At 35.9% G+C, this 144,179-nt stretch overlaps 1 non-coding gene across 1 annotated transcript; it reads right to left on the bottom strand.

Annotated features, from left to right (window-relative positions):
* Positions 1–75,637: 75,637 nt before the first annotated feature.
* TRNAR-ACG (transfer RNA arginine (anticodon ACG)) lies at positions 75,638–75,709 on the bottom strand. Its single transcript has one exon. It is a non-coding gene; the product is annotated as a tRNA-Arg (tRNA).
* Positions 75,710–144,179: the final 68,470 nt, after the last annotated feature.

Genomic DNA, 144,179 nt, shown 5'->3' on the forward strand with positions numbered 1-144,179 from the left:
TGTACCGCTGGCTCCCCTTCTCAGGTAGATGGTGACTGTCCAGAACCACAAGAAGTCTTAGCAAAGAAGCCTGCTTGCAGTTTGGTAGGTAATGCCTCTCCAGGGCTGTGATTGCCCCCTTCCAGCCCTTATGGCTCTGGCCGCCTGTCACCGGAGGGGGATGGTGTGCAGCTGGCTGTTTCTGTTCCGTCCTTTGTTCTGTGTGCAGTCCTGGTGGTGTCTTATGTTAGAGCTTTTCACATGGTAGCTATCCCACAGTCTGGTATGCTAGCCCAAGTTAGTTCGCTCTGGTTATACTCAGGGCATTCTGGCCTGATTCTTAAAATGCACTGCAGCCCGTGCCTCCCTGCCCAGCCCCCACTTGCTAGTGGCAGAAGCAGGCCTCTGCACTGCTTCTTTGCTGGGGGAGTTACTGTTGGGCTTGTAATCTGTTGGTTTTAATTATTTATTTATTTTTCTTCTCTGTTATGTTGTCCTCTGTGCTTCCAAGGCTCGCCACAGACTCGGCAGCGAGAGTGTTTCCTGGTGCTTGGAAACTTCTCTCTTTTTAAGACTCCCTTCCTGGGACAGGACTCCCTTCCCAGGACGGAGCTCCCTCCCTATCTCCTTTGTCTCTTTTTTCATCTTTTGTATTTTTTCCTACCTGTTTTTGAAGACAATGATCTGCTTTTCTGGATTCCTGATGTCCTCTGCCAGCATTCAGAAGTTGTTTTGTGAAATTTACTCAGTGTTGAAATATTCTTTTTATGAGTTTGTGAGGAAGAAAGTGGTCTCACCATCCTATTGCTCTGCCATCTTAGGACCGCCCCCTATATCCTTGAAATTATTTTTTAAAACCATAGTCAGAATTGGTCTAGTTGCATTATTTAGATTAACAATGTTTGTATTTTTCTGTTGGAAGCTTTGGAAAACATAGCATCAATAACAACAATGGTTTACTTTTTCATGCTCAGAAAGTATATAGCATTTTCAAAACTCAGAGAAGAAATATCTAGCTTTATTAATGGGAAGAAATTTTATTTAGCTTTATTAATGATGCATATGTTCTCAATCACTTCAGCCATGTCTGACTCTTTCTGATGCTATGGACTGCAGTGCACCAGGTTCCTCTATCTATGGTATTCTCCAGGCAAAAATACTGGAGTGGGTTGATATGTCCTTATCCAGGGATTCCTCCAAACTCAGGGATCCAATCCATGTCTCCTGAGTCTCCTGTATAGCAGGCAAATAACCCACTGAGCCATTCGGAAAGCTCTTATTAATGATACACAGATATAATTTGTCTTAAGATGCTAAGGAAAAATAGTATTTCTAGTATAAACATATAGTGGATTCAACTTAACAATGCATATGATTCATTCTTTCCATGTACTTTATTTTCTCTCTATCTTTCCTTCCAAAAGAATTAAATAGCAAAATGATGGAAAAATTCATATTGCTTTCATTTGTAAAAGTAAAATGAAATGTGACTGATTATATTAACCAGAAGGACAGAATCATTTAAAAGTTTTAACTGAGTAGTCCTGGTTTCATTAATTCCGTTAAAAATGCTGAAGGAGAGAGGGAGGCATTGGTAGAAGGGGATGAACCCTGCATACTATTATGGCAAAGATAAAGTCAATGCAGTATGACCATCCCAACCACGCAGTCACCATGGCCACAACATTGACCTCGATCTCTGGGGGCTATCTACTCTAATGTCTCCCACCTAAACCAAGATGGACCTAGTCCCGAGGAGGAAGCCTCTTCATGTACAAGCTAACAGTAGCCTTACACAGGAAGTCCAGAGACCCCTGTGACCCTAGCTGCTGCTGCTGCTGCTAGGTCGCTTCAATTCAGTACACTCAGTCGTGTCTGACTCTTTGCCACCCCATGAATCGCAGCACTCCAGGCCTCCCTGTACATCACTAACTCCCAGAGTTCACTCAGACTCATGTCCATCAAGTCAGTGATGCCATCCAGCCATCTCATCCTCTGTCGTCCCCTTCTCCTCCTGCCCCCAATCCCTCCCAACATCAGTCTTTTCCAATGAGTCAACTCTTAACATGTGGTGGCCAAAATACTAGGGTTTCAGCTTTAGCATCATTCCTTCCAAAGAAATCCCAGGGCTGGTCTCCTTCAGAATGGATTGGTTGGATCTCCTTGCAGTCCAAGGGACTCTCAAGAGTCTTCTCCAACACCACAGTTCAAAGGCATCAATTCTTTGGTGCTCAGCCTTCTTGACAGTCCAACTTTCACTTCCATACATGACCACAGGAAAAACCATAGCCTTGACTAGAGGGACCTTAGTCGGCAAAGTAATGTCTCTGCTTACTACCTAGGTTGGTCACAACTTTTCTTCCAAGGAGTAAGGGTCTTTTAATTTCATGTCTGCAATCACCATTTGCAGTGATTTTGGAGCCCAAAAAAATAAAGTCTGACACTGTTTCACTGTTTCCCCATCTATTTCCCATGAAGTGATGGGATTGGATGCCATGATCTTCGTTTTCTGGATGTTGAGCTTTAAGACAACTTTTTCACTCTCCACTTTCACTTTCATCAAGAGGCTTTTTAGTTCCTCTTCACTTTCTGCCATAAGGGTTGTGTCATCTGCATATCTGAGGCTATTGATATTTCTCCTGGCAATCTTGATTCCAGCTTGTGTTTCTTCCAGGCCAGCATTTCTCATTATGTACTCTGCATAGAAGTTAAATAAGCAGGGTGACAATATACAGCCTTGACATACTCCTTTTCCTTTTTGGAACAAGTCTGTTATTCCATGTCCAGTTCTAGCTGTTGCTTCCTAACCTGCATGCAGAATTCTCAAGAGGCAGGTTAGGTGGTCTGGTATTCCCATCTCTTTCAGAATTTTCCACATTTTATTGTGATCCACACAATCAAAGGCTTGGTATAGTCAATAAAGCAGAAATAGATGTTTTTCTGGAACTGTCTTGTTTTTTCCATGATCCAACGGATGTTGGAAATTTGATCTCTGGTTCCTCTGCCTTTTTTAAAACCAGCTTGAACATCAGAAAGTTCACGGGTCGCTTCAGTCATGTCCAACTCTGTGTGACCTCATAGACCACAGCCCACCAGGCTCCTCTGTCCCTGGGGTTCTCCAGGCAAGAATACTAGGGTGGGTTGCCATTTCCTTCTCCCTTGCAAAAACCCTCTTTTACATTCTCAGTATGGCTACACACACATAGTTGCAAAAAGCTTAAAATGATACAATCTCTGGTAGAGTCTCAGGACTCTACCAGAAAATGAAAATGAAGTCGCTCAGTCATGTTGGACTCTTTGCGGCCCTATGGACTATAGCCTGCAAGGCTGCTCCCTCCATAGGATTCTCCAGGCAAGAATACTGGAGAGGGTAGCCATTTCTTTGTCCTGGGGATCTTCCTGACGCAGGGTCTCCCACATTGCAGGCAGACTCTTTACCATTTGAGCCAACAAGGATATACAAAGACTTTACCAAGGAATCCCCTTCTTCAGGGCATCTTCCTCACCCAGGGAGTGAACCCAGGCCTCCTGGATTGCAGGCAGACTCTTAAACTTCTGAGCCACCAGGAAATATTGAGGCCTTCACCAAGAATCCCTCAAATGCCCCTTATATCCACCAAGATCCTGTGACATAGGCCTAGGCAAAGCTTGGTGAGAGGAGAGTGAGCCTGGAGAATGAGACAATGCTCTAGCCTAGGCTATAGAGACCTGATTCATCTCAGCTCAGTTGTCTCTGGACTCCAGCCTGTGCTGAGGTGGTGACTCCACAATCCAAGCTTGGAATTTCAGCCCCTTTCCAAGCTAATGATTGGATTACAAAAACAGCAGGCAGCTGAGAGTTGGCCACTGCTAGAGAAGACTTCAGAGTCAAATTTATGTGGTCTTCCCAAATGTCTAACCAACTGGGCCTTTGCCAGATTGTGAAACTATAATACAAACATTCATACATAAACACAAAAATAAATTTACTATTGCTGAGTAAAACTGGTTCTCTTGTCTTTTCATAGATATGTATCTTATTTATGAAAAAATAGCAACATAAATACTATTTTTTTTTTTTCCTTTTTAGGACTTTTGATAGTGCTGAAACATTTAAAACATGTCCATAAGCATATAGTTTTACAATTCAACTTCTAAATTATTAATGGTTTCAGGATTTAAGTAAAAAATTAAAAATTCAATTAAAAATAAGATTACAAGCTCTTCAAGTCAATGCTTTCTATTAAGCCCCTAAGAAACATATTTTGAAAGTATCTTCTATGAAGTTCACAAATTTCTTTCTTGCTCTCAACTAAATCTAAAGTTTTTCTTAAGTTCATTGCTAGAAATAGGGTTTATAAATTGACTTTGAAGTCTAAAACCTTATACTGCAGAGAATAAAAGAAATTTCAAAGTTAAGTGACAAAGTAATAGTAAGTTTCAAAACTGAGTCCTTATTCTACCACTCTTAAACTCTCTCTTTCTCTAAATTTGATAGTTTCTGGTCAGGAATAGTCAGTTTGTGCAGAGTTGGATAAATAAAATATGTGTCAACATGGTGTGCAGTCATTAGTTTAGGATGATTTTGCCACCATTTGACATAGAAAAAAATATCTGACTAATCTGTGAGAATTGGATTGTGAAGAAAGCTGAGCATTGACGAATTGATGCTTTTGAACTGTGGTGTTGGAGAAGGGACTCTTGAGAGTCCCTTGGAGTTCAAGGAGATCCAACCAGTCCATTCTAAAGGAGATCAGCCCTGGGTGTTCTTTGGAAGGAGGGATGCTAAAGCTGAAACTCCAATACTTTGGCCACCTCATGTGAACAGTTGACTCATTGGAAAAGACTCTGTTGCTGGGAGGGTTTGGGGGCAGGAGAAGGGGATGACAGAGGATGAGATGGCTGGATGGCATCACCGACTCGATGGACGTGAGTTTGAGTGAACTCTGGGAGTTGGTAATGGACAGGGAGTCCTGGCAGGCTGCGATTCATGGGGTCGCAAAGAGTTGGACACGGCTGAGCGACTGAACTGAACTGAACTAAATGATAACCTAAGAATGTATTCAGCTAGAGTCAGTGATTTTGTTATTAATACTCTACCTAAAAAAGAAGGCAGATAGAAAAGTGAAACAATATTTTAGCAAAAGAAAAAAAAAAAAAACACTATATATATATATAAACAGCTTATAGACAGAAGACTGAAAGAAGTTTTATATGACAATTAATTATAAATACTGAAAAATAGATGGCTGCAATGCATAGGAGATAGCATTAAACTTTTAGAATTTGAGTATCCATAAAATTTTTCCACAATAACATTGAGGCAATTTATTTTTCTCACAAAAAAAAGAAGATAATGTTTCATAAGATATAGTACAAATGTAAATCTGATAATGTGGCCCCTTCATAAATTTGCCTTTATGTTTGCTTTCAGTCTTATGATTTAAGGAAATGAAATTGCCTTCAGTTTTATCATAAAAGATTTTAATTGCTACACTACATAAAGCATCTGAGTAAATAAAATTATCTTAGTAAAGAAATGTTTTCTGGGATGACTTTTAATTAGAGATACACAGCGTTTGTCTCCAGTCTATATTTATTAGTAAACTCTGAAACAAGCAATATTTTATGGCTAATGAAACCAAAAGAGTGAAAAATAAAAGAATTTAGGATTAATACTTTTTATTTAGAAAACATTTTAATATTTTTTTCTGCTTCCATGTTTAATAGTATAGGAGAAAAATAATGCATAGATAACATTTTCCCCAGATGATTTTTGTTTTGTGCCTTTTATCTTGATATTTATAATTATATATAATTGTTCAGTTCAGTTCAGTCGCTCAGTTGTGTCTGACTCTTTGAAACCCCCTGAACTGCGGCACGCCTGGCCTCCCTGTCCATCACGAACTCCCGGAGTTTATCCAAACTCATGTTCACTGAGTCGGTGATGCCTTCTAACCATCTCATCCTCTGTGATCCCCTTCTTCTTCTGTCTTCAATCTTTCTCAATATCAAGGTCTTGATGACCCACAGAGATGTTATGGGGAGGGAGGTGGGAGGGGGGTTCATGTTTGGGAACACATGTAAGAATTAAAGATTTTAAAATTAAAAAAAATAAAAATAAAAATAAAAAAAATATCAAGGTCTTTTCAAATGAGTCAGATCTTAGCATCAGGTGGCCAAGCACTGAAGCATCAGTTCTTCAGTGTGCAACCTTCTTTATGGTCCAACTCTCAAATCCATACATGACTACTAGAAAAACTATAGCTTTGACTATATGGACCTTTGTCAGAAAAGTGATATCTCTCCTTTTTAATACACTGTGTAGATTTGTCATAGCTTTTCTTCAAAAGGAGCAAATGTCTAAATTTCATGCTGCAGTCACTGTCCACAGTGCTTCTGGAGTCTAAGAAAATAAAATCTATGACTCTTCCCATTGTTTCCCCGTCTATTTGCCATGAAGTAAGGGACTGGATGCCACCATCTTAGTTTTTGTGACTGTTGAGTTTTAATCCAGCTTTTTCACTCTGCTCTTTCACTTTGATCAAAAGGCTCTTTAATTCCTGCTCAATTTCTGCCATTAGAATATTATATTCTGCATATCTGAAGTTTTTTATATTTGTCCCAGCAATCTTGATTCCAACTTGTGATTCATCCAGCCTGGCATTTCACATGATGTACTCTGCATTTAAGTTAAATAAACAGGGTGCCAGTATACAGCCTTGACATACTCCTTTCCAAATTTGGAACCCGTCTGTTGTCCAATGTCCAGTTCTAACTGTTGCTTTTTGACTTGCACACAGGTTTCTCAGGAGGCAGGTAAGGTAATCTGGTATTCCCATCTCTTTAAGAATTTTCCACAATTTGTTGTGATCCACACAGTCAAAGGCTTTATCATAGTCAGTGAAGCAGAAGTAGATGTTTTTTCTCCATAAAAACCCAAAAGAACAGGGTTTGTAGAGCTTCCATATTGGTGAACACATGGAGATTTCAGGAGAGTGATATGTTCAGAGATGTTATTCAACCTCCCCCCTTCCTATTCATCCCTTACATCTAGGTTATATCCTTGTATAATAAACTATTATTCCAATAAGTAAAATATTTCTGAGTTCTGTGAGCTTCTCTAGCAAGCTAATTAAATCCAAAGAGAAGGGTCACTGGAACTTCCAATCTATAGTCATTTGGTCAGAAGCAGAAGTGTGAGCCTGTATTGGCAACTGAAGTGGGAGGCAGTCTTATAGGACTAATCATTTACCTATAGGATCAAGTACAGTTGAGTTAAATTATAAGACACCCAGCTAATATGCCAAAGGATTCCTTGGTAGTGTGGGGAAAAACCCACATACACACACACATTTGAATTGAGTTTAGAACTCTACATCTAAACTCCATATTGCTACCCAAATCATGTCTCATTTTTAAGAATCAGTACATATTTATACCATTGGCCATACACACAGAGTGGTGACCAGAAGCCTTTCCTGAAATTATTGCCACTGAAATATTTCACCTTTTTTATTTTCTTTCATGGCCATCCATAAGTGAAGCTCTAATTCTTTAGTGCTTTACTTTTAGCTAGAGCTAACATTTCATACAGGGCATTTGGAAACTGTTCTCAAGTTTTACTATTTTAATATCAACTAGTTATAAGTAATTGTATACATGGTCATATTTGTGGATTGAGAGGAGGAATAGGTACACTGGAAATCTGAGCATCTTGCTGACAGAATATGCTCATGCTTTTTGGAATTGTTTGTGTTTGATCTTATATATAATACCACAACTGATAATAAGCTAATAACAGCCTACTCAATCTTATGGCTTATTGGAACAGATAGTACTCTGTTTATCATGTACAGCTCGGGTTACATATTTTTTGTTGTGCTATACTAAACATTTTGGGTTTGTTTGTTTTTTCCCATTACTCAGTACATGAAAGTTGAACTTTTTCCAAATATGATTGGTTAGAAAAACAACATGAACAAGGTTCATGGCCTGTCTCAATACATAAAGATATCCACTAACTATTATTTGGTTATTTGCTTTTTAAATATGATCACCTAACAAATAGTTTTGAAACCAATGCATATAAGACCCATGCATTGATTAAAGAAATTACAGAAGAAACAAATAAATGGAAAAACATTAATGTTCATGGATTGAAAGGTTTAATATTGTTAAAATGCCCACACTACAGATTCAATGCTATTCCTACTGAAACCCCAAAGACTTGTTCTTCTTTTGCAAAAATAACATAAACAATTCTAAAAACTCATTTGGATCCATGAAGATCTTCAATTAATGGAAAAGATGCTAAGAATAAACAATGGAGGAAAGATAGTCTCTTCATCAAGTGGTATTGGGATAATTGGATATCTACACATAAAAGAATGAAATTGATCCCTTTTCTTATTCTATTTAAAAAAATGGATTAAAGAATCAAATGCTAAGACATGAAACTGAAAAACTCCTTGAGTAAGTCATAAGGGAAAAGTTTCGTAACATTTGTCTTGACCAAAACTCTTTTTTTGGATGTGACATCAAAAGCACAGTGAACCAAAGCAAAAATAGACAATTGAGATGGTATCAAATAAAAACTTTTGCACAGTAAAGAAAACAAGCAGTAGAATCAAAAGGCAATTTACAAAGTGGGAGAAAATATTTGCAAACTATCTATTTGATAAGGGGTTAATATCTACAATATATAAGTGAAAATGAAGTATCTCAGACGTGTCCAGACTCTTTGTGACCCCATGGACTGTAGCCTACCAGGCTCCTCCGTTCATGGGATTTTCCAGGCAATAGTACTGGAGTGAATTGCCATTTCCTTCTCCAGGGGATCTTCCTGACCCAGGGGTCGAACCCAGGTCTCCCACATTGTAGACAGATGCTTTACTGTCTGAGCCACCAGCGAAGTCCAATATATAAACTCTTAAAACTCAATCAATTTAGTTCAGTTGCTAAGTCGTATTGGACTTTTTGGGACCCCATGAATAACAGCACACCAGGCCTCCCTGTCCAGCACAAACTCTCGGAGTTCATTCAAACTTATGTCCATCTAATTGGTGATGCCATCCAGCCATCTCATCCTCTGTTGTCCCCTTCTCCTCCTGTCCCCAATCCCTCCCAGCATCAGGGTCATTTCCAATGAGTCAACTCTTCGCATGAGGTGGCCAAAGTATTGGAGTTTCAGCTTCAGCATCAGTCCCTCCAATGAACACCCAGAACGGATTTCCTTTAGGATGGATTGGTTGTATCTCCCTACACTCCAAAGGAATTTCAAGAGTCTTCTTCAACACTACAGTTCAAAAGCATCAATTATTCAGCTCTCAGCTTTCTTCACAGTCCAGCTCCGACATCCATACATGACCACTGGAAAAACCACAGCCTTGACTAAATGGACATTTGTTGGCAAAGTAATATCTGTGTTTTTCAATGTGCTGTCTAGGTTGGTCATAACTTTTCTTCCAACGAGTAAGCGTCTTTTAATTTAATGGCTGCAATCACCATCTGCAGTGATTTTGGAGCCCCCAAAAAATAAAGTCTGACACTGTTTCCACTGTTTTCGCATCTATCTGTCATGAAGTGATGACCAGAAGCCATGATCTTCATTTTCTGAAGGTTGAACTTTAAGCCAACTTTTTCACTCTCCTCTTTCTCTTTCATCAAGACGTTTTTCAGTTCCTTTTCACTTTCTACCATAAGGGTGGTGTCATCTGCATATCTGAGGTTATTGATAATTCTCCCAGCAATCTTGATTCCAGCTTGTGCCTTTTCCAGCCCAGTGTTCCTCATGATGTACTCTGCCTATAAGTTAAATAAGCAGGGTGACAATATGCAGCCTTCACGTACTCCTTTTCCTATTTGGAACCAGCCTCTTTATCCATGTCCAGTTCTAACTGTTGCTTCCTGATCTGCATTAACGTTTCTCAAGAGGCAGATAGAAAAATAATCTAAAAAAAAAAAAAGTAAAATAAGTAGCTCTATGAAGATAAAGATAGAAATGGCAAACAGGTGTATGAAAATGCACTCAGCCTCACTAATCACCAAGGAAATGCAAATCTAAAAAGTAACAGCATATCACCTCATGTTCAAAGTATGAAAATGAAGTCACTCAGTCATGTCTGACTCTTTGTGACCCCATGGACTGTAGCCTACCAGGATCCACCATCCATGGGAATTTTCCAGGTAAGAGTAATGGGTGGGTTGACATTTCCTTCTCCAGGGGATCTTCCGGATCCAGGGATCAAACCCGCATTTTAGGCATATGCTTTACCATCTGAACAACCAGGGAAATTTTGCTTAAAGGATAATTATTACCAAAAATAATGGGAATCCTTACATATACTTGGAGAGTGTAATGGTGCAGTTGCTATGAAAAATAATAGGGAGATAACTCAAAAAATTAAAACTAGAAGTACCATATGATCAGTTATTCCATTTCTGGGTTTTCATCCAAATATTTGAAATCAGGATCTTGAGGAGATGTTTGTACACCGATATTCACTGCAGCATTATTCACAGTAAAAGTCCATCCACAGATGAATAGATAAAATGTGGTACTATATACTTGCAATGAATTTTATTCACCCTTCAAAAAGAAGGAAAGCCTACAATATGGAATAACATGGATGAACTTGTAGGGCACTGTGCTAAGTGACACAGTCACAGAAAGACAAATACTGCCTACTTCCAGTTATATCAATTAGATATGAACTATTCAAACTCTTAAAACTAGAGAGATGAATAATATCTTCCAAGGGCTAGGAAAAGGGGCATTGCAGTGCTGCTATTCAGTGTGTATAAAGTTTCAATAATGCAGAATGCATTCAGTTCAGTCGCTCAGTCATGTCCGACTCTTTGCAACCCTGTGAATCGCAGCACACCAGGCCTCCCTGTCCATCACCAACTCCCGGAGTCCACCCAGACCCATGTCCATTGAGTTGGTGATGCCATCCAACTATCTCGTCCTCTGTTGTCCCCTTTTCCTCCTGCCCCCAATCCCTCCCAGCATCAGGGTCGTTTACAATGAGTCAACTCTTTGCATGAGGTGGCCAAAGTATTGGGGTTTCAGATTCAGCATCAGTACCTCCAGTGAACACCCCAGACTGATCTGCTTTAGGATGGACTGGTTGCATCTCCTTGCAGTCCATGGGACTATCAAGAGTCTTCTTCAACACCACAGTTCAAAAGCATCAATTTTTTGGCACTCAGCTTTTTTCACAATCCAGCTCTCACATCCATGAATGACCACTGGACAAACCATAGCCTTGACTAGATGGACCTTTGTTGGCAAAGTAATGTCTCTGCTTTTTAATATGCTGACTAGATTGGTCATTACTTTCTTTCCAAGGAGCAAATGCCTGTTAATTTCATGGCTGCACTCACCATCTGCAGTGATATTGGAGCCCAGAAAAATAATATCAGCCACTGTTTCCACTGTTTCCCCATCTATTTCCCATGAAGTGATGGGACCGGATGCCATGATCTTACTTTTTTGCATGTTGAGTTTTAAGCTAACTTTTTCACTCTCTTCTTTCACTTTTATCAAGAGGCTCTTTAGTTCTTCTTCATTTTCTGCCATAAGGGTGTTGTCTTCTGCATATCTGAGGTTATTGATATTTCTCCTGGGATTCTTGATTCCAGCTTGCACTTTCTCCAGCCCAGCATTTCTCATGATGTACTCTGCATATAAGTTAAATAAGCAGGGTGACAATATACAGCCTTGATGTATTCTTTTTCCTATTTGAAACCAGTCTGTTGTTCCATGTCCAGTTCAAACTGTTGCTTCCTGAACTGCATTCAGGTTTCTCAAGGGACATGTTAAGATGGTCTGGTATTCCCATCTCTTTCAGAATTGTCCACAGTTTATTGTGATCCACACAGTCAAAGGCTTTGGCATAATCAATAAAACAGACTATGTGTGGGGCCATCCAAGATCGACAGGTCATGGTGGAGAGGTGTGACAGAATGTGGTCCACTGGAGAAGGGAATGGCAAACCACTTCAGTATTCTTGCCTTGAAAACCCCATGAAAAGTATGAAAAAGCAAAGAGATAAAATATTGAGAGATGAACTCCCCAGATCAGTAAGTGTCCAATATGCTACTGGAGATCAGTGGAGAAATACCTCCAGAAAGAATGAAGGGATGGAGCCAAAGCAAAACAACACCCAATTGTGGATGGGACTGGTGATAGAAGCAAGATTTGATGCTGTAAAGAGCAATATTACATAGGATCCTGGAATGTTAGGTCCATGAATCAAGGAAAATTGGAAGTGGTCAAACAGGAGATGGCAAGAGTGAACATCGACATTCTAAGAATCAGCAAACTAAGATGGACTGGAATGGGTGGATTTAACTCAGATGACCATTATATCTACTACTATTGGCAGGTATCCCTTAGAAGAAATGGAGTAGCCATCGTAGTCAACAAAAGAGTCCAAAATGCAGTACTTGGATTCGACGTCAAAAACAACAGAATGATCCCTGTTCATATCCAAGGCAAACAGAATGCATTAGCCTGCCCATTTTTAACAAGATGATATTGTATACTTAAAATATTTTTGAGAAAGTAGATCTTTGTAAAATACTTTTTTCTGTAATGAGAGAGAGAGAGAAAGAAGGAGAGAGAGTCATACTTGCTAAAAGAACAAGACAAAACAAAAAAATACACTTAGGTTGCAGGAATACCTGTCTGCATAGCTGGGCCTGAGACTACACTTTCTTTTGTTCTGGGACCTATTCACAGCTACCAGCTGTAATTTTTTCCCCCCATTTATTGAATTGGAATAGTTCATATCTAATATATTACCATTAAAATTAAAAGAAGCTAACAATAATTGTACTTCTTCGTAGTGATTTTAGCTTAAGATACAGTGACTTGCTTTTCACCTTAGGCAAGATGCAGACAACTGACGTTTAGAAATTTTCTACTAGTATAAGACCTTTCATTTTCAAAAGGCTTATATCATTCCTCAGTCAATTATATGCCTCAGCATATCCTGTCATCAATATAACAGACCGTCTCTGGGTTATATTGTGATACAGAGAAAGAAAACCAATATATTTTGATGTTAAGACAGTGTCTTTGTTCCATAAAGGAAAACTGTTGGCAATCATTTTTATTAATTGTTCTGGAAGAGCACTTTCCAGATCAAAAGTTGAATGCCAGTGCCAGAGAATATGACTATTTGTTCCAATAATAATTGGAAGTACCAAGCATGAAAATGGCAACTGCAGTTTGGGGCATCACCTGGTTATGTATGTGATAATTTCCCAAGAACTAGACAGTTTTGACACTACTCCTAGAGGTGAGATTTTTTTTTTTAAGTAATACAAAGTATAACCTTTCATCACTTAAACACTGATTATCATCCTAAAATTTGCAATTACTCAATGGATGTGCTTTTGCTTTAAGTTCTCTATTTTGGTTGTGTGAAGCAAGTCAAACAGTTTCCTTCTGATACTTGCAAATATAATGACTTTTACTATACAGATGAAGATATCAGTATGGTGATATTGTCAGTTGGCAGAAAATAATTATTATCTAGTTCAATGTTGTCAAGAGCTGGATAAATTACTGATGGGTAGTTCAGCACACCCATGGGGAATATTGTGAGATTAACTGGAGCTAAAAGTTAACTTCCCACCTGACCTCCCTAAATCTCCTTTCAGATCAGAAGACAATAGTAGTATTTAGGTTCTCCAGGTTCTGGTGTCGATTTACAACCTGTGTCACATAATCCCTAAAACATTCTAGGTATATTCGCTTTTACAGTACACATTCATCTTTGAAGCTGCTCATAGAGCCCTTGGAAAATATTTGGAGAAATATTTACAGTATTAACACTTTGCAATGGCACAGTGTTTTCTCAAGAAAGACACTTCAATCAGGGGATCTTGGTGCATGGACTTAGCTTAGGTTTCAAAACTGATTAAGAGCCTAGCAATGTTTGTAGTGTTGTCTAATGTCAAAATTCTGTTCACCAAAATCCTTTACTCTTATTAATATATAGATTAAGAAATAATGTAGAATCGAAATGTTTAAATCCTCGTGTCCTCCTGATTACTCACTATCACAGAACCTGGCTTAAAATACACTCTGTTCCTGATCCCTGTAATGGTCATCTCATGCATTTTGCCTCTAATGGTAAATGCTGTAAACTGAATTTTTCAATCTTATATCTAAAAAAGTTTACATAGAAGATGTACTATCCATTTCATTAACATTATCCCTAGCATTCAAAAACATGCATCACTGAGATTTCCAAGGATGTTTGAGATCCCATTACATTTCTCATTGCCTTGCTAAATGTGTTTCCTGGCCCTTCAGGGCTGTAGTTTGCAGGGATGTGATGTAGTTTGTATTTAACAAATCTGTTCCATTAATCTTATCATAAATCTTTGAATTTCCTCAGGAAACTTCTAGAATGCAGGTCTCATTACTAAGTTACTATTGTTTCTAGTCCTGACCAAGAAAGCAATCAAATCCATTTTAAGCTACATAAGCTATTAATTCATAAATCAATAAATGTGGAGTCAGTTAGTGGAAGGATAAAGATTATTTCTGGGAGTAAATAAGTCAAAAGCCAATTTTCTATTTTTATATATTTTTATGTTTTTGCATCACAAATGGGATAAAATGAGTAAAACAGTATGCCACTACTTCCCAGATCTTCCAATTTTAATTTGCCCATATTTATGTATAAAGCCCATCTTTTTCATTTCTGTAAAAGTGTTAGCCACTCAGTCATATTTGACTCTTTGCAATACCATGGACTGTAGCCCACCAGGCTCCTCTGTGCATGGGATTCTCCAGGCAAGAAGAGTGGAGTGGGTAGTGGAGAGGAGTGGAGTGTCCATTCCTTTCTCCAGGGGATCTTCCTGACCCAGGGATCAAACTCACTATTCCCACATTTACCATCTGAGCCTTGTATACTAGGTAAAAACTTTTTTCCCCCATATCTGAGCAAATATATGGACACATGAAAATATCTCACAAGCATAATTCCTTTCTTTCATCATCCTTTTTTTCTTTTTCCTTTTTGCTGTCTTTTTAAAATTGTTCCTAATTTTTATAAAAAACAAAAGCAATATTTAAAAAAACTGTGATTCCACAACTCCCTTAAAGTTTTCTCTGCCCTTTATCCAAAACTCCTCAAAAAGATTATCTCTTCCTCTGTCACCAATTCCCAGCTTTTCCCAGTCAAGATCTTACTCTTCTTATCCTAACCAAGTTTGTTGATTTTATTTATTATTTATACCTCATCTCTTTTTTGTGTTTGTTATATTTTCATTGAAATCTTTTCTGGCCATCCTATTTAGGTATTAACAGAACATGGTTTCTTCCAAAATGCCATATACTTCCTTTATTTTTATACTATATGTATATGTTTGTTAGAAAGTTATGTTAAAAAAAAAAAACAACGTTTTCAAATTATTTTTTAAAATGTTTAATTGGAGTCTAATTGTTTTACAATGTTGTGTTGCCATACAACAACGTGACTCATCCAAAAGTATATATATAATCCCTTCCCTCTTTAGCTGCCTTCCCACCCTCCACTCCCCAGCTCACCTCTCTAAATTCTCTCTGAGCAGCAGGCAGAGGCTCCTGTGTTACACAGCAACTTCCTACCAGCTGTCTATTTTACCCCAGGTAATGTACATATTTCAATGCTACTCTCTCAGTTCACCCCACTTTTTCCCTCTCCATCTGTGTCCACAAGTCCTTTCTCCACATGTGCTTTCCTATTCCTGTCCAGCAAATAGTCTTGTCAGTATCATTTTTATAGATTCCACCTATAATGAGTTAATATATGATCTTTGTTTTTCTCTTTCTGACTCACTTCACTCTGTATAACAGGCTCTAGGTTCATCCATTTCAGTTTAACTGACTGACATTCAAAATAAAGGCCTTTTAAAACTCTTAGTTTTTTATATATCACTATTATGTAACTGCCATATGAGAAATTTCAGCAAATATGTGTGAATCAAATCTAAAAGTGTAAAGTTAAAATAATGGCATTTTATTAATATTATATCAGAAAATTTGAAAAAAATAGTTGAAAACCAATTTTAATTGTCTTATGATATACTCTCTATATATATCACTAGTTATTAGATTATTTAGCAGTTGTTCACAATTAATTTTTCCCTTTTATTCTATCAATATTAGATTTGTTTAGATTATGGTAAAAAAAATCCATAGGATAATTGCCTGAAAGTGAAATTGCTGTATTCAAATCTGGACATATTTAAGGTATTTAATTCTAATATCTTACTTTCCAGAAAATTTGAATTGATTTATCCTCAGAAGCAATCTCATGAGTGTATCTACATGTTTGACCTCTTTAAGATTCCATGCATATTCTGTTTTCTACATAATCATTGGAATTATTGTAAGTTTAAATAAGTCTGAAAAACTTTGAACTGCTAACAGAATATGCAAGTAAAAACTATTCAATTGAAAAATAATAAAATATGTTGATACAGATTTTGTATCTTAAGATTGATCCTCACTAATATGATCTAACAAGAATTGGAGAAGTATAAAATAATATTGAGTTGCTTTGTGATAGCATTTATTTATCCTTATAATTGACAGAAGCACTCTTTTTTTTTCAAATATAATATTTTCATTTCATACATACATCAAAGTCTTTGAGTACAAAAAAATTAAAGACAATTTTTAAAATATATTATTTTCCACATATTTTGCCATTTAAAAAGTGAAAGTGAAAGTCACTCAGTCGTGACCAACACTTTGTGACCCCTATTGGAATTCTCCAGGCCAGAATACTGGAGTGTGTAGCCTTTCCATTTTCCAGGGGATCTTCACAACCCAGGGATTGAATCCAGGTCTCCCTCATTGCAGGTGGATTCTTTGCCAGCTGAGCCAGAAGGGAAGCCCAAGAATATTGGAGTGAGTAACCTATCCCTTCTCCAGCAGATCTTCCCAACCCAGGAATTGAACCAGTGTCTCCTGCATGTCCGGTGGATTCTTTACCAACTGAGCTGTCAGGGAAGCCCCACTATTTACAAAGGCCTTTCAAAATCAATTCATCATATGACTCAGTTCAGCTCAGTCGTTCAGTCATGTCTGACTCTGTGACCCCATGGACTGCAGCATGCCAGGCCTCCCTGTCCATCACCAACTTCAGGAGTTCACCCAAACTCATGTCCATTGAGTCGGCAATGCCATCCAATCATCCCATCCTCTGTCATCCCCTTTTCCTCCTGCCCTCAATCTTTCCCAGCATCAGGGTCTTTTCAAATGAGTCAGCTCTTCACATGAGGTGGCCAAAGTATTGGAGTTTCAGCTTCAACATCAGTCCTTCCAATGAACACCCAGGACTGATCTCTTTTAGGATTGACTGGTTTGGTCTCCTTGCAGTCCAAGGGACTCTCAAGAGTCTTCTCTAACACCACAGTTCAAAAGTATCAATTCTTCAGCCCTTAGCTTTCTTATGATAAACAATACAATGCTGCTTCTGCTAAGTCGCTTCAGTCTTGTTCGACTCTGTGCGACCCCATAGATGGCAGCCCACCAGGCCCCCGACCGCCCTGGGATTCTCCAGGCAAGAACACTGGAGTGGGTTGCCATTTCCTTCTCAGATTATATAATCTTTCTTGAAGTTTTCAAAATAAAATTCTAAGGTGATAAGTAAAATTTGTTCAAAATATATTATTTCACTGTACATATAGTTTGATTGTAATTCAAGTATTCTTTAAGTTTCACTGATAAGAGCTCTGAAAGCATCTCATATCTGGGACCAATACTTAATATTTACAATATAATATCCTGTGTTAGAAAGGAAAACTATGATTCTGTCTCTTCAAAGAAATAGACAGGGCTGACTCTTCACTTTCAGTCATTTAAGTTTATGAATATTGTTTATTTTATGAGAATCTTGTGTTCCCCTGAAAATATCTTGTGCTCCAAATTTATTTCTCTTATTGGAAACTTGTAATTTCAGCAGTCTTTACAACATTAAGATGTTAACTCCACTCTCATCATTCATAAAAGCTAGTGTGTTGTTTCCATATTATATTGCAATTTTATTATTGTATCTAAGAGAGTATTATGACTTATATGAGTTATTATGAAATAGAGATCATACTCAAAGAACTACAAGGGCCATTCCATTATATAAATTAGTAAAGGAAGAGGTATAAGAAATAAAATAGGAAATTGTGGCATCTTGTATAAATAGGCAGCTCTGCTACTCTGCTCAAGAGCACTGTTACTCTCCAAGAAAGTGAGGCCATGTTTGCCAAATATTCTGACTTCTAGAGAGCAACAAAAATGCATGTTTTTTATGTGAAATAGCTTGACTTTTAGTGTTGTTAGTTAATTTACATTTTAAAAAGACTGAATGCCAAATAGATTACAAGGAGATTGTCAATCTGATTTTATACACAGCAAACTGTTTAACAATTTGCACACTGCTAGAGAACAAATGAGGATGCTTGTTCCACTTTATGTCATTACTAAAAGTTTGCTATAGACATTGCAACCATCTGCCAAGTGATAAGAACATTATCTAATAATTTTAAAGATTACTGCAATGTTATCTCATTAAGATAGGATACTCCTGTTAAGGATCTCACAGTATAATGGTGGAGATTTAATTATGGTGTAGTTCTATAAATATGAAGTCAAAAGGTTTGACTCTGCATTCCATCAAAAGGAATCTTCAAGTGTTTTCAAGTGATAACCTCTATTTTGAGGGGTCTGAAATTTTAAAAATGCTTAGTATTTTAAAACGAAAAATTCAAGTTGAATAATATTTTGAAATTTATAATTGAATGATTTTCTTTTTTAAAAAAAGTTATGAACTTAAGAGTGTATGACTTTTCTTAATATTAGAAATGGCCCACATAACTTTTTTGTTGTTGTTCTGAATTTATTGAGTGGTGTGTGTCTCTGTGTGTGTTTGTTATTGTTCTGTCTTTTAGTCATGTCCAACTCTTTGTGACCCTATGACTACAACATACCAGGCTTCCCTGTCCTTCCTTCACTGTGTGTTTAGTTAAGTTCATTCTGTGAAAGTGATGAAAATATTACTGAAAGAATACTGCTGGCTTTAGTAGTCACAAAACTAAAAATTTGATCTTCAAGTTATTATTTGAAACTGTAGTCTATAAAATGTAAAAACATTTTTTATATTCACACTTTCTCGCTTCAACCCTCAATGAGCAGTTTTGATGTAGCCAGTGTTTAAGCTCCATTCAACCAAGTATGACATCTAGACTGAGATTATAGAGGAGTGATAAAATTTTATATATTACCTTATAAATCTAAAATTTCTTTTAGGTCACACAAGTGAAATACTTTGAATTTTTTTTTCTATTGATTCAATAGCTTGATTCTAAATTTATTGTTCACTGCAAATCTTGTCTTTATTCATAGGCTTATAGAGAGATGTGATTATATTGCTTGGGATTTTGCTGTATAGAGTAGCTGTGAATTCTATATTTTATTGTATTTTTATCAAATTCTCTAAAATATAGCTATATAAATACCAGGCATAACTAGTGGCACTTAAAATTCTACACTCAAGTGTTGTAGACACATGGAGCTGCGAAATGCAGGGTAAGGATATTACAGAAGAACCTTAAAACAGTTTTAAATACTTGAGATATAAGCATACATTGATTTGACAAAGGTTTATATATTTGAGACATACTAGAAGATATTTGGGGTTTCCCTGGTAGTTCAGTTGGTGAAGAATCCACCTGCAATGCAGGAGACCCTGGTTTGATTTGTGGGTCGGGAAGATCCTCTGGAGAAGAGATTGGCTATCCATTCCAGTATTCTTCAACTTTCCCGGTGGCTCAGATGGTAAAGAATCTTTCTGCAATGCAGGTGACCTGGGTTTTATCCCTGGGTTGGGAAGATTCCCTTGAAGGAGGGCATGGCAACCCACTCCAGTATACTTGCCTGGAGAATCCTCATGGACAGAGGAGCCTAGTGACCTACAGTCCATGCGGTCATAAAGATTGGACATGACTGAGTGACTAAGCACAGCACACACATGGAAAATAACTAATTTCATATGCAAAATGTAATATTCATTAAGCATAAACAGACTAAACGGTGGTAAAATTACCAGTTAACCATTATAATAACAATGTAATATTATGGTCACAATTTGATTAAATAGGTAATTCAAAGTATGTCTACAAAACAATGAAGCATACTATATTCTTCATTTAAAATTCCTCTTTCACAAATTAGTGAAATTATTTGTAAATAATTTGTATTATTTGTATACATAGTGCAAATTATTTGCATACACAGCATTCAACTTGGTTGTTGGCTTTGAGCTCAGAAGTCCAACTGAAATTAGCTTGGGCAAATAAAGGGTATTTATTGACTCTATGATCATATACAACACATGTTGTATATTTAACACAATCCACACACAGGAGTAACACTACAAAAAGTCTGGCTTGATGTTGGTTTTAATATCAGCTGGATTTTGCTTAAAACTCTTGAGATGTAAATCTCAGTTTAGCAGAGACGGATAAAATACCATTTGGTCTCAGCTCTAGTTTAATTTTAAAAATTTCCTTTAAAAGGTACTCAGGTAACTCATATGAATCATCATCTAGAAGATGAAATTTATGTTAGCACACCATTGATTTGCTCATCCTATATTTGATGATGCTTCAGGGAATGAAATTTACTACTTCCAGGATGTCCTACTTTTTGTCAAGAATATTACCCATCTCAAGTGGAACTACTATATTTTCCCTCTCAGGAATAAGTGACCTAATATGCTAACCACACTATCCACTTACTGGGGTAGTGAATGAATCTGTAGTTTCAGAAATCATTATAAAAAAAAAAAAAATCAGAAAAAAAGAAGAAAACAATGTCTCCATGATTCTATTTGGTAGTTAGAAATACTTCCTTAAAATGAATACAGGTGGGTTGTAGTGTCTGATATTTCTATCTGAAACAATTGAGTGAAAAAGCATTGATTGTATTTTCAATCTATGGGAAACATAGAAATTATCACAATCTGTCCATTAGTTCATATTTAAGTGTGAACTATGAGCAATCTTCTAGTATTTCTTCCTCACAAGTAACATCAAAACCATATTTAAAATCAATTAATTTTGCTTTCTAAAATTCTTCCTAATATAGCTTATATATGTTTCAATTAATCCCAGAGGTGAGGGATAAGGGGGAAATGTAACTCATCTGTATTCACTGCATCAGCCATCCTATTTTTTAGATAAATATAGTAGACATCCAATGAGGCTTCCTATGGGTGCATGCTGAGTTGCTTCAGTCATTTCTGACTCTTTGCGATCCTATGGACTGTAGCTCACCAGGCTCCTCAGTCAACGGGATTCTCCAGGCAAGAATACTGGACTGGGATGCCATTCCCTTCTCCAGTGGATCCTCCTGACCCAAGGATTGGAACCCTGTCTCTTGCCTAGCCTGCATTGACAAGCAGCTTCTTTATCATTGGCACCACCTAGGAAGCTCAAGTATTCTTATTCCCAACAAATTAGTCTTCATGTTGCTACTAAAATAATTTTTTAAAATAAAATTTGACTGGGATCACTGGTAATCTAGTGGTTAAGAATGTGCCTTGCAATGCAGGGGATGTGGGTTTGCTCCCTGGTCAGGGAGCTAACATCCCACATAGCACAAAAAACCTAAGCTTGTGCGATGCACCTACTGAGCCCCAGTGCCTCTGCTAGAGTTTGTATAATGCAATGAAAGACTCTGCATGCTGCAACTAAGACTCCAAGCTGCCAAATAAATAATTTTTTTGATCAGATAGCACATCATTCTACCTTCTTTAAATTATATCATATAGTAATTATGACCACATTAATACTTTAGCGTAGTTGCTTTTTGAGTACCAGTGGCATATACTCTATATCTAACATTTTTCCACCTTTAAATATCAATTTAACATTTCAAACTTAATATGGATTTAAAATAAAATATTTTTGCAGAATATTTTCCTTTAATTTTTGACATGCTTAATTTTCATTTTATCTCAAGTAGCTTTTCAATAATAAATTGGTAAATGCACGTTACTTCTTTGAAGGTGTGTGTGTATTTATAATATTCATATAACCATATGGGTTATACAAATTAATACAACAGGGTAAAAAGTATTATTATATTACAATACAAAGTTATTAAAGACACTTCTACCCTCTAAAGATGATACATAGCTTTATATCACAGGGAAGATAAATAGTTTTTTGCTCACTTTCTTCTATAAGAAACTGAGAAGGGAGAAAGAAAAATTTGTGTTTCCAAACTTTGCTAGTTCTTTTACATATGAACGGGTGTGATGCTGATTAAATGTTTCTGCTCAGAAAATCCCATTAAATATCTTTTTCTATATACAAAAATAAACCTAGAGGTGAGGAGTAACAGGGGAATTTAATCCATCTATGTGATGAAATAAAGAGAGGAACTGGAATCACTGAGGTTGGAGAATTTAGAGGTAAATTAATATCTTATTAAATGGCAAAGTCACATCAGAAGGTGAAACTCTAGGTAAACTGGTTATGAAATTTTCCAATTTTCAAGATACCTGAAAGACTACAAAATAGTTCCAGCTTTAAGGATTTTGATACTGAAAACCATGTGTATATCAAGCATATTGCCCTAAAACCTTTACTAAAATGTAATATGTACACATAAATGCTTTTATGAGTATTGTGTAACACAAGTCAATGAAAAGGGGCTATATTTCTTGGCTAGTCTTGAGTAGTTAGCTCAACTAACTCAAGTAACTGTTGCCACAAACTTTTGAATTAAAAGCAGGAGGAGAATCTTCAATTCAGTTCAGTTCAGTCGCTCAGTCGTGTCCGACAATTTGCGAACTCATGAATCGCAGCACACCAGGCCTCCTGTCCATGACCAACTCCCAGAGTTCACTAAAACTCATGCCCATTGAGTGGGTGATGCCATCCAGCCATCTCATCCTCTGTTGTCCCCTTCTCCTCCTGCCCTCAATCTTTCCCAGCATCAGGATCTTTTCCAATGAGTCAACTCTTCTCATGAGGTGGCCAAAGTATTGGAGTTTCAGCTTTAGTATCAGTACTACAATAAACACACAAGACTGATCTACTTTAGAATGGACTGGTTGGATCTCCTTGCAGTCCAAGGGACTCTCAAGAGTCTTCTCCAACACCACAGTTCAAAAGCATCAATTCTTCGGTGTTCAGCTTTCTTCATAGCCCAACTCTCACATCCATAATTGGCTACTGGAAAAATCATAGCCTTGCTAGACGGACCTTTGTTGACAAAGTGATGTCACTGCTTTTGAATATGCTGTCTAGGTTGGTCATAACATTCATTCCAAGGAGTAAGCGTCTTTTAATTTCATGGCTGCAATCACCATCTGCAGTGATTTTGGAGCCCCAGAAACTAAAGTCTGACACTGTTTCCACTGTTTCCCCATCTGTTTCCCATGAAGTGATGGGACCAGATGCCATGATCGTCGTTTTCTGAATGTTGAGCTTTAGGCCAAATTTTTCACTCTCCTCTTTCACTTTCATCAAGAGGCTTTTTAGTTCCTCTTCACTTTCTGCCATAAGGGTGGTGTCATTTGCATATCTGAGGTTATTGATATTTCTCCCAGCAATCTTGACTTCAGCTTGTGCTTCTTCCACCTCAGCGTTTCTCATGATGTACTCTGCATAGTTAAATAAGCAGTGTGACAATATACAGCCTTGATGTACTCCTTTTCCTGTTTGGAACCAGTCTGTTATTCCATGTCCAGTTCTAACTATTGCTTCATGACCTGCATATAGGTCTGTCAAGAGGCAGGTCAGGTGGGCTGGGATTCCCATCACTTGAAGAATTTTCCACAGTTTATTGTGATCCACACAGTCAAAGGCTTTGGCATAGTCAATTAAGCAGAAACAGATGTTTTTCTGGAACTCTCTTGCTTTTTCCATGATCCAGCAGATGTTGGCAATTTGATCTCTGGTTCCTCTGCCTTTTCTAAAACCAGCTTGAACATCTGGAACTTCATTGTTCACGTATGTTTGAAGCCTGGCTAGGAGAATTTTGAGCATTAACCTACTAGCGTGTGACATAAGTGCAATTGTGTGGTAGCTTGAGAATTTTTTGGTGTTGCCTTTCTTTGGGATTGGAATGAAAATGGACATTTTCCACTCCTGTGGCCACTGCCAAGTTTTCCGAATTTGCTGGCATATTGAGTGCAGCACTTGCACAGCATCATCTTTCAGGATTTGAAATAGCTCAACTGGAATTCCATCAGCACCACTAGCTTTGTTTGTAGTGAAGCTTTCTAAGGCCCACTTGACTTCACATTCCAGGATGTCTGGCTCTATGTGAATGATCACATCATCGTGATTATCTGGGTCATGGAGATTTTTTTACAGCTCTTCTGTGTATTCTTGCCACCTCTTCTTAATATCTTCTGCTTCTGTTAGGTCCAGACAATTTCTGTCCTTTATCGAGCCCATCTTTGCGTAAAATGTTCCCTTGGTATCTCTAATTTTCTTAAAGAGAGCTCTAGTCTTTCCATTCTGTTGTTTTCCTCTATTTCTTTGCACTGATCACTGAGAAAGCTTTCTTATCTCTTCTTGCTATTCTTTGGAACTCTGCATTCAGATGCTTATATCATTCCTTTTCTCCTTTGCTTTTTGCTTCTATTCTTTTCACAGATATTTATAAGGCCTCCTCAGACAACCATTTTGCTTTTTTGCATTTCTTTTTCATGAGGATGATCTTGATCCTTGTCTCCTTTACAGTGTCACAAACCTCTGATCATTGTTCATCAGGCACTCTGTCAACCAGATCTAGTCCCTTAAATCTATTTCTCACTGCCACTGTATAATCATAAGGGATTTGATTTAGGTCATACCTGAATGGTTTAGTGTATTTCCTTACTTTCTTCAAATTAAGTCTGAATTTGACAATTAGAAGTTCATGATCTGTATGACAGTCAGCTCTTGGTCTTATTTTTGCTGACTGTATAGAGCTTCTCCATTTTTGGCTGTGAAGAATATAATCAATCTGATTTTGGTGTTGACCACCTGGTGATGTCCATGTGTAGAGTCTTCCCTTGTGTTGTTAGAAGAGTGTGTTTGCTATGTCCGGTGTGTTCTCTTGGCAAAACTTTATTACCCTTTGCCCTGCTTCATTCCATGCTCCAAGGCTAAATTTGCCTGTTACTCCAGGTGTTTTTTGAATTCCTACTTTTGCATTCCAGTCCCCTATAATTTAAAGGACATCTTTTTTGGGGTGTTAGTTCTAAAAGGACTTGTAGGTCTTCAGAAAACCATTCAACTTCAGCTTCTTCAGTGTTACTGGTTGGGAATTGGCTTGGATTACCATGATATTGAATGGTTTGCCTTGGAAATGAACAGAGTTCATTCTGTCATTTTGAGATTGCATCCAAGTACTGCAGTTCAGACTCTTTTGTTGACCATGATGGCTACCCCGTTTGTTCTAAGGGATTCCTGCTCACAGTAGTAGATATAATGGTCATCTGAATTAAATTCACCCATTCCAGTCCATTTTAGTTCGATGATTCCCAGAATGTCTAAATTCACTCTTGCCATCTCCTGTTTGACTACTTCCAATTTGATTCATGGACCTGACATTCCAGGTTCCTATGCAATATTGCTCTTTACAGCATTGGACCTTGTCTTTATCACCAGTAACATCCACAACTGGGTATTGTTTTTGCTTTAGCTCCAATCTTTCATTCTTTCTGGAGTTATTTCTCCACTGATCTCCAGTAGCATATTAGGCACTTACAGACCTTGGGAGTTCCTCTTTCAGTATCTTATCATTTTGCCTTTTCATACTGTTCACACTGAACAGCATCACACTGAACAGTATGAAAACTGTATGAAAAGTAGAATCTTAGTGGCATTAGACATATATATATATATGTATTTGCACATCATAATCAAGCAGTGATTATCTGATTCAGACTAACTTGACTGTTTTCCAGGTATTTTTCATTCTTCTCCTGAAACAGTGAGCACTTTCGAACATATTCTTCAGGATAGCAAAAACGCAAGAGAGGAAGACAAAGCATGCAATAATTTTTAAGGCACAGGTATGAAACTGACATATAATTACTTCCATCTCTTCATTACTTTACTGGTGAAAGCAAATTCAGGGGTTAATTCCAGATGCAAATGGTGGGGGAAATAACTCCTTCATTCTAAGTAAAACTACAAAATCATATATCAAAACTCATAGAGAAAGGGACTTTACATAAAAAGATTATGTATAAACTGTTCCATATTCATTTTTCTTGTCCCTCTCCTGGAATGAAATATATTAAACTTTGTTCCAAATATTCTCCCTATCTACCCTGGAATGTGCAGTGTTCGTGGGTAAAGCACCAAGCTTCAGCACATTGTATAATAAAGGAGTCTAGACATTTTTCTCATCAAAGATAAGAGTAATAAGAAATACCATTCTGAATTACTTTTGAGGGGTAGATTTGAAGTGATTCTGAGTTCACAGGCAGCAGTGTGTATCTTGAACCAATTATTATCTAAGTAATTAAGGCAGTCATGTGTGAATCTTCACCATGTCTATTTTTAAAGAAATAGTAAAGGATATTGATACTTGAAATTAAAAGACGCTTACTCCTTGGAAGAAAATTTATGACCAACCTAGACAGCATATTCAAAAGCAGAGAAATTACTTTGCCAACTAAGGTCCGTCTAGTCAAGGCTATGGTTTTTCCAGCAGTCATGTATGGATGTGAGTGATGGACTGTGAAGAAAGCTGAACACCGAGGAATTTATGCTTTTGAACTGTGGTTTTGGAGAAGATTCTTGAGAGTCCCTTGGACTGAAAGGAGATTCAACCAGTCCATTCTGAAGGAGATCAGCCCTGGGATTTCTTTGGAAGGAATGATGCTAAAGCTGAAACTCCAGTACTTTGGCCACTTCATGTGAAGTGTTGACTCACTGGAAAAGTCTTTGATGCTGGGAGGGATTGGGGGCAGGAGGAGAAGGGGACGACAGAGGATGAGATGGCTGGATGGCATCACTGAATCGATGGATGTGAATCTGAGTGAACTCCGGGAGTTGGTGATGGACAGGGAGGCCTGGCGTGCTGCGATTCATGAGGTCTCAAAGAGTCTCACACGACTGAGTGACTGAACTGAGCTGAACTGAACTGATTGATACTTGATTCATTTTTTCAACATTACCTCATATTCAGAGGTAATTATTGGAAATCATTTTCAGATTGAGACTGCATTTTAAACCTTTACATTTCATACAGAAAGTATGATCAATATTCTATAAACTTTTCAAAATGCATATGTCCCAAGATTTCTATTTATTTTTATCTTGCAGGCAAGAGAATGGTCTATGAATTATTACGCAGTTCCGTTCAGTTCAGTGGATCAGTCATGTCCAACTCTGTGACTCCATGGACTGCCACATGCCAGGCTTCCCTGTCCAACACTAACTCCCAGAGCTTGCTCAAACTTATGTCCATAGAGCCAGTGATGCCATCCAACCATCTCATCTCCTGTCATCCCTTTCTCCTCCTGCATTCAATCCTTGCAAGCATCAGGGTCTTTTCTAATGAATCAGCTATTTGCATAAGGTGGCCAAAGTATTGGAGCTTCAGCCTCAGCATCAGTGCTTCCAATGAATATTCAGAACTGATTTCCTTTAGGATTGATTGGTTTGATTTCCTTGCAGTCCAAAGGACTCTTAAGAGTCTTCTCCAATACCACAGTTCAAAAGCATTAATTTTTCAGTGCTCAGCTTTCTTTATGGTCCAACTGTAACATCCATACATGACTACTGGAAAAAGCATAGCTTTGACTAGATGGACCTTTGTTGGCAAAGTAATATCTCTGCTCTTTAATATACTGTCAAGGTTGGCCATAGCTTTTCTTCCAAGGAGGAAGCATCATTTAATTTCGTGGCTGAAGTCACCATCTGCAGTGATTTTGCAGTCTCTCACTGTTTCCATTGTTACTATGGAAGTTACTATGCAAGCCAATGTCAAAAAGATATGCCTGCCTATATCAGAGGTCACAATCTTGTCTTGAGTAAAACTTATTCAGAAAAGGTGAGATCTCATATGTTGGGGTATTTTAGCATAGTAGAATCTATACCCAAAAGAATTGCTAGAGACAATTTCAGGAAGTGCCAGAGACTTCTTTAGAATTAAAAACCGAAAATAGTAAATGGCTTACCACAAAGAGATGCAAAAATATATGTGAATGAAAGAAGTCAGGTGTAGAAAGGTAAAGGGTAGTGTTATGAAGTCTTTGAAGCTCTCATCTAAAAGTCATCCATAGTTTACCATTTCATGTGCACCAGACTAAGTTAGCATCTGTATAACAGCATTTAAATATGCATGCAAATGTTGAGGAAAGGTGATTGAAATGCAAAATTCTAAATATTTAAGCACCAAAGAGGAGCATATATCACTTGATATTAGTGTTATAATGATATCAAGTCAAAAATAGTAGAGATGGGTATTATTAAATGGAAAAGGGAAAAGCAGGATACATCTAACTAGGTTACCACAGAAGCTCTTTATAGGGTCCTTTCAGGAAAAATATAATATAATGAGAGAGTGTTCTTTCTGTAAACCTAGTTAATGGAGGGAAGAAGAAAATGATAGTTATTAGTTACTACTCTCTTCAAGGAGCAGCCCAAGAATGCCTTATTCTGAGCATTGAAGCTCAGGTAGGAGAGCAAGTGAAGGAGGGTAGCCGGATAAGGAGTGGCCTCAATCATGTGCTGACTTATTCCATTTCCAGATATTTCAGGGTTTTTCAGAGTTATTTATATAACTCATTTTTAATTTATTACCATTGGTCTTGAAAAAGATTAACTAAGTGCCTGTACCTGGAAATAGTTGCAAAAATTATCCCCCCAAGTTACTGATTAATAACTTAGTGAACTAAATGTTAACCCAGCAATTCAATAAAATTGTATAACCTAAAGCAAGAATATGTAAAATAAAATGGGAAATATCCTCCCCCCTCCCAAAAAGGAGAATATCCAAGTAAAATTAGAATTGAGAAAGAGGACACGATTACAGAGAGAAAAAAAAAAAATGCAGTTTAAAAAATGCATGAAGCACTTCAGTGGCACAGGGGATAAAAATCCTACTGCCAATGCAGGGGACGTGGGTTCAATCTCTTGTCTGAGAAGATTACACCTGTGGCAGGGCAGCTAAGTCCATGAGCCACAGCTACTGAGCCTGAGCTCTAGGGTCTGGTGAACCACAACTACTAAGTCCACATGCCACTGGAGCTCAGGTGCCTACAGCCTGTGCTCCACAACAAGAGAAATCATTGCCATTGCACCACAATGATCTTGTTCAGATACCAGATGTTAATTTCAAAATAATATTTTAAAAACAATAAAAATATAAATGAAGACCATTATTGACAGTTATGTGACATGATAAATGTGAAAAAATATAGAAAAATATATGTAATAGAAGAAGCATTTCAAGAAGGTATAATGTACTTAAAGTGACATTGGAAATGTTAGGTGTAATGTGAGCAGGGACAATCGTTTGAAGGTGATGGATAGGTCTATGGCATAATTTGTTGTGACACCTTCATAAGTGTATACTTATTTCTAAACTGGTCATGTTGTATACATTAATTACATACAGAGGTTTTCTTTCTTTCTTTCTTTTTTTTTTTTTTTTTTTGCTATTTAAAGAAAAAATGTGTCTTTCAACTCCAAAGCAAAAACAAATTGTGCAGATAGTACACACACAGAAAATTCAAATTTTTTTAAATGAGGATTCTAAGAAAACTCCAGAAAGATAATTTCCATCATTTTAGAAAAGATAAAGATTTCCTAAATTAGCTTATGAAATTGGAATTAATTTTTCATAAATTAAATGAGAATAGCACAGGTTAAAAAAAAAGTGGGTGATTATCAAAGTAAAATTTTAAGCAACAAAATCTAAAATGGTATTTCATGAACAAACTATGTTTATCCCAGAAGCATAAGATTTATCAATAAAATTATTTATCAAAGTAGTTTATAACATTCAAAGATTAAAATAGGAAGAGCTTAAAATTATTTCAACTAATGCTAAAAGTGAATTTTATAAAATGTGTCTATTCATAATAACATTTCTTACCAGCCTAGTTATAGAGGAGATCTGCTTCAACCTGAAAGTATGTCTTCCAAAAATATTCTGTAAATATTAGTTAAGGAATGTAGAATCATCTTATTTGAAGTAAGAAAAATGAAAAATGCTTTTCATTTTTATTTAATTGGGAAAACTCTAATGAGGCAAATTAGAAAGAAAATAATAAACTGTTTCAGGATTTTAAAAAAAAGGAATAAATAAACACTCAAGTAAGACTCTTACACATGAATAAATTCCATTCTCAGAGTGTTCATAAGTATAATCTGTTCACAAGTCCAAAAAAGTTAATCTAGGTATCCAACTAACACAATTGGCTATATAGTACTTGACTGGAAAAGTTTTATAATATTCACACAAATGATACATTAAAAATAATCATTAAAAACACAACATTTTTAACCTTACAGTATTAACCTGAAAAGTACATTAGTACAGTTCAACAGCTGGCATACTGGCGACAGCACTGAGTGAATAGGCAACTGAATAGAGGAGGGAGAGAACATGGGGGATGGTAGAACTGAAGAATTGGCAGCAACAAGAGTCAGAGGGCAACTTGCAAATTCACTCATGCTTGACATTGATGGCACAGGATTTGGTTTCTTGCTGGATTGAAAAAATTGACCTTCTTGAAAAAATAATCCAGTGATGTCTGGTAGTTGCTCTTTTTCTCTCATTATAGATGACACAGTGGCACTGGAGGGCATTCTGAACATCTACTGAAAACTCCATGTGCCTTTCTAAGTCCAGGTCATCTGGCTCAAAAACTAACAGTGCCTCCTCAAATGAAGAGCATTCCGTCACCTTTTCCTGAATCATGAATCTCTTCAGTTCTTCAGTTATTTCTTCCTCTTGTCCCTCATTGCCCTTTCTCTGAACTGCCAGTTCCATTAGGTAAGCACCTTGGTTGCACAGCAAGGAGTTCAATGAAGTCATTGTCTTGTAGACCTAGGTCCAGCTTCTCACTGAGAGTCACTAAGTTGCTGGAGACCTCTCTGGATTCCTTGTATAGCTTCTCAAATCTAAAAATGTTGTAAACAAGCCATGGGCAAAGTATCTTCTGAACCCCAATTTTGGTATGACTGTAACTTGAAGACAAGCAAAGTCACTGTTTTCTATGGCCTTGTAGATGCTCTGGCCCTTCTAAAATAATTGCAATGTTTTTCCTGATTCATCACTTGTCTTTACTGTCTGAGGAAAGTGTGACATAAATCATATTTATTGAAAATCTTTATAATTCCTTGTTCATAGATTGGATGAGTGACGTAGTATTTGGTGGTAGATGGTGGGGAAACAATGGAAATAGTGACAAACTTTATTTTCTTGGGATCCAAAATCACTGTAGAAGGTGACTGCAGCCATGAAATTAAAAGACACCTGCTCCTTGGAAGAAAAGCTATGACTAACCTAGACAGCATATTAAAAAGCAGAGACATTATTTTGCCGACAAAGGTGTGTCTAGTCAAAGCTATGGTTTTTCCTGTAATCATGCATGGATGTTACAGTTGCACCATAAAGAAAGCTGAGCACTGAAGAACTGATGCTTTTGGACTGTGGTGTTGGAGAAAACTCTTGAGAGTCCCTTGGACTGCAAGGAGATCCAACCAGTCAATCCTAAAGAAAATCAGTTCTGAATATTCATTGGAAGGACTGATGCTGAAGCTGAAACTCCAATATTTAGCCACCCGATGCAAAGAACTGACTCATAGCAAGCGATCCAGATGCTGGGAAAAGTTGAAGAGGGGAGGAGAAGGGGGAACAGAGGCTGAGATGGTAGGATGACATCACCCACTCTATGGACATGAGTTTGATTAAGCTTTGGGAGTTGGTGATGAACAGGGGGATCTGGCGTGCTGCAGTCCATGGGGTGGCAAAGAGTCAGACTCAACTGAGCAATTGAACTGAACTGTACTACTTTAACATTGGGAAGAAAGTCATCCAAGAATAGGGGTGACACAGAACATTGCTCCTCAGCAAGAGTGTTTAACAGGACTTCCTTCTCCAAGCAATATTTCTCTGTCTCTGAAATAAAGTGATGAAAAAAAAAAAAAAAAAAAAAGAAAGAAAGAAAGGAAAAAAACAGTCCTGAAAGATGGCCTGTGTAACCCAGGCTTTGGAGTTGCTCTTCCACTCAAGAGGAAGAGAGCCATTGGCTATGTTTTTAAGGGATTTTGGATTTTCTGAATAGTAAACTAAGACAAATTTCAGCTTCATATCACTGGAAGCACTGCCACCAAACCACAGAGCAATATGTCAGTTGCTGCCTGTAGCCTCGCATCAGTTTTCCTTCCTTACTGCTGGAACTTCAGTCTGGTATCCTCTTCTAGTACAGTCCTGCCTCATCCCACCTTAAAAACCTGTTCGACTAAATACACACATTCATCATTAATTTCTTGAAGTATTTCAAGAAATACCTGGGCAGTTACCACACTACGCTCTCTACCTCTCCACTCTTACATTGTGAATGTTGATTCTAGCCTTGAACTTATAAAACCAGCCATGGCTGGCATTAAAAGATGCTCCCTCTGATTGTTTTCCCTGTATCAATATTGCATTAAAATATAATCATTACATAAATATTACATACTGTATATGTACATGGGATAGATTTTAAAAGTAATGATATTGTAAAGTAATTAACCTCCAATTAAAATAAATAAATTTATTTTTAAAAAGTAATGAATAATGCAAAAGGATATATGGATGCAGCAATGGACATTTCATGGGTAAATGCATACAAAATACAGCACATATATATACTTTGCAAACATGGTAAACGTTAGAATAATTTCTTCTGGATAAGAAAGGAAGAGGAAATAAGTTTATTTGGATTTAGTTATAAATGTAATATTTCATTCAGGTGGACACACAATTTTTTCTCAGCATTAAATGATGCCCAATTATTTTGTGATATCTTTTTTGCTAACATGTTCTGCTAACATCTGTAAGTCTAATTTTTTGTTGAAATTTTGATCAACTTGAAATGTATATATATATATATATATATATATATATATATATATATATATATCACAGTTTAATTGCTGTCTCTTTATAAGTCCTCTTTTTAGCATGTGTATTATAATGTTTGTATGTGAGTTATATTTTATTTACCCTGCTTAGGTGCATTGTATTTCAGTATCTAAGGATTCTTTTTTTTTTTTTTTCATCAACTCTGAAAAATTTATAGACATTATATTTGCACGTTGCTTTCTTCATCTTTGTTTTATGGAAATCATATTAGATGTGATTGCACATATGTTCTTGCTCTAGTTTTCACTACTTTCTTTGTTAATGGTTCTTGGAAATGTATCTGTTCACATCTGTGCATTGAAACAGATTTTTATTGTATCTTTTTAGACACATGTCTTAGAAGTTTTATGTCATCTAGGCTGTCAATTTTGCAGACTCTATGCAAAATTGTATTATGTTTAGATAAATTATTAGATGGGAAAGTATTTTTTCTCAGACAAGTATTTTGCTATGTTTAATAGTTTTATATTTCTTGCTTTTTTTCCTTGTAAAAATAAAATAAACTTAAGCATTCTAAATGTGTAAAAATTCTAAAACTCTGGAAATGAAAATTGTTCTGCTTTATCCATGTATGAAATTTTCAATCATATAGTTAGAAAGTTGGAATAAAATTAAGATATATTAATAGGTTTAATGGGTTTATTTATCTTATAATCAATCAAAAGTCATCTATCTACTATTTACAGTGTACTTTTCTTGGTGATATAACAGATACAGTGTTGTAATACTTAATCTCTGTCTTTTCTCATGAAGTTATGATTAGGTGAATTGAGTTGACTGAATATATACCAACCTATCTATCTAAACACACACACATACACACACAAACACACAAAGAAATTTGTATATGGTGCCTCCATAAAACTAAAGCTAAAATGTGCTAGTAATATATTTTAAACTTGTCTTCTATGCTATTTACTGTAGATATCTTAATTTATACTTGTGTGCTTAGTCACTCAGTTGTGTCCAACTCTTTGCAAACTGTTGCCTGCCAGGCTCCTCTGTCCATGGGGATTCGCCAGGCAAGAATACTGGAATGGGTTGCCATACCTTTCTCCAGGGGATCTTTCCAACCCAGGGATTGAACCCAGGTATACCTCATTGCAGGTAGATTCTTTACTGTCTGAGCCACCAGAGAAGCCCAATTTATACTTAGGGGATTAAAAATACTGCTTAACTTGATTTACATTTCTCATTACAATAATATTTTTGATTCATTTTACATTTAGAAAACAGGATTTTTGTGTGAATTTCTAAGATTGTGATACCAGGGAAATAAGCAACAATAGAGTAGCTAGATTTGTTTTGTAAAACTAATAAATTAGGACAATTTTTACCAAAGATACAGAGGTACAAATGTTTTATTATATACAATTACATTATAGAAATTTACTATAAAACTAATCAATTTTTCTTTTAGATGGCATCACGTGTTGATATATTTTAAATTAATACAACCAAGATCCTCATTCTGATGGAAGACCTTTAAAAAAGGACAAATTTTTCTTATATAGAGCATTCAACTTGTCAGGGAAAGATTTTAACTCTGTAACAAATCAGATAAAAAGTAGATTTACTGATCTCAAGGGACACACAGGGTTTTTTAGATGATTTTTAAAGGTCTTTTTTTGAGTGGAAGATACAGAAGACTAAGAAATAAAGTACTGACTGCTCATGATTTACACTAATAAAATTGTAGAGTCAGAATGCATACACATATTCAGATGCACAAAAAGCAGTTCAGTTAATTCCTCCGAGGTGAAATTTCTATATTTCTTTCCTGAAGAAGTACAGATAGGGGAGTGATAAATTGCAGTGCTCTTGGGAATAAGAATAGAGTCCTTGTTCTGTATTATATCACCAGGTCTTTCAAGAGTTGTAAGAATTTGTGCAAGCCCCTGAGCATTTGTCTGTGAATGAATTTCCTCTTTATAATCCTTGCATGTAAATCTTAGAAAGAGACAGAGTTATAAGTGAGTGTCATGTATAGATGCCTCTATCTGGCAGCTCAAACCAAAGCAGAATCTTGAGTTTTTCAGGACAGGTATGAATGAGTGGGATTGCTATCACATTCATACCTCCCACAAACAACCTAACTGGCAAGAACCCATTTCAGTAGCCCAAGAGAGGAATTGCACACATGTTTCTGTTTCACATAATTTTTAGCCTTTTGCTCAATCACTAAAGGATGGACAGATATCTTCAAATGTTGGGGTTAACCCAATTTCCATATAATTTTGTTCTGCTTAACCTAATGCTTAAGACCAAAAAAAAAATAATAATAAAATAAATAAAAGTCCATATAGGCAAAGATATGTTTTTTCCAGTAGTCATGTACACATGTAGGAGTTGAACCATAAAAAAGGTTGGGGGCTGAAGAATTGAGGCTTTCCAACTGTGGTGTTGGAGAAGACTCTTGAAATTCCCTTGGACTGCAAGGAGATCCAACCAGTCCATCCTAAAGGAAATCAACCCTGATTATTTATTGGAATGACTGATGCTAAAGCTCCAATACTTGGGCCACTTGATGTGAAGAGCCAGCTCATTGGAAAATACCAAGATTCTGGGAAAGATTGAAGGCAGGAAGAGAAGGGGATGACAGAGGATGAGATAGTTGGATGACATCACCAACTCAAGGGACATTAGTTTGAGCAAACTTGGAAACGATGAAGGACAGGAAAGCCTGGCGTGCTGCAGTCCATGGGGTTGCAAAAATTGAACACGACTTAGCAACTGAATAAGAACAAACATTTAACACATTTACATTGAGGACAAAAAAAAAAAAAAATACAGAAAATTACTGTAATGAGTTTGCTTCCAGTAGGTAAAAATTATAATTATGTCTCAGAAAATAAAATAGATCAGTTATTCTCAAAATCTTGACTCTAGGAATATATAACTTCTTTTAATTTTTATATATAAAATCTTATGATTTTGAACTTATTCAAAACAATATGAAGCCCACTATATTGACAAAATTTGTATATTGAAATGTACTCCCCCAAAAAATATGAATGAAATTGTGTTACATTCTTCCTTTTTAAATGATATCTGACTTGATGGAAGATATCTGAATTTTTCTTCCTGCCTTTGGAGTCAATCTGTTCAAGTTTGTTGCTTTGGTTGAAGTATGGGGGGACTTGTAATCTTTTCACAGAAAGGGTAGCAGTATACCAATAGACTTTTTAGCAATTGTGAATATTCTTTGTTAATACATCCAGGTGGAGAAGTGGGGTGATATTTTTCCTCGCTAACACACTGAAAATAGACGAGCAACTTTTGTTTTTATTTATTTATTTAAAGATTGGTTGCAAAATACAATGCATCACTCTGTATCACTAAAATCTTTTTCAGTATGAAACCAGTTTATATGCATTTGAAAAGAGACAGCAGAAGAGAGCAACCTTTGAATGAATGGACACAAATAAGGCAACCCCATATCTGGAAACAAATAAGGCAAACCAATATCTATTGGGGCAGTCTGATGGTGGATTGGAAGAGTTTCCAGACTCAGAACATTTCAGAAAGGAGTAAGAACAAAGAGCAGCAATAATGTGGGCACCACAAACACAGTGGGGCTACCTCCTGACAACCAGGGAGAATCAATAGTTTTTGTGGTTGAGTAGCCAATTTTTATAGCCTCAAGACAAAGATAATTTAAATGATGGTTAGGGTGCTATTATAGGGTGAATATCAGTGTGGACGTTTTGTCCTAATTTGGGTTCAGGAAGCCTGCTGGTGCTGATAAGGGGGGGCTTTTGGCTATAGGTACAAAGGGCCTCAACTTTGGAGGTGACCTTGGTTCTGGGCTCTGCTTATGTCGTGTTGGTACAAGGTCTTGACCCTGTGGCCTTGGGGCAGGACGCTGCAATACCTGCATAAGCTCACTCTCTGAGGAGACTTGTCAGATCCCAGCCAAAGAAAAGGGAGCCTGCTGGTTGTCTTCAGTTAAGGAAAGAGGTTTAAGAACTGGCAAAGGCCAAGGTGGCTAGAATTAACAAAGCAGAGTACCAAAGAAGAGAAAGCTACACAGAGAAAGAGTATCAAACATCTGCTGAGGGTTCACTGAAGTCCTTACAGAACACAGATCAGATAATCCATGTGAGGATAATCCCTGAGCCTGAGAAAGGCTCATCAGAGATGAGCTTGCAGAACAATCTCATTAAGCCACACAAGGCACAGAATTGTCTCTGCACCAGCAGTCAAAGCAGAAAATATCGTAATACAGGGGTCACTGGTTAAAGTATTCAGCATGCTATTGCTTTAGGAATGAAAGAAAATTGACCCTACACTAAAAGCTGATCTGGTCCAAGCTAACAAAAAGTAAAAGCAAATCTTGAAAAGATTAAACAGTTTCTAACTTACTAAACTGCATCCCACACAATCTCAAGAAAATATAAAGGAATATAAAGGTAAACAATACCCAAAAAGTAATAAATTATAACATCTGGCATTTTATTAAAGCTCAGAATATATGCAAATAAACAGAAAAATATGCATCTTAATGAGCAAAAAATCAGTCAATAGAAACAGACCCCAATTTCATCCATCTCATTAGAACTGATTCAAATGTATTCTTTTTAATGGCTGAGTAATACTCCATTGTGTATATGCACCACAGCTTTAGCTGATTACACAGAGGGAAGTAAGCCAAAAAGAAAAACACCAATACAGTATACTAACACATATATATGGAATTTAGAAAGATGGTAATGATAACCCTGTATGTGAGACAGCAAAAGAGACAGATGTATAGAATGGACTTTTGGACTCTGAGGGAGAGGGAGAGGGTGGGATGATTTGGGAGAATGGCACTGAAACATGTATACTATCATGTAAGAAATGAATCACCAGTCTATGTTTGATACAGGATACAGGATACTTGGGGCTGGTGCATGGGGATGATCCAGAGAGATGATATGGGGTGGGAGGTGGGAGGGGGGTTCAGGGTTGGGAAATCATGTACACCTGTGACGGATTCATGTCAATGTGTGGTGAAACGAATACAGTATTGTAAAGCAAAATAAAGTAAAAATAAAAAAAAAGGAAACAGACCCCAAAACACCACATACAAAAACACACCCATGAGTCAAAAAAGAAGTCAAAAAGAAAATTAGAAGCATTCTGAAAAAAGAAAATGAAAACATAGCACACTAAAACCTTGGGCAATATAGCTAGTGTAGTACATGGAAGAAAACATATCAGTAAATATCAACATAGAAAATAAGAAAAAAATTGTTTTTCTAATATCAATAAAGTTGATAAAACCCTATCTAGTTTGATGTAGGAACAAAAAATTATTAATATCAGGAATTGGGAAAATCACTGAATTCTATAGATATTAAACAGATAATCATGAAATGTTGTTAATAAATTTATGCTAGTGAGCTTGACCCCACAGATTAAATAAATAAATTGCTTTAAATTGACAAATTACCAATGCTAAAATAAGAAGAAAAAAAAAATTAGAATAGCCTGAATTTCTAGTTTTACCTCTTATGGTTTTGTCAAATATGTGTTGCTTATTTGGGAAATGTTGGATTACAGAGTAACACAAATTCTTCAAATTTTGACACATTTTATATATAATATTAAAAATTGAAAGATTAATATCATCACCAATCCCAGTAGAAAATTCAAGTAATAGGAATCTGGAAAGCTTACCTTTGAAAGCATTAATTTTCTTAAGAAACGTTTAAGACAGTTCAAATTTTCACATAAAAATTATGTTTGAAAAATAATCACTTAGTTTGCTGTTAATTAAGCTCACAAATACGTTTCCTCAACAGAACAATTCCATTTAAATAACTCAGTATAAGTGATGTGTACACTTTTCAGTTTATTTCATAGACTATTAGCAAGATGAATATGAAGGGTCAATAATAATAAAATTAATAATTTTTATTTCACCTCAAAGACACATTATATAAAACACAGTGTTCTTATAATGCATGCATAATAATACAGAATACTACAAGTGAGACTAAATGTAGCTTATTTCCACAGGTTTTATTTGTGCTAAGTCACCTGATATTTTTCCCATAGTTTACAACACACTGAAAAAGGCATTTTATTATTAGAATAAAAATATTGGCCACCACACACCTCCCAGAATGGTCTTATGGATAAGTAAATTTCTATAAGCCATCTTTTGAGAAGTGTTGAACCAGATTTTGATGTGGAAAGAATGCACCCATAAATTGGCTAACTTTTCTTGTGTGTTAATTTTTTTTTACATCAAAGTAACTTCACATTTGAATGGAAAGATGGTTCAAAAAATTTTTGTACAGTTTAATTATTTAATTATAAATGATATGCACAATACTTTCTTTGCTATGAAACGTTTTCAAAAACAAAGTAATATTCTTTCACATGCGTTTTGAAATATATGTAAAGTCCACCCTTATCTGTGGAGAAGATACTGCAAGAAATCCAGTGGATGCCTGATATTATGGAGAGGCATGTTAAGAGATTAACAATAATAGTAAAATATAATATTCATAAATGTATTTTGAATGCTATATTATCATCCAGCTACTGAATGTCTTCCTTTTAATTGCAACTTCATTTTCAGTAAAATAATTTCACCAATTTTGGTAATTCAGATGCCACTGAAGTAAGTGCCTAGAGGTAGCAAAAATGACCACTTCTCCTCTTTGGTTTATCAGTAACTGAGGTCATTAATTAATGACTTGTATTTAGGTCCCAAGTTTTAATATTTTCGAAACTATTACAGAAATAACAATTATTTTATCAGAGCTTTATTTGAAGAATCATTTGCTATACTTTAATTTTGATATGCTCAGTTAACTTTATTGTTATAAAAATGTATGATACAAAACAATTGTGGATAATTTAGGTTAAATTAATATAATGATACTGTGTGTTTGTCATTACACTTGTTTACTTTTTACAAATGGAATCCTTTAGCTATAATAGATATCTGGATAAACTTTTTTCCAGTCATTCTAAATTTTTATTTTAAAATATTTCATGTAAAATGTATCACCTGTTGAAAATTCACTCTATATACAATCCTTTTTTTTTTTTTTTCCCAGAAATGAAAGATGCACACATTCAGGATTAAATTGAAAGTCATTTTTAAGGAGTGAATTATTTAAGTCCACATTTCTCAGCAAGGGCTTTAGTTGAGAAAGCCTAAACATCCTGTTAGCGTAGTCTCTTCAGGTGTAAGATGTTAGTCAAGACTAGCTTGCTAGTAATTTTCCAAGACAAAACTAGTTAGCTCTGAGTGGAAAAATGTTGTTACCGATTTTCCACTGAAGGCCAGCTACTTTGCCCTGAAAATGGACCACTTCAAGTTCTATTTCTTACAGTATATAAATTCAAATTTTGCCAAAATTATGTTTTTACACAACTTCATCGAAATAGATTTGACTTTTAGGCACTAAAAAATTCGTAGTAGTAGTAGAGTATAGGAGCAACATGGAATGACATCTTTATGTATTATTTACTATAATTGCTTTAAAGGCTTCAGTGTAAATTTTTGCCTTGAAGTTGATACTGGTCCCCCTTTCCACCAGTCTGTTTCTCTTTCTCTCACATTTCTCCCTCTTTTACTCTTCCTCTCTCCTTTTTTTTACTCACAATGATGGAATTTCTGCTTATCCTTGCCTATCAAGTAAGGAATTTTCATCCTTGTTTTCAGAGTTATTATTATATACACTTAATGCATCACTTTTCACTTTCATGCATTGGAGAAGGAAATGGCAACCCACTTCAGTGTTCTTGTCTGGAGAATCCCAAGGACGGGGGAGCCTGGTGGGCTACCGTCTATGGCGTCGCACAGAGTTGGACACGACTGAAGCGACTTAGCAGTAGCAGCAGCAATGCATTTATCCTATGAAAAATTTAAAGCATTATGTGTTTAATATATATTGGTATAAACTGTTTACCATGTTTTCTGTTTTGTGAATTAAATAACAAAACAAAATTATAAAATGATTGAGGATGATCATATTAGTTTCTCATTAAAAGTGAACTTCCAGGATGTACATTCCAGAAATAAGGATATTAACTTTGCACATGAAAACTTGCTCAGGTAAAATGTTATGTGATACTTTTCATTAGACTGAAAAAATAAGAGAAACTAAAATTCCTATTTAACATTAATTATTACCAGCCAGTCAGTCAGTCCATCATGAAATTAATAGTAACATTTCATTAGACTTTTTTGTTCTAGAAATATTTTTTTAAGAAATTGCCTGTTTTAGAATAGTGTTTAGCTTCTAATCAGATCTTTGCTACTTCCATGTGACCGTATTCTACTACAGAGCTGGATGAATATGTTTATGAAATATTTGGATTTTGTTTTCAACAATATGATTGACAATAAGATATTTCTTTTTGTTAATTTTATTATATCCACAATGATGGAATCTCTTTGCAAATAATTCTACTTATTTTGACTTAAAACTGAGAAAAAAAATGTAAATAGGAGCTCTGTTTTTTGTCATTCTTAGTAAAGTGCCTACAATTTTTGGTGATAAAATTAGCATAGACATTTCCATGCATTTGCTAAATTCTTCAAAATATCTAAAAACAGTCTATCCTTATATTAGTTTACTCTTTTACCTGAAGAGGGACTAGATGATTTAAAGGATGCTCCATAAATGTGTTCAATAAAGGATTATTATAAAAACCACAAAATATTAGATTTTTGTATTCAGTATTTCTGTTAATCATAAATTAATTTACTTTATATTTATTGTGAGCAAATATTTGCTTTGTGTGGGTGTGTTTCTGAGCTATTAGAAAAATGAAGGGCTAAAAACAATCTTATTTACTTTGAGTAGTTCATCATAACCTGAAACTTTTTATTTTTAAAATTTTTATTTGGGAAATAGTTGATTTACAATGCTGTATCAGTTTCAGGTATACAGCAAGGTAAATCATATATGTATATATATATATATATATATATATATATATATATATATATCTCCATTCTTTTTAAAATTCTGTTCCTATATAGGCTTTTATAGAGTACTCTTAGAGATACCTGTGCTATACAAAAGGTCATTATATAGTTCTGTGTATAGGTCAATTCAGGCTTCCCAGATGGCACTGGTGGTAAAGAACCCACTTGCCAATGCAGGAGACATAAAAGATGCAAGTTCAATCCCTGGATCAAGAAGATACCCCAGAGGAGGGCATGGCAACTCTCTCTAGTATTCTTGCTTGGAGAATCCAAGCAAGAGGATTAGAAAGAGGAATACAAAGAGGAGCCTGACAGGTTGCAAACAGTCAGACACAACTGAAGCTACTGAGCAAGCATAGGCCAATCCTAGTCTCCAGTTTCTCTCTCTTCCCCTAATCTTCTGGTAACCATAAGTTTGTTTTCCACATCTGTAGCCCTATTTCTGTCTTGTAGATAATTTCATTTGTATCTTTTTTAGATTTTACATATAAGAAATATCATACAATATTTGACTTTCTCTGTCTTATTTCACTCAGTATGACATTCTCCATGTCTATCCATGTTGCTGCAAATGACATTATTCCCTTCTTTTAATGGCTGAGTAATATTCTATTTTATATGTGTTCCACACCTTCTTTATCCATTATTCTATTGATAGACATATAGGTGGCCTTCATGTCTTGGCTATAAAAGCATGATAATATAATAGTATATAATATATAATATGATATTATATAATAGTATAATAGTGCTACAATAAACATCTCTTTGAATTATGGTTTTCAGGATATATACCAAGGAGTGGGATTTCTGAATCATATGGTAACTCTATTTTTAGATTTTAACTCTACCAATTTACATTTCATCCACAGGGTAAGAGGTTTTCCTTTCTTCCACAGCCTTTCCAGCATTTATTATTTATAGGTTTTTGATAATGGTCATTGTGACAAGTATGAGATTTGGGTTCTCTAATAATTAGTGATGCTGTGCATCTTGTCTTGCAATTTTTAGTCATCTTTATGTATTCCTGGAGAAATGTCTATTTAAATCTGTTCATTTCTTGATTGGATAATTTTGTTTTGTTTGATAATGTGCTGCATGAACTGTTTGCATATTTTGAAGGTTAATACCTTGTAGGTTGACACATTTTCAAATATTTTTCCCATTCCTAGGGCTGTCTTTTTGCTTTGTTTTTGGTTTCCTTTGCTGTGCAAAAACATAGGTTTCACAAGTCCTATTTGTTTATTTTTGTTTTTATTTTCATTACTCTAGGATGTGGATGGAAAAATATATTGCTGCAAATTATTTCAAAAAGTGTCCTACCTATGTTTTCCTTTAAGAGTTTTTTTTTTTTTTTTTAAGTATCCAATGTTACATTTAGATCTTTAATCCACTTGGAATTTCTTTTTATGTGTATGGTGTTAGGGAGTATTCTAATTTAATTCTTTTACATAGAGCTATCCAGTTTTCCCAGCACCAGCTGTCAAAGAAACTGTCAATTTTCCATTCTATATTCTTGTCTCCTGTGTCACAGATTAGATGACCATAAGTGTGGGGGGTTATCTCTCTACTGTCTATCTTGTTCCATTGATTTATATTTCTGTACTTATCTCAATACCTTAGATTTTGATTACTGTGGCTTTGTAGTATAGTCTGAAGTCAGGGATCCTGATTCCTTCAGCTCTGTTTTTTTTTCCTCAAGTTTGTTTTGACTCTTTATAAAATTGTTTGTGTTTTTATGTACATTATAAACTTTTTTGTTCTAATTCTGTGAAAAATGCCATTGGTACTTTGATAAGGATTTTACTGAATCTGTAGATTGCTTTTGGTGGTATAGTGATTTTGATAATATTGATTTTTCCAGTCTAAGAACATGGCATATTATTCCTCCATTTGTTTGTTTTCTTATATACTGATGTGCTCCTATGTTGGGTGCATATGTATTTATAATTATTATATCACTTCTTAGATTGATCCCTTAATTCTTATGTAGTCGTATTTCTTGTCTCATGATAGTCTTTACAATGGAAAAATAGATTGAGAAAATACAAGAAATGTTTAAAAAAGACCTAGAAGAACTAAAAAACAAACAAACATAGATGAACAACATAAAAACTGGAATGAAGATCACACTTAGAAGGAATCAATAGCAGAATAAGTGAGGAAGAAGAATGGATGAATGAACAGGAAGATGTAATGGTGGAAATTACCACTGTGGAGAAAAATGAATAAAGAAAAATGATTGAAACAAATCAGGACAGTCTCAGAGAGTACTGGGATAACATTAAATACACAAACATTTTAATTAGAGGTGGCACAGAAAAAGAAAAACAAAATGGGGGTCTTGAGAAGATGTTTGAAGAAAATACAGTAAAAAACTTCCCTAACATGGTAAAGGAAACAGTCACAAAAGTCCAGGAAGCTAAAACTGTCCCATACAGGATAAACCCATGGAGAAACACAGCAAGACACACATTAATCAAACTAACAAAATTTAAATACATAGAAAAATATTAGAAGTTATGCGGGAAAATGGCAAAAAAAACAAACAAACAAAAAAAACACATTCAAGGGATTTTTCCATAATGTTGCCAGCTGAGTTTTCAGCAGCAATTCTTCAGGCCAGAGGGCAGTGGTGGGAAATGTTTAAAGTGATGAAAGAATTACAATCAAGAATACTCTACTCAACAAGGCTTGCAGTCATATTTAAGAGGATATGATTAGAAACAACAAAATCACGAATGAGAAAGATGGCTGGTCAAGGCAAATATACAGTAAAAAGAGAAAGTCAACCATACACACATATGATATCAAAACTAGCAACTACGATAAGAGGAAAGTACAAATGGAGGAAAGGAGAATTGAATTTGAAATCAAGAGGCCATCATCTGTTGATGGACACTTAGATTATTTCCAAATCTTGACTTTTATGAATAGTGCTGCAGTAAATATCAGTTCAGTTCAGTTCAGTTCAGTTCAGTTCAATCACTCAGTCGTGTCCGACTCTTTGCAACCCCGTGGACTGCAGCACACCAGGCTTCCCTGTATATCACCAACCGCTGGAGTTTGCTCAAACTCATGTACACTGAATCAGTGATGATATCCAACATCTCATTCTCTGTCATCCCCTTCTCCTCCTCTGTCTTCAATATTTCCCAGCATCAGGGACATTTCCAGTGAGTAAATTCTTCACATCAGGTGGCCAAGGTATCGGAGTTTTAGCTTCAAAATAAGTCCTTCCACTGAATATTCAGTACCGATTTCCTTTAGGATTGAGTGGTTTGATCTCCTTGCAGTCCAAGTGATTCTCAAGAGTCTTATCCAACACCACAGTTCAAAATCACCAATTCGTCTGCACTCAACTTTCTTTATAGTCCAACTGTCATACCCATACATGACTACTGGAAAAACCATAGCTTTAACTAGATGGATTTTTGTTGGCAAAGTAATATCTCTGCTTTTTAATATGCTGCCTAGGTTGATCATACCTTTTCTTCCATGGATCAAGCATCTTTTAATTTCATGGCTACAGTCACCATCTGCAGTGATTTTCAGAGACTCTCAAAATAAAGTTTGTCACTGTTTCCATTGTTTTCCCGTTTATTTGCCATGAAGGGATGGGACTGGATCCCAAGATCTTAGTTTTTTGAGTGCTCTGTTTTAAGCCAGCTTTTCCCCCACTCCTCTTTCACTTTAGTTCTTCTTCACTTTTTGCCATAAGGATAGTGTTATCTGTTTATCTGAGGTTATTGATATTTCTCCCAGCAATCCTAATTCCAGCTTGTGCTTCATCCAGCCTAGCATTTCTCACGATGTACTCTACATATAAGTTAAACAAGCAGGACTTATTTAAGGCCTTATTTAAGACAAAATATAGCCTTGTTCTGTTCCAATTTGGATCCAGTCTGTTGTTTTCTGTCTGGTTCTAACTGTTGCTTCTTGACCTGCATATAGACTTCTCAGGAGGCAGGTAAGGTTCTCTGGTATTCCCATATCTTGAAGAATTGTCAACAGTTTGTTGTGATCTACACAGTCAAAGGTTTTGGCATAATCATTAAAGCAGAAATAGATGTTTTTCTGGAACTCTCTTGCTTTTTCTATGATCCAACAGATGTTGCAATTTGATCCCGGGTTCGTCTTCTTTTTCTAAATCCAGGTTAAACATCTGGAAGCTCATGGTCCACATACTGTTGAAGTCTCACTTCAGGAATTTTGAGCATTATTTTGTTAGCATGTGAGATGAGTGCAATTGTGCAGTAGTTTGAACATTCTTTGGCATTGTCTTTCTTTGGGATTGGAATGAAGTTGACCTTTTCCAGTCCTGTGGCATCTGCTGAGCTTTCCAAATTTGCTGGCAAATTGAGTGTAGCACTTTAAGAGCATCATCTTTTAAGATTTGAAGTAGCTCAACCGGTATTCCATCACCTCTACTAGCTTTGTTCCTAGTGATGCTCCCTAAGGCCCTTTACTTCATACTCCAAGATATCTGACTCTAGGTGAGTGATCACACCATCATGGTTATCTGGGTCATGAAGATGCTTTTTATATAGATCTTCTGTGTATTTTTACTACCTCTTATTAATATATTTTGCTTCTGTTAGCTCCATATCATTTTTGTTCTTTATTGTGCACATCTTTGCATGAAATATTCCCTTAGTATCTCTAATTTTCTTGAAGAGATCTCTAGTCTTCTATTTTTACACTGATCACTGAGGAATGCTTTCTTATCTCTCCTTGCCTTTCTTTGGAACTCTGTATTCAAATAGGTATATCTTTCCCATATAATTATGGGTTTATTTCTGGGTTCTCTATTTTTTCCATTGAGTCATGTGCCACTTCCATACTACTTTGATTAATATAACTTTGTTTCATAGTTTGAAATCATGGAGCACTGTTCTTCTTTAATATTATTTAATTATTCAGGATATCTTATTGTTTGTTCACTGTGAATTTTTGAATTATTTTGTTTAGTTCTTTGGGGAAAAAAATGCCATTGCTATTCCGATAGGAGTTGCATTGAATCTATAGTTTGCTTTATGGTACTATGGACATTTTAATAATATTAGTATTCTGTCCCATTAGTATGGTATCAGTCATTTCATTTGCTCGGTCGTGTCTGACTCTTTGTGACCTCATGGACTGCAGCATGCCAGACTTCCCTGTCCATCACCAACTCCTAAAGCTTACTCAAACTGATGGCCATTGAGTCGGTGATGCCATCCAATCATCTCATCCTCTGTTGTCCCCTTCTCTTCCTGCCTTCAATCTTTTCCAGCATCACGGTTTTTCCAAATGAGTGTTCTTCATGTCAGGTGGCCAAAGTATTAGAGTTTCAACCTCAGCTTCAGGCCTTTCAGTGAATGTACAGGACTAATTTCCTTTAGGAGGGACTGGTTGGATCTCCTTGCAGTCCAAGGGACTCTCAAGAGTCTTCTTCAACACTATAGTTCAAAAATACCAATTTTTCAGCATTCAGCTTTCTTTATTTTTTTAAATTTAAATTTATTTATTTTAATTGGAGGCTAATTACTTTACAATATTGTATTGGTTTTGCCATACATCAACCTGAATCTGCCACAGGTATACATGTGTTCCTCATCCTGACCACCCTTCCCACCTCCGTCCTTGTATCATCCCTCTGGATCACCCCAGTGCACCAGCCCAAAACATCCTGTATCCTGCATCAAACCTGGACTGGCGATTTGTTTCTGATATGATATTATACATGTTTCAATGCCATTCTCCCAAATCATCCCACCCTCTCCCTCTCCCACAGAGTCCAAAAGACTGTTCTATACATCTGTGTCTCTTTTGCTGTCTTGCATACAGGGTTATCATTACCATCTTTCTAAATTCCATATATATGCGTTAGTATACTGTATTGTTGTTTTTCTTTCTGGCTTACTTCACTCTGTATAATAGGCTCCAGTTTCATCCACCTCATTAGAACTGATTAAAATGTGTTCGTTTTAATGGCTGAGTAATACTCATTGTGTATATATACCACAGCTTTCTTATCCATTCATCTGCTGATAGACATCTAGGTTACTTCCATGTCCTGGCTATTATAAACAGTGCTGTGATGAACATTGGGGTACATGTGTCTCTTTCAATTCTGGTTTCCTCGGTGTGTGTGCCCAGCAGTGGGATTGCTGGGTCATAAGGCAGTTCTATTTGCAACTTTTTAAGGAATCTCCACACTGTTCTCCATAGTGGCTCTACTATGGTTGCATTGTACTGTGGTTGCATTCCCACCAACAGCGTAAGAGGGTTCCCTTTTCTCCACACCCTCTCCAGCATATACTGCTTGTAGACTTTTGGATAGCAGCCATTCTGACTGGCGTGAAATGGTACCTCATTGTGATTTTGATTTGCATTTCTCTGATAATGAGTGATGTTGAGCATCTCTTCATGTGTTTGTTAACTATCTGTATGTCTTCTTTGGAGAAATGTCTGTTTAGTTCTTTGGCCCATTTTTTGATTGGGTCATTTATTTTTCTGGAATTGAGCTGCAGGTGTTGCTTGTATATTTTTGAGATTAGTTCTTTGTCAGTTGCTTCATTTGCTGTTATTTTCTCCCATTCTGAAGGCTGTCTTTTCACCTTGCTTATAGTTTCCTTTCTTGTGCAGAAGCTTTTAAATTTAATTAAGTCCCATTTGTTTATTTTTACTTTTATTTCCAATATTCTGGGAGGTGGAGTCTTTAGGGTTTTCTATGTAAGGATCATGTCATCTGAAAACAGTGAGAGTTTTACTTCTTCTTTTCCAATTTGGATTCCTTTTATTTCTTTTTCTGCTCTGATTACTGTGGCCAAAACTTCCAAAACTATGTTGAACAGTAGTGGTGAAAGTGGGCACCCTTGTCTTGTTTCTGACTTTAGGGGAAATGCTTTCAATTTTCACCATTGAGGATAATGTTTGCTGTGGGTTTATCATATATAGCTTTTATTATGTTGAGGTATGTTCCTTCTATTCCTGCTTTCTGGAAAGTTTTTATCATATATGGATGTTGAATTCTGTCAAAGGCTTTCTCTGCATCTATTGAGATAATCATATGGCTTCTATTTTTCAATTTGTTAATGTGGTTTATTATTACATTGATTGATTTGCAGATATTGAAGAATCCTTGCATCCCTGGGATAAAGCCCACTTGGTCATGGTGTATGATCTTTTTAATGTGTTGTTGGATTCTGATTGCTAGAATTTTGTTAAGGAATTTTGCATCTATGTTCATCAGTGATATTGGCTTGTAGTTTTCTTTTTTTGTGGCCTTTTTGTCAGGTTTTGGTATTAGGGTGATGGTGGCCTCATAGAATGAGTTTGGAAGTTCACCTTCCTCTGCAATTTTCTGGAAGAGTTTCAGTAGGATAGGTGTTAGCTCTTCTCGAAATTTTTGGTAGAATTCAGCTGTGAAGCCATCTGGACCTGGGCTTTTGTTTGCTGGAAGATTTCTGATTACAGTTTCAACTTCTGTGCTTGTGATGGGTCTGTTAAGATGTTTTATTTCTTCCTAGTTCAGTTTTGGAAAGTTGTACTTTCCTAAGAATTTGTCCATTTCTTCCACATTGTCCATTTTATTGGCATATAATTGCTGATAGTAGACTCTTATGATCCTTTGTATTTCTGTGTTGTCTGTTGTGATCTCTCCATTTTCATTTCTAATTTTATTGATTTGATTTTTCTCCCTTTGTTTCTTCATGAGTCTGGCTAATGGTTTGTCAATTTTATTTATCCTTTCAAAGAACCAGCTTTTGGCTTTGTTGATTTTTGCTATGGTCGTTTTTGTTTCTTTTGCATTTATTTCTGCCCTAATTTTTAAGATTTCTCTCCTTCTACTTACCCTTTTAATATTTATCTCCTTCTACTAATTCTGGGGTTCTCCATTTCTTCCTTTTCTAGTTGCTTTAGGTGTAGAGTTAGGTTATTTATTTGACTTTTTTCTTGTTTCTTGAAGTATGCCTGTGTTGCTATGAACTTTCCCCTTAGGACTGCTTTTATAGTGTCCCACAGGTTTTGGGATGTTGTGTTTTCATCTTCATTCATTTCTATGCATATTTTGATTTCTTTTTTGATTTATTCTGTGATTTCTTGGTTATTCAGCAGTGTATTGTTCAGCCTCCATATTTTGGAATTTTTAATAGTTTTTCTCCTGTTATTGAGATCTAATCTTACTGCATTGTGATCAGAAAAGATGCTTGGAATGATTTCAATTTTTTTGAATTTACCAAGGCTAGATTTATGGCCCCGGATGTGATCTATCCTGGAGAAGTTTCCATGTGCACTTGAGAAAAAGGTGAAATTCATTGTTTTGGGGTGAAATGTCCTATAGATATCAATTAGGTCTAACTGGTCTGTTGCATCAATTACAGTTTGTGTTTCCTTGTTAATTTTCTGTTTAATTGATCTATCGATAGGTGTGAGTGGGGTATTAAAGTGTCCCACTAATATTGTGTTATTGTTAATTTCCCATTTCATATTTGTTAGCATTTGTCTTACATATTTTGGTGCTCCTATGTTTATATATATTATGTCCATATATATATGTGCTCATATATATTTATAATTGTTATATCTTCTTCTTGGATTGATCCTTTGATTATTATGTAGTGACCTACTTTGTCTCTTTTCACAGCCTTTGTTTTAAAGTCTATTTTATCAGATATGAGTATTGCTACTCCTGCTTTCTTTTGGTCTCTATTTTCATGGAATATATTTTTCCAGCCTTTCACTTTCAGTCTGTATGTGTCCCCTGTTTTTAGGTGGGTCTCTTGTAGACAACATATATAGAGGTCTTGTTTTTGTATCCATTCAGCCAGTCTTTGTCTTTTGGTTGGGGCATTCAACCCATTTATGTTTAAGGTAATTATTGATAAGTATGATACCATTGCCATTTACTTTATTGTTTTGGGTTCGGGTTTATACACCCTTTCTGTTTCCTGTCTAGAGAATATCCTTTAGCATTTGTTGGAGAGCTGGTTTGGTGGTGCTGAATTCTCTCAGCTTTTGCTTGTCTGTAAAGCTTTTGATTTCTCCTTCATTTTTGAATGAGATCCTTGCTGGGTACAGTATTCGCACTGTAGGTTATTTTCTTTCATCACTTTAAGTATGTCTTGCCATTCCCTCCTGGTCTGAAGAGTTTCTATTGAAAGATCAGCTGTTATCCTTATGGGAATCCCCTTGTGTGTGTTTTTTTTTTTTTTTTTCCCTTGTTGCTTTTAGTATTTGTTCTTTGTGTTTGATCTTTGTTAATTTGATTAATATGTGTCTTGGGATGTTTCTCCTTGAGTTTATCCTGTTTGGGACTCTCTGGGTTTCTTGGACTTGGGTGATTATTTCCTTCCCCATTTTCGGGAAGTTTTCAACTATTATCTCCTCAAGGATTTTCTCATGGTCTTTCTTTTTGTCTTCTTCTTCTGGGACTTCTATAATTCGAATGTTTGGGCATTTAATATTGTCCTGGAGATGGTCTTCATTTCTTTTAATTCGTTTTTCTTTTTTCCTCTCTGATTCATTTATTTCTACCATTCTATCTTCTATTTCACTAATCCTATCTTCTGCCTCCATTATTCTATTTGTTGCCTCCAGAGTGTTTTTATCTCATTTGTTGCATTATTCATTATGTATTGACTCTTTTTTATTTCTTCTAGGTCTTTGTTAAATCTTTCTTGCATCTTCTCAATCCTTGTCTCCAGGCTATTTATCTGTGATTCCATTTTGATTTCAAGGTTTTGGATCATTTTCACTATCATTTGGAATTCTTTCTCAGGTATATTCCCTATCTCTTCCTCTTTTGTTTGGTTTGGTGGGCATTTATCCTGTTCCTTTACTTGCTGGGTATTCCTCTGTCTCTTCATCTTGTTTATATTGCTGAGTTTGGGGTGGCCTTTCTGTATTCTGGCAGTTTGTGGAGTTTTCTTTATTGTGGAGTTTCCTAACTGTGGGTGGAGTTGTATGGGTGGCTTGTCATGGTTTCTTGGTTAGGGAAGCTTGTGTAGGTGTTCTGAGGGCTGGAGCTGGGTTTCTTCTCTCTGGAGTGCAATGAAGTGTCCAGTAATGACTTATGAGATGTCAGTGAGTTTGGAGTAACTTTTGGCAGTCTGTATATTGAAGCTCAGGGCTGTGTTCCTGTGTTGCTGGAGAATTTGCATGGTATGCCTTGCTCTGGAACTTGTTGGCCCTTGGATGGTGCTTGGTTTCAGTGTAGTTATGGAGACTACACTGATGAGCTCCTGTCGATTAATATTCCCTATAATCAGTTATCTGCTGTTCTCAGGATTTGGACTTTAAGCCTCCTGCATCTGGTGTTTCAGTCTTACTTTTACAGTAGTCTCAAGACTTCTCCTTCTATAATGCACCAATGATAAAACATCTAGGTTAAAGATGAAAAGTTTCTCCACAGTAAGCAACACCTAGAGAGGCTTACAGAGTTATATGGAGAAGAGAAGAGGGAGGAAGAAGTTAGAAGTGACCCAAATGAGATGAGGTGGAATGAAAAGAGGAGAGAGCAAGCTAGCCAGTAATCACTTCCTTATGTGCGCTCCACAGTCTGGACCACTCAGAGATGTTCAGGGAGTTAGACAGAGAAGAGAAGAGGGAGGAAGGAGACAGAGGTGGCCAGGAGGATAAAAGGGGGGGGGGGAATCAAAAGGAAAGAGAGATCCATACAGTAATCAGTTCCCTAAGTGTTCAACAATATGTGAACCGTGAAATTCCTGCTGTTCAAGTGGGTTTTAGAAAAGGCAGAGGAACCAGAGATCAAATTGCCAGCATCTGCTGGATCATGGAAAAAGCAAGGGAGTTCCAGAAAAACATCTATTTCTGCTTTATTGACTATGCCAAAGGCTTTGACTGTGTGGATCACAATAAACTGTGGAAAACTCTTCAAGAGATGGGAATACCACACCACCTGGCCTGCCTCTTGAGAAATCTGTATGCAGGTCAGGAAGCAACAGTTAGAACTGGACATGGAACAACAGACTGATTCCAAATAGGAAAAGGAGTACGTCAAGGCTGTATATTGTCACCCTGCTTATGTAACTTATATGCAGAGTACATCATGAGAAACGCTGGACTGGAAGAAACACAAGCTGGAATCAAGATTGCTGGGGGAAATATCAATAACCTCAGATATGCAGATGACACCACCCTTATGGCATAAAGCGAAGAGGAACTAAAAACCTCTTGATGAAAGTGAAAGAGGAGAGTGAAAAATTTGGCTTAAAGCTCAACATTCAGAAAATGAAGATCATGGCATCCGGTCCCATCACTTCATGGGAAATAAAAGGGGAAACAGTGGAAACAGTGTCAGACTTTATTTTTGTGGGGGGGGGGGACCTCCAAAATCACTGCAGATGGTGACTGCAGCCATTAAATTAAAAGACGCTTACTCCTTGGAAGGAAAGTTATGACCAACCTAGATAGTATATTCAAAAGCAGAGACATTACTTTGCCGACTAAGGTCTGTCTAGTAAAGGCTATGGTTTTCTCAGTAGTCATGTATGGATGTGAGAGTTGGACTGTGAAGAAGGCTGAGCACTGAAGAATTGATGCTTTTGATCTGTCATGCTGGAGAAGACTCTTCAGAGTCCCTTGGTCTGCACGGAGATCCAACCAGTCCATTCTGAAGGAGATCAGCCCTGGGATTTCTTTGGAAGGAATGATGCTAAAGCTGAAGCTCCAGTACTTTGGACACCTCATGCAAAGAGTTGACTCATTGGAAAAGACTCTGATACTGTGAGGGATTGGGGGCAGGAGGAGAAGGGGACGACTAAGAATGAGATGGCTGGATGGCATCACTGACTTGAGGGACGTGAGTCTGAGTGAACTCCGGGAGTTGGTGATGGACAGGTAGGCCTGGTGTGCTGCAATTCATGGGGTCGCAAAGAGTCGGACACGACTGAGCAACTGAACTGAACTGAACTGAACTGAACGGAACTGAAGTGTTCTCCACTGTCTGGAACACACAGGGATTTGCAGAGTTGGGTAGAGAAGAAGAGGGCGAGAGAGGAGACAGAGGTGACCTGGTGGAGAAAATAGAGAGTCAAAAGTGGGAGAGAACAGTCAAGCCAGTAATCTCACTCCCAAGTAAAAATGGACACTGAAGATTGGGTTCTTAAAGGTACAAAATTGATAACAAATACCAAAATACAAAGATTAAAAATCTAGTGTAGAGGTTGGATTTTCAAAAATACAATATTAAAGAAAATAAGAAAAAAACAGTCACAAAAATTATATATATACATGAAGTTTGCTTTAAAAAATAGGGTCTTTTTTTTTTTTGCAAAGTAATAATAGGTTATAAAAATGAAAATTAAAGAAGTAGTAAAATTTAAAAAATGGTTATAAAAATAGTAAAAATATATCTAGGACTTTCTCTGGTTTTCTTGTGGGCAGTGTGGGGTTAGTTCATTTTCTGAAATTTCCTTGGTCCAGCTTTTATTTCTCAAGGTCTATAGACCCCTTCCTATTGAAAGGTTGTTTTTAAATCACGTGAAGACACCAAGATTCTTGGCCCCCAGAGGAGAAGAGTTCAATCTGGGGCCGGACGTGAGGCTTCACTCAGAGCTTTTGTGTAATAAAGTTTTATTAAAGTATAAAGGAGATAGAGAAAGCTTCTGACATAGGCATCAGAAGGAGGCAGAAAGAGTACCCCCTTGCTAGTGTTAGCAATGAAGTTATATACTCTCCAGTGAATCCAAAGAATGTCTGAAGGTTGTAAAGGTCTCACCAGACCTACTCTCATAATTTACATTTTAAGATAACAGAATTAGCCAGGTTTAATCCAGAGACTCTCCTCAGGCAGGATACATTATTTTTATATAATCCTTGTAAGGACCAGGTCTACTCCCATAATTTACACTTTAAGATAACAGAATAAACCAGAAGTTTGATCCAGAGACTGTCCTCAGGCAGGATACATTATTGTTATATAATCCTAAGGAATGTAGAGAAGGAAAAAAAAAAAAAAGTTTGTCCTTTCTTCCCTCTTTCCAGACCCCTCTCTCCTTGGGGACTCCTAGACTTCTTATCAATCTGCCTAGGAAATGACTCTCACTATGTAGTAGATAATAAGAAGTTCATGATCTGAGCCACAATCAGCTCCTGGTCTTGGTTTGTTGACTGTATAGAGCTTCTCCATCTTTGGCTGCAAAGAATATAATCAATTTGATTTCAGTGTTGACCACCTGGTGATGTCCATGTGTAGAGTCTTCTCTTGTGTTGTTGGAAGAGGGTGTTTGCTATGACCAGTGCATTTTCTTGGCAAAACTCTATTAGTCTTTGCCCTGCTTCATTCCACATTCCAAGGCCAAATTTGCCTGTTACTCCAGGTGTTTCCTGACTTCCTACTTTTGCATACCAGTCCCCTAGAATGAAAAGGACATCTTTTTTGGGTGTTAGTTCTAAAAGCTCTTGTAGGTCTTCCCAGAACCATTCAATTTCAGCTTCTTCAGCATTACTGGTTGGGGCATAGACCATGATATTGAATGGTTTGCCTTGAAGATGAACAGAGATCATTCTGTCGTTTTTGAGATTGCACCCAAGTACTGCATTTTGGAATCTTTTGTTGACGATGATGGCTACTCCATTTCTTCTGAGGGAATCCAGCCTGCAGTAGGAGATATAATCGTCATCTGAGTTAAATTCACCCATTCCAGTCCATTCTAGTTCTCTGATTCTTAGAATGTCGGTATTCACTCTTGCCATCTCTTGTTTGACCACCTCCAATTTGCCTTGATTCATGGACCTGACATTCCAGGTTCCTACGCAATATTGCTCTTTACAGCATCTCACCTTGCTTCTGTCACCAGTCACATCCACAGCTGGGTATTGTTTTTGCTTTGGATCCATCCCTTCATTCTTTCTGGAGTTATTTCTCCACTGATCTCCAGCAGCATATTGGGCACCTACTGAGCTGGGGAGTTCCTCTTTCAGTATCCTATCATTTTGCCTTTTCATACTGTTCATGGGATTCTCAAGACGGGAATACTGAAGTGGTTTGCCATTCCCTTCTCCAGTGTACCACATTCTGTCAGACCTCTCCACCATAACCTGCCCATCTTGGGTTGCCCCAAGGGCATGGCATAGTTTCACTGAGTTAGACAAGGCTGTGATCCTAGTGTGATTAGGTTGACTAGTTTAATTGAAGAAAGTAGGAAAAACCACTAGACCATTCAGGTATGACCTAAATCAAATCCGTTATGATTATACAGTGGAAGTGAGAAATAGATTTAAGGGCCTAGATCTGATAGATAGAGTGCCTGATGAACTATGAAATGAGGTTCATGACATTTTACAGGAGACAGGGATCAAGACCTTCCCCATGCAAAATAAATGCAAAAAAGAAAAATGGCTGTCTGGGGAGGCGTTACAAATAGCTGTGAAAAGAAGAGAAACAAAAAGCAAAGGAGAAAAGGAACGATATAAGCATTTGAATGCAGAGTTCCAAAGAATAGCAAGAAAAGATAAGAAAGACTTCTTCAGCAATCAATGCAAAGAAATAGAGGCAAAGAACAGAATGGGAAAGACTAGAGATGTTTTCAAGAAAATTAGAGATACCAAGGGAACATTTCATGCAAAGATGGGCTCGATAAAGGACAGAAATGGTATAGACCTAACAGAAGCAGAATATATTAAGAAGAGGTGGGAAGAATACACAGAAGAACTGTACAAAAAAGATCTTCACAACAAAGAAAATCACGATGGTGTGATCACTCATCTAGAGCCAGACATCCTGGAATGTGAAGTCAAGTGGTCCTTAGAAAGCATCACTACAAACGAAGTTAGTGGAGGTGATGGAATTCCAGTTGAGCTATTTCAAATCCTGAAAAATGATACTGTGAACATGCTGCACTCAATATGCCAACAAATTTGGAAAACTCAGCAGTGGCCACAGGACTGGAAAAGGTCAGTTTTCATTCCAATCCCAGAGAAAGGCAATGCCAAAGAATGCTCAAACTACAGCACAATTGCGCTCATCTCACATGCTAGTAAAGTAATGCTCAAAGTTCTCCAAGCTAGACTTCAGCAATACGTGAACCGTGAACTTTCTGATGTTCAACCTGGTTTTAGAAAAGGCAGAGGAACCAGAGATCAAATTGCCCACATCCAATGGATCATGGAAAAAGCAAGAGTGTTCCAGAGAAACATCTTTTTCAGCTTAATTGACTATGCCAAGCCTTTGACTCTGTGGATCACAATAAACTGTGGAAAATTCGGAAAGTGATGGGACTACCAGACCACCTGACCTGCCTCTTGAGAAATCTGTATGCAGGTCAGGAAGCAACAGTTAGAACTGGACATGGAACAACAGACTGGTTCCAAATAAGAAAAGGAGTATGTCAAGGCTGTATATTGTCACCCTGCTTATTTAATTTATATGCAGAGTACATCACGAGAAACGCTGGACTAGAAGAAACACAAGCTGAAATCAAGATTGCCAGGAGAAATATCAATAACCTCAGATATGCAGATGACACCACCCTTATGGCAGAAAGTGAAGAGGAACTAAAAAGTCTCTTGATGAAAGTGAAAGAGGAGAGTGAAAAATTTGGCTTAAAGCTCAACATTCAGAAAATGAAGATCATGGCATCCAGTTCCATCACTTCATGGGAAATAAAAGGGGAAACAGTGGAAACAGTGTCAGACTTTATTTTTGCAGGGTGGGGGGGTGGGTTCCACAATCATTGCAGATGGAGACCGCAGCCATGAAATTAAAAGATGCTTACTCCTTGGAAGAAAAGTTATGACCAACTTAGATAGCATATTCAAAAGCAAAGACATTACTTTGCCAACTAAGGTCCGTCTAGTCAAGGCTATGGTTTTCCCAGTAGTCATGTATGGATGTGAGAGTTGGACTGTGAAGAAGGCTGAGGGCTGAAGAATTGATGCTTTTGATATGTCATGCTGGAGAAGACTCTTGAGAGTCCCCTGGACTGCAAGGAGATCCAACCAGTCCATTCTGAAGGAGATTAGCCCTGGGATTTCTTTAGAAGGAATGATGCTAAAGCTAAAACTCCATTACTTAGGCCACCTCATGTGAAGAGTTGACTCATTGGAAAAGACTCTGATGCTGTGAGGGATTGGGGGCAGGAGGAGAAGGGGATGACAGAGGATGAGATGGCTGGATAGCATCACGGACTCGATGGACATGAGTCTGAGTGAACTCCGGCTGTTGGTGATGGACAGAGAGGCCTGGCGTGCTGCAATTCATGGGGTAGTAAAGAGTCAGACACGACTGAGGGACTGAACTGAACTGAACTGATGTAGTTGGTACTAACTACAGTGTTTTAATCTTTTGCACCTGTCACTTCCAAGGCGTTTCCCTCTGTTTTAGCTTCTTCTGTTTGCTGGTCTCTTCAGTGTCTGATTTACGCCCTGACACAAGGGGGCGGTGATGGACATTTTTTTTAGGCCCACTTGTTCAGTCACGCTGTGGGGAGGGAGGGACGTTGCATACAAATAACACTGGCATGTACTCGCAATGTCTCAGCGACACTGGGCCTGTGTGCCCTCCCCGCCCACACTGCTCAGGCTCTAGGTTGCTCCTCCGGGAACCATCTGAGGCTGGCCCTGGGCTGCATGCACCTCCCAGGTCTAAGCCACTCAGGTTCAGGAACTCGGGTGGGTAGTCCTCAGAGGCACAGACTCAGTTGGGCCTGCATTTTATGCCTTCCCAGGTCCAAGTGGCTCAGGAGATGAGGTGTTTGGCGAGCATGGTCGCCTGACTTATCACCTCCCCTGTCCCTGCTGCTCCGTTCTCTGGGTGTACAACTGGTGCACCTTCACAGGCGGATGTCCAGGATCCCAAGAAGTTTTAGTTAGCAAAGAAGCTTGCTTGCAGTTTGGTAGATAATGTCTCTCTGGGGCTGCGATATCCCCCTTTCGGCTCTGACTGCCTGTCACCGGAGGGGGATGGTCTGCAGCCGGCTATTTCTGTTCAGTCCTTTGTTCTGTGTGCGGGCCTGGTGGTGTCTTAGGTTAGGGCTTTGCTTGTGGTAGCTATCCTGGAGTCTGGTTTGCTAGCCCAAGTTAGTTAGCTCAGATTGCCCTCGGGGCATTCAGGCCCGGTCCTTACTCTAAGCAATGCAGCCCCCGCCTTCTGCTCAGTCCCCGCTTCCCAGTGGCCGGTGCAGGCCTCTGCGCTGCTTCTCCGTTGGAGGAGTTACTGTTGGGCTCATAATCCGTGAGTTTTAATTATTTATTTTTCCTCCCTGTTATGTTGCCCTCTGTGCTTCCAAGGCTCGCCACAGAGTTAGCAGTGAGAGTTTTTCCTGGTGTTTGTAAACTTCTCTTTTTAAGACTCCTTTCCTGGGATAGAGCTCTATCCCTACCTCTTTTGTGTCCTTTTTTTGTCGTTTATATTTTTTCCTACCTCCTTTTGAAGACATTGGGATGCTTTTCTGGGTGCCTGATGTCCTGCTGGCATTCAGAAGTTGTTTTGTGGAATTTACTCAGCGTTAAATGTTCTTTTGATGAATTTGTGGGGGAGAAAGTGGTCTCCCTGTCCTATTCCTCTTCCATCTTAGGACTGCCCCTGGCATTCAGCTTTCTTTGTAGTCCAGCTCTTACACCCATACATGACTACTGGAAAAAACATAGCCTTGACCATTGTTGCCAAAGTAATGTCTCTGCTTTTTAATATGCTGTCTAGACTGATCATAGCTTTTCTTCTAAGGAGCAAGTGTCTTAATTTCATGGCTACAATCACCTTCTGCAGTGAGTTTGGAGCCCAAGATAATAAAGTTTTTCATTGTTTCCATTGTTTCCCTATCTATCTCCCCATTTATTTGTGATGTATTCAATGTCTTTCACTAGTGTCTTATAGTTTTCTGGGTACAAGTCTTTTACCTCAGCTTGACCAGACCTATTCCTAGGTATTTTATTCTTTCTGATGCAATTTTAAATGGGATTGTTTTCTGATTTTTTTTTTCTAATAGTTTGTATTTAGTGTATAGAAATGCAAAAATATTCTATATTGATGTTTTATCTTGCAAGTTTATTAAACTATTAATCTTAGTCATTTTACTGGTGTAGTTTTAGGGTTTTCTATATATAGTATCATGTCATCTGTTAATAGTGATAGTTTCACTTCTCTTTTAGTTTAGTTGCCTTCTTTTCATGTATGATTTCTGTAGCTGAAACATCTAATGCTGTGTTGAACAAAAGTTCCAAGAGTGGATATCCTTGTTTTCTTCCTAAAACTAGAGGAATAACTTTTAAATTTTCACCATTGAGTTTAGATTTTCATCACAATATTAGCTGTGGTTTTGTAATATTTGGCCTTTATTATATTTCCTCCATGTTTTTGTGGCTTGGTTACTGCTGCTGTTGCTAAGTCATTTCAGTTTTGTCCAACTCTTAGCCACCTCATGGGCTGCAGCCTACCAGGCTCATCCATCCATGGGATTTTGCAGGCAGGAGTACTGGAGTGGGTTGCCTTTCTGTGTGGCTTGGTTGCTGATTCATTTTTATCACTTAATGATATTCCACTGAGGAGAAATACCATAGCTTATCCATCTATTGAAGGACATCTTAATTGTTTCCAGCTTTTGGTGATGATAAGGTTTTAAAAACATTTTTGCACAGACTTTTGTTTGGTCATAAGTTTTGAAATCAATTTGGCAAATATCTAGGAGTCAATTACCAGATCATATTCTAAAACTATGTTTAGCTTTGTAAAATGCTGGCAAGATGTCTTCCAAAGTGTCTGTACCATTTTTCACTCAGAGCAGGAATGAAGGAGAGGCCTTATTTCTGATTTCATGCTGGTATTTAGTACTGTCAGATCTTTGGATTTTAGCCAGTTTAATTGGTGTGTTGTGCTGTCTCTTTGTAGTTTTAAATGTGTCCATAACAGCACATAATATTGACTACCTCTTCATATACTAATTTGTTGCTGGTACACCTATTTTATGAAGTGTCTGTTTCAAATCATTTCCACATTTTTAATTGTGTCATTTACTTTCACTCCTGAGTGTAAGTTTATATTGTACATTTTTTCTACTATTTATTTTTTTATTTTTCTTTCCTTTTTCCTTTTTTTTTTTTTTTAAATTGAAGACTAGTTGCTGTACAGAATTGTGTTAGTTTCTGCCAAACATCAGTGTGAATCAGCCATAGGTATACACACGCCCAATCCTTCTTGAATCTCCCTCCCTTCTCCTCCCCTTCCCACCTTCTAAGTTGTTACAGACCCCTGGTTGAGTTCCCTGAGTCATACAGCAAACTTCCATTGGCTATCCATTTTATATATAGTAATGTAAATTTCCATGTTACTCTCTCCATACATAGCACCTCTCCTTCCTCCCCCACCTCCTTGTCCCTCAGTTCAGTTAAGTTCAGTTCAGTTGCTCAGTCGTTTCCGACTCTTTGCGATCCCATGAATTGCAGCACACCAGGCCTCCCTGTCCATCACCAACTCCTGGAGTTCACTCAGATTCATGTCCATTGAGTCAGTGATGCCATCCAGCCATCTCATCCTCAGTCGTCCCCTTCTCCTCCTGCCCCCAATCCCTCCCAGCATCAGAGTCTTTTCCAATGAGCTAACTCTTCGCATGAGGTGGCCAAAATACTGGAGCTTCAGCTTTAGCATCTTTCCTTCCAAAGAAATCCCAGGGCTGATCTCCTTCAGAATGGACTGGTTGAATCTGCCTGCAGTCCAACGGACTCTCAAGAGTCTTCTCCAACACCACAGTTCAAAAGCATCAATTCTTCGGTGCTCAGCCTTCTTCACAGTCCAATTCTCACATCGATACATGATTACTGGAAAGACCATAGCCTTGACTAGATGGACCTTAGTTGGCAATGTAATGTCTCTGCTTTAGAATATGCTATCTAAGTTGGTCATAACTTTTCTTCCAAGGAGTAAGCGTCTTTTAATTTCATGGCTGCAGTCACCATCTGCAGTGATTTTGGAGCCCCCAAAAATAAAGTCTGACACTGTTTCCACTGTTTCCCCATTTATTTCCCTAATCTACTAATTTTTATATATATGATTTGCAATTTTATTTCTCCCAGTCAGTGACTAGTGCTTACATTTTCTTAACAGTGTCTACAGTAGTGCAGATGCTTTTCATTTTAATAAACACTCAAATCAATTGTTTTATAGGTTGTAATTTTGGATTTTGTATCTAAAACACATTAACCAAAAATCACATCAGTTTTTGCCTAGAATTTTTTTTTCTGTAAATGTTATAGTATTATTATTTTTAAAATTTAATTTTAAGATCTTCTTTGGGTTGAATTTTTTGAAAGGTATGTGATCTATCATCTGCCTCTAGGTTAAATTTTTGGCATTTTTCAGAACCATTTGTTGAGAAAACTGTCACTCATACATTAAATTTTCTTTACTCTTGTCAAAAATTAATTTACTGTATTTATGTGATTCCATGATAGGCTTCCCATGTGGCTCAGTAGTAAGGAATCCTCTTGCCAATGCCAGAGACTCAGGAGATGCCAGTTTGATCCCTGGGTTGGGAAGATCTCCTGGGAGTGGAAATGACAACTCACTCCAGTATATTTTCCTGAAAAATCCCATAAACAGAGGAGTCTGGTTAGTTATATTCCATAGGACTGCAAAGAGTTGGACACAACTGAGTGACTGAAAATGCACTACAGGCTTGCTATTTGTTCCATTAATTTATTTGTCTATTTTTTCACTGATACTGTTGTGTCTAATTACAAAAGAGTTATTATAAGTCTGGGATTAGAGTAGTGTCTGTCCTCAAATTTTGTTCTTTTTCAGTATTTTGTTGGTTATTTTTGAACTCCTGCTTTTTCACATAAATTTTTAAATTATTTGTTGGTATCTACAATGCAGCTTGCTTGGATTTTCACTGAAATGGCCTTAGATTTATAAATAAAGTTATGAATAATTGTCATCTTTAATATATTATCTATCTATGGATACAAAATTACTCTCTATTTACTTAAATGATCTTTAATTTCTTTCATCAAAGCTCTTTCTTTTAAATCTTCCCCATACAAATCTTGCAAATATTTTGTGGAGATGTATCTGCCTTTTTTTTTTTTTTTTTTGCTATTATTGTAATACATGCACCATGTTAATGCTAACCAAAAGATGCTGGAGGAGCTGCATTGATTTCAGACATAGAAGACTTCAGAATAAAGAATTTTTTTTTTTTAAACTTAGGTATAAAAAATCATTACAAATAATACAGGGATTAATTTTCCATGAAGGCTTTTTTATTTTTTTCCCCTTTATTTGTTATTGGAGGTTGGGATCTCAGTTGAAACTATTGCAAATAATATCCTGGATCATAAACATGACATATACAGAACAGTTAAGTTATTTCTAAGGATAATAAATTAATTAGATAATTATTTGTATTAGATTGTTATTCAAATAATTAATATATGTTACTAAATAATATTGCACAGATCTTATTTAAGAAGAGGTCTTCAGTGTAATAAATAGGAAATTTAGAAAAGAATCCTCATAACATAAGATATTACCCATTGAATAATAACAGTTACATATATCAGTTGTTTTTAAATGCTATTCATAGAACCATAGACATAACAACTTTTGAAATCTGTGTTGTACAGAATAAAATTCCATTATAATTCAAATGTTTTCAAAATGCATTTAATTTTTATACTCATCTTTAAGTTGTTTCTGAGAAAATTCAGTGAAATAAAAATAGATCATGTAGCACAATCATCCTAATATTACAGAATGAAAATTTTATTTTGAAAAAAGAAATGAATAAATGTTAAAAAGAACAAAAGATGTTTGCCTATAAACATTAGTCATTTTGCTCTTAGCTATTTGAAACATTATTTATGAAGTATTATATGGATATGATTATGTTCATTGAAAAACACACTTAGCTGTTACTACACTTCTCATGTTCTGGTCTTAGACATGGGAAATGTTAGTAGAACAGTGATAAAAGATTAAATAAGTGGAAAACTATAGTTGAGGATATGTGTCAGGACATATTGCCTTCAAACCAGGAAAAAAGCTAGATAAAGTTTAATATGCAAGTTGACAAACAAAATATTGATCCAGTTACAGTGAAAGACTGAAGATAATATTTTTTTTTAACAACCTGAAGCAACTTGAAATGCAACTCCTGGTTACAAAAGCATAATGGCCACAGTAGTGCCCCAAATTGTCTCTGACAATTGCAATTAAACTGAGCTGTGGCGACATTTGTAATCTGAAATCAACATATAAGCATTTCCAATTCCCTACTATGTTTGTTGTGTACTTCACAATGCAAATTTTAGAAGTGTCAGGGAAACCTTTCAAGTTTGGAAACTTGAAAGTCCACCTTGACTGGCTCCATTTGAAAGAAGGCAAGCCATATTGTTCTCAAATTGGGTTAACTATCTTGCATTTCCACAGAGTAAATCTTCAGTGAAGGACTTGTATTGTTTCCTGCATACCCAATGTAAAATAATGCATTTCACTTGAAAAAAGAATGCACACAATGAAGGTTCCTTTACTCCACAAAGGATAAAGAGAGTCCTGTACAAGAGATTCAGGTTATAATGAAAGAATGAAGAGCCCTACAAAATGGAGCTCAAATTGAGCTTTTCTGCTTTCTTATAAATGAATCTGGAAAACTTCCCAGAGCATTACTGCTTTTATAAGGCAATATCTGTTTGAATTGTGAAGCTGAAATTGGAGTGAAAATAAAAGCACTTAGTCTCATCACCAATGCAAGGGCTTTGGATGTTGAATTCGTTCTAGTGTTGCCCAGGTATGTTCAAGAATTTTTACACCTTCATTGAGCCACCTGCAAAACTCTCTCATAGCATAATCAATATAAGACACCTAAAGAATTCATTATTCTGAATAGACCAGCAAAAAAAGAGTCACCTTTATGTTTTTCATTTAAATCTAAAAATAATGGAAAAGATTATGTCATATAAAAGTGTTAAATAATGTTTCAACACTTTTCAATTTTGTAAAACAAAGGGAAATTATCACTGGCCTTTAGCCCTAAATTTGGCTTCATTCTTTTCCTTGACTTTTGAGTTTAACAAAAAATGGCCAAATCATCTAATAATTTGCTCTATAATTAATTTCTTCCACATAAAATTTAATTTATGCATAGAACCTAAGCATAGACATTTAGAAATGAACAAATTTGTTTGACAGTTTAAGCTTGGCAGTCAGGCAATAAAAGAAGTCCCTAAAATCTTAATGAAAATTTTTATTTATTTTTATTTTTGACTCTCTTATACATATTACTGGATAACTTTAATTGTATATATTGAATAGCAGTTACATTTAAAAGAAAAAATATATCTTTTTTGAAGTCCAGCCCCATATGATTCCCAGATGAGAACAAATATTTACAGCCCAAAGTATCGAGCTGCTTTTCTCTTTGCTTAAAAAATCAGTTATCTCTATATGAACTTCCCTTGTTGTAAGCAGGCTTAAAGGAAGTCTTTTCCTTCTTGTAGTGGTTCGGAGACCTGGAAGTGAAATGTAGGTATTTTTCACCACTGAGACCCTAGAATTATACTAGCTCCAGGCAAGTCAAAGAGTAGGAGATTTGCCTTGAGGATACATACTCATTTAGGTTTGCCTCCTGTGGCCAGTGGTTCACTCCCTCTTGGCAGAAAATCTATGTATGTAAATCTTGCAGGAATACAAACTTTTTTGGATTAAGGTTAGGATCCAGCTTTATTTAATGTGTATATATATATATATATATATATATATATATTTTATTCAGTATTTATTTTTATTGCATATATATAACACATAAGAAAGAAATGCATTAGAATCATGACAAAATGATTGAGTTGCTCTTTAAATATATTTCTCAATATAAATCTGTAATAAAATCATTTATGAAAAATATTATCTTAATTCCCAATGTTCACATCTATTTGTTAAAGAAAAAAATTAAATCATCTTTACTAAGAGTTCAGAAAAATGATGTCACCAAAGCTTACAATAGTAAGTTCTTGCAAACTTTGGAAGAAACCTTATATGTTCATGGTGAAAATTCTAGGAAAATATATTAAATCAGAAATACATTGTGTTACACTCATATAATAAACTGTTGTTCAAGACATATATAATATATATATAAGCTTCCAATGTGGCACTAGTGGTTAAGAACCTGGCTCTTAATGCAGTAGATGCATGAGATGTGGGTTCTATCCCTAGGTCAGGAAGATGCCCTGGAGGAGGACATGGTAACTCACTCTAGTATTCTTGCCTGGAGAATACCATGGACAGAGGAGCAACAACTTGGACACAACTGAAGTAACTGAGTGCACACAGGTGCACACACACACACACACACACACACACTTCAATAAACCACCCACAGAAAAATAAAATGCAGTCATGAATAGTATATTTATTTGATTGAAAAATTAAAGTGTGACACTAAGAGGAAGTACATGTGAAATATTTCTAGTATCTTTTAAAGGATTCCAGTGTTTAGCCTTGTTCATTTTGTTGATCACATTTTGATAGATATATTAAATGAATGCCTGTTGAACTCTTCCTAATTTATTCTCTTTTAAAACTGTCCCATTTCGAAGAGTGATGTTCTAAGTAACAATATCATTGTATCAGCTAAAGGTGATTAATCTAAATTTTGACATTATTCCCAGAAATTCTATTTTCAGTGTTAATTCTTCCAGTAACAATGAAGATAATATTCACATATTTATTGAAATAAACTTTTGTAAACATTTTTACAAACTGACAAAGGAGGAATTCAAAAAATCAATATTTCTATGAAATCAAGACAACTATTTTCCATTATTTTTCAGCAAATAAAATAGAACTAAAACTAGAATAATAAGCTCCCTAACAAAAACCTGCATTTCATAATGCAATTTTAAGCATTCTAATATGGGTATAGCAAATGTTTTTAAATTAATACAAATGTATTAGGGAATTTCATTTTCAAATGTATACACCACTAATAACTTAATGTTTTCTAATTTTCTCTTGAAGACTTTTGTTTCAAATTTTCTGAATATAAATTTTAGACTTTGTTTTCAATATATTATCTGTTACTATATACTAACCTTATGGATTAAAAAGCTTCCAATCTCTTCTTTCACTCTACAAAGTTTTTCATTCCTTATTTTTCTAAGATAAATTTATTTATTTTTATTGGAGGGTAATTACTTTACAATATTGTATTGGTTTTGCCATACATTAACATAAATCAGCCATGGGTGTACACGTGCTTCATTTCTTAATGTAACATTCATTAATAATATTTAATTGTGAACTAATATTCTCAAAATAAATAGATATTTTACCATAATAAAATGATAAGCATAATTTTCTTGACTCCATCAGTGGTTGTATATATCTCATAATATTAATGAATAATCTCTGTTAATAAGGAAAGACAGTTTATGATATTATATTAAGTAAATATAAATATGCAGAGAAGACAAATCCAGGAAACTAAGAAACAAGCTTGAATCTATTTTTACTCAAAGTAAAAATACTCTCCTTACCTCAGTGAAATACTTTTTTTTTAAATTATCTATTTTAATGTGTTTATGTATAAGACTTCATTTGGCACTTAAAGTATATGTCTCTATCTATTTAACCAAGATGTTGGCAGATGATTATATATGTTTCCATGTATGAGTTGAAAATGTTTAATTTGTATTGACTCAAATTTAAATTGATTTAGACACTTTTAAAGAGATGGCAAAATACATTTTAGATTCTGGATGTTGAATAACATTTTTTTTTTTTTTCCTCATGAAGCACACTTAGCACACTTTCCAACACATACTAGATCTTTAAAAGCAAATAAAAATTCTAATGGAAATTTAAGTAACCACAAATAAAAAAAAAATAATTCAAAATAATAAGACTTTGTAGCTCCATTAATCTAAATACATTATGTTTCAACATGGGCTGGAAGTATATAGTAAAACCTCTTACTATGTACTTAAAGTAGAAAATCAATAACCTCAGATATGCAGATGACATCACCCTCATGGCAGAAAGTGAAGAGGAGCTAAACAGCCTCTTGATGAAAGTGAAAGGGGAGAGTGAAAAAGTTGGCTTAAAGCTCAACATTCAGAAAACTAAGATCATGGCATCTGGTCCAATCACTTCATGGCAAATAGATGCAGAAACTGGAAAGAGTGTCAGACTTTACTTTTTGGGGCTCCAAAATCACTGCAGATGGTGACTGCAGCCATGAAATTAAAAGAAGCTTACTCCTTGGAAGGAAAGTTATGACCAACCTAGATAGCATATTCAAAAGCAGAGACATTACTTTGCCAACAAAGGTCCATCTAGTCAAGGCTATGGTCTTTCCAGTGGTCATGTATGGATGTGAGAGCTGGACTGTGAAGAAAGCTGAGCTCTGAAGAGTTGATGCTTTTGAACTGTGGTGTTGGATAAGACTCTTGAGAGTCCCTTGGACTGCAAGGAGATCTAACCAGCCCATTCTAAAGGAGATCAGTCTTGTGTGTTCATTGTAAGGACTGATGCTAAAGCCGAAACTCCAGTAATTTGGCCACCTCGTGCAAAGAGCTGACTCATTGGAAAAGACTCTGATGCTGGGAGGGATTGGGGGCAGGAGGAGAACGGGACTACAGAGGATGAGATGGCTTGATAGCATCACCGACTGGATGCACATGATGGGTTAACTCCGGGAGCTGGTGATGGACAGGGAGGCCTGGCGTGCAGCAATTCATGACGTCGCAAAGAGTTAGCCACGACTGAACGACTGAACTGAACTGAACTGATACGTATCTATCTATTTAACTGAGATGTTGAAAACTTATTATATTTGTTTCCATGTGTAAAAGAGTTTCAAATGTACTGTGTAGACATAGAAATGTGGAGTTGATAAGTATGATACTTAAAGAGAAATCATTTAATTTTAAAAAATATTTAAGGTAAAAAGTATGCAAAATTTCATACAGAAGGGAAAAAAATGTCAATGTGAAAGAGAAGACAATTAAATATGTAAAACAAATACCATGAAGAAAGGCTTGAGACAGTAAGGAGATCCTCCAATTTAAAAGGAATTGGAAAAAAGAAAAGAAGAAAAAAAATAAATAAAAAATAAAAGGAATTGGCCAAGCACTCTCTAGTATTGTTAGTTTTTCAAATGAATAACATTGCACATTCTCAGGACAGAGTAAACAAAAATAAATCCTTAATGAAATTTCAAGTAAATAGCCCATTTTTTAGTAAAGAACTAAGAAAAGAACAAATCAAAACCTAAGTTAGTTGAAGAAAAGATTAAAGCAAAAGCAATTTAAATAGATACTAAAAAAAAATAAAAAAAAAATATAAAAACCATGAATGAAACTTCAAAGCTGCCTGTTTGGAAAGATACACAAAATTGATAAACATTTAGTCAGATTCATTAGGAAAAAAAGAGAGGGCTCAAATGAATAAAATTGGAACTGAAAGAAAAGAAGTTAGAATGGACCCCACAGAATTACAATGGATCATAAGAGATAACTAAATAATTTTATTCTCCAGTAAAATGAACAAGCTAGAAAAAAATGGATAAACTTCTGGAAGCATACAATTTCCTAAGACAATGTGAACAGATCAAACAGATTAATCACTGGTAACAAAGCTGAATCAGTTAAAAAAATTAAAAATCAAAAGTATAAGAACAGAAATTTCAGATGAATTTCAAATATTTAAAAATGTATTAACACCTATTCTTCTCAAATTGTTCCCCCAAATTAGAGAAGGAACATTTCCAAACTCATTCCTTAGGCCAGCATCATCCTGATACCAAAACCAGAAAAGGACCCAAGCCAGTATCACTAATGAACATAGATGCAAAATCTTCAACAAATTATTAGCAAACCAAATTCAATAATATATTTAAAGGATTATACACCTTGATAATATGGGGATTAACCCACTGATGCAAAGATGGGTCAATATTCAAACTCTAATCAATGTGATACACAGCCTTAACAAATTGAACAAAAATTATATGATCATCCCTGGAGAGGCAGAAAAAGCTTTTGATAAATTGCAACATCCATTTATTATAAAAACTCTCAACAAAGTGGTTGCAGGAAAGCATACCTCAACATAATAAAAGGCACATATGAAAACTCTACAGTCAACATTATACTCATTAGTGAAAAGCTCCAAACATTCTAAGATCAGGAGCAAGACAGCGATGCCTATTCTACATCACTGCTGTTCAATATATTATTTGAAGTCCTAGCCATAGAAATTAAAAGAGCAAAAGAAGCTGAAAGAATCCAAGTTGGAAGGGAAGGAAAACAGGTCACTGTTTGCAGACTGAATGATACTATATACAGAAGAATTGAAGATGACACATACACAAGGAAAGATACATCATGTTCATGAACTGAAAGAACTGAATATTGTTAAAATTACAATATTCCTTAAGGCAATCTACAAGTTTAATGAAATTCCTATCAAAATACCAATAGCATTTTTGACAGAACTGGAACAAATCTTTCTAAAATTTGTATGGAGCCATAACAGATCAACAAAGGCCATAGCAATCTTGAGGGGAAAAAAAAAAAGCTGTAGTTATCACACTCCCAGATTTGAAACAACCATGACAAAATAATCAAAACATTATGGTACTGGCATAAAAGCAGACATATAGATCAATGAACAGAATAAGGAAGCCATAAATAATATAGTCAATCTGATAAATGAGTCATAAATATAATGCTGGGAAAGGCAGCCTCTTTATAAATAGTATTTCAAAAACTGGCTGCTATGTGCAAATGAATCAAATTGGACTATTCTCTCATAATATATACAAAAAATGAACTTAAAATTGATTAAAGATTTAAATGTAAAAAGTGAAGTCATAAAACTCCTAAAAAATATATATATGTTCTTTGATTCTTTGACATCGGTCTTCCCAATGTTTTTCTTTTCTTTTTTTTGGATCTATCTCTTCAGTCAAAGGAAATGGAAGAAAAGTAAACTAATGGGACTATGTCAAACTATCAATCTTTTGCACAGCGAAGAAAACTATCAACAAAAGGAAAATGTTACCTACTGACTGGGGAAAGAGATTTGCAGATGATATATCTAATTAGGGGTTAATATCTAAAATACATAAAGAATTTATACAACTGAACATTAAAACATGTTTTAAAATGAGCAAATCATCTAGATAGATGTCTTTCCAAAGAACACATACATACAGATGATCAACACAGACAAGAGAAGATGCTTAGCATCTCTAATCATCATGGAAATAAAAATGGAAGCCACAATGAGATATCACCTCAAACATGTCATAATACCTATTATCAAAAAGGCAACAAATAAGTGTTGGCAAAAATGTGGAGAAAAGGGAACCCTCCTGTTCTATTGGTGGAAATGTAAATTGGTGCAGTCACTATGGAAAATAGTATGGAGGCTCTTCGGAAAATTAAAAACAGAACTACCATAAAATGCAGCAACTCCACTTCAGCATATTTTTTCCAAAGGAAACTGAAACACTAACCTAAAAAGATGTATGTACCCTTCTGTGCATTGCAGTATTTTTTACTATAACCAAGATATGAAAACAATGTAGGTGTCTGTTGATAGATGAATCAGCATAGAAAATAATGAAATCTTGCCATTTGTGACATGGATGAACTGAGAGGTATTATGCTAAGGAAATTATTCAGACAGAAAAGGACAAAAGTATAATTTCACTTATATGTGGAATCTAAATAAAAATAAATGAGCAAACATAACAAAACAGTAACAGGATCATAAATATAGACAACAAACAAATGGTTGCTGGAGGGGAAGGGTTGGAAGGTTGAGTGTAATAGGTTAGAGAAACTAAGAGTGTAATTAGCTCCCAGTTACAAAATAAATAAATCAAGGGGATGAAACGTTCAGCATGGGAAATATAGTCAGTATTAATGTAGTACTTTTGTATGGTGACAGTGAAATACATTTATGAGTATTAAGATGAATTACATTTCATAATAACAATATTGAGTAATGAATGACATTTGTAAAATTGCTATACAATAAGATAGAATAGAATAGAAATTTTGTAAAGTTTAGAACACGATAAACAGTAATGCATAGTATGGGCAGTAAATTTCATATTAAAAAGATCACAGAAACAATAATCAAATGAAGAACACACTTCAGAACAATAGTTACAAGTGTGAGAAGGAGAAGTGAAGTGAAGTGAAGTGAAGTGGCTCAGTCGTGTCCGACTTTTTGCGACCCCATGGACTGTAGCCGTGAATCTGTCCATGGGATTGTCCAGGCAAGAATACTGGAGTGGGTTACCATTTCCTTCTCCAGGGGATCTTCCCGACCCAGGGATCGAACCTGGGTCTCCCACATTGGAGGCAGACACTTTAACCTCTGAGCCACCAGGGAAGCCCCGAGAAAGAAAGGGAGATTTATTCATAAGTGGCCTAGCAGTTAATAACTGTCCCGATTAGCAGAGGAGAAACACAGAGAGAGGAGGGGACAGGGAGCACTTATTTCTTACATTGCTTTTGAGCTTTCTGCATATTTAAAGTTTTTCACAATTAAGAATATTTTACAATTGTACACATTTTCATATTGCTATATTCTTTGGGTATGACCTTGTGTACAGTTCTTTCAAAATACAAGAAAAAAAAAACAAAAAAACAGTATAAAACCAAATCAATGAACTTATTCCACAGGAGCAAATGTGATATTGAGAGCATAAATTGCTAGACACTGGAGATTTTAAGGTAAAATTTTATAATAACAACTTTAATTTCAAAAATTGATTTCAGATAAGCCACCCTGCATAGTTCCAAAATATTCTCTGAAACATTAAAACCATTTTGATATCAATTTATAGGAACTAGGTACATAACTTGTGATCTAACAAGTGACATTACAGTTGTAACTCCCTCTTCCCAAAAGGGAAACACCTTTTCACATACTGCTTTATAATGATCATCACACTATACTGAAAAGTTGCAAAACAAAGCAAAGTAAGAGGCAGAATGATGTTCCACATATGAAATTTCTATGGACAATTTCATATTGAGAAATACATACATTAACAAAAGTAGGTATGGATTCTGATTTTATTGAAGGCTGACTACTGCAACATTAAAAAATATGAGAAATGTCAAACCATGTAGCCATCTGCTATTAAAGACCTGACTTAGCTTGGTAATTTCTTCATGTCAAAGTCTCTGGTGGTATTCTAAATTATAGAAGTATGGAGATTTAGCAGTGCTCTAATTAAAACTGCAGCTTTAGTGCACCAGATGAAGACTATTTCAGGATAAATTAATATCAATTAAAAAAAAAAAAAAGAAAGAAACTAGCCTGAGTGTTTGTGGGAAGTACCAGAGCAGTTCTGAGGGGTAGAATAATTTGTTCTGTGGCCATAGCAGCACAAAAAGTATACATTGTGTACCAGTGTCAATTAGAAGAAGTTAATGAGATGTAAAAAGCTACACAATAAAGCAGGTATCCTAGGACTCTCCAACTTTTGCTTAGACTGAGAGAAACTAAATTCTTTGTGGTGAATAACACAATGTGTTAAAGCTTAATGAACAAATGCACTAATAAAGGCAAATACATTTAAAAAATTACTTGTATATGATCACAATGAAAAAAGTAGAAAACATATTTCATAAGGAGAATATTTATCTGCTCAAATATTATCAAAAGTATTTTGAAATATTTAGCATATAGTAAATTCATGCTTGCTGAAAATTCTTCACAAAGAAAATTCCTATATGAATGAATATTCTGTGGAATAAAAGATAACTTTATTTCTTCTCAGACTTTGAAAAAAATATGTTATTGAATAAGTTGGCTCTAAAAATAGTTTACCATAAATCAAATTGGTAAATTTTAAAATGTTGCTTTCAGTAAAGAGATATCTTGCAAATTAATTATGGATTTGGGGTTACATTTTTAAAACCTTTGAGATTTAAGACTCACTGAGGAGTTTAAGTTTCTTGGTGCTGCATAATGTTTCTTTACTAATTACTTTTGTTCATTTTTTCAGTCGTGACTTTATGACCCCGTGGACTGCATCACACCAGGCTTCCCTGTCCTTCACCATCTCCCAGAGTTTGCTCAGACTCATGCCCACTGAGTCAGTGATACCGTCCAACCATCTCATCCTCTGTCATCCCTTCCTCCTCCGGCCCTCAATCTTTCCCAGAATCAGGGTTTTTTTTTTTTTTTTTTCCCAATGAGTCAGCTCTTCACATCAGGTGGTCAAAGGATTGGGGCTTTATCTTCAGAGCTAGTCCTTCCAGTGAATATTCAGGAATGATTTCCCTTAGGATTGACTATGCATAGTCAATAGTCATAGTTTACTATGCATTTTTCAAGACGTAACTGAAAGCATGTTATATAAACTATCGATCTATTGCTCTTTCATAGTCTTTTACTTAAAGCTAAAGTTGTTAAAATAACAAAAAGGACTTGTTTTTTTGAAAACAGTAGGTTAAGACAGAGAATTTTCAGGGCACTTATAAGTCAATCATCTGAATAAAAAGAAAGCACAGAGTAAAGACTCCAGAATGTGGAGTGCTTTTTCCTTAGAGTGATTCGCTTATTAAGAGTCAGCCAAGATCCAAGATATTAAGAAAGACTGTACATACTTCATGAAACTATGAGGGTAAAAATTGGCAAGAATCTTTAGCCTGCCAGAGGGGCCATAATCCACCAAACCCTAGTGGTGGGGAAAAAAATGAGAAACACTAAATGTGTTGCTCAGGTCCAACTTGGGATGATATCTGTTCTGTCACTGGATTTAGATACATAATAATTACTAATGCTCCTAGGTTACTGCCACATGTAAATATTTTATAGAGAAACATAAATCATTTTAAGTCATATTATTTCTATAATTATTCTAGTGTTTGCAAAAAAAACAGTGCTAAGACAGGAAACTATAGTCTGGAAAACAAGTATTAGAAAAAAATATGAACATTAATGATGTACATATATATGGCAACCAGTTAAACAAAGAAGAATTTAATCTAAAATAGTAAAAGAAATTAAAGAATAAATATAAGGAAAGAAAATAACAAAATAAAAAATAAACACATAATATGAGTATCAGTTAGTGACTAACTGATGTTTTTAATAAAACATTGACAGTGATTTGTAATATAATATACAAAAAAGATCTTAATGACTGAGATAACCAAGATGGTGTGATCACCCACCTAGAGCCAGACATCTTGGAGTGTGAAGTCAAATGGGCCTTAGGAAGCATCACTACGAACAAAGCTAGTGGAGGTGATGGAATTCCAACTAAGCTATTTCAAGTCTTAAACTATTATGCTGTTAAAGTGATGCACTCAATATACCAGTAAATTTGGAAAGTTCAAAAGATGCCACAGGACTGGAAAAGGTGAGTTTTCATTTCAATCCCAAAAAAACGCAGTGCCGAAGAATGTTCAAACTACCACACAATTGCACTCATCTCACATGCTAGTAAGGGAAGGGGAAGGGAAGGTAAAGTCTCTCAGTTGTGTCCGACTATTTGCGACCCCATGGACTGTAGCCCACCAGGCTCCTCCGTCCATGGGATTTTCCAGGCGAGAGTATTTGAGTGGGTTGCCATTTCTTTCTCCAGGGGATCTTCCCCATCCAGGAATTGAACCCGGGTCTCCTGCATCGTAAGCAGATGCTTTACCATCTGAGCCACCAAGGAAGTCTAACAAAGTAATGCTCAAATTCGAGACTTAACATTCGGTGAACCAAGAACTTTCTTACGTTCAAGCTGAATTTATAAAAGGCAGAGGAGCCAGAGATCAAATTGCCAACATCCAGTGGATCATAGGAAAAGCAAGAGAATTCCAAAAGAACATCCGCTTCTGCTTCATTGACTATGCTAAAGCCTTTGACTATGTGGATCATAACAAACTGTGGAAAATTCTTAAAGAGATGAGAATACCAGACTACCTCACCTGCCTCCTGAGTAATTTGTATATGAGTCAAGAAGAAGCAGAATCAAACATGGAACAATGGACTAGCTCCAAATTGGGAAAGGAGTACATTAAGGCTGAATATTGTCACTCTGTTTATTTAACTTATTTACAGAGTACATCATGTGAAATGCCAGGCTGGATGAAGTACAAGCTAGAATCAAGATTTCTGGGAGAAATATCAATAACCTCGGATATAGCAGATGACACCATCCTTATGGCAGAAAGCAATGAGAAACTAAGAGCTTCTTGATGAAGGTGAAAAAGGAGAGTGAAAAAGCTGACTTAAAACTCTAAATTCAGAAAACTATTATCATGGCAACTGGTCCCATCACTTCATGACAAATGGAAGGGGAAAAATGGGAAACAGTGGCAGACTCTCTTTTTGGGCTCCAAAATCACTGTGGATGATGACTACAGCCATCAAATTAAAAGACGCCTGGTCCTTGGAAGGAAAGCTATGACAACCCTAAACAATATATTAAAAAGCAGAGATATTATTTTGTGGACAAAGGTCTGTTAAGTCAAAACAATGGTTTTTCCAGTAGTCATGTATGGAAGTGAGAGGTGGACAATGAAGGTTGAGCACTGAAGAATTGATGCTTTTGAACTGTGGTGTTGGAGAAGACTCTTGAGAGTCCCTTGGAGTGCAAGGAGATCAAACCAGTCAATCTAAAGCAAATCAATCCTGAATATTCATAAGAACGACTGATGTTGAAGCTGAAACTTCAGTATTTTGACCACCTGATGCAAAGAACTGACCCATTAGAAAAAATGATGATGATGGGAAAGAATGAAGGCAAGAGGAGAAGGGGACGACAGAAGACGAGATGGTTGGAGGGCATCACTGATTAAATGTACCTGAGTTTGAGCAAGCTCTGGGACATAGTGAAGGACATGGAAGCCTTGTGTGCTGCAATCCATGAGGATGAAAAGATTCAGACAGGACTGAGTGACTGAACAACAATGATGCTAATAACTTTCAACCTCCAGTGATAGTGATAAAGAGAAAGTGTAAGATGTAGTGTCAAATTTTTATTCACCCACCACCAAAGTAGCTCTGTTTCTGTAAGATATTTTCATTACAATTATATGACAACATAAGTATATGTTAAGTTTATAATGGGATACAGTCCTTAAAATGTCAACAGTAAAATATTAGTGATTGAAGTATGCTATGTATCATTTTTGTCTTTTTCCTTAATGCATATTTAAGACTACTTGGACTTTGTGATTTAAATAATAATAAGGTAACATTTAAAAATACAAATCGTCAGTCCAGGTTCGATGCAGAATATAGGATGCTTGGGGCTGGTGCACTGGGATGGCCCAGAGGGATGGTACGGGGAGGGAGGTGGGAGGGCGGGTTCCGGATGGGGAATACATGTACACCCATGGTGGATTCATGGTGATGTATGACAAAACCAATACAATATTGTAAAGTAACTAGCCTACAATTAAAATAAATAAATTTGTATTAAAAAAATAAATAATAACTCCCCCCCCCCAGAAAAAATGCTGCTATGATATGCATGATAAAACTTGAAACCCTGGTTAACTTCTAATCAATGGAATATTACTTATTTCAATGGAGTACAATTTATCAAATGAGTTGTTAGCTGACAACTGACCATATAATAACACATCCTTGGTGTGTCAAAAATTTAGAAATTATTATCATCTAAATCAAAAAAATAGCATCTATAAAGCTGAATTAAAATATTTAAATTCTAGCATAAATTTTTGTCATAGCAATTGTATTTTTAAGCCTATCCTAGTTAAACAGATAGTAAAAAATGTATATCACTCATGTAGCCAAAGATTATATGACTTTTTTTTTTACAGTATTTCTCATTGATGTATATTTAAAACATAAGTGTTAGCCGCTAAGTCATGTCTGACTCTTTGCAATCCCATGAACTGTAACCTTCCTGGCTCCTCTGCCCATGGAATTCTCCAGGCAAGAATATTGGAGTTGGTTTCCATTCCTTTCTCCAGAGGATCTTCCTGACCCAGAGAAGAAGTCAGCACAATATTGTAAAGCAGTTTTCCTCCAATAAAAATATATATTAAAAAATAAATAGATAAAATTGTATTTCCACCGGAAATTAGAAAGTCAAGTTGCTTCCACAGCATTTCAAATTCATAAGCTACTCAGAAAGCATATTTACTATCAGTGTAATTGCTGGCAGTTTTGTCCTTGGTTAAAGTATAGGCCCATGTAAGATTGTTCAGCTTGTTGAGCTGAAGTAGCAGTAGGTAAAGATGGTGGGTGCATTGATAACAACAAAAGGAATTTCAGTAGTATGCTCAGTACTATTTGCCATTGTTGCCTTTTAAGTAAGACCCATCAGTGAACCATGAAGAGTTACAGGAGGTGAGGTAGCTGGCTGAAAGATATGAATGTGATGAGAATTCAAAAGCACTTCCACTGCATGAGATACAAAAGAGTCTGAAGGGGCTTCTGCAATAAAGTTCTTGGTAGCCCTAAATCAAATGGCTAGTGACCCCATTCCACAGGGTCAAGAAGTTGGCCATAATATTCCCTGGGTTGAAAGCAATCCCTGTTTTTAGGTAAGTACCCCAGTGACATTTTTGCCCTTTTTATATACAAAAAAGATAAAGGGAAATATGATACTTACAATGCCCAAGGGCAGGTGGATTCTTCAATGTCTTTTTAAAGGTCTGAAATGCTCTGTGGAATTGGAACTCAGTTAAAAATTGGATCAGAGTTATTACTGTTTAGTAACATATGAGTGCTTCCGGACAGATCAGCCCCAGTACAGGAGACACAGGAGATGCAGGTCCTGTCCCTGAGTCAGGAAGATTCACTGGAGGAGGAAATGGTAAATCATTCTGGTATTCTTGTCTATAAAACCCCATGGACAGTGGAGCCTGGCGTGTTACAGTCTGTGGAGTTGTAAAGAGTTAGACACATCTGAGCAACAAAGCACAAGCACAAGTACGTACAGAGGTTTAACCATAATAGAAAATAATTCTCTTTTTTCTCATTTTACTAGTAAGCAGCCAGGATAAGCCAAGCAACATTTTGAGCAATGTGACTAGATATCTCTTCAACTAAACATCCAATTTCATCACTAGCAAGTTTTATCTCCCACAAAATACTAGAACGTGAACACAATTCAGCCAACTTCTTTGCCAACTTTATTGCAAAAATTACTTGTCTTTCTGTTTCCAATAACATATTCCTCATTTCCATATGAGATCTCATCAGAATGGCCCTTAGCAATAAATAGTTCCTTCTATTTTTTTTTTTTAATTTTATTTTTAATCAGCACAGCAAGTATCTGTCCTTTGGCTAGGCTGCTGGGTGAGACAGGATGAGGGGCAGCCAGCTGAGCAAGTAGTCCAGACTCTCCTCAGGTTTACTTTCAATGTGTACACGGCAATGTAGGTTTTTTTCTAGCATTCACTTCCAAAATCTTCCAACATCTTCCTATTATGTAAAGACAAACTGTTTCCATAATTTTAGGTATTAACTATAGCAGTGTCTCACTTCATCAGTGCTCATTTTTGCTTTAGTCAGTTGAATTGATGTAGCAGAATATCACAGACTAGATGATTTACAAACAAAAATTGATTTCTTGCATTTCTGAAGGCTGGGGAATACAAGGTCAAGGCACTGGCAGATTCCACTTTTGGTGAGATTTCAAGGGATGTTCACTTTGAGATCACACTTGTTTAGGCAATATGAAGCTGTTCATTCCTCCTCACATGTCCCTTAAGACAATTTATTTTTTAATCAACTGCTTCTATACACTTAGAGTTGAAGCATTCTAGAAGACTTAGCCATCTGTTATCAAGATGTTTTTATAATCAGGAGAAGTAGACATTACTTTGGAAGGCTTTCAATATTCATTCATTTTCTAACCATCACCTAAATAAAGCTAAAATTACTTATTAAGAACTCATCATGTTTTCAGGGGCCTGATACTATATTTATTCAGTCATTTCCTGACATTCTCTTCTTTGTATTTCTTTCTGCCGTATTATCAAACGGTTTATAGTCTCCTTTTCCATTTGCTTGTGTTCAAGTTACCATCACTTGTTTTAGAATTCTGCTTAGACTTTTATCAATTTCTCAATCTCATGTTGATGTGCTTTACCAGTAGAAGCTTTGCTTAAAATCCTTGATTGAGCTAGTGTCTTCTGCTATGCTGCTATTGTAACCTGAGTACACCTTTATCACAACACTAATAAATCTTATTTACCTTTTTATTTTATCTTCTTAGATGATAAGAACTTCAGAAAAGCATTTTTCTTAATTATCTTCATATTTTCAATAATAAGATACATGCCAAGACATAACTGTCAGAGAACAAACATTTTTGAGTCATTGTTTGATAAAAAATCCTTGTTATATTAAAGGTAAAGTATCATTTGGATGAAATAAGCTCTAAAGCCAGTTTGTCATTTTTATATACAAACTTTAACATAACCTAAACACATTTTTACAAGTTCTGTTACATTTTGCAAGATACTATAATTAGAGGTGGAGAGAATGCATACTGCAATATCAAGATTTGGAGTTTGCATCTTTATTACATTTTGTGACTTTGGTAAAATAATATTCCTCAGTGTTATTCTGCAGAATTGAAATAATTCTGGTAACATAATTAGATGTAAAAATACACGTGAATCTTCCTTATATTAACATATTAAACACAAGTTCACATATGTTAACTTATTCAAATTAAGAAACTATATGTTTATTTAAAACATAGCATGAAATATTGCTTAAATTTAACATTGCATTCATTCATATTAATCCTAATTATAATACCTCTACCTTTTATCAAAATTCCCCCTAGTAATACTATCACTTAGTAAGTATTTTACACATGTCCATGTGAGATATCTTACTATTCTTCCATGAAGTGCTCACAACTAATATCCCTTAGGTAGTGATGAGGAATACTACTGTTTACAGTGTAAAATTGTCTTTTCTAAGACTTAAAAATCTTATATAAATAGGAATTTTTATGTTTAATTAGAATATTGCCTTGACCTTATTTCTTTGAGTTTTCTGGGAGAAAAAATTAGAGCAATTTGTATATAGGTCCATTATTTAATATCCTCCATGTAACAAATTTGTTGGGATAGTTTTATCCATATTTTTAAACCTCTATAAAGTTTTCAGGTAGAAATAGGTGTATCTAACATTTATCCAAGCTATTCTCTGACTTTATAAGCCCACTTTTCCTTAGGTGGCCTCCCGATCAGATACTTTTCATACCTGTAAACATCCTATTGAATCATTCTATGATGAGATAGCTCAGACTTACCCTCCACTGCCCCAAGTAAAACTTATCCATTCATTTATTCCTCTTCTTTAGTAAATATTTTTTGAGTAGTTACTATATGTCAAGTACTATTTTAGATATTCAAGAAAAAAAATTGCAAATGAAATAAGTAGATCACTATCATGGGACATCGCTATTTAATGACACACTTGATAATTTTTTGTTGTTCTTCCAGAGTAATTCTGATGCTATATTTCTATTACCATTGCATTTCCTGAACTACTTACAAGGTGATGATAGCATGTCCTTGTAACCATGGTCTGTTTCTTGAAGTCTTAAGGAGATATCAAGTTTTTTCCAATGGTTGATTCCCAAGACTCAATGATTTCTTCTAAAGAAGTCCTTTCCTTAAATAATATTTAGCACATTCACAAGAACACCTTGTTACAATAGGGAGAAATGTGTGTAGTTGCATCTATTAACATTTATTCTCCTGTTTTCTTCCAGGAACTCATTGGTACTTGAAAAATATGTATTTAGGGGTAGATTTTTGTCTTGGTACACAAAAGAAATTCTCTTGGTAGCTTGAACCACTACTACTTCCTGGGACTTAGAAATGTATTGTTAAAAACAGCATATTAGGGCAGAACATCTCAAATATCTCTGGTATTTTTACCTTTGAGTGTCCATGCACCATATTCTCCACTGAATTTGTCAGAAATTACATAAATATGTCAGGTCAGAGTTTAAGCTTTATCCCATGTGGTATTCAAACTCTAGGTAAGCTAGAAAGTCAGGATACCAGTTTCATTGTCTCAAAATATTCCAAATGAATAAAATAGACTAGGAGTTAAAGGACTGAAATTGGTACCTGTCATGTACTACAATTTTGTATAATTAATAAGCATTGTTGCAGCTTTTCTTTAAGATAAGATATTGGTAATTCAATGATTAACTGCTAATATATAAGAAATATTTCAAAAATATTATAATTTAAACCAACACTTAATATATATTATCATATACAGACTCTGGTTCAAAATTTTGCTGTTGGAGTCATGGTGTCCCAGTGTCTCTAATGACTTTTATTAGAGTTCTTAGGGTTTCTATTCCAAATTTATGTTACTAATCTTAAGCTTTTCAGATTTAGTACTGTTTTATTGTAGTATAAAAATTGTCAGTTAAAATACAGTATATTTTACTCATATTCTTTTGTCCACACACATGTTAAAAATAAACAATAATTCAATAATATTTTATTAAATTCATGAAAGTAAAGAAGATAATTTTTATCATTTTATTAAAATGTTTAAATACAGGTATTTTAAACTATATTTCCATTTTCTGTCATATATACTTTAAATCCATAGCCATACTTTTCCTCTTCACTGGGAACATTACTTTTGGATTTTTTTTTTCATTAATAGTCTCGCCTATTATTCTTTGAAGTATTTTATTTTCCATTTCTGAGCTACCTCCATTTCTTTTCAGTGTGATGGCAGTCTCCACATCGACAGGGATCAGGCCTTTATCAGGAGTGACTGGAGCACGAGCTAATGAAAAGTGAAAGGAGGTGGTTGTATTGGGGTCATCCTGGCAGGGATCCCATAGTACCAGGAAGGTTTCAATCTGCTATCTCTCTGCTGGGCCTGGGAGTAAGCAAATCTGTGTGCACACTCCCTTTCAAGAGTGGAGTTTCCCACAGCCCTCTATAAGTTCCACTGGATTTCAAATCGGTCAAAATCTTGTCTTCTTCGTGTCAGATCTCAGAGTTGGCATGCCTATATATGTGGCTCAAACCTATCGCTCTGTAGGGAGGATCCCTGAATCTGCGATACTCTAAAGAGCTCTGGGTAACCTGACAAGAGTGTGGATCCCAACTAGATCGTTTCTCCACCTTGCTTAACAGACTCTATCCATTATAATTTTGGTTGTAGAAGAGACATTCTGCTAGCCTTCAGGTCATTCCCAGAGAGAGACGCTATGTATGTAGATGAGGTTTTGATGTGTTCATGGCGGGAGGTGAGCCCATGGTGTTTTTCCTGTGAAATATTAACAACTCCTTCTGCATTCTCTCATTTAAATATCATAAGAACTCTTCAAAAGAGGTTCTATACATACCCTTTGTATCTAAAGCTTAAAGATATAAAATTAATTTCCTAACTTTTCACACTTAGGAAAATTTAGAATTGAACTTTTAGATAAACGTATCTCAAACTCATGGATTGGACTTCACTGTAAGTGTGTTAATATTATTTAACCTGAGAATGATGAACAAGTTATATGGTTTCACATGATTGTGGTTCATTCATGTGAAGGTATACTGTTTTTGTTTTAGAGCTTGAGTCAGTCAGATAAATCCTCCTGAGATTAAAAAACATGGAGATGTTAAAAAGAAGAAAATTTATTTTCTTTTTATTCCCTGATAGTCCTCCTTGTATAGTTTGCTTCTCTTCTTGCTTTAAAATAATAGCATAGATGATGAATCTCTTGGGTTTGTGTTTACTGTTGTTATTTTCTTATATTCAATATGTTTGTGTTTTTCTACATTTGAATAATTTCCTCAGTTTATAAATAAAAAGTTTCACTTTGAGGAGTGTATTTAAAAATCACAGTCAAAACATGATTTTTTTTTAAATTTTAGTTTCAAAATCATGTTTTTTTTTAATTCTAGAAATTGCCTTCTTTTATTATTTTTCAATATTTTTGAATACAATATCCTCTCAAATCTCTTTAAATATATATGTATATATTCATTTCAGTTCACTCACTCAGTCGTGTCTGAGTCTTTGTGACCCCATGAATTGCATCACGCCAGGCCTCCCTGTCCATCGCCAACTCCCAGAGTTCACTTCAACTCATGTCCATAGAGTCAGTGATGCCATCCAGCCATGTCATCCTCTGTCTTTCCCTTCTCCTCCTGCCCCCAATCCCTCCCAGCATCAGAGTCTTTTCCAATGAGTCAACCCTTCGCATGAGGTAGCCAAAGTATTGGAGTTTCAGCTTCAGCATCATTCCTTCCAAAGAACACCCAGGGCTGATCTCCTTCACAATGAACTGGTTAGACCTCCTTGCAGTCCAACGGCCTCTCAAGAGTCTTCTCCAACATGACAGTTCAAAAGTATCAATTCTTCGATGCTCAGCTTTCTTCACAGTCCAGCTCTCACATCCATACATGACTACTGGAAAAACCATAGCCTTGACTAGATGGACCTTTGTTGGCAAAGTAATGTCTCTGCTTTTGAATATGTTATCTAGGTTGGTCATAACTTTCCTTCCAAGGAGTAAGTGTCTTTTAATTTCATGGCTGCAGCCACCGTCTGCAGTGATTTTGGAGCCCAAAAAAATAAAGTCTGACACTGTTTCCACTGTTTGCGCATCTATTTCCCATGAAGTGATGGGACAAGATGCCATGATCTTCATTTTCTGAATGTTGAGCTTTAAGCCAACTTTTCACTCTCCTCTTTCACTTTCATCAAGAGGCTTTTTAGTTCTTCTTCAGTTTCTGCCATTAGGGTGGTGTCATCTGTGTATCTGAGGTTATTGATATTTCTCCCGGCAATCTCGATTCCAGCCTGTGCTTCATCCAGCCCAGCGTTTCTCACAATGTACTCTGCATGTAAGTTAAATAAGCAGGGTGCCAATATACAGCCTTGACATATTCCTTTTCCTATTTGGAACCAGTCTGTTGTTCCATTCCAGCTCTAACTGTTGCTTCTTGACCTGCATACAGATTTCTCAAGAGGCAGGTCAGGTGATCTGGTATTCCCATCTCTTTCAGAATTTTCCACAGTTTATTGTGCCACACAGTCAAAGGCTTTGGCATACCCTTAAAATACTTTTCTTCTTTCTAAAAATGTTTCTATTCTGTCTGTAAGGGTAGTATTATTTTATATTTTTATAAAATATTCCAGAACTGCATGAATAAGGCATACTATAAAAATGCCTATGTTTTTGTCACCATTCAATAATCAAACTGTTGGGGCTTCCTTGGTGGATCAATGATAAAGAAACCATCTGCCAATGCAAGAGACATGGGTTTAATCCCTGATCTGGAAAGATCCCACATGCAGCAGCACAGCTAAACCCATGCTAACCCGTGCTCTACAACTACTGAGCATGTGCTCATGAGCCTGGGAGCCACAGCTACTCAGCCCATGTTCTGCAACTACTGAATCTGCATAACCTAGTGCTCACACTGTGCAACATTAGAAGCCACCACAATAAGAGAAACCCATGCACCACAACTTGAAAATAACCTACTTCCCACAGCTAGAGAAAAATCTACATAGCCAAAAATAAATAAATGATTAAATTATTTAAAAAGTAATCCATTTCTTCCAAGTTGTCCATTATTGGCATATAGTTGCTTATAGTAGTCTCTTATGATCTTTTGCATGTCTGTGTTTTCTGTTGTGATCTCTCCATTTTCATTTCTAATTTTATTGCTTTGATTTTTCCTTCTTCTTTTTTTTTTTTTTTTGATGAGTATGGCTAATGGTTTATCTATTTTATTTATTTTTTCAATGAACCAGCTTTTAGTGTTGTTGATTTTTGCTATTGTCTCCTTCATTTCTTTTTTGCTTATTTCTGCTCTCACTTTTATTATTTCTTTCCCTCTACTAACTTTGGTGTTCTTCTTTTCCTGGTTGCTTTATGTGATAAGTTAGTTTGTTTATTTGTTGTTTCTCTTGTTTCTTGAGGTAGGCTTGTATTGCTATGAACCTCTCTCTTAGCACTGTTTTTATTAAACCCCTTAGGTTTTGTGTTGTTGAGTTTTCATTTGTTTCTAAACATTTTTTGACTTCTTGTTTGATCTGTTGGTTTTTCAGAAATGTGTTAACTTCCATATGTTTGTATTTTTTAATAGTTACCTGCGCCCCCCCCCCCCGAAGTTGGCATCTAATCTTACCACATTTTGATCAGAAAAAAAATGTTTAAAATTATTTCATTAAAAAAAAATTATGAAGGCTAGATTTCTGACCCAGAATGTCATCTATCCTGGAGAATATTTCGTGTGCACTTGAGAAAAATATGAATTCCATTGTTTTGGGGTGAAATGCCCTAGAGATATCAATTAGGTCTAACTGGTTCATTGTATCATTTAGAGTTTGCATTTCCTTGCTAATTTTCTGTTTGGTTCATCTATTCATAGGTGTGAGTGGGATATTAAAGTCCTCCACTATTATTGTGTTACTGTTAATTTCCCCTTTCATACTTGCTAGCATTTTCTTTACATATTGAGGTGCTCCTTTGTTGGGTGCATATATGTTTATAGTTGTTATATCTTCCTCTTGGTTTGATCCTCTGATCATTATGTAGTATCCTTCTTTGCCTCTTATAACAGTCTTTGTTTCAAAGTCTATTTTATCTGATATGAGTATTGATATTCCTGCTTTCCTTTGGCCTCCATTTACATGAAATATCTTTTCCCAACCCTTCACTTTCAGTCTGTATGTTTCCCTAAGTTTGAGGTGGGTCTCTTTTACACAGAATATATAGGGGTCTTTTTTTTTTTTTTTTTTTTTTGGTATCTATTTGGCCTGTTTTTGTCTTTTAGTTAAAGCACTTAACCCATTTACATTTAAGGTAATTATTGATAAGTACAATCCAATCTCATTACCATTCAAACTTTGAACAGTGATATTTAATTCAAATTATCATTTGCATACCCATCTTAGATTATTTTAAAGCAAATTCCAGGCATAACACTAAACTGAGTAATACTCTATATCCTTTCCTCTGCCATGGATATTTAGGTTTCTTCCATGTCTTGGATATTGTAAAAATTGCTTCAATGAACATTCGGCTGCATGCATCCTTTTGAACCATAGTTTTTCCTGGATATATACACAGGAGTGGGAATGCTGGGTCATATGGAGGGATTAAAGAACCTCTTGATGAAGGTGAAAGAAGAGAGTGAAAAAGTCAACAGGAAACACAGTATTTTAAAAAAATACAAATTAAGATCATGATATCTAGTCCCATCACTTCATGCTAAATAGAAGGGGGAAATGTGGAAACTGTGACAGATTTTCTTTTATTGAACTTCAAAATTACTGCAGATAGTGACTGCTTCCACCAAATTAAAAGACACTTGTTCCTTGAAAGAAAACCTATAACAAAATTAGACAGCATATTAAAAAGCAGAGACATCACTTTGCCAACAAAAGTTCATATAGTCAAAGCTTTGATTTTTCCAGTAGTCATGTGCTAACATGAGAGTTGGACCATAAAGAAGCCTGAGTGCCTAAGAGGTGATGCTTTCAAATTGTGGTGGTGGAGAAGAATTGGGAGTCCCTTGGGAAGAAAGGCGATCAAACTAGTCAGTCCTAAGGAGAATCAACCCTGGATATTCATTGGAAAGGCTTATGCTGAAGTTCAACCTCCAGTATTTTGGCCACCTGATGCAAAGAGCCAACTCTTTGCAGAAGACCTTGATATTGGTAAAGACTGAAGGCAAAGGAGAAGGTAGTGGCAAAAGATGAGATGTTTGTATAGCATCACTGACTCAATGGACATGGATTTGAGCCAACTCTGGGAGGTAGTGGAGCACAGATGAACCTGGCAGGTTGCTGTCCATGAGGTGACAAAGAGTTGGCCAGGTATTAGCAACTGAAAAATAACAACAGCAACAGCAAATATTGGCTGTAATTTTAGTTTTCCAAGGAACCTTCATAATGTTCTCCAAAGAGACTGTATCAATTTACATTCCCAATGGTATAGAAGGGTTTCCTTTTTTCTACATCCTCTCCAGAATTTATTGCTTTTGGACTTTTTGATTATGATCATTCTACTGGGATGAGTTGATAACATTGTAGTTTTGATTATCATTTCTATAATAATTAGGGATGTTGAGCATCTTTTCATATGCTTTTTAGCCATCTGTATGTCTTCTTTGGAGAAGTGTCTATTTAGGTCTTTTGTACACTTTTTCTGATTGGGTTTTTTGTTTTTCTGAGATTGAGCCACATGAATTGTTTATAAAATTTGGAGACCTATCCCTTAGTGGTCACATTGCTTGAAAATGTTTTCTCCTATTCTCTGAGTTGTCTTTTCATCTTATTGTTTTCTTTGCTATGTAAAAGCTTTTGAGTTTCTTAGATGCTATTTGTTTATTTTTGTTTTTATTTCCATTAGTCTAGGCAATGCCTCAGATAAGATACTGAAGCAATTTATGTCATAGAGTGTTCTTATGTTTTCCTCTAAGAGTTTATAGTTGATAGTTCCATTTTTGGTCCTTAATCCATTTTGAGTTTATATTTGGGTATGGTGTTAAAAAATGTTGTTCTAATTTTATTTTTTTAATTTTATTTACATGTAACCAGTATTCCTGGCATCATTTATTGAAGAGACCGTGTCTTTCCTCCATTGTGTAGTCTTGCCTCCTTTGTCATAAATTAACTGATCATAGATGTGTGGGTTCATCTTTTGGCTTTCTGTTCTGTCCCTAGTGGATCTCTATTTCTATTATTAATTTTCTTCTTTTGCACCAGTACCATACTTATTGGATGACTATAGCTTCACAGTATAGCCACAAGTCAGGAAAATTGATCGCTCCAGACTTGTTTTTCTTTTTCAAGATTACTTTGTCTATACAAGGTCTTTTATATTTCCATAAAAAATTTAAGATTTTTTTTTTTTTTTTTGTGGTAGTTCTCTGAAAAATGTCAATAGTGATTTGGTAAGGCTTGCATTGACTCTATAGATAATCTTGGATAGTACAGTCATTTTAAGATAATTTTTCTAAACCAAGAATGTTATATATCTTTCCATCTGTTTGTGTCATCTTCATTTTCTTTTATCAGCACCTTATAGATTTCTGAGTACAAGTCTTTTGTTTCCTTAGGTAGGTTTATTCCTAGATGTTCTTTTATGATACATTATTTCTTTAAATTCTCTTTTTGATCTTTTGTTGTTAGTGTATATAAATGCAACAAATTTCTTGCATTAATTTTGTATCACTCACCTTTACCAACTTTATTGATAAGCTCTAGTCCTTTCTTATAGAATCTTTAGGATTTTTTATATATAGCATCATGACATTTGCAACTGAGTAACAGTTTTACTTCTTCTCCAATTTGAATTCCTTTTATTTATTTTTCTTCCCATGGCCATGGTGAAGGCTTCCAAAATCGTGTTGAATAAAAGTGGTGAGAGTGGATACCTTGTCTTTTTCCTGATCTCAGAGGAAATTTTCTCAGCTTTTCACCATTGAGTCTGATATTAACTTTTGGTTTATCATAGATGGGCTTTGTTTTGTGGAGTCATGTTCCTTCTATTTCCACTTTCTGTAAAATTTTTATCATAAATGAGTATTGAACTTCAAGGGTGCCCTCTGTTTGGTACAAATATATTTACAAGTGTTATATATTATTTTTGGATTGATCATTATGTAGTATTCTCCTTTGTCTCCTGTAATTGTCTTTATTTCAGTCTATTTAGTCTAGTCCAGTTTTCCATTTGCGTGAAATATCTTTTTCCTTTCCCTCACTTTCAGGCTGTATGTGTCCCTAGATCTGAAGTGGGTCTCTTGTAGACAGTATATATACAGGTCTTATGTCAGTATCCATTCAACCAGTTTACTTCTTTTGGCTGGAACATTTATCTATTTATGTTTAAGGAAACGTCAATATGTATGTTACTTTTGTCATTTTATTAATTGAAAAAAATGAAATAATACCATTGCAGCAACATAGATGGACCTGGAAATTGTCACACTAAGTGAAGTAAGCCATACAAAGAAAAACAAATATCTTACAATACAGCTTTAAGCACAATCTAAAAATAAATGATATAAATAAACATTTTTTCTTACAGACTTAGAGAATAATATATTGTTATTGGGGATTAAGTGTTGGGGGACGCTGGGCTGGAAGAAGCACAAGCTGGAATTAAGATTGCTGGGAGAAATATCAATAACCTCAGATATGCAAATGACACCACCCTTATGGCAGAAACTGAAGAGGAACTCAAAAGCCTCTTGATGAAAGTGAAAGAGGAGAGCGAAAAAGTTGGCTTGAAGCTCAACATTCAGAAAATGAAGACCATGGAATCTGGTCCTATCACTTCATGGGAAATAGATGGGGAAACAATGGAAACAGTGTCAGACTTTATTTTTGGGGGCTCCAAAATCACTGCAGATGGTGACTGCAGCCATGAAATTAAGAGACACTTACTCCTTGGGAGGAAAGTTATGACCAACTTAGATAGCATATTCAAAAGCAGAAACACTACTTTGCCAACAAAGGTCCGTCTAGTCAGGTGTATGGTCTTTCCAGTAGTCATGTATGGATATGAGAGTTGGACTGTGAAGAATGCTGAGCGCCAAAAAATTGATACTTTTGAACTGTGGTGTTGGAGAAGACTCTTGAGAGTCACTTGGACTGCAAGGAGTTTCAACCAGTCCATTCTGAAAGAGATCAGTCCTGGGTGTTCTTTGGAAGGAATGATGCTAAAGCTGAAACTCCAATACTTTGGCCACCTCATGCGAAGAGTTGACTCATTTTAAAAGACTTTGATGCTGGGAGGGATTGGGGGCAGGAGGAGAAGGGAAAGACAGAGGATGACATGGCTGGATGGCATCACTGACTTGATGGACATGAGTTTGAGTAAACTCTGGGAATTGGTAATGGACAGGGAGTCTTGGCATGCTGTGCTTCATGCGGTTGCTAAGAGTTGGACACGACTGAGCAACTGAACTGAAGTGTGGATGAGAGGGATAGATGGGGAGATTTGAATTGGCATGTAAACATTGCTATATTTAAAATAGATAAAAACCAGGACCAAAGGTATACCACAGGGAATGTTGTTCAATATTCTGTAATAAAACAAGTGGTAAAAGAATTTGAAAAAAGAAGAGATCCTTATGTATGTATAACTAAATCACTTTGCTTTATACCTGAAAGTAATATTACATTATTGATCAATTAAATTCCAATATAAAATAAAATGTTCAAGGCAAATAGAAATACTTCAATAACTATGTTTAAAATATATTGATATTCTTCATGTATCAAAATGCCATTATTGTATGTAAAGAAATAACAATAATACTTTAATGTCATGAAACATCTAGTCATTAATCAAATATCTTTTCTCTGTGTTTTGTAGTTTATTTCTTGAATTCAATAAAGTGTTTATGTTTTTAGAGTATCATAACTTGTTTCTTATTAATACTTATTTTTTTTCTCTTCTCTCTTACCCTCACTTTTTGCTTTGCAATTAGCCTGCTAAATAACATATATAACCTACCTAGATTCTGGATTTGCTTGTTCATTGATTTATTTAAAATGTTCATCTTTGCTTTCCCTTTAGTAGCATTTAGTCCTTGAGAATATGGTAGATGCAGGTGAGATTTAATCATGCATTTTTTAGAAAAGTATGAAAAGTCTGTTTTTCTATGTTTATGTGATGTAAATCATCATTATACATTATTGCTTAGAACTTGTATTTCATCACTACCCAGATAATCATGATGATGTGATCACTAATCTAGAGCCAGACATCTTGGAAAGTGAAGTCAAGTGGGCCTCAGAAAGCATCACTACGAACGAAGCTAGTGGAAGTGATGGAATTCCAGTTGAGCTGTTTCAAATCCTGAAAGATGATGCTGTGAAAGTGCTGCACTCAATATGCCAGCAAATTTGGAAAACTCAGCAGTGGCCACAGGACTGGAAAACGTCCGTTTTCATTCCAATTCCAAAGAAAGGCAATGACAAAGAATGCTCAAACTACCACACAATAGCACTCATCTCACATGCTAGTAAAGTAATGCTCAAAATTCTCCAAGCCAGGCTTCAGCAATACATGAACCGTGAACTCCCTGATGTTCAAGCTGGTTTTAGAAAAGGCAGAGGAACCAGAGATCAAATTGCCCACATCCGCTGGATCATCGAAAAAGCAAGAGAGTTCCAGAAAAACATCTATTTCTGCTTTATTGACTATGCCAAAAGCTTTGACTGTGTGGATCACAATAAACTGGAAAATTCTGAAAGAGATGGGAATATCAGACCACCTAACCTGCCTCTTGAGAAATCTGTACGCAGGTCAGGAAGCAACAGTTAGAACTGGACATGAAACAACCGACTGGTTCCAAATAGGAAAAGGAGTACGTCAAGGCTCTATATTGTCACCCTGCTGATTTAACATATATGCAGAGTACATCATGAGAAACGCTGGGCTAGAAGAAACACAAGCTGGAATCAAGATTGCCAGGAGAAATATCAATAACCTCAGATAGGCAGATGACACCACCCTTATGGCAGAGAGTGAAGAGGAGCTAAAAAGCCTCTTGATGAAAGTGAAAGAGGAGAGCGAAAAAGTTGGCTTAAAACTCAACATTCAGAAAACGAAGATCATGGCATCCGGTCCCATCACTTCATGGGAAATAGATGGGCAAACAGTGGAAACAGTGTCAGACTTTATTTTGGGGGGCTCCAAAATCACTGCAGATGGTGACTGCAGCCATGAAATTAAAAGATGCTTGCTCCTTGGAAGAAAAGTTATGACCAACTTAGATAGGATATTCAAAAGCAGAGACATTACATTGCCAACTAAGGTCCGTCTAGTCAAGGCTGCGGTTTTTCCAGTGGTCATGTGTGGATGTGAGAGTTGGACTGTGAAGAAGTCTGAGCACCAAAGAATTGATGCTTTTGAACTGTGATGTTGGAGAAGACTCTTGAGAGGCCCTTAGACTGCAAGGAGATCCAACCAGTCCATTTTGAAGGAGGTCAGCCCTGGGATTTCTTTGGAAGGAATGATGCTAAAGCTGAAACTCCAGTACTTTGGCCACCTCATGCGAAGAGTTGACTCATTGGAAAAGACTCTGATGCTGGGAGGGATTGGGGGCAGGAGGAGAAGGGGACAACAGAGGATGAGATGGCTGGATGGCATCACCGACTCGATGAATGTGTATCTGAGTGAACTGTGGGAGACGGTGATGAACAGGGAGGCCTGACATGCTGGGATTCATGGGGTCACAAAGATTCGGACACTACTGAGTCACTGAACTGAACTGAACTGAACTGAACTAGAGATTATAAATAGGTAATATTCTAATATCATTCACTTTTCATTTATTAGATATGCCATCTCCAAAGGAAAATAATTCTTTTCATCAGTTCTTGTATTACTTTGAAGTATGTTTATTACAATGAAGATAAATGCCTGATTTTCTACCATTCCGACCTTTATTTATCAGTATTCAAATATCTGGTAATATCACTAGCATTGTCTCAAGCTCTACAAAGTATATTTTGTTTCTGAATCATTGTAAACACTGAGACTTAATGTGCTATGGCCTAATCTATTACATTTACTATTGCTATTGAAACTTGTTCTACTTTTGACCAGCATGAGGCTCTTTTTCCTAATTTATTTATAGATAATTGCAGTAGTCTTTGCCTTACTGTGAGATTTTATTTCAGATTTATCTTCTAAATATTCGATCCCAGGATAGATATAAACTATTTCTACTAGGACTCCTAGCTTTAATAGAAAATGATGTTTGGATTCCATAATAAGACACCAGAGGTTATCATTTCTACTGGGTTAATATGCCTTTTTTTTTGTTTCCAAGAGGGCACAGTGGTAAAGAATCTTTCTGCCAGTGTAGGAGACACAAGAGATGTGGGTTGTATCCCTAGTTCAGGAAGATCCCCTGGAGTAGGAAATAGCAACTCACTCCAGTATTCTGGCCTGGAAAATCCCATGGACAGAGGTGTCTGGTGGGCTGCACAGTCCATGGAGTTACAAACAGTTGGAAACGGCTGAGCACAAACACAGCACATCCTTATTGAAGAAAAAACCCATAATGGGTTCATTCTGATATTCTATAGCCAAATTTGGGATCATGGGGTTTTCACTTAGCAATATTTTTAATTTATATTTTTATCTTAATATAAAACATGTTGAAAGGACACAAAACAAATGCATAGGTTAATGAGAAAACACCTTTATGCAAATAGTTACAGTCTCTTTCTTTTTTTTTTTTTTTTTTTAACTGAAAAGCAAACTAGGTGGGAGAATAAATTTTGAAGAGTAGATAACAAATTCAGATGGAGTTGCAATTCACATTGAGATATTCATATTGAGACCTATCTTAGGATTCAGAATACCATAGTCAAGAGAAAGTGGTTATAAACATAGACATAAACAGGATGGAAAATATCCCTCGAGTTTGTAAAGTTAGAGTGGATATATTAAAGTTGGGTTACTATGAATTTGGCTTCTGTTAAAAGGGTAGAAAACAGGAAGCAGAACTAATCATAAAGATCAAAGATGACAAAGGGAGGCATAAATCAAGAGCTTGAAGTGCAAAAAATAGAGAAAAAGTATTATATCCCTACATAAAAAATATTCATATGTCATAAACATGACAAAAAGAATAAAAGAGTGACCACGAAATGGCCATTCAAGTGATTATCTGTGACCATGTTCAGGAGAGTTGGATTGGATGGTGGGGTAAGATATCATATTTCTGTGGTTGGGAAAGTGAATCATATTTCTGTGTTTGGGAGAAGGAGAAATAAGCAGTCAAGGTAATAAAGAAACTTTGAAATTGGAAAGCAAATTTCAGCCACTCAAATCTGCCCACTCTTCAATCATGTTAGTTTTGAAATGATGTCTTTACAGATCCTCTTCACTAATCACAAGTAAAGCCAGGTTGACACAAATTTTATAAAATTTCATACACTAGAGTTCCTATGAATATGCTCCTTAAATAAGCTGTTTTATACTTTAAAAAAGAAAAAGAAAGATATGCAAACACTTTAACAAAATATTGCTAATTTTTTAGTCCTTTGGAAGGAAAATTTCATTTTGTTCTTATGGTTCTTGTGCATTACTAAGTTCTATTGTATAATGTTAATCATTTGAAGTTTTCTATAATTTGGAATTAAAAACATAGAAAATTATGAAATATTTCAATTGATAGTCAAATTAGAAATATCTACTTCTCTTAAAAAATAAAGCCATGTTTATTTATCATACTTATTAGAAGACAATTTTCTTTCAGTTTTCCAAGTGCTGCAGTAGGATATTGTTGGAATAATCTCATATAAAGTAATGATATTTGCCAAAATTACAAATTTTTTTATCAGTGGAAATAGCTGGTAACATTCCCATTATTATAAACTATCTATTATATATTATATCCTTTAATCTAAAACAAAAATATGTAAATATGTTTTGAAAAAATTAAAATAAATTGTTTAAAGTGAGAATTTTGTGAATGAGTTTGTACAAAGTATCATAAAATAGTATTTTTAGTAATATTCTTTAGATAAACAACATGAGACTATCACCTCTAAAATTTACCAATTATTTCAATTTTCTATCAATATGAGCTTTATCTTCTAATTATTATTTGAAAGTTAGGCAATATTTTGAAGATTATTCTTATACAAATTATTCCTTTTTTTTTTTCCTGTGCTAAAGATAGCTATTCTCCAAACTTTTTTTTCCCATTCATGTGGTTGCTAGCTTTACAGTATTTTTAAAGTAGTATTTTGTTAAATAAACATCATACCAACGTGTCCACTCACTCCTTCAACAGACGGTTAACAGCAAACAGCACAGATGATTATTCAAAGAATTTCTTAGAACAGAAGAAAATTCCAGGTGTGTTTGTTGTTGTTACTACACCTAACTTAACCAATTAAATAAATTCAAAAGTGCCTCTTTGAATTTAACCCCATTTATATGACATTGAGAAAGATACTTACTAATAGTCTTTTCTCAATTGGTTTAGCCACTTTTCTTATTACATTCATTCTTAGAATTCCATGGTTTCTCCTTGATAATTTTAAATATTTCAACCTCAAGTTTTGACCAATGATTAATGGGGGGGCGGGGAATGAATAAAACAAAAAGGGTACATTGGTGTTTACAATAACACTGCAATTTTCCTTCTAGTTCTCCTTGCATATATATAGAAAAATTGTGCACCACATGAGTATAAACATACTCATAAATATATATATATATGCACATGTATATACAACAAACTATGGAAAATTCTTAAAGAGATTGGGAATACCAGACCACCTTACCTATCTCCTGAGAAACCTGTATGCAGGTCAAGAAGCAACAGTTGGAATCAGAAATGGAACAATGGACTGGTTCAAAACTGGGAAAGGAGTAGGATAATGCTCTCTATTTTCACCCTGCTTATTAAACTTATGTTCATAGTACATCATGTGTAATGCTGGGCTAGATGAATCACAAGCTGGAATCAAGAATACCAAGAGAAATATTGACAACCTCAGATATGCAGGTGCCACGCTAATGGCAGAAAGTAAGGAGGAGGTAAAGAGCTTCTTGATGAAGGTGAAAGAGGAGAGTGAAAAAGGTGGCTTAAAATTCATAATTCAAAAAAGTAAGATCATGGCATCTGGTCCCATCATTTCATAGCAAACAGATAGGGAAAAAATAGAAACAGTGACACATTTTATTTTCCTTGTCTCTACAATCACTGCAAGTGGTGACTTTTAATTTCAGCCATGAAATTAAAAGATGCTTGCTCCTTGGAAGAAAAGCTATGACAAACTCAGACAGTGTATTGAAAAGCAGAGACATCACTTTGCTGACCAAAGTCCTTGTATTGAAAGATATGGTTTTTCCAGTAGTTGTGTATGGATGTGAGAGTTAGACCATAATGTAGTCTGGACTCTGAAGAACTGATGCTTTTACACTGTGGTGTTGGAGAAGGCTCTTGAGAGCACCTTGGAAAGCAAAAACAAACAAACCTGTCAATTCTAAAAGAAATCAACACTGAGTATTCCTTTGGAGGACTGATGCTGAAGCTGAAGCTCCAATACTTTGGCCACCTGATGTAAAAAGCCAATTCATTAGAAAAGACCTTAATGCTGGGAAAGATTGAGGATATGAGGAGAAGAGGGTGAGAGAGAATGAGCTGTTCGGATGGTATCTTTAATACAATGGACATGAGCCTGAGCAATTCTGGGAGATAGTGGAGAGGAAAATCTGACATGTTGCAGTCCATGGGGTCACAAACTGCCAAACACAACTTAGTGACTGAACAACAAAATACATATATATGTGTATTATAAGTAACTTGCATATCTTTTCATATCCACACCAAACTTTTATTGTTTTTTACATCATTGTGTGCTTTATTTCATTGATATTAATGTTTACTGCTTTTTAAAATTAGCAATCATACATGATAACTGAGTAATTATTTGTGTGCTCTCTCTCCTTTAATGTTGTAATGAAGAATATAGGCATACTTAGGTTATTCACACCTCCTTTTGCTCTGCTTCATTGATATTGCATTTTTTTTTAAACAAATTTAAAGTTGGTAGCAACCCTGTGAGAAGCAAGTATGTATTCACCATTATTTCTAACACCATTATTTGCTCTGTTCTTGTCTTTGGGTTATATTTTGGTAATTCCTGCAATATTTCAAATATATTAGTAGTGCATTTGGTGTGCTGATCTATGATTTTTGATGTTACTATTATAATTGTTTGGGGTCTCTGTGACCCCAAAACAGTGAACTTAACTGATATGTATGTGTGTTCTGACAGCTTGACTGACCACCTATTTCCTTATCTTTCTCTCATTCGCCTACTCTATTTACTAAGATATGATTTTAGTGATTAAGAAAAGTGAAATATTAGTCATTCAGTCATGTATGATTCTTTGCAATCCCATAGACTGTAGCAAGCCAGGCTCCTCTCTCCATGGAATTCACCAGGCAACAATATTGGAGTGGCTTGCAATTCCCTTCTCCAGGGGATCCTCCAACCTAGGAATCAAACCTAAGTCTCCCACATGCAGGCAGATTCTTTATCATCTGAGTGACCAGCAAAGCCCATTAATTAGTTATTAATGTTCAGTTCAGTTCAGTTCAGTCACTCAGTTGTATCTGACTCTTTGTGACCCCATGAATCGCAGGACGCCAGGCCTCCCTGTCCATCACCAACTCCCGGAGTTCACTCAGACTCACGTCCATCAAGTCAGTGATGCCATCCAGCTATCTCATCCTCTGTCGTCCCCTTCTCCTCCTGTACCAAATCCCTCCCACCATCAGGGTCGTTTACAAAGAGTCAACTTTTTGCATGAGGTGGCCTAAGTATCAGAGTTTCACCTTCAGCATTAGTCCTTCCAATGAACACCCAGGACTGATCTCTCTTAGGATGGACTGGTTGGATCTCCTTGCAGCCCAAGGGCCTCTCAAGAGTCTTCTCCAACACCACAGTTCAAAAGCATCAATTCTTCGGCGCTCGGGTTTCTTTACAGTCCAACTCTCACATCCACACATGACCACTGGAAAAATCATAGCCTTGACAAGACGGACCTTTGTTGGCAAAGTAATGTCTCTGCTTTTTAATATGCTATCTAGGTTGGTCCTAAGTTTCCTTCCAAGGAGTAAGCGTCTTTTAATTTAATGGCTGCAATCACCATCTGCAGTGATTTTGGAGCCCCCCAAAAATAGAGTCTGACACTGTTTCCACTGTTTCCCCATCTATTTGCCAAGATGTGATGGGACCTGATCCCAAGATCTTCGTTTTCTGAATGATGAGCTTTAAGCCAACTTTTTCACTCTCTTCTTTCACTTTCATCAAGAGGCTCTTTAGTTCTTCACTTTCTGCCATAAGGGTGATGTCATCTGTGTATCTGAGGTTATTGATATTTCTCCTGGCAATCTTGATTCCAGCTTGTGCTTCCCCGAGGCCAGCATTTCTCATGATGTACTCCACGTATAAGTTAAATAAGCAGGGTGACAATATACAGCCTTGATGTACTCCTTTTCCTATTTGGAACCAGTCTATTGTCCCATGTCCAGTTCTAACTGTTTCTTTCTGACCTGCATATAGGTTTCTCAAGAGGCAGGTCAGGTGGTCTGGTATTCCCATCTCTTTCAGAATTTTCCACAGTTTATTATGATCAACACAGTCAAAGGCTTTGGCACAGTCAATAAAGCAGTAATAGATATTTTTCTGGAACTCTCTTGCTTTTTCGATGATCCATTGGATGTGGGCAATTTGATCTCTGGTTCCTCTGCCTTTTCTAAAACTAGTTTGAACATTTGGAAGTTTGTGGTACACGTATTCCTGAAGCCTGGCTTGGAGAATTTTGAGCATTACTTTGCTGGCATATGAGATGACTGCAATTGTGCAGTAGTTTGAGCATTCCCTGGCACTGCCTTTCTTTGGGATTGGAATGAAAAAGGACGTTTTCCAGTCCTGTGGCCACTGCTGAGTTTTCCAAATTTGCTGGCATATTGAGTGCAGCACTTTCACAGCATCATCTTTCAGGATTTGAAGTAGCTCCACTGGAATTCCATCACTTCTACTAGCTTTGTTCGTAGTGATGCTTTCTAAGGCCTACTTGACTTCACATTCCAGGATGTCTGGCTCTAGGTGAGCGGTCACACCATCATGATTATCTGAGTCATGAAGCTCTTATTTGTACAGTTCTTCTGTGTATTCTTACCACCTCTTCTTAATATCTTCTGCTTCTGTTAGGTCCATAAAATTTCTGTCTTTTATCGAGTTCATTTTTGCATGAAATATTCCCTTGTTATCTCTAATTTTCTTGAAGACATCTCTAGTCTTTCTCATTCTGTTGTTTTCCTATATTTCTTTGCACTGATCACTGAGCAAGGCTTTCTTATCTCTCCTTGATAATCTTTGAAGCTCTGCATTCCGATGCTTATATCTTTCCTCTTCTCCTTTGCTTTTGGCTTCTCTTTTTTTTTCACAGCTATTTGTAAGGCCTCCTCAGACAGCCATTTTTCTTTTTTGCATTTCTTTTCCTTGGGGATGGTTTTGATCCCTGTCTCCTCTACAATGTCACAAACCTCTGTCTGCAGTTCTTCAGGCACTCTGTCTATCAGATCTAGTCCCTTAAATCTATTTCTCACTTCCACTGTATAATCATAAGGGATTTGATTTAGGTCACACCTGAATGGTCTAGTGGTTTTCCCTCCTTTCCTCAATTTACATCAAGTACCTATAATTTTGCCATTCTGTCAGACCTCTCCACCATGACCTGTCCATCTTGGGTGGCCACATACAGCATGGCTTAGTTTCATTGAGTTAGACAAGGCTGTGGCTTGTGTGATTAGATTGGCTATTTTTTCTGTGATTATGGTTTCAATGTGTCTGTCCTCTTTTGCCCTCTCATCATACCTACCGTTTTACTTGGGTTTCTCTTACCTTGGACGTAGGATATCTCTTCACGGCTGCTCCAGCAAAGCGCAGCCACTGCTCCTTACCTTGGACGAGGTCGCCCCTCCTGACCTTGAACGTGGAGTAGCTCCTGTAGTCCCTCATGCTCGCACGGCCACCACTCCTTGGATGTGGGGTTGCTCCTCTCAGCTGCCGCCCCTGACTTTGGACGTGGGGTAGCTCCTCTCAGCCACTGTCCCAGACCTCGAATGTGGCATAGCTCCTCTTGGCTGCTTCTGCACTGTTCCGGATCATGGGAGTAGGTCTGGTCTTTACAAGGATTATATAACAATATTTTATCTTGCCTGAACAGTCTCCAGATTAAACCCTCTGTCTAATCCTGTTATCTTAAAATTTAAATTATGGGAGTAGGTCTGGTGAGGTCTTTACAACCTCCAGACATTCTTTTGATTAATTCAGATAACTTCAGTTTAGTCTCTCAGTTGTGTCTGACGCTTTATGACCCCATGAATCGCAGCACACCAGGCCTCCCTGTCCATCACCATCTCCCGGAGTTTACTCAAAGTCATGTCCATCGTGTCAGTGATGCCATCAAGCCATCTGATCCTCTGTCATCCCCTTCTCCTCCTGCCCCCAATCCCTCCCAGGATCAAGGTCTTTTCAACGAGTCACCTCTTCCCATGAGGTAGCCAAAGTATTGGACTTTCAGCTTCAGCATCAGTACTTCCAAAGAACACCCAGGACTGATCTCCTTTAGGATGGACTTGCTGGATCTCCTTGCAGTCCAAGGGACTCTCAAGAGTCTTCTCCAACACCACAGTTCAAAACCATCAATTCTTTGGCACTCAGTTTTCTTCACAGTCCAACACTCACATCCATACATGACCACTGGAAAAACCATGGCCTTGACTCGACAGACCTTGGTTGGCAAAGTAATGTCTCTGCTTTTGAATATGCTATCTAGGTTGGTCATAACTGTCCTTCCAAGGAGTAAGCGTCTTTTAATTTCATGGTTACAATCACCATCTGCAGTGATTTTGGAGTCCCCCAAAATAAAGTCTGACAGTTTCCATTGTTACCCCAACTATTTGCCATGAAGTACAACTGAGAGTGCCAGGCTGCACTGGCACAGGAGTAGCTGAGAGGAGCTACCCCACGTCCGAGGTCAAGGGTGGCTGCTGAGATGAGCTACTCCATGTCTTAGGTCAGGGGAGGAGGCTGAGAGGAGCAATCTCATGTCCAAGGAGCTGGGGCTGCTTGGGCAAAGGAGGGCCAAGAGGAGTTACTCCACGTTCAAGGTCAGGAGGGGCGACCGTGAGAAGATACCCCTCGTCCAAAGTAAGGGAAACCCAAGTAAGATGGTAGGTGTTGCAAGAGGGTATCAGAGGGAAGACACACAGAAACCATAATCAAAGTAAACTAGCCAATCTGATAACATGGACCACAGCCTTGTCTAACTCAATGAAACTAAGCCATTCCCTATGGGACCACCCAATATGGACGGGTCATGATGGAGAGGTCTGACAGAATGTGGTCCACTGGAGAAGGGAATGACAAACCACTTCAGTATTCTTGCCTTGAGAACCCCATGAACAGTATGAAAGGCAAAATGATAAGATACTGTAACGGGAACTCCCTGAGTCGGTAGGTGGCCAACATGCTACTGGAGATCAGTGGAGAAATAACTCCAGAAAGAATGAAGGGATGGAGCCAAATCAAAAACAATACCCAGTTGTGGATGTGACTGGTGATAGAAGAAAGGTCCAATGCTATAAACAGCAATATTGCATAGGAACTTGGAATGTCAGGTCCATGAATCAAGACAGATTGGAAATGGTCAAACAGGAGATGGCAAGACTGAATGTTGACATTCTAGGAATCAGAGAACTAAAATTGACTGGAATGGGTGAATTTAATTCAGATAACCATTATATCTACTACTGTGGGCAGGAATCCCTCAGAAGAAATGGAGTAGCCATCATGGTCAACAAAAGAGTCCAAACTGCAGTACTTGGATGCAGTCTCAAAAATGACAGAATGATCTCTGTTTGTTTCCAAGGCAAACCATTCAATATCACAGTAATCCAAGCCTATGTCCCAACCAATAACACTGAAGAAGCTGAAGTTGAACGGTTCTACGAAGACCTACACAACCTTTCAGAATGACAAAACTTCTTAGAACCCAAAAAGATGTCCTTTTCATTATAGTGGACTGGAATGCAAAAGTAGGAAATCAAGAAACACCTGGAGTAACAGGCAAATTTGGCCTTGGAGTAAGGAATGAATCATGTCAAAGGCTAATAGAGTTTTGCCAAGAGAATGCACTGCTCATTGCAAACACCCTCTTCCAAAAACACAAGAGAAGACTCTACACATGGAAATCACCATATGGTCAACATCGAAATCAGATGGATCATATTCTTTGCAGCCAAAGATGGAGAAGCTCTATACAGTCAGCAAAAATAAGACCAGGAGCTGACTGTGGCTCAAATCATGAACTTTCTTATTGCCAAATTTAGACTTAAATTGAAGAAAGTAGGGAAAATAACTAGACCATTCAGGTTTGACCTAAATCAAATCCCTTATGATTGTACACTGGAAGTGAGAAATAGATTTAAGGGACTAGATCTGATAGATAGAGTGCCTGATGAACTATGGACAGGGGCTCATAACATTGTACAGGAGACAGGAATCAAGACCATCCCCACGGAAAAGAAATGCAAAAAAAGCAAAATGGCTGTTTGAAGAGGGCTTATAAATAGCTGTGAAAAAAAAAGAGTAGCCAAAAGCAAAGGAGAAAAGGAAAGATATAAGCATCTGAATGCAGAGCTCCAAAGAATAGCAAGGCGAGATAAAAAAGCCTTCCTCAGCGATCAATGCAAAGAAATATAGGAGAGCGACAGAATGAGAAAGACTAGAGATCTCTTCAAGAAAATTGGAGATACCAAGGGAACATTTCATGCAAACATGGGGTCGATAAAGGACAGAAATGGTATGGGCCTAACAGAAGCAGAATATATTAACAAGAGGTGGTAAGAATACACAGAACTATACAAAGAGATCTTCACGACCAGGATAATCATGATGGTGTGATCACTCACCTAGAGCCAGACATCTTGGAATATGAATTCAAGTGGGTCTTAGAAAGCATCAATACGAGCTAAGTTAGTGGAGGTGATGGAATTCCAGTTGAGCTATTTCAAATCCTGAAAGATGATGCTGTGAAAGTGCTGCACTCAATATGCCAGCAAATTTGGAATGCTCAGCATTGGCCACAAGACTGGAAAAGGTGCGTTTTCATTCCAATCCCAAAGAAAGGCAATGCCAAAGAATGCTCAAACTACCACACAATTGCGCTCATTTCACATGCTAGTAAAGTAATGCTTAAAATTCTCCGAGCCAGGTTTCAGCAGTACGTGAACCATGAAATTCAAGATGTTCAAGCTGGTTTTAGAAAAGGTAGAGGAACCAGAGATCAAATTGCCAACATCCGCTGGCTGTGGAAAATGCATGGTAGTTCCAGAATAACATCTATTTCTGCTTTTGATTCATTGGAGAGAATACAACTCCATTGCTAACGCTAGCAACCGGGTACTCTTTCTACCCCTTTCTGATGTCTACGTCAGAAGCTTTCTCTATCTCCTTTATACTATAATAAAACTTTATTACACTGAAGCTCTGAGAAATCAAACCTCGTCTCTGGCCCTGGATTGAATTCTTCTCCTCCGGAGGTCAAGAATCCCAGTGTCTTTGCATGGTTTAACAACACCTCTCAGTTCTTCAGATGAAAATTATCTGTGACTATGAGAAAATCCTTAACAAAATCTACATCTCAATTTTCTTTGTAAAGTTATGTACATAGCACCCACATCCTAAGGTTTTGTTTGGGTATTTGTAATTTGCTTAGAACAATGCCTGCATAGACAAAGTATCATACAAATGACTATTTATAAAAATTGGAATATCTAAGCCACCTCTTTTTTTCCACTTTGGTTACTTTAAGTCTGAATCCTTATTGGGGATAGTGTGAAAGTACTTTCAGGCTACAGCCCATGGGATCTCAAGGGGTCCGGCATGACTGAACGCACACAAAGACACACGCACACACACATGCATGGGTACTTTCAGAACCTCACTTCCATTTCCATGAGTTCCATTTCTTTCTCCTCTCCAGTAGAGAGCTAGGATTTTTTTTTTTTTTTCCATGTTCTTGGATTTTGGTGAAAGAGAAAAAAGAGGATAGAAATATCTTACCTTCCTTGATTTGACATTAGCAAGTTCATGGATTGGCACCTGTGCATTTTGCTGTCATTGTGACTATATAATTGTAACTTCTTTGATGATTTTTCACTGATTTCTTAAGACAATGTATTTAAAGTTGTGAAACTGAGATCTCATTGATGATTAGAGTGTGTATTGACTCAACTATTTTGGAGAGGGTTTAATTATACGAGAAAGTTAAAATGCTTGTACTCTGTTACCTCTAAATTTCATTTCTAAATGTCTCTCCTAGAGAAATTGTGATTGATACATATTCCCAAGGACACTTAATATGAGACTGTTTAATGAAGAACTCTCTGTATTAATGAAAAAGGAACTAACTAACTAGCCCTTAATTGATAATTTAACTAGTTATTCACACATATTACCTGAACTGTCAATATAGCTGGTGAAAATTTCTCTGCTAATTTTTACACTCCTTCTTCCTATACTATTTCATTTGAAAGCATTACCTTTTTTCAATTGTAATGTCTTTCTCATATCTGCTTTCTTATTCAGTTTATTTTTATTTTTGTATTGAAGTATAGTAGCTTTACAATGTGTTAATTTAAGCCACATGACAAATTGAATCAGGCATATGTATTCATAGATCCTTTAATTTTTTTTTCTTTCGCATTTAGATCACCACAGAGCACTGAGTAGAGTTCCTATATTGTACAGTAGCTTAGTTAACTAATTTATACATGAGTGTATATCAGTCCGAGTCTCCCAGTTTATCACATCGCCCTCTCCTTGGTATCCATACATTTGTTTTCTACATCTGTGTCTCTTTTTCTGCTTTACAAATAAGTTCATGGCTGATTAATGTTGATATATGGCAGAAAGTAACACAATATTGTAAAGCAATTATCCTTCAATTAAACATAAATTTTTTAATTAATTTTTTAATCTAGAAAAAATTTAATCTTTCATTTAGAAAAAGTATGCTCTTTCTAGATTTCTCATATTAACAATATGACATTTGTTTTTCTCTTTCTGATTCAGTGTGCCTCTCTGTTCTTCCCATATGGCTTATATGGTAAAAAATTTGCCTGTAATGCAGGATAACCAGATTTGATCCCTGGGTTGGGCAGATCCTCTGTAGAAGGGAATGAAAACTTACTCCAATATTTTTGCCTTGAGAATTCCATGAACAGAAGAGCTTAGTGGGCTACAGTCCACAGGGTTGTAAAGCAATGGACATGACTGAGTGACTAACACACATACATGCAGTCTCTAGGTCCATCCACATCACTGTAGATAGTACAGTTTCATTCAGTTTTATGGCTAACATTCCAGCATATATATGTACTGAAAGTGAAAGTGTTAGTCGCTTAGTCGTGTCTGACTCTTTGTGACCCCATGGACTATAGCTGGATAGGCTCCTCTGTCCATGAATTTCTCCAGGCAAGAATACTGCAGTGTGTTGCTATTTCCTTCTCTGAAGGATCTTCCAGGCTGAGAGATCAAACCAGTCTCCTGCATTGAAGGCAGATTTTTTTTTTTTTTCCCTTTGCCATCTGAGCCACCAGGGAAGCCAGATATATATGTATTACCTCTTCTTTATTCATTCATCTGTTGTAGGACATTTAGATTATTTTCATGTCCTGGATATTATAAATAAGATTGCAGTGAACATTTAGCTGCATGTATTTTTTGGAATTATGCTTTGCTCTGGATTGAGATTTCTGTGTTATACAGTAGTTCTATTTTTATTTTTTTAAATGAACATCCATACTGTTCTTTATAATAGGTGTACCAATTTATATCCCCTCAACCAAGTAAGAAGGGTCCCTTTTCTGCAAATCCACTTCAGCAGTTATTGCTTGTAGATTTTTTTTTTCTTTTTTGATGATGGCAATTCTAACTGATGTGAAGTTTTGATTTGCATTTCTCTAATAATCAGTGATATTGAGCTTCTTTTAATGTGTTTGTTGGCCATCTATATTTCTTTTGAGAAATGTCTGTTTACGTCTACTGCTCATTTGTTTACTGAGTTGTTTGCTTGTTTTTGATATCACACTGAATGAGCTGTTTCTAAATTTTGGAGACTAATCCCTGTTGGTTGCACTGTTTGCAAAAATTCCCTCCCATTCTGAGGGTTGTCTTTCCATCTTGTTTGTGATTTTCTTTCCTGTGCAAAAGCTTTTAAGTTTAAATAGGTCTTATTTGTTTATTTATTTTTTTTAATTTTCATTACTCTAGGAGGTGAGTCAAGGAAAAGATCTTGCTGTAATTTATGTCAATGAATATTCTGCCTCTGCTTTCCTCTAAGAGTTCATAGTGCCTGAGCTTGCATTTTAGTCCTGAATCTATTTTGAGTTTATTTGTTGAATGGTGTTATGTAGTATTCTAATTTCTTTCTTTCACATATTTAAGGATGCATAGATTTTCAAATTATCAGCTTTGAAGACCACAATACTTAACAATGCTTATCTCAGGTAACCATTAACACAGAAAATTTTGGATTAGTACAGCCAATAAATATTTAAACCATTTTATCCCTCTCCATATATTCAATATAATAAAATCACTCAATATTTTTCTAAGGCTTCTAACATGATCCATGATATCCCACATGATTTGTCAATAGCCTGGATTCTTTATTTTAATAGAATATGCTTCCATATTATCCTTTTATGGTTTTCTAAATGGATCAGTGACTTTTCATTTCATAGCCTAAAATTATATTTACATGCTAAAATTAACATATTTTCCTCCTTATCTCCCTCCTTCTCCCATAGACACACATACATGCATGCACATGTGCACCCACTGATACACCACATACATGCACACAACTTTAACATAGTCGGTACTTATACAAGTTTTATCTCAGTGTTTAAATATGACATCCTTTGGAAAGTCTCCTTTGGAAAGTCTCCTTTGATCACTTATATGGCCATAAGCTCTCACTGTAAATCGCAATCTGTTTTCAAAGTTATTATTGTATCTACAATTGGATAATTATGTTTCAATTGTTTTTGTTTTATAAACACCTCTCCCACTATACTGTGCATATATTGTAAAATAAATGGATGAATGCATGTGTGAATGATTGAAAGAGTGGAAACAAACCTACCTAAATTATAATATCCAATGAATATTAATAAATACAGATTTCTTATATACATTAAAAAAAAACTTGAGTAGCACTGCATTTTACAAAGCAGTGAGGATTAAAATATATATAGTGCAGTAAATTATATAATACATGGTAAGTTGGTAAACTACTGCCTCACTATCAGGTATTAGTAAATAATGTTCTTTTTTTTATTTTAGAAAGTCATCAAAAATTATAAAATTATAATAAAGACTATATGAGAGATTAGATAATCTGAAAACTCTACTGCAAGCATTTTAAAATGCTTCAGAAAATTCCATTAAGTAACTAGATATATTTTCAAGGAAACACAGAAAAAACTCTCAGGAGTTAAAATCAAGTGAAAAAAAAAGAACGCTGAATATTTCATGGTGCAGGTTGTTAATTTTAGGAATTTAGAAGCTTAAGTTTTGATGCCTCACTGGGGACAGGAATTTAAACTTTGAACATGAGAAGTAGGTTAGAATTGAGATATGTATCTATGTTTAGCATGCATGAAAGGCTTCATACTGAGCAAGGAGCTGGCTAGAAAAATAAAGGAATTAGTACAGAGACAATAAGGAATTTGAAAAGAATTGGCTAGCAAGGGGGAAAAAAAGAACTATCATCCCTGAGAGAAGAAAAGAAACATTTCTCTTTTTTTGTCTTAGAGTGTGGTCAAAAATAATGAGCTCACAATCCAAAATTATAAAACACATGAGGAAAAAAAATCCTACTATGAGTTAGAGTTAGCATATATGTAAACAGGTTAAATACAAATACATAAACGGGTTAAACACAAAAACAGTAACTTTAACAATACTATTAAAAGCACAATAGACAAAGTCTTGTCAGATTTATAAATTAAATAGAGGCAAGATAACACATAAACAGTAGAAAGATGCAAAATGTTTGCTTCTAATCCTTATAATATAGGATATATAGGATTATTAAGTACTACAGAACATGTCTTAATTCCCAGAACCTGTCAAGGTATTTTATTGTTGACTAAGATAAATGAAGGTGACAGAGAGAATTAAAGAATTAAATTGCTACAGCAGAAATAAGGAACTAATGTAATTGCAATTTACCTTCACTTTCAAAGTGATGCAATGCATCTTTCCCCAGATATTGTGATGTATCTCCTGAGAAATCTATATGTGAGTCAAGAAGCAACAGAACCAGACATGGAAAATGGAGTGGTTCCAAATTAGGCAAGGAGTATGTCAAGGCTGTATAGTAACACCTTGCTTATTAATTTATATGTCGAGTACATCATGTGAAATGTCAAGCTGGATGAAGCACAAGCTGGAATCAAGATTGCCGAGAGAAATATAAAAAAACCTCAGATATGCAGATGACACCACCCTTTTGACAGAAAGTGAAGCACAACTAAAAAGTCTCTTGATGAAAATGAAACAGGAGAGTGAAAAAGCTGGTATAAAACATTCAAAATACGAAGACCGTGACATCTTGACCCATCACTTCATGGAAATTAGATGGGGAAACAGTGGAAACAGTGACAGATTTTATTTTCTTGGGCTCCAGAATCACGGCAGATGGCGACTGCAGCCATGAAATTAAAAAACACTTGCTACTTGGAAGGAAAGCTATGACCAACCTAGACAGCATATTAAAAAGCAGAGACATTACTTTGCTGACAAAGGTCCATCTAGTCAAAGCTGTGGTTTTTCTAGCAGTCATGTATAGATGTGAGAGATGGACCATTAAGAAAACTGAATGTCAATGAATTTATGCTTTCGAACTGTGGTGTTGTACTGTGAGGAGATCCAACCAGTCCATCCTAAAGGACTCAATATCAGTCCTGAATATTCACTGGAAGGACTGATGCTGAAGCTGAGGCTCCAAAAATTTGGCCACCTGATGAGAACTGAATCACTGGAAAAGACCTTGATGCTGGGAAAGATTGAAGCCAGAATGAGAAGGGGATGACAGAGGATGAGGTAGTTGGATGGCATCATCAACTAAAAAGACATGAGTATGAGCAAGCTTCAGGAGTTGGAGATGGACAGGAAAGCCTGGCATGCTGTAGTTCATGGGGTTGCAAAGATTTAGCGACTACTGAGTGGCTAAACTGAATTGAACTCAGTGGCTTCACACAGCATTTTCAGGCAAGATTTTAGTCACATGCAGCCATCTCCAGGAGTACAGGTATGATATCACACTGACAATATTTCCTCTGAAAGAAACTGTTTGAACACTAATTCAGAATATATAAAAATACTCACAAAGGATCCCTCTACAGGGGGATGGACACAGGATGTAATCTCACCATTCCTAAAATATTATTTGTTTAGATAGAGGCTGCTTCATCCTTGAAACCATCAATTAAAAAAAAAAGTGAATAGACAACAAGCATAAACATTCCAGATAACCATGGATATGCTTATTAATGCTAGAAGAGTATATGTTTTGTAGATCAAAACAACAACAACAAAAGTCTGAATATTAAGTCTAACTTTAAACTTTGGCTAGGATGGCAAACAAAAGGAAAGCTCAAATACTGTTGGTTCTATCATAGTTCATGCTACTTTGTGATTTAGCAATGATCAGTTAATTCAAAGAGGCATATACTATATGATTAAGATGAATCAAACATGAGTTTTGCATGGAACAGGCTCAATATTTACCTGTTTTCCTGGCATAATAATTCATAGCTCCCTTTTTTATTCTAAAAATAATTGCAGTTTGAGCAATAAACTACTTAGTCATTCCACCTGTAATCTTGTGTTTATATTACTATGCATACACTAGAAATACTTATACATGTGTCCAGATGTAAACCTATAAGAATGTTATGTGGCATTGTTTATCATAGAAAAATTATAAATGCCATATATTCTTTTTTCTTAGCAATATAAACTATTTTATTTGAATATTATTGTGTTCAAGAAAAAAGTAAAAAGTAATTATCAGTCATTCATTGCTTTTAGAAGTGTCTGTATGTCATGTGACTGGTTAATGGTCTAACGTAGAAAACTTTGGGTGGGGGTTTCAGGGAAGCACTCTGAAAAGGAGATAAAGGCCTATATATTTATACATCCTGTTTTCATCCTTTTTCTTCAAAATTATCACAATGTTTGCGGTTCCAATTCCTGAGATACAGATAAAAGGGGAAGACCAAAAAAATCACACTGTCTTCAGCATTGATATCCATGAGCTGTGGATTCAATGCTAGCAAGTAATTAACTCCCTGTGAAAGAACATTACATGGAAAAAGTAACCCTTTCCTAGTTGGGTTAATATTACTGATATTTTTTTCTTATGATATGTAATCTAAGTATCCAAACATTGAATATAACAAAAAAGCATTGTATTGTCACAGAATGAATCATTATACAGTGGTTAATGCTTAAAACAACATTTAGAAAACGAAGATCATGACATCTGGTCCCATCACTTCATGGGAAATAGATAGGGAAACAATGGAAACAGTGTCAGACTTTATTTTTTTGGGCTCCAAAATCACTGCAGATGGTGATTTCAGCCATGAAATTAAAAGACGCTTACTCCTTGGAAGGAAAGTTATAACCAACCTAGATAGCATATTGAAAAGCAGAGACATTACTTTGCCAACAAAGTTCCATCTAGTCAAGGCTATGGTTTTTCCAATGGTCATGTATGGATGCGAGAGTTGGACTGTGAAGAAAGCTGAGTGCAGAAGAATTGATGCTTTTGAACTGTGGTGTTGGAGAAGACTCTTCAGAGTCCCTTGGACTGCAAGGAGATCCAACCAGTCCATCCTAAAGGAGATCAGCCTTGGGTGTTCTTTGGAAGGAATGATGCTAAAGCTGAAACTCCAGTACTTTGGCCACCTCATGCAAAGAGTTGACTCATTGGAAAAGACTCTGATGCTGGGAAGGATTGGGGGCAGGAGGAAAAGGGGACGACAGAGGATGAGATGTTTGGATGGCATCACCGACTCAATGGACATGAGTTGGAGTGAACTCCGGGAGATGGTGATGGACACGGAGGCCTGGCGTGCTGCGATTCATGGGGTCGCAAAGAGTCAGACACGACTCAGTGACTGAATTGATTTGAAAGTACAAAAAAAAAAACAAAAACAGAATTATCTTAACAAAGTGGACACATTTTTTAAAAGTCGTTAAAAGGTACATCCAAATTTATATAAATTTTTAAATATGCAAAAATGTATTTCAATGTACACCCATAAATATATTTACATAAATATGTAAAAACATATTTCTATGTGAAAGTATATACACATGCATTAGGGAAAATTTGTCATCAGCAATATCATTCTTATCTGGAAAGATTGAAGTTTAAGGAAAGGTACCCAATGATTTAAACTTTATGATTCATTCTTAATTTCTTTAAAAATAATAAAAGAGAAACAAATATTGAAAGACATATTTGACTTTCCTTTGCATAACCATTAATTATATTGTTCATTTGGTTTTGCTTTTTTCTCTAATAATTAATAGTTGGATATATATGTATAGATTGTGTAAGAAAGACAAAAGTATAAAATCTTTGTTAACATCTGTTTAATTTATTTTGGATCAAATATCTTGTATTATACAATTAGAAAGGAAATATTGCTGCTACTCAAGGTAGGGTTTTGGTCACACTATTATATTTAAACTGTGTGGATCACAATAAACTGAGGAAAATTCTGAAAGAGATGGGCATACCAGACCACCTGACCTGCCTCTTGAGAAACCTATATGCAAGTCAGGAAGAAACAGTTAGAATTGGAAATGGAACAACAGACTGGTTCCAAATAGGAAAAGGAGTACATCAAGGCTGTATATTGTCACTCCGCTTATTTAACTTCTATGCAGAGTACATCATGAGAAACGCTGGCCTGGAGGAAGCACAAGCTGGAAGGAATCAAGTTTGCTGGGAGAAATATCAATAACCTCAGATATGCAGATGACAATACCCTTATGGCAGAAAGTGAAGAAGAACTAAAGAGCCTCTTGATGAAAGTGAAAGAAGAGTGAAAAAGTTGGCTTAAAGCTCAACATTCAGAAAACTAAGATCATGGCATCTGTTCCTATCACTTCATGGCAAACAGATGGGGAAACAGTGTCAGACTTTTATTTTTCTGGGCTCTAAAATCACTGCAGATGGTGACTGCAGCAATGAAATTAAAAGACATTTACTCCTTGGATGGAAAGTTATGACCAACTTAGATAGCATATTCAAAAGCAGAGACATTACTTTGCCAACAAAGGTCCATCTAGTCAAGGCTATGGTTTTTCCAGTGGTCATGTATGGAAGTGACAGTTGGACTATAAGGAAAGCTGAGTGCCAGAGAATTGATGCTTTTGAACTGTGGTGTTGGAGAAGACTCTTGAGAGTCCCTTGGACTGCAAGGAGATCCAACCAGTCCATCCTAAAGAAGATCAGTCCTTGGTGTTCATTGGAAGGACTGATGCTGAAGCTGAAACTCCAATATTTTGGCCACCTGATGTGAAGAGCTGACTCATTTGAAAGACCCTGATTTTGGGAAAGATTGAGAGCAGGAGAAGAAGGGCACAACAGAGGATGAGATGGTTGGATGACATCACCAACTCAATGAACATGGGTTTGGGTGGACTCCAGGAGTTGGTGATGGACAGGGACGCCTGGCATGCTGTGATTCATGGGATTGCAAAGAGTTGGACATGACTGAGGGACTGGACTGAACTGAACTGATTATATTTAAATGGAGTTCAATTAAAAACCATATATTTAATGTAGGCATATATATAAATAATAATAAACATTGATTAATTTTGAAATTATGCTCATTAAATTTCAAACATTCATATATATATATACATAAACATATATATATATACATAAACATATATATATATATATACATAAACATATATATATATATATATATATACATAAACATATATATATATATATATCACTCTTTCCTGAAATGTTTGACTGACCCTACATAATTTTCCAGGGCTACTGTGTCATAAATTCTATACTCAACAATATGTTTACATATTGATAATTATTGCTTCTTTTTAAAAAATATGTTGCACTTGCAAATCATTGTGCATTTTTCTTCTTCAGTGAAACTCTGAAATTTCCCTGTAGAGAGATGAAAAGTATAAATATAAGCCATGAAAAAATATTTTATGCATTTTAAGTATTTCTCATTATAGGAGGAATTACACAGTTTATGTTAAATTTATGCTATTAAATCAGTGTAAACTGCAAGGACTTCATTTTAGTTCATATTCATTAAATTTCTATATTAGTATCATGCTGGTAAATATCATCAGCTATATAATCAGTTTTATCTCAATTAATACAAATAATAACACCCCCTTAGCATATAAAAAGAGTATGAATTAAATAATCTAATGGTTCTCAATGCATCCATTTTACCCTAAGTGCATCTATTTGTAGAAATGGGGGCATATGTTCTCTTTAAGCATTTGCAGGATTCTACTCTTTCAATATTCAATGTGAGTCCGTGCCACACATATTAGAGATAAGTCACTCTTACCTACTTATGACAGAATATCATAGGCATTGGGGCCTAACCTTTGGCTCCTTTCTGTATTATTTTCTGAGTAATAATTGGTATGGTTGGATTTCTCTAGTAAATGATATATTGTTTTTTCTCTCTCTGCTTTTAAGAGTTTTTCTTTAATTTGATTTTTAACATTTTAGCTTGTTATGGTTCTGGGTTGAATCATTAAATTTACCCTTCTTGAAATTTATTGAGATTTTAATATATGTAAATGAATGTTTTTCTTCAAATTAAGGGAAGCTTTCAGTCATTGCCATTATGTCCTTGTGCACTATTTTCTGTCAGTTTTCCTCTAATCTCTCCTTGAAATATCCCTATTACTCATACCCTAGTGGAATTAATGGTGTTCTACATTTCTCTGAAGTTCCCTTTGTTTTCCTTTTGCTCTGTTTTGCAGATTGCATGTTCCCTATTGGACTAAGTTTAGGCTCGCTAATTCTTTTCTTCCAGTCAAAATCTATTGTTGAGACACATAATGAATTTTTCATTTCACTTGTTATACTTTTTAAACATAAAATTTCTATTTGGCCCCTTTTTTTTAAAAAAAGCAATATCTTTAGTGATACTCACTGAAAATTGATGCAATGTTGTCTCATATCTTCCTTTATATTTTTATATGTCTCATTTGGTTCTCTGAACATATGTAAAGTAGCTGGCTTGAAATAAGTGTATCCTAAGTCCACCCTTAGGCTCCTTAAAAGAGTTCATATTGACTGCTCTTTAGGTCTTATGTGTGGCTCACACTTGCTTACTTTGTTCTGTTTTTACTCTTTTGTTCATTTCCTTTGATCTCTCAATGTTTAGTTTTATAAAACTTGACTTTTTAATGATATAACATAGCACTTTTTGGTAACAACCCCCATCCTTCTACCTCCCTACTTATGGATGTAGTTGTTATTATCATTATTCGTTAGACATTTTGTTTGTTTAAAGTGACCCGGCTTAGCTTATTCTGCAGATTGTATTTCTCATGCAGTGTGCAGCCTCTGGTATACCTGCTCATATTTCTCTCTCTTGGGTTTTATCTTTCAGCTTATCTACTGAACTTTCACCTCTGAGTTTTCATAAGCTATTTGTTGATCAAAAATTGTGTTTAAATTCATTAGCCAGTTAAATTGTTTCTAATATATCTGGAGAAATATGTCATTGGCAGGTTGCCATTGCAGTTCACCAAGTTTACATTTTTGCCCTGCATTCAACTAGGGACTAGTAGTTTAAAGATTTTCCTTCACCCATTCATTATTGATGAGAAGGAGCATGTGGGCATGCCTACAACCTTCCAAACTAAGGGATGCATGTGATTTCATTTTTTTAAACCTGGTTTCCTAAGAATGGCTACTGGGTCCAGGAAGCTGATTTTCAGTCAGTGTTTGGTCGGACGTTCTGTTTAAGCTCCTTGTGCTAATAAAATCTTTGATCTTTATTGATTCAGGTGAAGCTTGTGGAATGCTTGCCCACCTGGGGTTTGTCCAGTTTTATTGCTCCCAAATGGATGGAGTCAAGTTCATAGGCACAACTCTTCTGACTCCCAGTGCTGGCTCCCAGAAGGGTTATTCTTAATAACTGTCACCTCCCCCAAGTCTCTCTATTAAACTTTTGGCTTCTTGTATCAGGGAGCTACCAATTCCTTTAAATTTCTCTCTTCCAGTATTTCCTTTCTTTCCAACAATGCCTTTAGGCATGGAATTCTATAAGTTTTGCTCTGAGTTAGTCACCTCAAGGTGTATGTGCATGCGTGTTCAGTCATGTCTGACTCTTTGAGATCCTGTGGACTGTAGCCCATCAGGCTCCTCTCTCTATGGAATTTCCCAGGCAAGAATACTGGAGCATGTCACCATTTCCTTCTTCAGGGGAGCTTTCCAATTCAGGTATCGAATCCCACGTCTACTTGCATCTCCTGCATTGACAGCCAGGTTCTTTCAGCAGAGTCACCAGGAAATAGTCACTTCAAGTACAGCTGCAAAACTCTTTGCCTTTATGGCTTCTTCTTACCTGGGACAGATTTGCAGCCCTGCCATCTGAGGAGAGAAACGTCCTATTACAAGAGTGATACAGCTACTCCTGTTAGGCACTTGGTGGGGAATGGCTGAGCGATCCCTGATCCTTTTGGATTTTCCTTCTATCGTGGACATCTCCGTCCTATAAGCAAGCTGGGGTTCAAGCTGATTGGGGCCCTTGACATCTCAATCTGCCATAGCTGAGGCAGAACTCTGCCTCATGAGGATGGATGCATCCTAGGAGATTTCATCTTCTTTGCAGTACCTGCGGACAGTAGTTTCTGCGATATGTGTTTCGGATGGTGGGTGGTGAAAATGTCAGAAAACTGTCCCTGTCAAGTTGAAATCATAGTACCTGGACCAGACTGTAGTTGAGAAGTAAGAGTTTCCATCTTCTTGTCCTGATTTACTCAAAGCAGAGCACCTTGTCTAATGCTTCCATGGCTCTGGGCTAGGGTGGGAGTCAGGAGGCAGAGCCTGCCGCACAGGCCACAGGTGCTCCTGCTCTTCTCACTGTGATGCTGTAGACCGAATGAGTCCTTCTCCATTTGCTATATTCCCTTACAACGATTTCCACGGTCATATATTATCATATTTTTATAGTTTTCTCTAGTGAAATTATTCTTTTGATGAAAAGAAGTTCTGTGGATTTTTTCTTCTGCTGTTACAAAGTCCATCACCAAAATACATTATTTTAGGCATCATAATATTAAGTAAATTAATATGTGTGATGCATGCTTGTTATTCATTTATACTATTTATTTGATGAGCTTAAATATCTTGTTACCCCAGCAGCCACTTTCACAATGTATAGTCTAAACTTGGCTTAAAGGATGTCAGTTATTTTCTCTCTTATCACATGTTTTTACTTTCTTAGCAAGCATTATAACATATTTTATCCTCTTTAATATACCATTTGATGAGGTACTTTTTGTTTCACACAAACACTATGCTCATTTTTTTTTTTTTACCACTTAGAACACACGTATGTGTAAATTTACTCTTTCTTAGGCAGACTCATGAGTAAGTGAATGAATAATTTTACTATAAATCTGAATTATATATGTTTATAATAAATATGACAAAATTTCAACTTTTGACTGGTATGAAATAATACTAACATGGCATCGCCATTTGTGAAAAAATTATTTTAGACACAGCTACCTTGAAGGTAATGAAGCTTAAGCTTCAGAGTCTTTCATTTGGGAGGGTCTGTTCAATATATACAGCATATGAGTATATATATATATATATATATATATATCATATAAGCACATAACTATATGGTTTATGGTATGTGAATTGGAGAAGATTCTTGAGAATCCCTTGGACTTCAAGGAGATCCAACCAGTCCATTCAGAAGGAAATTAGCCCTGAGTGTTCTTTGGAAGGAATGATGCTAAAGCTGAAACTCCAGTACTTTGGCCACCTCATGCGAAGAGTTGACTCATTGGAAAAGACTCTGATGCTGGGAGGGATTGGGGGCAGGGGAAAAGGGGACGACAGAGGATGAGAAGGCTGGATGGCATCACTGACTTGATGGATGTGAGTTTGAGTGAACTCCGGGAGATGGTGATGGACAGGGAGGCCTGGCGTGATGCGATTCATGGGGTTGCAAAGAATTGGACACGACTGAGCAACTGAACTGAACTGAATACAATTTAATGTAATACATGATTTTTTAAATCAATTTACATTATTCTGTAAATTTTAAAAGGAATTTTAGTGAATCTTCCTTATGTGTTGTTATCTGATTATGTGTATTTGTTTTGAAAATGTAATGGTTATATAAAATTGAAATATAATTAAAGACACTATTTTAGTTGAGACACAAAGCATATACTGAAAGGAAAAAGATCACATACTTTGAAATGTTAAAACTTGTATATAAGAAATAGAAAGTAAAATTTGATAGTCAATTTATGAGGATATTAATAGGAAATGGAATGATGAGAGTCACCAAACTAGATGTAAAGAAAAAAATATAACAAAAGACAAAGAACATTGTGAGAATAAACACTGTCAAACTAGAAATGAAAAAGAAGAATGTGAAAATAAGAGTTAAGGAATGCACAGCTTGTAAGTTCTGCACAGCAGAATATAATATCAAAAACAAGGTAGTCATTTAGTTCACAAAATGTTAAACATACTCACTACATCTTCTAGCAATTATACTACATAGTATATTCCCAACATAAGTTAAAATATATGTTCCCAGAAAAGCTTATATATTAAGACTTAGTATTATTACTCCTTAAAGGCCCAAAATAGAAATAACCCATGTTTCCATCAGTGAATGGCTGGATGAATAAAATGCTACATTTTCACCTAATGAAATATTCAGCAATAAAAAATGATGTACTGACTCATGCTACAATATAGCAAAACTTTGAATAATTGCTTTATATTGTATTAAGTGAAGGAAGTCAGAAAAAAGAAACACTAATTTTATGATTTTGTTTATATGCAATGCAATAAGAGAATACTGAAAACATCTTCACTTTGAAGAATTACTTAACTTTGAGAGGCACAGTGAACACTGACTTTTTTTTAAAATTAAAACACAGTTTATGTTATCATAATGTAAAATGCATAATAAACCAATTTGAAGCTGAAAGCAAAACAGTGAAAAAGGATCACAAATTAAAAGTTACTTAAAAAGATAGCTGAAATACATCGAAAACTTTCAACCCATACAATGGAAACACTTGAAGAAGTTTAAGTTTGCAACAGCTTTATGTTGCAGAGCTGTGGGAAATTTCTCTAGGTCATCAGCACTAATAAACAATATTAATCAACCATACTAAAGAAAAGATTGAATCTTCTTTCTCTTCTCTCTGTGAAATATCTTTTTCCTTTTTTTTTTTTGTATTCTGTAGAAAAAAAGGAAAAAAAATAGGCAAAGTTATAATTAAAATTATAATTTTTTTCAGAAAGTTAATATCTCTTATTATGGCTCTGATTGTGCTGGTGATAATATAATCCTTTCATAATGTGTCAGTTCAGTGTCACCAGTCACTCAGTCGTGTCCAACTCTTTGCGACCCTATGAATCACAGCACCCTAGGCCTCCCTGTCTATCACCAAATCCGGAGTTCACTCAAACTCACGTCCATTGAGTCAGTGATGCCATTCAGCCATCTCATCCTCTGTTGTCCCCTTTTCCTCCTGCCCCCAATCCCTCCCAGCATCAGAGTCTTTTCCAATGAGTCAACTCTTTGCATGAGGTGGCCAAAGTACTGGAGTTTCAGCTTGAGCATCATTCCTTCCAAAGAACACTCAGGGCTGATTTCCTTTAGAATGGACTGGTTGGATCTCCTTTCAGTCCAAGGGACTCTCAAGAGTCTTCTCCAACACGACAGTTCAAAAGCATCAATTCTTCGGCGCTCAGTTTTCTTCACAGTCCAACTCTCACATCCATACATGACCACTGGAAAAACCATAGCCTTGACTGCTGCTACTGCTAAGTCGCTTCAGTCGTGTCCAACTCTGTGCGACCCCAGAGACGGCAGCCCACCAGGCTCCCCCGTCCCTGGGATTCTCCAGGCAAGAACACTGGATTGGGTTGCCATTTCCTTCTCCAGTGCATGAAAGTGCACAGTGAAAGTGAAGTCACTCAGTCGTGTCTGACTCTTAACGACCCCATGGACTGCAGCCTACCCAGCTCCTCCATCCATGGGATTTTCCAGGCAAGAGTACTGGAGTGGGTAGCTGTTCCATTCTCCAGGGTATCTTCCCAAACCAGCGATCAAACCCAGGTCTCCTGCATTGGAGGCGGATTCTTTACCAGCTGAGCCACCAGGGAAGCCCAAGAATACTGCCTTGACTAGTTCGTTGTAATTTTTATCATATCAAATACTTTCATATATGATTCATAATTTTGTGGATTATGAAATTGGATATGATCAGAGTCCTACACAATTTGGATACTTTTTTTTTTTTTTTAGATCATTTAACAGAGTTTCACCTTTCACTAATTCTTGTAACATGTAACAAAAACCATGTAGCATACATGTGTGAAGCGCTGATAGGCACTTTCCCTGCTTCTGCAAGTAATAGGATATTGCCCAACGATGACTCTAAAGTCACTCAATTTTCAAAGGCCCATATCAAAGAGATTCTTTGTTTGGAAATTGCCATCAGTCTGATAGTTCTGTGATACACAAAATGGGAAGATGTTTAGCAAATTTAAGAGATCCTAAAACATGAGAAAGCCTGGTGATTTGAAATTGCTGTCAGAGACCCAAAAACCACATGAGTTGCCTCTCAGGGATGATTGATTTGGTTTTTACAATATCATCTTAAGAAAACACTGCAGAAGGCAAGATGGCCAAATTGCAAACGATATTAAAGCCATTCCAATCAGGGACACATGGCAGACACTCCTTTCCCCACTGAAGTCACCCTGATTGTGCTTTTAGTAGCATTATGAGTTTTTGCTCAGTTTTGCCTGACTTTTTGTGATCCCATAGACTGTAGCTTTCCAGGCTTTTCTGTCCATGGATGTTTTGAGGCAAGAATACTGAATGGGGTTGCCATTTTATATTCCAGGGGAATCTTCCCAACCCAGTGATCAAACCCATATCTCTTGCATCTCCTAAACTGGCAGGCCAGTTCTTTACCACTAGTTCCATCTGGGAAGCCTAATCTAATTGTCTGATCAGTTTTCCTCTGCAAGCTGGAGGTATTGTGCTTTCAGGATTGGAATCAAGTTGGAAGCAAGAAGAGGAAGGTGTGAGAGAAATAGATATGAAGAGTGATGAAGTGTTTGTTCATCTTGAACACCAAATCACTGAAGACCTGACTCGATCAATCATGTGCTAAGTGCAGGGGTGAGATTAAAATCAAATATGAAATTGAATCATTAGAATTCAAAATATTTTTTAATAACAGAAAGTGACAGAAAATATATAGAACTGCCCTGAGTTATCATTTTGCTCAATATTCTTTGGAAGAAAGTAGATACTTTAACAATGGAATTGAGTGGGTGGATTTTAGGAAAAAAATAAAAACATTGAATTTTTAATTCAATATATTAAGAGTAACAATGAGTACTTAATGCAAATATTAAGATATTTTAGGAATCATATTTAGTTGTAGATTCAGATTTCTACTCTTTGTATATTTAAAAAACAAAAGAGTAAGTCTGCTTCAAAATGTTATTCAATAAATGGTTGAGCATTAAATATTTTGGTAAAAATACTGATAAAATACTGTGATATTTTAGGAGAGGAAAATGCTTCTTTATGGCTATGGTTATTAGAAAAATATCTGCAGACAATGACTTTGAAAGCTTACTGAATTTTAAATTTCTGGAGAAATATGAAAGGATATAACAAATTGGAAAGAAATTTCAAATAACAGATGCTGCTTGGGTGGGAGGTTAATGTTTATAAAGGAAATATATATAAATTTACTCAAGATGATTTTATGATAGTAAGTATTTCTTTGCAGCGTAAATGATAGAATTAAAGATATATATGCATATATCAATGAAAGAAGAAATGACAGCCCAATCTAGTATTCTTGCCTGGAGAATCCCATGGACAGAGGAGCCTGGCAGGCTACAATCCATGGGGTTGCAAAGAGTTGGACACAATGGAAGTGACTTAGCACACATGCATGCATATAACAAACAGTTAATGCATTTTAATGCTTATGGTTTGTTATTGGACCATAGGAAAAGAAATCCAGAAAGTTAAAGTAGTAGATATTTTGCCTATACATTCTTTTCATTGTTATTTAATTCATAAAGCAACAATATCTTGATTAAAAACATTTTTTAATAAGTTACTATGGAACATATAGCTTTGCTATCAAACTTTAAAAGGGAGCATGATATAAGATGAGGACTAGACAGATGATTCATAGAAGAAAACAATATCAGCAAAGTTTCATCTGCTAGAAATATTTAAATCATTCTATTGGTTAAAATGTTGACTGCATTGCTCCCCATTAAGTAGGTAACACAAAAGACTTATTGTGCCATTTCTACTTACTTCCTAAATGTGATCGTGGAAGTGTACTTAAAAGAATCTTTGGGAAAAAACAGCAAGGTTTCTCAATTATTTTCTAAACATATGCATAAGAAACTTCTCCAGGGTAGAAATAAACTGAGCAAAACCCATTCTCCTTGAAACCCATCGTTAGCTGGAAACAGAGAGTAATTTCCTATAACAAAAACACTGTTGTAACAGACACAACAAAGAAAAATGGTCATCTTACTACACTTACTTTTGTTGATTTAAAAGTGTTTGACAAACATCTTGAACATATTGGAATTTGATTGATATGTAAATTATTTCAAAATGAAAAATAAATTTTCTTTTCACCATGAGTATTTTAAAGAGACCTTATGAGATGTTAGAATGTTATAAAATACATTTTATTCTCTCCTTATGACACTTGAAAGCTTCATATTTTCAAAGATTGTTTCTTTATTTCAGAATATATGTTTGAAAAATGTAAAGATCATGTTTCTATAATTCACTTTTATTAGCTCATAGTAGAGCAGAAATGTATGTTAAAATACAAAACCAATTATGTAGGCTGTTTATTTTATACCAGTGCATCTGCATGTAAAATAGGATAAAATTACCAATCAGACAAACATTTGTTTATGTTATACTATAGATACATATGTATCTTCTGTTTTGAAAAGTTAGGTTAGTATACATATATTCATGGGTGTGTGTCGATTTTATTTTAAGAATATAATTTATTGTTCTTAAAAGTTGTTTATTCATACAGTTACTGTAATTTCCCTGACAGAACTTGAGTTGACAAAGTTTGAATACAACACAGGGTAGAATGGAGTTACTTTTGCATTTAGAGATAACAAATAATACATTTACATCAGTGTTAACCAAAATAAGGTCGTAGATGTTTAAATGAAATGCTGAAATGTGCAAGTATTTCATGCCTAACAGAAATCAAAATTTATGTTTCAGAAATTATATTTCAAAGTGAAACTTTTTCAAAAGAAATCATGTTTTGAAAAGTACACAATTGAATAGTGTGAAACTGTGGAAGTTTACATATATATGTGTAAGTGCGTGTGTGCTATTGTTTCACTCATGTTCTACTGTTCAAGGCCCTATGTTCTACACCCCACCAGGCTCCTCTGTCCATGGGATTTTCCTTACTCTACTGTTAATAATCAGGATGTTTCTAGGATGAGGCTATTACAAATATTGCTATAATAATAATTCTGGTCTATATATTTTAGTGAATTTGTACATAAAATTCTACCTAGCATATGTGGAAGAAAGAAATTTCTGAAACAAAAATATAAATATTTTATGATTTAGCAGGCCTAGCAGAGAAACTTTCCAAAATAGTTATACCAGTTTTCATTTCCCTGATGAATGAATTGAATCAATGACTAGTGAATAATGAACTAGATATTCTAAAGCTATACATCCTGCAGTTTGAAGAGAAGTGAGCCTTAGGAAGCATCACCATGAAAAAAGTTAGTGGAGGTGATGGAACTCCTGTTAAGCTACTTCAAATTCTAAAACATGATGCTGTTAAATTGCTGCACTCAATATGCCAGCAAAATATGGAAAACTCAGCAGTGGCTACAGGACTGGTAAAGGTTAGTTTTCATTCTAGTCCCAAAGAAAGGCAATTCTGAAGAATGCTCAAACTACTGCACAATTGCACTCAGCTCACACACCAGCAAAGTAATACTCAAAAATATCTATGCCAGGCTTCAAGGTTATGTGAACCATGATCCAGATGTTGAAGTTGGATTTAGAAAAACAAAGGAACTGAAGATCAAATTGCCACATACGTTGGATCATCTAAAAACCAAGAGAGTACCAGAGAAGTATCTACTTCTGCTTTATTGACTATGCCAAAGCCTTTGACTGTGGATCACAACAAACTGTGGACAATTCTGAAAGAGATGGGTACACCAGACCACCTGACCTGCCTCCTGAGAAACCTGTGTGCTGGTCAAGAAGCAACAGTTAGAACCAGACATGGAACAACAGACTGGTTCCAAATTGGGAAAGGAGTACATCAAGGTTGTATATTGTCATCCTGCTTATTTAACTTATATGCAGAGTACATCATGTGAAATGCCAGGCTGGATGAAGCACAAACTGGAATCAAGATTGCTGGAAGAAATATCAATAGCCTCAGATACACAGATGACATCACCCTTATAGCAGAAAGTGAAGAAGAACTAAAGGGCCTCTTGATGAAAGTGAAAGAGAAGAGTGAAAAAGTTGGCTTAAAACTCAACATTCAAAAAATGAAGATCATGGCATCCGGTCCGAACACGTCATGGCAAATAGATGAGGAAACAATGTAAACAGTGACAGACTTTATTTTCTTGGGCTCTGTAATCACTGCAGATGATGATTGCAGTCATGAAATTAAAAGATGCTTGCGTCTCAGAAGAAAAGCTATGAACAACCTAGACAGCATACTAAAAAGTAGAAACATTACTGACAAAGATCTATTTAGTCAAAGCTCTGGTTTTTCCAGTAGTCATGTATGGATGTGAGAGTTGGATTATAAAGAAAGTTGAGCATCAGAGAATTGATGCTTTTTGAACTGTGATGTTAGAGAAGACTCTTGAGAGTCCCTTGGACTGCAAGGAGATCAAACCAGTCCATCCTAAATGAAATCAGTCCTGAATATTCATTGGAAAGACTGATGCTGAAGCAGAAACTCCAATACTTTGACCACCTGATGTGAAGAACTGACTCATTGGGAAAGACCCTGATACTGGAAAAGATTGAAAGCAGAGGAGAAGGGTTGACAGAGGATGAAATGGCTGGATGGCATCACCAACTGGATGGGCGTAAGACTGAGCAAGCTCTGGGACTTAATGTCAAACAGGGAAGTCTGGTGTGCTGCAGTCCATGGCGTCACAAAGAATCAAACAGGATTGAGTGGCTGAACTGACTGACTGATTAATAAACTTGAACTTCTTAATATGTTCTTTAATGATTTCGATGCCCTTATCCTGAAATTTCATGTTTTACCCATACTTATAGGATTATCAATTATTTTGTCATTAGTTTGTAAAGTTATCTTTTAAAATTCAGGACATCGTCTTTCTTCACATCAGATACAGATGTCCTATGTTCTCTCTGACTTGAGGTTTAGCCTCTCATTCTATAATGGTGTCTTTTAATGGAGACTGGTTTCTGTCTATACATCTATTTATCTGACTTGTCAGATTACACAAAAATCTTTGCTAATAACACACACACATTGCACACACACAGAGATGTATATTCTTCTATATGTTCAAACCTTTTAAAGTTTCCTCAGTAATGATTTAAGGCTATTGTTTTTATTTTTAGGTATGTGATTTTTGGATGTTTTTAAAATGGTTGTCAGTTAACACTTGCTCATTCCTTGTACACACACGTTTATTTGATTGTTTTTCAATATCTAACAGTTTATCAAGATATAATTTATAGAAAATAAGCTGTGGACTTTTAAGATAGAAATTTCGAGATGTCAACTCATATAAATATTCATAAACTCATCAGAATTGCAGAATTGATGTTTATTATCCACAAAACTTTATATTCTTTTGTAAATCATTGTTCCCATTTCTTTATCATGAACCCAGTCAAACACTGATTGCATTCTATCACAAAGAATTAGGTTGCATGTTCTATATATTTATATAAATAATATCAAATAAGTGATTTTTGTCTGAGTTCTTTCACTTAGCTTATTTATTTGGAGATTCATCCATGTTGTCACATGTGTCAGTTGATCATGACTCTTAATTGCTAGACATCATTTAGTAATATGGCACTGAATATTATTATATGCATTTACATAACTTTTTAGCCATCCATCTATTGCTGAATATATGGGTCATTTTCATATTTGACTATTATGAAATAAAGCTGCTTCAAAATTTTTACTCAGGAGTTTTATAAAATATGATTTTATTCCTCATAGAATTAGATCAATAAGATCAATTTGAACAAAAGCAGTAGCTAGGGTTTAAGTAGTTCTTTCTGTTCTAAATATATATATATATGTATATATATTACTCTTTAGTATATTGATACTGTGAATTACAATGATTATCAAATTTACATACATATTTCCCCCAAAATGCATTTCTATTTACAGTATATATGTCAAGGCAGAAAGCCAGAAATCTGCTATATATTTTTATTACCTACTAATTTTATATCATATTACCACATACAATCGGTTATCACATTCTAAGAATGAGGAAGTATATTTAACTTTGCTTTGGCTACAAACAATAAATGTTCACATTCAGTTATTTTGAAAATAATTTACAAAGAAAAAATATAAAGTGATTTTATGTCTAGACTTAAGACATGTAACTTCAATGAAATAACTTCTCTTTTTCTTATTCATATTTTCACTAATTATGATCTCATAGGCCATATAATTTTGAGCTTGATTTTTATTATTTAACATACACGATTTTTTAAAATTCCACAAAACAACTATTTACTTACCTCTCCTAAACTGAACATTTAAGTAGTTTCCACTTATTTTGCTATCATAAATAATGTTTTATTGAATTTCTTTGTGCAAGACACTTCCCTTTCATTTGCAGTTATTTCTATATGATTGATTTCTAGAAGTGGAATAAATGTCAATGAACATGAATAATTTGAAGACTCTTCCTACCTATTACCAACTAGTTTCCCAAAAGAGATGAAATAATTTATACCATCTCCAGCAGTGTCCATTTCCCTTTAGTCTGGATTGTATTGACCACTCTCTTTTTAAACAGAGTAAAATACATGGAAAATAAAATCTATGTTACATTGATATATATGTTACATTAATTCTTTTAAACAGTTTCTCCAATCAATCCACTCCTCTTTATTATTGTAACTGGCTTGGATTTTACCCTTATGTGTCACCTATCACAAAGCATTTCCCTCTTAAACAGTGTTTTTGCCTTTGTTCTAATCTCCCTTCATTCTTCTGTCAACACTGTTAAAAATGAACTTCAAAAACTCTAATTTAGTTCTGTACCTCTCATGTGTATAACATAATCTCCCACTAACTCTATATGCACAGTAAGTGCACAATAGAATCTCAATCACGTGGCAGAGAATTTAGAAGAGTACTTATCTCAGTGGCTTCCCTGGTGTCTCAGATGGTAGAGTCTGCCTACAATAGTAGAAACCCTGGTTCAATACCAGGGTTGGGAAGACCTCCAAGAGAGAGGAATGGCTACTCATTCCAGTAGTCTTTCCTGGAGAATTCCATGGTCAGACGAGCCTGCTAGGCCACAATCCATGGGTCACAGAGTTGGACATGATTGGGCTGAGCAACTAACACTTTCACTTATCTCAATCAAAATATGTTTCTGCCGTTGAGCAACAGCAAAACGCTACTTCAAATTTCTATGTATATCCTCAGTCCTTGCATCTTTGATTTTAAGCTCTATAAGGACAGGGATTGACAACAGGGATATGTCTGTCTTAATTTGTTCACATATCCCTAGTTCTAGGCTTAGTGCATGACACAGACACAGCAAAATGATACAAGCAATTATGAGTATCTTTAATATGCTTTGCTTACTATTTAATTCATTCTGACAGATTTCTAAAACGAATATTAATAATATAGTCACAGTAATTTACTGATATGCAGATACATTTCTTATATTATGCTCTGTCATTCCTCTTTCCTCCAAATATGATGTAGTCTATTCTATATCTAACTAAATAATCATTTTTGACAATGAAGACAACATGAATGAATTTTCCTCTGTAAATTTTTTAAGAACCTCTATTTTGGCAACTGTCTAGAGTCCTTCTCTCTCCATATGTTGGTCAGTTTCTTACCCTTACTGAGATTTCCCTGAGGAAATAAGGACCTTTTCTTATACATCTATGAATCAATTGCTATTGTGACATTATCTGCCCCATTAAGCAAAAGAATGAAAAAGCATCAATTACTTCAAGTGTTTTGTGAGGCGAGTGACTAATAGGCATAAAATATAAGTGATGCGCCCTGTAGGACCAAATGCTGGAGTGATTTCTTACTAGATAAATGCCTTAACAGAAAACAGTATCCTTTGGATGAACCATGGGGCCTAGTTCATATTTTTTTTAATAGTATAAAGTTCTGATACAGAGACTGTGTTTGTTTACTTCACAAGATTCTGGTGAATAAGACCATGTGGCAGATTATTAGTTCATAATACTAATTTAAAATTCTATGTTGTATCACCAATAGCTGGAAATCCAATGTTTTTTGTTAGTATGAGCACCTGTTATTTAAGTCATGAAAGCTAATATTAATCATATAGCTAATCTTTATATAACTGAGCTTTCAATTATTACAGAACTTCAATTAAAATTGAATTGCTAACAAAAGTTATTCCATTACTACATCTTTACCTGACTCCACTAGCATCATGCTTATGGTCTTGGGTGACCAGATTGACCTGATACTGTAGGTCATTTCTGATGTTAGTCCTTTTATTGGGTTTTAATTACTCTTATTGTTAGCAATTTGAATTATTCCTCTGAAATTGATGCCTCTGGTCACACTAGATATGCAAGCCACCCATATCTCAAGCAAACTCAGTTCTGTAAGATACTTGGTGCCATATGGGCATCCTAAATATGGGTGGATAGAGAATTCAACATCAACTCAGTTTTGTATTAGTGTTTCAATTTAAGAACCATGTCTTTGATTGCCAGAACACAGAATAAGTTTTAGTATTTTTATAGGCATTATTTAAGGCTAGTTTAAAGTTTCAGAGATGATACACACAAACCCAAACTGGTTAATGTTAATTATAAGTTTAAAATAACATTTTTATTTGAATAGCACTAAACATATGGATTTTTAAAAAAATTTAAAACATTTACATAAAAGTATTTAAAACTGTAGGAAATGATTTTTTTTTAATGTACTTTTTTCAAAAATAGTGGGGGAATAGGCAAAGCCAGGATATGAGAAAATAGAAAATAAATGATGCTGTTTCCCAGCAGAGATATTGATATGCACATTAATGTGTTACTGGAATAGGATCAGAACAACAAAAGAATCAATGTGAGTCTGGTCCCATATTAAAAACATCTTTTTCCTTTACTGAGAGTGTAATATATAAGCATTCATCAAAAACCGCACTTGAACTCATTCTATTCAGATTCATTTTTCCAGATCTTTATCTAGGATGCATTGACCTTAGTTAGTTCTTAGAATACTTGTTTTTTATAGTCTTAGTTGTTATCAATAATACAGAACTTTGCAATTTAAAAAGTAAAAGTATTTAAATGCGGCAAAAGTATACTTTGTGAGAGATACACAGGAGTGTTGATTCTCATTCAACCCTCAGTAACTATCAGAAAGCAAAAATTATATAAGGGAATATTAAATTAGCATTAAAGGGAAAATTCACTTATCAGTGGAAAATTTCGATGACTCATCTAATATTTAATAGTACCATCATCAGTATGATATTATTCATATATTTCTTGTTTCTTCAGGTATTTTTTAGCCTATGATATATAGTTCCACAAAACGGCCATGTCTAAGCAAACAAAATAATGTTTTCTAATGAGCATGCAAACATATTACAAGGGTATACCCTCAGTAATTAAGATACTCAAGTTGTTTTTGCTCTCAATAGAAAGTGAAAGTGAAGTCGCTCAGCCGTGTCCGACTCTTTGCGACCCCATGGACTGTAGCCCACCAGGCTCCTCAGTCCATAGAATTTTCCAGGCAAGAGTACTAGAGTGGGTTGCCATTTCCTTCTCCAGGGGATCTTCCCAACCCAGGGATTGAACCCGGGTCTCCCGCACTGCAGGCAGACACTTGACCATCTGAGCCACCAGGGAAGCCCCCTCAGTAGAAGACTGTGTTTAATAATTTTTTGAAATACATTTGATATACTCACATATGAAATATTCTCACCATAGTTCAAAATGTATGTCAGTATTGATAAGGCTTTAATATCTAAGATGATCAGCCTTATGAAAGATTTTTCTAGTTCATTTTCCCACTATATCAATATAAAATAATGTTTTTTATCTTTTTATTGAATATTTATTTCAAAAATACTAAAATTTAAGATCTTTTAAATTTTTGTGCCTCCATCTTTATGAATTTTATTTATGCATATAAATTATTTAAGACATTTCATAAGAGAATTTTTTAAGAAATTCTAAGTGCTTTTAAAAAAAGTTAATACTCTTGTGTGTGTGCTCAGTTGCATCCAACTAGTTTGCAACCCCATGGACTGTAGCCTGGCAGGCTGCTCTGTCCATGGGATTCTCCAAGCAAGAATACTGAAGCAGGTTGCTATTTCCTACCCAGGGCATCTTCCCAACTTAGGGATTGAACTCACTTCTCTTGTGTTTCATGCATTGGCAGGTGGACTGTTTACCACTGTGCCACCTGTCAAGTTCAATCAATATTTATGTATATGTGTGTCTATATATTTACCTTTATTATTTTTTAAATGAAAACTTTTTCCAAATGAGATCAACTTTCTTTAGATGGAAACAGGTATGGAGTCACCCCTGCTCAAAAGAAAACTTAAATTTTGTTTTATCAAAAAAAATAAATAAACCTTTACTTTGCTTTCATTTCTTTATCAAGCTTAATAAGGTATAATTTACATGCCTTGGATGTCACCCTTTAATAGATGCATGCATTTCAATGAGATTTATGGGCAAGTGTGGCTGCCCCGTATATAATCTGCCCGTAATGCTGGGGATGCAGATTAGATCCCCGGGTCGAGAAGTTTCCCTGGTGAAGGAAATCACAACCGACTCCAGTATTCTGGCCTGGAGAATTCCATGAATAGAGGAGCCTGGCAGGCTACAATCCATGAGGTCCCAAAGAGTTGGAGAGGACTGAGCGACTAAATGAGATTCGATAAATCTTTGGAGTCATCACCACCACAATTGGGATTTAGAACCTTTTTATCACTGCAGAAAGTTTCATCAAGCACCTTTGTAGTTAAGTCTCTCCTCCCTACTCCCAACCCATGGCACCCCTAGAAATGAATGCTGTCCTATTATATTTCCTTTACAACAGTGTGACATTTGCATTCCTACCAGATGTATATTGAATGCTCACTGATTCTGCTTTTGCAAGAGCACGTTGTATTTTACATCTTGTTTGATATCTTTGCTCTCATTCTTGTTAATTTTAGCCTTCTACTGGACAGAAAAAAATGCCTCATTAGAGTTTAAGCTTTTATCTTCCTAGCAGCTAAGTATTTTGAACACCTTTTCATGTGTTTATTTTGACATCTTCTTTTCTCTTTTGGTGAAGTGTCTGTTTAAATCTTTTGTCTAGTTTTAATAAACATGGATCTTTGTGTTCTTGTTTAACTGTAAGAGCTCTATACATTTTGCATAGACATCCTTTATCAGATATATGTTTTGGAAAGATGTTCATCTTGACCGTTATTTATCTTTTCATTTTCTTAACAGTAGTTTTAACAGCAGATTTTTAAAACGGCTTTCAGTATATCAAGTTTTCTATTACTTATAGTATATTTTGTTTCAAAAAATTCTTGGATTACCAAGTGTCAAGATTTCCTTTTTTTAAGAATTTTTTTAGGTTTTATATGTAAGCATATAATTTATTTTGTCTTATTATTTTTTATGATGTGAGGTAAAAACTGAGATTTGTTTCTACTTATCCTGCTCATAAGTTACTCAGCTGTTCTTGTATCATCTGTAGAAAAGACTAGTTGGCCTACATGCTAAGGCTCGTCAGTGGTGTCTGACTGAGTGAGCCCATGGACTGCCACCTGGCAGGCTCCTCTATTCATGTGATTCTCCAGGCAAGAATACTGGGGTGTGGATGTTTCATGCCCTGAAAAGACTAGACTTTCTCTCACTTGCTTATCTAAGTACTTTTGCTCAAACTAATTTGTGTTTACATATTTGAAAGTATTTCTGAACTATTTTCTATGCTCTATTCTCTCCACATTTATGCTAACATTGAACTATCTTGATCAGTATCTTACTTTATATACAGCAAATCATAATATTAAATTCTCCATCTTTGATTTTTTATTTTCCTTTTTCCTTTTTTATGTTTTTGCTTAGAAATATTAGCTTACTTAGTTCGTTGGCTTTTATGTACAAACTGTAGAACTTATTTACCACTTCTAGTTAAATAGCAATAGAACTTTGACTGGGTTGGTATTGTAATTATAAGTCAATTTGTAAAAAAAACCAACTTTTTGAAAATATTGACAAGATTATAGAGTCTTCCAGTCCATGAAGACAATTTATCTCTTTGTTTAATTTAATTTCTTTAATCAATATTCTGAATTTTTCAGCATGTATAACACATGTCATATTTTACTGCACTGGCTTTGTTGTGGTTAACAGATATAGTGTTTTGTACTAATTGAAGGTCTGTGGCAATGACACATTGAACAAGTCTATTGGTGTTGTTTTTCCAACATTTGCTTACATTGAGTCTCTGTGTACATTTTGGCGTTTTTAAATAATATTTCAAAGTTTTTCATTATGAGCATATTTGTCATGGTAGTCTGTAATTAGTGATCTTTGATATTACTTTGTAAAACGATCAGCCTCAGATGATGGTTAGCATTTTTTAACAATAAAATATTTTTAAATTAAGGCAGGTATATTTGTTTTAAAGGCATGATACTACAGCACACATAATAGACTACCATATAGTGTAAATGTACCTTTTTAATGCACTGGGAGATGAAAAAATCCAAGGGAACCCATTTATTGCAGTATATGCTTTAATGCGGTAATCTACAACCAACCCTCAGTTATCTCCAATATACGCCAATATGTTGACGATCCTTTGTTAGAATTATTAAAGACTAATGTTGGATTCTGTTGCCAAATTAATGTGGTATTTTATGGTCATTGCCATAATTATGTGACCTGTAAATTAGAAAGTCTTGTGCTTTGAAATGTCATTGAATTAATCTCAGAATTCTTGACTAGCTAATAATTATATTAATATTTATTTAGTGCTTATTACCTTCTGGGTTCTTTTCAAAGTACTTACATTTTTGTCAATAATGCCAAAAATCAGATAAAATTAATGTTATCATCCTCTGCATTTTACAGAAACATAAGTTGACATGTGTTCTAATATATTGTATTAAATGTGCAAAAGTGGAAAGAGTGGGCACTCCTTTCTTGTTCCTGATCTTAGAGGAAATGCTTTCAGCGTCTCAGCATTGAATATGATGTTAGCTGTGAGGCTGTCATGCATGCATGCTAAGTTGTTTCAGTTGTGTCTGATTCCTCATGACCCCATGGATTAAAGCTCACCAAGCTCCTGTGTCCATGGGATTCTCCAGACAAGAATACTGGACTGAGTTGCCATTGCCTCCTTCAGGGGATCTTCCTGACCCAGGGATCAAACATTTGTCTCTTATGTCTCCTACATTGGCAGGAGGATTCTTAACCAGTAGTACCTGAAAAGTCATGAGGTTGTCACTTATGGCCTTCATTATGCTGAGGTATGTTCTTTCTATGACCAATTTATAGAGAGTTTTTATCATCAGAAAGTCTACAAATTATAAATGCTAGAGATGATAAGAAGAAAAAGGAACCCTCCAACACGGTTGGTGAGAATGTAAATTGGTGCTGCCACTATGGAATACAATATGGAGATACTTAAAAAAAAAAAAAAGCAACTAAAAATAGAGGTACCATATGACCTAGTGAATTCAATTCTGGGTACATATCCAGAAAATATGAATATTCTAATTTTAAAAGTTACATTCACCCTAATGTTCATATCAGCACTATACAGTAGCTAAGACATGGAGGCAAACTAAGTATCCATAACCAGATGAATGGTAAAGATGAAGTACATGTATAAAATGGAGTATTAGCAATAAAAAGAATGAAATAGTGTAATTTGCAGCAATATGAATAAACCTAGAAATTATCACATTAAGTGAAGTAAATCAAAGAAAAATAGCATAGGATATCACTTAAGAGTGACAAATACTTTTTCTGATGGCATTTGATAGTTTATTTGCAAATTGCAACACAATTTTCAGATTAGTAAAACAAGAGATAACTCTACACATAGACATCACCAGATGGTCAACAGCAAAATAAGATTGATTATACTCTTTGCAGCTGAAGATGGGGAAGCACTATACAGTCAGCTAAAACAAGGCCAGGATCTGACTGTGGCTCAATTAGACCATGAACTCCTTATTGCAAAATTCAGACATAAATCAAAGAAAGTAGAGAAAATCACTAGACCATTCAAGTATGACCTAAATCAAATCCCTTACAATTACACAAAAGAAGTGACAAGTAGATTCAGGGGTTAGATCTGATAGAATGCCTGAAGAAGTATGGATGGAGGCTTGTGACGTTGTAAGGAGGCAGTGATCAAAACCATCCCCCTAAAAAATAAATGCAAAAAGACAAAATGGTTATCTGAGGAGGCCTTAAAAATAGCTGAGAAAAAAGAGGTGTCAAAGGCAAAGGAGAAAAGGAAAGATATATCCATCTGATTGCAGAATTCCAAAGAATAGCAAGGAGAGATAAGAAAGCCTTTCTTCCTAAGTGATCAATGCAAAGAAATAGATGAAAAGAATAAAATGGGAAGGACTAGTGATCTCTTCAAGAAAATTAGAAATACCAAGGGAATATTTCATGCAAAGATGGGCACAATAAAGGACAGAAATGGTATGGACCTAAGAGAAGCAGAAGATACTAAGAAGAGGTGGCAAGAATACACATGAAAACTATACAAAAAAGATCTTAATGACTCAGATAACGATCATGGTGTGTTCACTCACTTAAAGCCAGACATCCTGGAGTGCGAAGTCAAGTGAGGTTTAGGAAGCATCATTGTGAATAAAGTTAGTGTAGGTGATGCAATTCCAGGTGATCTATTTCAAATCCTAAAAGATGCTGCTGCTAAAGTTCTGCACTCACTATGCCAGCATATTTGGAAAACTCAGTAGTGACCACAGGACTGGAAGACATCAGTTTTCATTCTAATCCCAAAGAAAGGCAATGTCAAAGAATGATCAAACTGCTGCACAATTGCACTCATCTCACACACCAGCAAAGTAATGCCTAACATTTTCCAAGCTAGGCTTCAACAGTTCATAAACAGAGAATTTCCAGATATTAAAGCAGGATCTAGAAAAGGCAGAAAAAAACAGAGATCAAATTGCGAATATCCACTGGATCACAGGAAAAGCAAGAGAATTGCAGAAAATATCTATTTCTGCTTTAATGACTACTCCAAAGCCTTTGAGTGGATCACAACAAACTGTGGGAAATTCTTCAAGAGACTTCTTTGATGGCTCAGATGGTAAAATGTCTGTCTGCAATGCAGGAGACCTGGGTTCAATCCCTAGGTCGGGAAGATCCCCTGGAGAAGGAAATGGCAACCCACTCCAGTACTATTGCCTGGAAAATCCCATGGATGGGGGAGACTGGTAGGTTACAGTCCATGGGGTCACAAAGAGTCAGACATGACTGAGAGACTTCACAATCAATACCTGTTTCCTAAGAAATCTATATGCAGGTCAAGAAGCAATACTTAGCATCAGACATAGAGCAAAGGGATGGTTCCAAATTGGGAAAGGAATACATTCATGCTGTATATTGTTACCTTGCTTATTTAACTTAGATACAGAGTACATCATGCAAAATGCTGGGCTGGATGAAGCAAAAAGTGTAATCAAGATTCCTGGGAGAAATATCAGAAACCTCAGATATTCATCTAACACCACCCTTATGGCAGAAAGTGAAGAAGAACTAAAGAGCCTCTTGATGAAAGTGAAAGAGGAGAGTGAAAAAGCTGGCTTAAAATTCGACATTCAAAAATGAAGATCATGGCATCTGGTCCCATCACTTCATAGAAAATAGTTGGGGAATGAATGGAAACTGTGACAGACTTTATTTTGGGGGGCTCCAAAATCACTGGAGATTGTGACTGCAGCCATGAAATTAAAAGATGCTTGCTCTTTGTAAAAAAAATGCTATGATAAATCTGGACAGCATATTAAAAAGTAAAGACATTACTTTGCTGACAAAGGTCTATCTAAGTCAAAGCTAAGATTTGTTCAGTAGTCATCTATGGATGTAGTTTTGGACCATAAATAAAGCTGAGCTTCAAAGAACTGATGCTTTTGAATTGCGGTGTTGGAAAAGACTCTTGAGAGTGCCTTGAACTGCAAAGAGATCAAACCTTAAAAAAAAAAAAAAGAAAAAAGGAGATCAAGTCATAAAGGAAATTAGTCCTGAATATTTATTTGAAGAACTGATGGTGAAGTTGAAGCTCTAATACTTTGGCCACCTGATGTGAAGAGCTGACTCATTTGGAAAGACCCTGATACTGGGAAAGATTGAAGGCAGGAGGAGAAGGTGATGACAGAGGATGAGATGGTTAGATGGCATCACTGACTCAATAGATTTGAGCTTGAGCAAGCCCTGGGAGTTGGTGTTGGACAGGGAAGCCTGGCATGCTGCACTCCATTGGTATGCAAAATGTCGGACACTACTGAGCAACTGAACTGAATTGAAATCATAGTTTATTTAAGCAGAGTTTCCTATAATCTAAGACTAAATTCCTCTCAATCATACTTGCTCCCATATTGAATTTTATATATTTCAATCAATTTTTATCTATTTCTTTTTTCTTCCTCTGTATACTTAATCTGTATATAGTTATACTTTATTTTAAAATGTTCATGAGCTGCTGTCAGTCATCTACGTTCTAATTCCAACATCACAACCTTTGTGTAGGATTGGCATTAGTACTTTTTAAAAACTTCACAAACTTCACCAGTGAAATCTTCTCTCCTCAGCTGTTCTTTATTGAGAGGTCTTTGAATAGTGCTTCTGTGTCCTTAGGTATTATTATTATTTTTTTATTTATTTTTTATTTATTTATTCATTTATTTTTTAATTTTAAAATCTTTAATTCTTACATGTGTTCCCAAACATGAACCCCCCTCCCACCTCCCTCCCCATAACATCTCTGTGGGTCATCCCCATGCACCAGCCCCAAGCATGCTGTATCCTGCGTCAGACATAGACTGGCGATTCAATTCTTACATGATAGTATACATGATAGAATGCCATTCTCCCAAATCATCCCACCCTCTCCCTCTCCCTCTGAGTCCAAAAGTCCATTATACACAGCTGCGTCTGTTTTCCTGTCTTGCATACAGGGTCGTCATTGCCATCTTTCTAAATTCCATATATATGTGTTAGTATACTGTATTGGTGTTTCTCTTTCTAGTATGTTTAGGATTCTTGTTACTTTCTGATTCAATCTGTCAATTGTATCTTTCTAGGAATTTATCCATTTCTTCTAGGTTATCACCTTTACTTGCATATAACTATTCACAGTAATCTGTTAATGGTCCTTTGTATTTCTGTGGTGCCAGTTTCAATGTCTCTTTTTTATAATTTTGAGTCTTTTCTTTTTTCTTGGTTAGTCTACCAAAAGTTTGTCAATTTTGCTTATCTTTCAAAATACCCACCCTTGTTTGTTTGTTTGTTTTCTACTTTCTGTTTAGTCTATTTTATTTATTGGACTGTAATCTTCATGGTTTCTATCCTTCAGCTAAGTTTAGGTTTAATTTTTAATTTTTCTCTTTGTGATTTCTTTAAGTGTAAAGCTATTTTCTTTTAAATTGTCTTTATTGTAATGTAGGCATTTACTGTTCTAAACTTTCTTTTTTTTTTTTTTTTTTAATAAACCCAATTTTATTGTACTGTGTTATGGAGCAATCTCCTTTGGGTTGACCTTGCTTGGGGTTATTTTAACTTCCTGTACTTGGATGTTCATGTTCTCACAAGATTTGAAAATATTTAGCTATTATTTCTTTAAAAAATCATCCTGCCTCTTTCTCTGTCTCTTCTTCTGGGACTCCCATGACGCAGATGATTTGCTTGGTTGATGGTATTCTATAATTTATGTAGGCTTCCTTCACTCTTCTTCTTTCATTTTTTTGGTTCCTCTAATTCATTTCAAATCCATTTCCAAATATCTTCAATTTTGCTGATTCATTTTTCTGTATTATCAAGTCCATTATTGAAGCTTTGTATTGATTTTTGTTTTTGTTTTTTTTAGTTCTGTCATTGTATTCTTGAACTCCAGGATTTTTGTTTGGTTCTTTTTGTGGTTTCTATTGAATGTTTCAATGTAAAACTTAAAATTTGTTCAAGAATCATTTTCTTGATTTTGTTCAGTCATTATATGTTCTCTTGCATTTTATTCAGTTTTTAAAAGGTGATTGTTTTGAGTAACTTATCAGTCAAAACATAGGTCTCTATTTCTTTGAAGTCAGTTACTGGAGCTTTATTAATTTCCTTTGGTGTTGTCATATTTGCTTCATTGTTCATGATCCTGGTATCCTTGCATTAGTGTCTATATGTTTAAAGGTGCAAACACCTCTTGTAGTATGTAAAGGCTGGTTTCAATGGATAAATACTTTTCTGATCTGTCCACTAGGCTTTGGGGATGACCTCAGAATCACCATTATGCTGAACTGGAGACAGATATGTAGCTGTCAACAGGGAACAGTATCTCCTGCCTGTCCCCTGTGTTAGCATACCTGCTCATGGACTCGTGCTGGGAGCAGGTTGATTTTTAATGTATGGCCTTTTCAGTATCCCTGGGGGTGGAGATGAGAGATTCTTTGACAGGTATCCTGAACCCTCAGGACCATTGGCACACTCTCAGGCTGTGCATATAGTGAAGTCATATATAGGTCACTTTCAGGCTTTCCAAGGATGCAGACAGGAGTGTCTGCTTCCTAGTTCCTGTGCCAGTAGACCTGCTTACATGCTGTGGCCAAGAGGGAGCCTAATTTAGGGACCTTTCAGTATCTTTAGGAACACAGACAGGAGTGTCCCCTGTCTGGGCTCTGTACCATAATCTGCAGTCTAACCAAGCTTGGTGGGCTTATCTCCAGGAGCTCCAAGACCATGCCAAGTAGGATAGAGGCTGTTCATGAGCCACTTTAGGGTCCACAGCCAGGACAAAAGTCTGTATATGTGCAGTCTGTATACGTGTTACTCAATGCACAGGTGGGCATGAGTACTCCATAGTCTCTTGGCTTATGGTGCTACTGACAGATTCAAAGTCAAACTGAGTTATAAATGACTTCTCTGGGGTGTATAGCTGTGTCTGGGTTTGCAGCCAGGACCAGAGATAGAGAGTCAACTACCTGGATGAGAACCTGCCTTATCAAAATGGCTTTTGCCAGTCTTGAAATGCACCAGGTTTCATGATCTCCTCTTTGAATCCCGAAGCTATGACAAAGGCACTTGTGGCCATGGATAGAAGGCAAATGATTGTTTTTGAGAAGCGATATGGACAAGGGAAATCCTGTTTGTCCATGTTACTGACATCAAACCTCTATTTTAATTTTTAAAAGTCTTAATATTATAGAGACACTACAATATTTACTTACATGTCTTTTTTTCTACCTTTTATTTACTATGGTTTATTAATATATATAAAGAGAGAGAAAGAGAGAGACTCATGAAAGTGAAAGTCACTCAGCTTTTTGTGACCCCCATGGACTATACAGTTCATGGAATTCTCCAGGCCAGAATACTTGAGTGGGTAGCCTTTCCTTTCTCCAGGGCATCTTCCCAACCCAAGGATCGAACCCAGGTCTCCAACATTGCAGGCAGATTCTTTACCAGAGGAGCCACAGGGAAGCCCAGGAATACTGGAGTGGGTAGTCTCTCCCTTCTTCAGTGGATCTTCCTGACCCAGGAATCAATCTGGGGGTCTTCTGCATTGCAGGTGGATTCTTTACCAACTGAGCTATTAGGGAACCCCACATAGTCTCATAAAGTATAATAATTTGGAACAAACTGAAGATATAATTAATGGACACTTTCTATTCCCACATATTACTGCTCTATGCAAACCTAACAGAAATGTCTATAGAATCTTCAAAAATATTCCCAGTTCCAATAATTTTAATTTTTAAAAATCTTTTTAAAGCACTAATTTTGTTAAAACATAATGAATATTATGAACCACTTTAAGGAATCATTTTTTTAAAGCTAGTGACAGTATAAATATACCAAACAAATTATTTTAGAAAAATTATAGTATGACAAATTTTTGGAGTCAGTTTATAGAGATTGATGCCATATAACAAAAACATTAAATTTTATATATATATATATATATATATACACACACACACACACAAACATATGCATATGTGTATATATAAACCCAATAACCCAAATGATAATGTAATATAAAATGACAGTTTCAACAGAAATGTAAAATTTATGTAATTTGGCTTGATTTAGTCTTTATAGGCTCATGTATATAGATTGATCTGAGATATATTGTCATATTTGTATCAAGAATATAGTATTCCAGGCAGCTAGGACTGGGCCATGGAAACAGATAGAAGTAAATCAGTAAAACAGTCAAACATTTTGAAATCTCATTTGGAGAAAATAGACAGATATACATGAATATACAAAAATGTAGCACTGGAAATTTGGGAAATGGGAGCATGGGGGACAAATCAAGACCTGTGACTAGAGTCTGACCACAGATTTCTTGCTTTCATATGGATTATTAGCTACTCTTGAAAGTGATAATTAGGTACAATGAAAATTAGGCACAGATCTTCAATATCTTTATTCCTCAAATTTTTATGTATTCCTTTTGGAAAGGGCTAAAAGGACATTTTATTAAAGAAAATCCTCTCTAAGGAAGTCAGCAACATTTGCAATAAAATTCCCAGAAGAATAATGACAGAATTATATGCCAAAATAAAATTTTCCTTTCAAAGGTATAGCAGTCAACTGAGTTTCTATCTTCCTTAGTGATTGAAAGAATATAAAGAAATTGCTGCTTAATTTGAGTATTTATTTATCACTATTTCTATGTATGATGTGCGTGTACATGTTGGTATATGAACTAGGTAAAGATGAGATTTTTGTTTCTGTCCCTTCCATGCAAAATGATAAAACTATGTATTGTATATTTTATGCCACAAAACAAGGAAAGATAGAAAACTGAATTAAAAAGTAGTTAACAGAATGGTCATAGATTTTATACAATTGTATTTAGTAGCTCAACTCAAGCTACACAAAATTTCTCTAGAAACAAGGTGCGATTTTTTTTTATTAATTTATTTTTTATTGAAGAATAATTGCTTTACAGAATTTTGCTGTTTTCTGCCAAACCTCAACATGAATCAGCCAGAGGTATACATATATTCCCTCCCTTTTGAACCTCCCTCTCACCACCTTCCCCATCCCATCCATCTAGGTTGATGCAGAGCTCCTGCTTGAGTTTCATGAGCCAGACAGCAAATTCCCATTGGCTATTTATTCTACATATGGTAATGTAAGGTTCCATGTTACTCTTTCTACACATATCACCCTCTCCTCCCCGCTCCCCAGTCCATAAGTCCAGTCTATTCTCTATATCAGTTTCTCCATTGTTGCCCTGTAAATAAATTCTTCAGTAATGTTTTTCTAGATTCCATATATATGTGTTAATATACGGTATTTATCTTTCTCTTTCTGACTCATTTCACTCTTTATAATAGGTTCTAGGTTCATCCACCTTATTAGAACTGACTCAAATGCATCCCTTTTTATGGTTGAGTAATATTCCATTGTGCATATATACCACAACTTGTTTATCATCCATCTGTAGATAGACATCTAGGTTGCTTCCATGTTCTATCTGCTGTAAATAGTGCTACAATGAACAATGAGATAGATGTGTCTCTTTTAATTTTGGTTTCCCCAGGGTATATGCCTAGGAGTGGGACTGCTAGGTCTTATGGTGGTTTTATTCCTAGTTTTTTAAGGAATCTCCATACTGTCTTCCATAGTGACTGTATCAGTTTACATTCCCACAAACAGTGCAAGAGCATTCCCTTTCCTCTACACCCTTTCCAGGATTTATTGCTTGTAGACTTTTTGATGAGGGCCATTCTGACCGGGGTGAGGTGATATCTCATTGTAGTCTTGATTTGTATCTCTCTAATAATGAGCGATGTTGAGCATCTTTTCATGTTTTCATTAGCTGTCTGTATGTCTTCTTGGGGAAATGTCTGTTTAGAGCTTTTTCCCACTTTTTGATTTGGTTGTTTATTTTTCTGGTATTGAGCTGTATGAGCTGTTTTTATATTTTGGAAATTAATCATTTGTCAGTTGTTTAATTTGCTGTTATTTCTCTCCATTCTGAGGGTTGTCCTTTCACCTTGCTTACAGTTTCCTTTGCTGTGCAAAAGCTTTTAAGTTTAATCAGGTCCCACTTGTTTACCTTTGTTTTTATTTCTGTTACTCTAGCAGGTGGGTCATAGAGGATCTTGCTTTGATTTCTCTGTTCTGCTTATGTTTTCCTCTGAGTTTTATAGTTTCCTGTCTTACATTTAGATCTTTAATCCATTTTGAGTTTGTTTTTATGTATGGTGTTAGGAAGTATTCTGATTTCATTCTTTTGCATGTAGCTGTCCAGTTTTCCCAGCACCATTTATTGAAGAGGCTGTCTTTGCCCCATTGCATATTCTTGCCTCAATTGTCAAAAATAAGGTACCCACAGGTGCATGGGTTTATTTATGGGCTTTCTATCTTGTTCCATTCGTCTATATTTCTGCTTTTGTGTCAGTACCATACTGTCTTGATGACTGTAGTTGGGAGTATGACCTGAAGTCAGGAGGCTTGATTTCTCCACCTCCAGTCTTCTTTCTCAATAGTGTTTTGGCTATTTGGGGTCTTTTGTGTTTCCATATCAATTGTGAAATTTTTTGTTCTAATTCTGTGAAAAATGCCATTGGTAATTTGATAGGGATCACATTGAATCTGTAGATTTATTTTGGTAGTATAATCATTTTCACAGTATCTATTCTTCCTACCCAGGAACATGGTATATCTCTCTGTTTATGTCATCTTTGATTTCCTTCAAGAGTGTCATAATTTCTGTGTACAGTTCTTTCATCTCCTTAGGAAAGTTTATTCCTAGATATTTAATTATTTTTGCTGCAATGGTGAAAGGGATTGATTCTTTAATTGCTCTTTCTAATTTTTCATTGTTAGCATATAGAAGTACAAGTTATTTCTTTGCAATGATTTTGTATTCTGCAACTTTGCTAAATTTACTGATTTTCTGATACTATCTTTAGGGATTTTTCCAATCAGAACTCCTTATTGTTTTTTCCTTTTCTTCTCTGATTGCTGTAGCTAGGACTTCCAGAATTATGTTGAATAGTAGTGCTGAAAGTGGACACCCTTGTCTTGTTCCTGATCTTAGGAGGGATGCTTTCAGTTTGTCACCACTGGAAATAATGTTTACTGTAGGCTTATCATATATGGCCTTTATTATGTTGAAGTAGGTTCCTTCTATACCCATTTTTTGAAGAGTTTTAATCATAAATAGGTGATGAATTTTGTCAAAGGCTTTTTCTGCATCTATTAAGATGATTATATGTTTTTCATCTTTCAATTTGTTAATATGGTGTATTACATTGATTGTTTTCTGTATATTGAAAAATCCTTAGAAACAAGGTGCTTTTAAAAACATTGACTTTTATCGAACATATTTGAACTTGAATCATAGTCTCTTCTTTCCCTGAGGTCACTCATTTATTCCTGTTTTTTTTTTTTTTTCCTTCACTTGCAATGTGAGGATAATAAAGTAGATTTCATATATTTGTACCCTTAAATAGTACAGCATATATAAAGCTACAAATAATGTGTTATACTAGACAGTAGAAAATGATAGACATTATTGTTGTTGTTGGTAATTGAAATTGATACTTGAATAACAAATCTTAATAACTAAATTATAAATTATTTTTATATTAGATGAATTATTTATAATTTTATTAGTAGTTAATATAATATTAACATATTTGAATATAGTATACATAAATTAAATGTGACAATAAATGAATA

Source organism: Budorcas taxicolor, chromosome 12 (assembly GCF_023091745.1).
Source record: "Budorcas taxicolor isolate Tak-1 chromosome 12, Takin1.1, whole genome shotgun sequence".
Lineage (NCBI taxonomy): Eukaryota > Metazoa > Chordata > Mammalia > Artiodactyla > Bovidae > Budorcas > Budorcas taxicolor.